The sequence below is a fragment of the Meriones unguiculatus genome, chromosome 10, assembly GCF_030254825.1.
Source record: "Meriones unguiculatus strain TT.TT164.6M chromosome 10, Bangor_MerUng_6.1, whole genome shotgun sequence".
Lineage (NCBI taxonomy): Eukaryota > Metazoa > Chordata > Mammalia > Rodentia > Muridae > Meriones > Meriones unguiculatus.
In genome coordinates, this window is record NC_083358.1 from 63517177 (window position 1) to 63634805 (window position 117629).

At 36.6% G+C, this 117629-nt stretch overlaps 1 protein-coding gene and 1 pseudogene across 3 annotated transcripts; one reads left to right on the top strand and one right to left on the bottom strand.

Annotated features, from left to right (window-relative positions):
- The first annotated feature begins 6402 nt into the window (after nucleotides 1-6402).
- Nucleotides 6403-111135, top strand: Pkn2 (protein kinase N2). Of its 3 annotated transcripts, XM_060392596.1 has the most exons (23): nucleotides 6536-6749; nucleotides 29786-29858; nucleotides 41922-42222; nucleotides 55259-55413; nucleotides 64559-64676; nucleotides 65318-65463; nucleotides 65553-65766; nucleotides 74185-74370; nucleotides 75475-75584; nucleotides 85017-85160; nucleotides 85478-85553; nucleotides 86220-86394; nucleotides 86608-86734; nucleotides 87119-87249; nucleotides 87338-87413; nucleotides 87491-87582; nucleotides 96553-96729; nucleotides 100368-100430; nucleotides 101696-101772; nucleotides 102715-102857; nucleotides 108127-108234; nucleotides 108457-108537; nucleotides 108625-111135. In XM_060392596.1, the coding sequence occupies exons 2-23, from the start codon at nucleotides 29838-29840 to the stop codon at nucleotides 108826-108828; spliced, it is 2925 nt and encodes a 974-aa protein (XP_060248579.1). In that variant the 5' UTR covers nucleotides 6536-6749; nucleotides 29786-29837; the 3' UTR covers nucleotides 108829-111135. The 3 variants fall into 3 exon arrangements, with proteins under 3 accessions (XP_021499097.1, XP_021499100.1, XP_060248579.1); XM_021643422.2 differs by lacking the exon at nucleotides 29786-29858 and having other exon boundaries at nucleotides 6403-6749; XM_021643425.2 differs by lacking the exons at nucleotides 29786-29858; nucleotides 85017-85160 and having other exon boundaries at nucleotides 6403-6749.
- Nucleotides 41097-41721, bottom strand: LOC110552268 (large ribosomal subunit protein uL6-like; annotated as a pseudogene).
- Nucleotides 111136-117629: the final 6494 nt, after the last annotated feature.

The window sequence follows — 117629 nt, forward strand, 5'->3', positions numbered from 1 at the left end:
TATGTGTATAAATTATGGCTTCCAGTTTTGTGCTTTTATGGATTCCTGTGTGAGCTAGTAGGTCTCTGCAAAGGTTTTGTGTGCATGTGTGTGTGCCTTTTCTTGGGCTCTTTTCCTTCTTTTTATTTCATCCATTTCTCATGTGTTAGGTTTTGTCTTATGTTTTATTTAAGCTTGTTCATTTTCTAATGAGAGACAGGACGTAGATCTGGATGGAAAGGAAGGTAGAGAGGAAATGGGAGGAGCAGAGAGAAGGAAACCATAATCAGTATGTATTATATTATTAAAAAATCTAATTTCAATAAAAGGAAAAAAAGCCTGTAAAACAAAACAAAACTTAATTTCCCATTCGCAGTTTAAAATGCCTTTTCAAGAGTTTAGACGTCAATGACTGTCAAGAAGAAAGTGCCATTTTCTGATATCTTTCAGGAGAAATTTTTGTACACTTGGAAGAAATTTCTAAATAATTTTATTTGGGATAACAATTGGGATGTCAGGATCTGAGAATGATCCTATAGCAGGAAAAGGATCAGGATTTACTTGTTTATCGGGTAAAGAGAGGAGGACTCAGCATGGAAGTGAAGGCAGGACAGCCTACTGTGTGACCTTTGTACTAAATCAGTGAGGTCTTGAAATGCTGCAGATAAGTAGGCTGAGGGTGATTGAGTTTGTGATTCACAGCAATGTAGGCATTATCAAGAAATAAAGGCAGGGTAGATGCTGTGGAAATACATGCAGGAGAGAAAAGTAGCAAACATTTGAAAATAGCCTGCCAGAGAATTCTGAAAACTAGCATGGAGGAAGGAGGCTCTTAAATTCATTGTCTGGTTAGTAAGTTCCTGGCTAAGACTGTTATACATTCAGAAATATAAAAAAACTATTTAGTTATTTACTACTTGTGAAATACTATTTTGGGCTACATAAAACACATGTGCCTTTCTAATGATTAAAGCCCAATATTATAGACATCTACTCTACAAATATATCTGCATATATAAAATGTATCTACAAAATGTGAAAAGAAAGTACTGCAGAAAGGCTCCACCAGGCCTAAGATGTAATTATTACTTATAATCTATCCATTTGCTGATGCCAGGATCCATTGAGAACAAGTACATCAGATAGAGAAGGAGTCTTTAGAAGCAAGGGTTGCACCAGTTAAACTATGTTGCTGTGCTTACATGCTTTTGTCTAATACACAGGACTATGATCATTCTTCCACTGATTATCACCTTGACAATCTTGTTAGGGCACTATGGGAACACATACACGAAACATACATACACACATATGCACACATGCTTACAATGCAAGATTAAGGAACTACAAAGAACCTAGGAGCAAACATAAAACATAGCAATGGGACTTCCCGGAAGACTAGCAGTCACAAGAACCATGCTTTGTGCTTCTTCTACCTTCCTGATCCTCTCATCTTTGCTTCTGCTTGCAAATCATTTTAATCTATTTTTTGTTGTTGCTTGTTTGAGGAAAGGTCTCATTATGTAGCCCTGGTTGTCTTGAACTGACAGTGTTCTGCTTGCCTCTGCCTGTAGAGTGCTGGGATTTTTAAAGGCATGTACCACCATGCTAGGCCCTCCTACCTATCAATAAAATGGGCATTTTCTGAATTTTTCATTGCCATGACCCTATAAAGTACAACTTCTGGAGGTAGAAGGCTGAAGTGACCATGTTTTTTTTTCCTCAAATTTAATTCTCTTGCTTCCAAATGTTACTTTCCTCACTGTGTTCCAGCATGATTTATTAAAATGGGAAATTTAGTCAATGTTTTCCTACTACTGTTAGGATCTTAACATGGTGTGGAACAGATTAGGAATAGGTTAGACTCACCTACATTTAGTCTCCTTGGTTGTGGTGTTCTCTGTCTGAGGAGTATGTACCCTGTCCCTTGCTGTTCTGCATGTAAAAGATTTGGCTGCTCTGTTAGTCTGGGTTCAAGCTGAAGATGACAAAGAACAGAGCCAATGAGGGTATACAGCAGAAGAAAATGGTTTTATAGCTCAGCCTGTACTGACTGAGGTACAGGAGCTCTTGCAAACTACTCCACCTCTTTGCTGCAGCTGGACTAGCCTTTCAGTACTGGGAAACTTGATTCTATTGTCTCTTCTTGGAATGTTTTATTATTTCTTCTTTTGCTCATATTTATCCACTAGGGAGATTCTGGCTGAAGTGGTAAGGATCCAGAAAAGGACTGCTTGACTTTTGTGTAAAGTAACCTGACAATGAACTATGGCACAGGACTGTAATTCTAGAGGCTGAGGCAACAAGACTGCAAGTTCAAAGCCAGCTTGGCAATTTAGCAAAACTGTTTCCAGTTAAAAGTTAAAGGGGGAAAAGAGGGTTGGTAGTGTAGCTCAGTAGTACAGTACTTGCCTAGAATTGGCCAGGCCCTGGGGCCAATCCTATATACCACAAAAATGGAAAAATAAATAAGGCTCAATTTCACTTGTCATTATATCTGTTTCATAAAACAGCAAGCGCCACAGAGACAGAGATCAGATCAGATGTGCTTTAGAATTACAAGGCAGAAAATGCAACCCCAGCCCTAGTACTTCCTATTCTAGCATCTTCTAATTCTTGTGCAGATTCCAGTTGTATGGACCTGCACAAGCTCCAGCTTACTGGAAGATCTAAATTAAGCTCAGTCATCATGGAGTGAGGGATGTCTTATCAGTGGGGACAGTTTCTAGTGTAGGGGATGAGGATTAATCTGATATTCTCAAACCTGTCTGTCACAGTCAGCATAGCTTACTTAACTTGTGTTCTAGACCTCAAGCTTTTCTTCAGTTATCCTCAAGTGGTTTACAATGTTTAAGGAAGGAAAGGTGATAAGACAGTTCTCTTAAAAAATTGTGTATTTGTGTATATTCAAAAGTGCAGGTACACACACACTTGTGTGAAGGACAGAGGTTCAACACTTTCTTCAGTTGCCATCCACCTTGTTTTTTGAAACAGGCTTTCTTACTCACCTGAACTCAGCCAATTAGACTGGGCTTTGCTGGCCAAAGAGAGCCCCAGATATCTACCTGTCATGTCTCCCCTCACCCCCAGCCCCTTGCCATTACAAGTATGTACCATGGAGTCTGGCTTTTTACCTTTGATCTGGGGGATGCAGGTTCTTTTGTCTGCAGAACAAACACCCTACTGACTGAGCTATCTCCCTGGCTGGCCAGGGAGCTCTCATTTTGTCTTTCTGAGTTTTAAGATTCTTATTGCCATTTACTCGCTGGACATTAGACATACAGTTCATTTAATTAAGCTGTCTGTTTCAACAGGACTGAAAAAGCACAAAGTTAATTCTACCACAATTTCCCCTAAAAGGTTCTCTTCTGGAAAGGATATCGCAAACGAGGAAGACAGAGATAACATGTTCTATACACTCAGCAATTCAAACTTCATATATTCGCGCATGTGTGTCTGGTCGTCTTTACTTAAAGATCTTTAAAATAGCTGAAAAAATTTTAAAGTTGCTATATAGCTAGTGATACAAACTACATATTTTAATGACTTTAGGAGAAAATTAAATTACCTTCCTTTTTTTCTTTTTAAATATATACTATACTATAAAGAAGTGAACTGTACTTAGGATTCCCTAAAAACATTTATAAGGGGGGTCTGAAACACAACACTTCTGAATAAAGGTGTAAATGGAATGGAAATTTTTCAAGCATGCATCAGTCTGGTAAGTATGATTCACTTTTGATTACCCCCCCCCCCCACACACACATACGTGAGCTGGGTGGAGGCTTAAGTCATTTACTTTTACAACTATGGTCCTGCAGTTTTTTTCTGCTACCTCCTTTGGTTGTACTACTTTCCCCAGCATGACTAATCTCAGATATATTTCTTATTACTTGGTGTTTATACTTACAAGTGATCTGTAGGATTAAAATGATTGTACTTGTTTTGACACAAAACTGTGAAAGATTTGGACTTTTTCTTGTGGTAACTGAGGGTACACAATGCTCTTTGAATTCAGATTATATGAGGGTTCTATTTTAAAGCACAGTGTATATTAAAAGTAGCCCAGATGGCAAATGGAACACGGGTTCTATGGCTTAGTTCTTTTTCTGAGTCTCTTAGTAATACTATGTTCCTCCTCATTAGCTAAGCTAGGGTTTATTATTTTCTATTTATTGTAAGAGAAAGGCTACATGCTTGTCTCCTAGATCTATAATTCCATGCTGCTGAACTGTGAGCATTTTCTCCATTTTTCCTTTTATATTTACATTTATTTTTCTAAAGAAATCTCATTGCATGTGTTTCTTTATATATAAGATCTCACATGAGAGTTTTTGCGCTTGGTTTCTTGTTTTGTTTGTTGGTGAGACAAGGTCTTGCTATGTAGCCCTTGCTCTCCTGGAACTCATCCTTCCTGGCTGGTTACAAACTCATAGATTTGTGTCTGTCTCTCCCTCCCAACTGCTGGGATTAAAGGGGTGTACTACCATACCTGGCATGAATTATTCTTAATTTAACAGCCATTTACTGTGTATGTGGGATTTTTCACATCTTTCCTGGAGAAAGGTAAAATATTAAAAAAAAAAAAAAAAAAAAGGAAAAAGAAAAACATGTCAGTAGGAATCCAGTGCCCTGAATCGGACACCTTAAATGTTAAGTTTTGTTAAGTGTATTTTATAATAAAAGATTATACTAATCATACATTAGCTTCCCCCTAATACTTTATACCTACCATTTAAAATTGCATTATAGTTGTTTTGGACACACTGCTTCCCCAAAGGACTCACCACTCACTTGTTAGGGACTCCAGGGTCTAACTCTCCCTGACTATTAGTTACTAGGGAAGGTAATTATATATATATATATCCCAGCTTTCCAGGTGTTAGTTCCTTGTTGCTTCCTTGATTAATAAGCCTCTGTGTTATTAGCAAGAGTTAAAAATGTTATGAACAGACACATTAGAGTAAGTATGAAGACAAATGGATCACAGATTTATAGGTTTGCTTTTCTAGAAGCAAAGATTATTAACAAGCCAATTCCAGCCCTAGCAAAGTATTTCAAATTCTGCAGTATGATTAAGAATGAAACGATGTAAGTTTATAAACAGTTCATTGAAGCTATAATCAATATCTAGAGTGATACAGTATTCCTAAAACAAGATATGGTGAAGTAACACCATTTAGCATTACATTTAAAAATGTGATTATGTAACTTATTACTTGTTGCATTTAAAAAAAATCATTTTCATGCCCAGCAATTCACTAAACATATAAATAGTAAGACTTTTTAAGTACACACTGGTAAAACTTTGTCAATATATTGTGAGTTGGAGTCACCAATCTTTTAGCTTCAAGAACTTGGGCCTCTAGCACGGCCGTGGTGGCACATGCCTTTAGGTGGATCTCTTGAGTTCGAGGCCAGCCTGGTCTACCAAGGGAGTCCAGGACAGCCAGGAATACACAAAGGAGCCCTTTCCTGAAAACAGAGAGACAAAGCTGCACAAGCCCTTCCTCAGCTCAACAGCACACGAAATGTAAGGAACTTCTCAGACTTCCAGCTGCCCACCTGAAGCCTGCCACGTAACTTAGCCCCATACTCCTCTAAGCAACCACTAACATCTCTCCACATAGCTTCTAACCAGGGTACACTCAAGCTTCAGAATCGGAAGTGAAGCGTCTGAGGAGAGTGTCCATTCACAGATTAGACAAAACAGAAGCTACAGCTTGGTGACTGTCCATACTTGTGACCTCCATTGTGACTTTTAGAAGCCTAACTTTCCACTAGTTCCGCCATGCTAAGTGGGGAGGTTAGTTCTACCTCGCCACCTTGGTGCTGCCTCATCTCTGTCCATTGAACTTAGTTTAAAAAAAAATAAATAAATAAACGAATGAGCCGGTTCAACTTTGAGTTTTCCAGCCCCGACGGCCGCACGGCGTAGCGCTCGAGGAAACTGGGGTTGCATTGAAAAGCTGTCGCCCTGGCCACTCCCACCTCTCGAAAGCGCCAGTTTGGCTGGCGGTGCGCCTCCCGGGTGGCGCCGTCGCGCGGGCCGAAGGCTCGGGGACGGCTGGCTTCAGCGGTGGGGGAGGAGGGCGGGGCGGCGCCGCGGAGAAGGGCCCGGCCGCGGTAGGCCCAACCTGCGGCCGTAGCCCGGACCTAGCGTTCGCGCAGGGCCGTTAACACGGCCGGAGGCGGGCGCGGCCCGCGCGCCCTTTCCCGCCTCCCGGCGATGCGGCCCGCCCCGAGCCCGCCCCGCCCCGCCCCGCGCGGTCGGGCCCCGGGGTCCCAGCCAGCGCCGTCTTCCCCGACCCCGCCCAGCCGGGGGGAGGGGGCGGCGGCCGCGGCCGTCACGTGCGCCGGCGGCCGCCAAGCGAGGCCGCTTTTGCGACGCGGTGACAGCCAAATGGTGCGACAGGAGGAGCTGCCGCCGCGGCCGCTGCGCCCCGCACCGAGCGTTCTGAGGCGGCTCCCGGCGTCGCCCTGAGAGAGCGGCTGAGGGAACAGAGTCCGGCGGGCGGCGGCGGCGGCGGGCGGGCGGGCGGGCGGGCGGCGACGGGGAGCCGCGCCGAGGGCCCTCGCTCCCCGCCGCTCTCCATGAGCCGGGCCGCGCCTCCATGACTCCCTAGCCGCCGCTTTCTCTCTCCGGTCCTCGCCCCCAGCCCGCCTTCTCCCTCGGCCGCGCCGCCGGCCGCCTTGAGGCGCGGAGCCCCGAGCGCCCCGCCATGGCGTCCAACCCCGACCGCGGGGAGATCCTCCTCACCGAGCTGCAGGTAAGGGCCGCGGCCCTGCGGGAGCGCCGGCCGGGAGGCTCGCGGGGGGCTCGGCGGCCTCGGGGTCGGGCGGCTGCGCGCCGCGCCCCTGGCCCGCCGAGCGCCGGGGACCGGTCTCCCGCGCGCCATCGGGGGCCAGCGGGCGGAGGGACCCCCGCGGGCGGAGCCGAGGGCTCGCTCAGGTCCCCTCCCGGGGTCACCGCCCCTCCCTCCCTCCCTGCCCCCAGCTCTGCTCCTTTGAATGACTCCCAGGCTGTGGGCGGCTCCCTCCCCTTCCCCGCAGACAGCACAAAGAGCGCCCCCAGAACTGGAGCCCCGGGAGGACGCGCTCCCTCTGACGGGACGGCCTGGCTCCGCAGCCCTCCTCAGGTGACCGCGAGTCCTCGGCGTGCCGTGCGGGCCGAGGCGCTCTCCTCGCTCAGGGAGAGCCGGGTGGTCCCTCCGACGGCTCCCCGTGCTCAGATCCGGAAGTTGAGGTCCTGAAGCTTTTCTCTTTTCAGACTTTCATTTTCCCTCCGGTTTGGACCCAAGAGAAAGAGCTTCAGAAGTTGTTTACAAACCAGAGAACAGTTCTTTAAGTGAAAACGTTAGGCAGCACATGTCCGCAGAAGATAATAAAATAGATCCCGTAATTAGTCTAGTCCGGGTCGAAGCAATATTATTCTTTCCTATTTCTAGTTAAATATTTGCTGATGTAAGCACGATTTTTGTTTTGAGAACTCCGTGGAGTAGGAGACTTGGGTTTATATGCTGTTGGTTATTTTTCATTACTTTGGAGTACCCAGGAATTGTTTACATCTGGATTAAAATGTTGCCTTTAAACTGATTTTGGTTTGTTTTAATGTATTCATATTTTGGGTCCTCAAAGATTAGAAGTGAGAACTTCAACACTTGCATTTCTTTTGGAAAAGTTGGGCGGTTCGTGTTTTTGACAACTGCGTTAGAGGGTTGATTCTTTGAGATGACCAAATTACTCATTGTTTCAATATGTAAGTTTCTTGTTGGAATGCATTTCTTTTTAGATCTCAGTATAATCCCGGTATATCAGATGTAAGTTTGAATGCATTACTATGATTGTTGGTATATCTTAAACAAAAATTAGACACTTTAGCAGGGTAATCTAATACACTGCTGCACATGTGGAAATCCTTTGGAAATGTAAAGTCGAATTTCCTGTCGTTTGAAAAGGTCACTATATAACGTTTTAACTACAATTAGCTTTTAGTTAGCAGCTCTTCATAGCATACATTTGCTAATCGAATAGATTGTTTTTTTAAATTTAGGTGCTTGTACAATTAAGATGTCCTGAGGTTTTTGGAAAAAAGCATATATTGCCGCATTTTGAAACGTGAAAAGCACACTTTGAATTTGATAGGAGAAAATGCCATCAAAATGACAGCATTTGTCTTATCAGTGGTGTTAGAATTATAAAGTGTATGCCATCCTTATTTTTTCTGTGGGTTGGCATAAGTGGCACTTATTTTGGCATTTTAACAAAACATTTTTATGTTTTTTAAGTTATACTTAGGACAAAGTAAGGAACAGTTATGCTTTATAATACCAAACTAAAATATAACTTCCTCTGACAAAATAATAGTCTTAATAAGTGTTACTTTAATAATAATCTTTACATTGTTAATATATATCTAGGACATTTTTCTTGGTTTATTGTACTCATTTCTAATAAAAGTTACACTTTTAAAATTCATCATGTTTATTAAAATATTTATATCGTATATCATCACTTAAGATGCATGGCCATTATAAAATTTACTTCATTTATTCAAATACTTATTTAGTCATCAAACAAATGTATGACTCAATATTTGTCAAAAGTTTATTCAAAGAGGCAGTTTTTAAAGCTTCTAAATTGTTTGAATTTATTTAGACTGAAAACTAATGTTTATCTGCCAAACGAGTTAAGTGTTTAAGTATTAAGTTATGTAACCAATTTTAAAATCTGTTTAATGGCTAAACACTGTTACTTAACCATATCTTGTCTTAGGAATACTATTTCACTCTAGATATTGATTATAATGTATGTGAAATATTTATTTATAAACATACATTCAGTTTTTTTTTTTTCATCATACTGCAGAATTTGAAATAGTTTGTTAGAGCTGGAACTGGAATTGGCTTGTTAATAACCTTTGCTTCTGGAAAGGCAAAACTGTACATCTGAAACATATTAGTTTGTCTTCAGACTCACTGTAATGTGCCTGTGAGTAATGTTTTTAACTCTTGCTAATAACATGGAGGCTTATTAATCAAGGAAGCATTAATAGTGTACATAATAACTTTGATGTCCAGAGACTTGAAGGTATAAGGAAGAATATTTGTTATTCTACAAAAACAGGCTGTTTAAAAATTGGAACTCCATTAGCAGTTTCCAGCTTTTTTTGGGGGGGGTGTTAATTAATGTGTAATTTTTAATTTATTTTTAAATTTATTACAATTAATTCACTTTGTATCCCAGCTGTAGCCCCCTCCCCTATCCTCTTCCAATCCTGCCCTCCCTTCCTCTTCTCCCATGCCCCTCCCTTAAGTCCACTGATAGGGGAGGTCTGCTTCCCCTTCCAACGGACCCTAACCTATCAGGTCTCACCAGGACACTGCATAGTTTTCCTCTGTAGCCCGGTAAGGCTGCCCACCCTGAGGGGCGGGCGAGGTGATCAAAAAACCAGCCACTGAATTCATGTCAGAGATAGCCCCTGTTCCCCTTACTAGGGACCCACTTGGGAGACTGAGCTGCCATGGGCTACATCTGTGCAAGGGTTCTAGGTTATCTCCATGAATGGTCCTTGGTTGAAGTATCAGTGTCAGAAAAGACCCCTGGGCCCAGATGTTTCCAACTTTTATATCATAATATTCTTACTTTTTTTTTTCATTTGAATCATAGCAGAAATTTATTTTTGTGAGACCAAAAAAAACCTAAATTTTATTTCTAAGGAAATTGTAATTAATGAAAAGTATAGACTCTCCAAATGGCTATTGCAGTAATTTTAGGGAATACAGAACCAAATAAAATAATTTTGTTGATATTGGTGATTCATCTCCTTCGTCCGAGTTCCTAGAGAGGAGTTTGCTTGGGTAAAAGAAGCTTGCTCAAGTGACAAGTTATGGTGGGTAGTTAGCCTTAAATTACAGATGTTGATGTCAGTTGAATATCTACCAAAACTATTCAAGGATCAAAACATGACAGGGTGATTTTTTACTTTCTAGAATAGCACAGATAATATTTGTACTGGTAGAGAGTTTCATGAAAGTACAAAAAGCATTATTTGCTACATACCAGACATTGCTCTTAGGTATCTTGTGTACCTTAGTTGATATTCACAAAAATCTAATAGGGTAAGGTTTGTTACTTCTATTTTATGAATTAGGAAACGAACCTTAAGATTTCAGGCATGGTAGCACATGTCTAATTCCAACAGTCAGGAGGACTGCTGAAAATTCAAAAGCCACCTTGATCTATATAGTTAGTTCAATGTTAGCCAGCACTAAATAATGAGATGCTGCCTAAAAAAACAAAAACCAGGAAATTAACCAACCAACAAACAAGAATGTTAAGTAAATTCCCCATGGTTATGCTGTTAAATTTGAATATGAACTCTGCTCTATGTGTTTCCAGTAGCATCATTAATTTGTCTCAGTTCTGTGGACTCATGTTTTGTATTCCAGTGTTGTATATCAGTTTCTAAAAATTGGTCCAAATGTTTGTTGATCTGAGTTAACTTTAATGTAAACTTTAAGATCCTTCTAGAATCAGAAATGATGGTCTTCATGCTGCATTTGGTAGTGTTAGTACTTTATTAATCTCAAATAGGGGGCACTCTTCCACTAAGAGTAACAATATAAGCAACTTTCTGTAGGCTTCCTTCACTTAAAAATAACTGTTTCTGATGAGAAGGCATCCATTGTTTTCTTAAGCGACTATTCATAGGTTAAATTTGTGCATAGTCTAGTTCTGTGTTGGCACTTAGTAGGTGCTCTGTATATTAATAAGAAGGCTCTATTTTTGTGAGAATTCATTATAATTATTGACATGCCATTACAGCAAACCCTTGTATCCTTGGGTTCTTCATTCATGGATTCAGCCCAATGCCTCTGCCTACCAAGTGCTGAGATCTTAGACTTTGAGGTTTACATAAAGTTCTAGGAAAGCCAGAGCTACATAAAGAGAATAATAGTCACAAAAAGGTATGGAGGAAGCTGGGGAGAAATGGAGGAATTACTCAATGGTTGGGAGGACTGGCTGCTTTTCCAAAGGACCCAGGTTCAATTCCCAGCATCCACATGGCAGCTCACAGATGTCTGTAACTCCAGCTCCAGGGGATTTGACACCCTCAGACATATGTGCGGACAAAACACCAATTCACATAAAGTGAAAATAAATAATTTTTAAAAAATAGCAACTGCGTCTGTACTGAGCATGCACAATCATTTTTCTTATCCTTCCCCAAACAATAAAGCATTTGCATTTTATTAAAGTATGTGTATAGATGATATTACAGATATTATTATTCTTTTAAATCAATAGGGAATTCATTGACACCTAGATTTCAAAATTCATAGATGCTTAAGTTTTGTATGTGAAATGTTATAGTATCTGCATATAATCTACATAATCTTCCCTTTTGCCTTCAATCACCTGTAGATTGTTTATAATACCCAATACATTACATACCTGCTAAAGTGGTGCATTACAAAGATGAACTGACACACAAGAATTACATAGCATTGATAATAGAGTGTATCAATTTAAAAGATCTGCAATGACTACTTTGCCTAAAGTTAAAGGTTTACTGCCTGGGCACATAGGCATTTTAATTTATTGGAAAGTAATTATGACAGACTTTGGAATTTATTTTTGGTTGTGGAAGATTTGCCACCTAGTATGCTAATGTGTGCTAAGTAGCATGTATTTAATACCTTAGTCCTTTTGTTTTCCCTGCCCTTTAGTTACAAAGGGGATGATTATTCTGGCTGTTCCAGAGCTTTCATTGAATAATTACATGTATTTTTTTTCTTTTATTAAACCTCAGGCATACTGTACTGAATCATTATCTGTCATAATAAGTATTCATGGACCACCACTTTCTCTCCTTCAGATAGCTATGCATTGTTTTCCTCTGTCTCTTGATTTCCAATTTTGCCTCCTTATTACCCCAGGTAGTCAGCACCAAGAAGAGTGTGGGTTATTCTCTTCCTCATGTGTGATTTTATAAAATGTGTAATCATCAAAGATGTGTCTTTTACCTTAGTTTTTATATAATTGTATTAAATAAATCTTTTTAACTTGGCTTTCCACCTACTTTAGATAAACTTATCCAAGTTGCTGAAGTCATTCAGTGTAACTGTTACATTTCATTGAGTGGATATCTCCCATTCTGGAGTATTTGAGTATTTAGCTTTTGTTAGTAATTTATTTTTTGTTTTTGTTTTTGTAATTGCGAGTAAAGATAGTATGGACTGTCAGCACGTTTCCTATGTAGGCATATGAAAGAGCTAAAAGTGTAGGTAGAGGCCCACTTGCTGCTTTACACAGTAGCTGAATGCTTTTAGCATTAAGAGGGGATACTGAACTTCCAGTGGGCTTATATGAATTTATAATCATGCCAACATGATAATAAAGGTCCTTTTGCTGTGTGTCCTTTTTTTTAATTTTTTTGTTTCTAGACAGGGTTTCTCTGTGTTGCTGTGACTGTCCTGGAGCTCACTCTGTAGACCAGTCTGGTTTTGAACTCACAGAGATCCACCTGCCTCTGCCTCCCTTATTGCTGGAATTAAAAGCATGCAACATCACTACCCGGCAGCTATCTGTCTTTTTCAACACTTCATACTGTCATTTTTAATCCTTACAAGTCAGATCGCCGCAATACATTGTCTCTTCATCTTAATGATGTTTCCTGACTCTCATGATATATTTCCTTTTTAAATTTTATCTTTATTATTTTTAATTATGTGTAGGTGTATGTGTTTGATGTGGGTATATGCGTCTGAGTTCAGATGCCCACAGATGCCAGAAAAAAGCATTTGGATTCCCTGGAGCTGGAGTTGCAGATGGATGTCAGCCTCCTTACTTGGATGCTGGGAACCAAACTCATGTCTTCTGAAGGAGCAGCAAGTGTTCTTAACCACTGAGCCATCTCTCCAGCCACCTTGGAAGATTTTTTTGAACTTTTAAGTTTTTTCTTCATTGAATTTATTTTCTTTTGCCCATTTCTTCTTTTTAATTGATTTGTAAAAATCTCTACATACTGTGAATATCTTCTTTCAGTTTCTAAATTGTTACTTTCAGTTTAGGGGGTTGTTTAGGAGAAACAGTTTTAAATGTTTTACCACTTTGGGAAATATTCAGAATCGTGATCAACAAGCTTGCAGTTATTATCTGTTGCAGATTTGGCATTAAAAAAAAAAGTATAATTTATGGCTGTGGATTTGTAAACTTTCCAAATGAAAAGAAAGCCCTAGGCAGTTGTATAAGATATTGTATCTCGCACACATGCTAGGCACTTAAATGTTAGTTAAGTGTAGAAATAAATAAATAACAAAAATAATTTATCTGAATAGTTTATCAACTGCTCGTTTTTCCACTCCATTTCTCTTAAATTATTTAATACTGTTATTTGTCATCAATATTTAGTGCTTATGTTTAGTGGACAGTATACCTCAAGTATACCATTTTGAATAAGTTATTTACATATTCACATAACTTGTCAATTTATTTCAGGATTGGTCAGATTTAATATTGAATATAAACCAAAAAATATTATTATCAAAATATACCAATATTTGCAAACCTAGAATCCTAACTGCATTTTTCTAATTGCTATGGTAGCCTTTGATGAGGAAAAATTATTAATTTTTAACAAATTTTTTCCATTTTCTTTTATTATAATTGCCTTACACTCTTTAATGAAATTCCTTCTTACATCCAATTCCTGGGTTGAATGGACACTTAACTGTGTTTTCTGGTATGAAGTTGTTATTTTTGAGATAGTCTCCCTAGGTAGCCTAGGCTAGTCTTTATAATTTATAAATAATTTTTAAATTTATAAAGTACTTCTGCATCTGCCCCCAAGTGACTGAGATCACAGATTTGTGCCACCACCTTTGGCTTCTACTAAGATATTTGGCTTCTACTAAGATATTTATTATGATTATTATTATATATTTAAGTCATTTGATGGGCTTTTTGAAAGTTTTATGTTCACAGTTAAACTGAGGAAGGTTTCCTGACTACCATTGCCACATGTAAACATAGCTTTGCCTGTTACCATGCTTATCAGAATAGTGTGCTTATTGCAATTGATTAATTTCTATTAATGTAGCATTTTTATCCAAAGTCCACATTCTACATTAGATTCACTTTTAGTATTGTACATTTGATGGCTTTGCCCAAAAGTATGGTAACGCGTATTTACCATTGTCTTGGAGTTTCTATTGCTGTGATGAAACACCATGAAGAAAAGCAACTTCAGTAGGAAAAGGTTTATAAATTCACATCAAAGGAAGTCAGGGTAGAAACCTGGAGGCAGGAGCTCAAACAGAGGCCATAGAGGATTGCTGCCTACTGGCTTGCATTTCAGTCCTCTTTCTTAGAGAACAGAAGACCATCTGCTCAGGAGTGGCACCACCCACAATGGGAGGGCCCTCCCACATCAGTCATTAATTAAGAAAATGCTCTACAGGCTTGCCCACAAGTCTGAGCTGATGGAGCCATTTTCTCAATTGAGGTCCCTCTCTCTTAGCTAACTATAGCTTGTGTCAAGTTGACATAAGATTAGCCAGGACAACCATTATGATATCATTGAAGAGGTGGACTGAGACTGTACTGTGCCTCATCTCTTCTTCCTTCCCTCTGCTCTGTACCCTGAGAACAACGATCTTTTCACTGTTTTTCTAGCTTTTCTTTCCGATAATGGCATGTAGTTGAAGTCATTTATTATGTAGCCTTATCACATTCACTTCTTTTACATAGTAATATGCACTTATGTTTCTGCTATTTCATTTCATGAATTGAAAATCTTTTTTCATTCTTCTGACAGGGTCTCATGTATCCCAAGCTGGCTTCAGACTTGCTATGTAGCCTAAGATGACTTTGAACTTCTGATCCTTTTTCCTCCATTTCCGAAGTTCTAGGATTTTGGGCTTGTGTCACTACACCCAGTATTATCTTAACCTCTCTGGAATAATATTTTGTTTGAATGTACTACATTTTTTCCATTTATTTACTAAAGAGCATGTTGGTTGTTTCCAAGTTACAAATTAATGAGTAAACTACTAAAAATATCCTGTATAACTGTTTGTGTAGGTACACATTTTCAATTTTCTTGGATATATACCAAGTATATAATCATTGTATTGTTTGATAGGAGTGTAAATTGATTGCACTGTGTATGCCTACCTACAAGGAATTAAGAGTTTTAGTTGCAGGGCTGGAGAGATGGCTCAGAGGTTAAGAGCAGTAACTGCTTTTCCAAAGGTCCTGAGCTCAATCCTCAGCAACCACATGGTGGCTCACAATAATCTATAATGAGATCTGGTGCATTCTTCTGACCTGCAGGCACACATGCAAACAGAACATTGTATATATAATAAATAATAGATCTTTAAAAAGGAAAAAAAGTTTCAGTTTCTTCACATCCTTTGCAGCATGAAATGATGTCCTTCAGAATTTTAGCTACTGTATAGGTATAGTGTCTCATTTTAAGTTGATTTTTGAATATTGAGTAAATATTCAAACAATCATTTTTAATGTTTAAAACATTTAGAATGTATATCAAACAACCTTATTGTATACATTTCAGATAGAACACTTTTTTTTTTTTTTTATCTGTTAGGGTCATATCTGAATTAGTCTTGTTTGATCCAGTTTTTCAAGTTACCCTAACTTAATTTGTAGCTTACTTATTCCTTATAATATTAGTTTGTATTTTGTCATTTTATTCCGTAAAATCTTGGGTCAGTGAAGATGATATTTAACTTTTCTCTTGACTCCCATAATATTCACCATTTATAGTTCAAGCTTTACATTTTTCTCTTAAGTCCAACCCATTCCTGCTTCTTGGTAATCAAGAAATCACTTACCTTGTCATTGCTTCTGCTGAGTGATACATGGTATGCCACAATGTAAACCTACTCAATTCTCTTTTTCCATAATTTTAGTCCTTCTCTCCCTGTTCTTGTCCCTACCACATTTTAAGGAGAATTGTTTTCCCTTTCTGTGTCTATGCTGCTTTTTTTTTTAATTCTCTATAGCATCTTTGTTTTTTTCTTTGCAGTTTGAGGTTTTCAGTCTCCTTTAGTTTATTGCCTGAAAATAAGTTCATGTCTCCTGTTTCTTTTTTTTTTTTTTCCCCTTTTCATTTCTTTTTTATTTTTCCCAATGAGCTTTCTCTGTGTTGCATTGGCTGTCCTGGACTTGCTTTGTAGACCTGGCTGGCCTTGAACTGACAGAGATCCACCTGCCTCTGCCTCCCTGAATGCTGGGATTACAGGTGTGCACCACTGTGCCCAGCTCTATGGCTCCTGTTTCTATTATACTTTTAAAATACCATAATTGAACTACTTTTATAATCACAGTCATTTATGCTACCTTTATTTTTACTTTCCACTTATTTAACTTATCCAAATTCTGTATCAATTATTCCATTAAATTTTTTCTCTTAAAGACATCAGTGGTCTTCTACTTCTAATCCTTAGGGACAATTGATATCACTTCAACTTTCTGGAATTTTCATGTTTAAGCTTTGAAGACCCTGCACAACCTGGTTTATATGCATGTGCCTGTGTAAGTGCATGCGCATGTGTGTTTTACACAGGAAGATCTTACTTAATCCAAAGGTTTGATGGAGAACCAGGTCTCCAGAGTACTAAACAGGAAACTGAATGCCTTCCCTCCCTGCTGCCCTTCTTTTCTTCTCTTTCTTGGGTTCCATGCTCTTTTATCTCTAACCTTACAGCTCAAATACCCAACCTAACTGACCAGTGTGCTCTGTACCACAGTTTCAGATACTTGGCTGAGAAGATCTGATTGGCCTTAATCCATTCAACTATGGCACTTGGGAATGATACTGTATTAGAGATGGCAATTATTTTCTGAGACGAAAATGTAGTATAATTTGTCTTATACAAATGAGAATCATGTGGAAAAACATTAACTGTAATATTTTGGGTTTATAATGATATTTGTGGAATGTTCTTGAATGACAAAGTACTTTTTTTTTTTTAATTAATTTTTTTATGTGCATCAGTGTGGAGATGCCAGATCGCTTGGAACTGGAGTTACAGACAGTTGTAAGATGCCATGTGGGTACTGGGAATTGAACCCTGGTCCTTTGGAAGAGCAGACAATGCTCTTAAACACTGAGTCATCTCTCCAGCCTCAACAAAGTACTTTCACATGCAACTTTTGCACATGATCATTGTAGGTTTTGGAGACAGGTCTTTGTTTCTGTGTAGCGTATATTGTCCTGGAATTCCCTGTGTAGCCCATGAAGGTCTTGAATTTGTACCAGTCCTCTTCCCTCAGTCTTTGATGTGTTTCGGTTATGGGAGTGAGCTACTACTCCTGGCTGTACTCTTAAACTACCTCTTTGTTAGGCTGAAGAGGTAATTGGTACCAGCCTCAGGTTTGTATTTACTTAGTCAAAGTCAGCTTTAACTTGAACTCTATCTTCTGGTTCTACTCTCTCATTACAGTTATCTATATAATTTTATTATTATCACTGTATAGGTTTTTTTTGTTTGTTTGTTTTTAGTCTGTAAAACCCAAGATTTTTCAAGGATATACTCTAGTCTTTTTAATTTTTAGAGCCCTCTAAAATACCCAAAATGTTTTCAAATTTCAAATATATTAAAATGATTGTGAAAAATTATCTTTTTCAGGAGAATTAAAATATGAGTATAAAATGGCATCTATAATTTGCCACCTAGTCATGATAGTATTAAAGTTATTTGACATAGTTAATAGTAACATTACAATTACTTATCCTTGTTTATAGTGTATATAAAACTTAAAAATCATTTGAAGAAACTATTACAAATGAAGTTGGAAGATGTTTTCTGCATTTATAAATTAAATTATATGTACATTAAAAGAGACCAGACCTGTTACACAGTGTACAGACTTGCAAAGGAGTTTATTTGGCTCATGATTCTGGTAGCTGTTGGATTTATTATACAGCACAATGCCAGTGTCCTAACAGGTAACCCCCTCAGGCTACATACACCACAGCTCAGTCAGGATGGTGAAGCAGAAGGGGAACTTGGGAGCCAACAGAAGGGCCAACATATTTGGAGTGGACTAGTTTTATAACAACCAGCTCTCATTAGTCACAGGACACAGAAGACCTACTCTTATAGACTGCCTCAAATCTACTCACTAGGTCTAAGTTTCAGCACATGAACCTTTGGGAGACAATTCAAACTATAGCAGGGACTAAAGATCTTTCAGTGTTCAATTATTTTAATTAAAACCCAAGAGTAAATTCATTTTACTTGGCATCTAACAAGCTTTCCAAAAGCATTTAAAAATTTTATTTTTGAGAATTTTATATAAGTGTGCAACAAAATATATCTGCCCTTTATTTCTGCCTCCAGTGACCCAAGTCTCTCCCAACTTGTAAGCCATTGTCTCTCTTTTTTTTGGAAATATCATAACACTCAGTGATCCTAGCATTTCAGAATTAAATACAGAATAATAAGGAAAGGGTGCTTTACTTTATTTTCTTGTCTACATTAATTTTATCCTGGCAGATGCAGTATTTTAATGGTGCTATTTCTATCCTTAAACTTCAGTTTTCCCCTTCAATGCTTTTTAAACCTAAGAGCCGTGTTCTTTATTATGCTGGTTCACTAAAATTGTCTTTCAAGGAAGGAAAGTTACTGTATGCAATTCCATTTTTGTTTTGTTTTGTTATTCCTGTTACTCAATATGTGACGTGCTAAAAAACAGCTCTATTGCCAGTACCTAAAAACAAGAAAACAAAAAGTAACCAAGCAGTAGGAACTGCTCTGAAATTCTGCTTTGGTTTTATGTCATCTAGACTTGGATCTTCTGAAAAACCCCACTGTTCTGTCCAGCTAGAATATAGCACTTGCTGAGGGATAGCCTGATGCATTCATTGTTAGACTCCTGTAACTGCTCATTTTTGTTTTTCTGTGAGTACATCTGACATTTCTATCCATGAGAAGCACTTCATTTCCTTTGGTGACTTTAGATTTTTGTTACATATTCTGTAAGAAGAACTTGGTCAAATTAGGAACCCTGTGAGCCCCTGAGTGGGTAATGGCTGAATGTGAAGGCTCTGTGCACTGTGTATTGCTGAAGATTTTATAGATACTGAATTTAAATTTTATTAAATATGTGAAATAGTGTTTTTTTAATTAATTAACTTGGTTTATTGGAACTTTATGTTTTATAAACTTGAATTTTTTTAAAACTTTTGTGCTCTACATTAGCACTTGGATTAAAAAAAATACTGGCCAGTTGTGGTGTACTTTTAATCCCAGCACCCTGGAAGCAGAGGCAGGCAGCTTGTTGCATTTGAGGCCAGCCTTGTCCATGTAGAGAGTTCCAGGCCAACCAGGGATGTAGTATAAAACCATTTCTTAACAACAACAACAAAAACCCAAAACCAAATAACAAAAAACTTATTGAGCAAAACCCTGTACAGAAACACATATTTGATAGTGTTCTGTTTAAAAAAGAATTCACTTTTTATCTTTTTACTTCAGTAACATTTTTTTTTTTTAACCTAGGATACTAACCCAGCCTAGGGCTACACAGGGACAAGGTTTTTAATAACACTGTCTTCACCGCCACATCTTTTCTTTAAGAAAATAACACATAGAGCTGTCATCTCCTGTGCTGAGTATCTTCTGACCTGGCTGAGGCTGTCTTGCAGTTAGCTTTTTATTTTTTATTGGTAGGAATGTCCTCTAAAATAATAAAATATAATCATTCATTATACCTAGTCATGATCATTTGATGTCTAGAAAGTAGCTCCAGCTAATGTATAGCTATTAAAATTTAAATTAGTGAAATTTAATAAAAGTACTCAATAGCCATATTTGACCAGTGGCTGTTATATTGGATAGCATCAACTTTGGTTATTGTACAGTATTGAGCATAGAGATTTTATAGAACTTTTTTAGGAAAGAATTAATTGATTTATTTCAATATTGTCAATTTAGATGAGACAAGAAGTCCCTTATAGATTATTTTCAAACAATATTTCTGCTTATCCTTGAGGTAATGTATTAGTATTGTTTGAAAACAAAGTATTCAGTTTAAAAATGCTTTTCTAGCCAGGGGTGGTGGCACATGCCTTTAATCCCAGCTCTGAGGGAGGCAGCCGGGTCTCTGGGAGTTCAGGGCCAACCTTGTCCATAAAGCAATTCCAGGACAGCCAAGCTACACAGAGAAGACAAAACAAACAAACCAAAATGTTTTCCCACACTGAGTCCTTATGTTTTTATATATAGTCTGACAGAGAAGTGTCAATGTTACAGTTAGTTTATTGGGTGTTTGTTTTTTGTTTTTTGGGTTTTTTTTTTTTTTTTTTTTGCTGTTTTGTTGGTTGTTTTTGTTTGTTTGTTTCTCAAAACAGGGTTTTTCTGTATATCTCTGGCTGTTCTGGAACAAACTCTGTAGATAGACCAGGTTGGCCTGGAACTCAGAGGTTTGCCTGCCTCTGCATGCTGAGTGCTGGGATTAAAGGTGTGCACACTAACACCTGGCTGAGTATTATACAAATATTAATATAATACTATCAAATGAGATTTTAATAATAGGTATATTTGAGATTTAGTATATTAAGATAGAAACTCATGGATTCTTTTGTTTTGAAAATTCATAGAAAAATAGTAAGGGTTTGAAGTAATTTTGTATCCAGTCTCTTGGTTAAGGGAATAGGTATTAGATTCTTTGAGGAATTGCAGGATTCATCTCAAGTATGGAAAACCTGTCAGGTGTGTCTAGTGCTTTTTCCACACTGCTCTTTTAAAATAAGTTGTCTTAGAAATTGTGTCTTTTGAGTATTTTTCTTGTCAGAGAGATTAAAGCGAAGCATTTTTGGTGACCGTCTTAAATGTCATCTTGAGGGTACTATAGGAATAGGCATATTTGTATCACCAGTCATGGATTTGATTGGTATTTAATAATACCAGTTTGTTGACTTGTGTTAGGTTAATTGCAGGAGTTCTGTTAAGAAAGTAGCAGTTCACAGTCCAGGTCTTTATCTGACCAGAAGCTCTGGTTGGTGGTTTTCATAGTGCTCTTTTTAATTACAATGAAAATGAATGAGCTAAAATACTAATACTAGTGTGAAGCAGAGGGAACAGAGATGATTTTTTAAAATACAATATACATAGATATCTAGAAAAATCCCTTCTATTATTAAGAAAAGATATACTTAAATGGAAATTGACCATTCTTTGTAGTTTTTTTTTTACTATAGAAATGACAGAAACAACAAATGTTGAATTCATTAAAATATTTCTAAATGAGAATTTCATAATTGGCTATTTGACTAATAGCATTTTATCTGATTATGTTTGCAGCATCTTTTCTTTCATATATAAGCAAGAATATAACTCACTTATTTAGTAATTTAGAATATATGCCATCTACCTTTGCACTCAGATATGAACTATTGAAATGAAGTGTCATGAAATTAAAGCAAACCCATTATCATTTCAGTTGTCCCCAGAGAAACTGTTGATATTAATCTCCAAAGTTGCATTGTTAGGACTTGTGTTTTTTGAGTGACTCACTTCTTACCCCGCATTGCCAACTAAACACCAAATGAAAACTTCTTATTCAGGACTTCTATTTACATAAAAAGAGCACTTAAGGGCTTACATTGTTAAACAAAACTACGTAACTAAATGGAGCCATAAAGCACACTACTTCTGGCTTAAGAAACTGATCTAAATCAGTCCTGCTATTTAACAACAAATGTGTAAATGCCCATACAACATAGAGCTAAATTCAGAACTCATAGGCAGTTAATTAGCCGAAGGTAAATTTGGTAGATGCCTTAAGGGGATGACAATGACTGAGGAACTGGTTAAGTGCATAGAAAAATCAGTGAGTTGCCATCACCCTTAAGGTTTGGTCATTTGTTTCCATGTTACTGCTTTTCAACACTGCTAAGCAAACAAGATGTGTTGGTAGAACTATATTTACCATTATAGTGATTAGTCTTTTTCAAATCAAATATTTGTTAGGCACAGAAACTCACACCTTAATTCCTGCATTTGGGAGGCTGAGGTAGCATTGCTTTGAACGTCCAGTCTGCCAAGGCAATGTAGTGAAACCCTGTCTCAAAGGAAATACCAAAAGCAAATACTTTATAGTACTTAACTATTGCCAGGTATGCTATGTTAAGAACTATGATGTGTTGAAAGAAACATTGGACCTGACCATTAACCATTAGAACTACATTGTTCAGCAATAATGCTTGTTGTGCCTGATAACATTCAGTATGATAGCCTCTGAGCACACATTGTTAGCCACATTTAAATTAAGGTTTAGTGTAACTGAGGGACTGAAATTTTCAATTTAAAGTTAAATTACATAGACACCTGAATAATACTGCCGACTTAGACAGTGGCACTCTAGATTTTAAGTTCACTTGCTAATAAGACAGTCATGAAAAACTACCAGTTAAGATTTAAACGACAGATTGGAGAGATGGCTTATTGGTTAAGAGCACTTGCTGCTCTTACAGAGGACGTGAAAGTGGTTCTTGGCATCCGCATCAGGTAGCTCACAACTGCCTGCAACCCTACTTCCTGAGGATCTCTTGCCCTTTTCTGGCCTCCAAAAATACATGCGTGCACATACACATAAATAAAAATAATTTAAAACATTTAAATTACATATCTGAAAAGCAGTAAGGTATCAAAAATGATGAAACAATGAGAGCCAGATATATGAAAGCAGGAAATTGTTCAGAAGGCTGCCTAGAATCATGTTTGTTTTTTGTTTGTTTGTTTGTTTCCTTTTTCTGGCAGACAGCTAACTGTGGAAGGTCTTCATCTATTTGCTGTATCTAAACTTGAACAAAGGTATGATAAGAAAGGTTTTTTTTTTTTTCTTTCAGGCAAAAAGCAACAAAGATGTAAACAATATATATTTTTAAAGAACAACTATGCTTTATTTTATGCTCTTGCTTACTCTTTGCACTTGGGAGACCACCAGATGATACCACTAGAAGGATTCAGCCACTTTCATGCTTCTTTCTGGGACGACAGCCTAAGCAGCTAGAGAAAAGCATTGAAAACTTGGCAGCATGGTTTTCATATGGTGTGGCTTTTGTTGTTGTTGTTTCCACTGGGGGAGGGGAATCTATTCAGTAGTTGTTGGCTTTGTTCTTTATGTTTAATTTGTAGTGTTTTTTTTTTTCAATTTTAATTATTTTATTCTTTTCCTTGGTATAAAAGCTATGCTCTTTTAAGAATCCATATATATGTAAAAAATCTTGAATAAGGCTTGGCACAGTGGTGAATGCCATTAATCCCAGCACTTGGGAAGCAGAGGCAGGTGGACAAGACCAGCCTTGTCTATAGAGTAGGTTTTAGAACATGCAGAGCTATTACACAGAGAAACTCCTACACCTTCCCCCACACACACACCAAAAAAAATAAGAAACAAAAAAAAATGTCTTCAATTAGGAAGTCTGGCTGACAATCCAGTGCTACTCTGTATAAAAATGGATCTGTTAAAAATAAATACATTAAAATGTCTATGGGAGGATATTTATCTGATCATCTTATATAGAAATAAAGTGAAAATTACTTTCAGTGTATTACTATAAAATCTAAGGCATATAAACATTTCACGATTTAAATCACTACTTTCTTACTAACAGTTTTAATTACCACTTACTGAACACCTTTTATGTGTCATGCATATGTTGATTTTAATTTACAATAAAAGAGGTATTTGTTAATTTCTATTACTGATTTTTATATATCACTCCTATCTCCCTTCTGCTTTGTTTACTGTGCAGATTAAATGAAATACCATTTCATTTAAATAAATAGCATTATTTATTTTATGTAATTGATCTTAATGAATACTCCTTGTATTGTTGCTGTCTTAGTTACTTTTTTTTATTTCTGTTTTAAGACACCATGACAGAGGTAACTGATAGAAGAAGGAAGAGTTTATTAGGGGCTTACAGTTTCAGAGGGTGAGGCTATGACCATCATTGTAGGGAGCATGTCTGCAAGTAGGCATGGTGCTGGAATGGTAGCTGAGAGCTTATACCCACAAGCATGAGGCAGCTAACTGGCAAGTTCATGGACTTTCGAAACTACAGAGCCCACCTATAAGTGACACAGGTCCTTCAACAAGGCCATCCTTCCCAAAGGATTCCCACTAACTGTGGACCAAGCATTGAAATAAATGAGCCTATGGGGATATTTTCATTAAAACTACTACACCTGCCTAGCCTTCCTTATCCATACAGAACAGCTGAATAATTCTTCTTAAATTCAGTAGTTATGTTTTAATTGATTTTATAATATAGCAGTTACTTCATGTGATTCTATAAAATAAGGCATGTAAAAAATTTCATGATTTAAATTTTTTTTATTAATAGTTATTTTAATTAGGACTTTTATGTATCATGCGTATGTTGCTTTTAATTTATAATAAAAGTAAGTGATACTTTTTAATTTCTGCTACTGATTTTTATGATGAGGCACAGAGAGGTGAAATTATGTGTCCACATTACATAGTAAGTTAGCCCAATTAGAATTTAGAAATAAGTTTTGTGTAAATCTAAGGTAATATTCTTTGTTCGGGGTTGTTTTGTTTTGTGTTTTTTTGTTTTGTTTTGTTTTGGCGGCTGGAGAGACTGCCGTGGGTGCTGGGAACCGAACTCTTATATTTTTGGTTGTGAGCCTAGCCTTTAACGGCTGAGCCATCTTTCCAGCCCCTTTTTTTTTTTTTTTTATTTTAAATGATAATGGACGTTTGTATATTTTGAAGTATTTTCCTCCATCACAGTGTGATTTGGTTTATAACATGGAATTTAACCATAGAGTTCTGGAAAGCATGTAATATTAATGTATAGGCCCATGAAATTTGACAAAAGTGTCAATTTAGATTGCTGTCTGTCATCTTACAGGCAGCAGCAGCATGAGACTTGGAGAGGTTCAGTGATTGTTCCACTGTGTTTGTTTTCTTTTTACATAACAATATTTGACCTAATTTGAAAGGTGAATGTTTATTCTGGAGGTTCTAGTCTAAGATCTGCAGTCTCCATTATTTTGGGCCTCTTGTGGGCATGTTGGATGACAGTTGCAGGGAACATGTAACAGAGTAAACTACTGGCCTCATGTCTAGAGAACTACAGAGGAAAAGGAAGGAAATTAGGGTCCCCAGTGCCCTGGAGGAGCACATCCTCTCAGTGACCTGAAGACTTTCTGCTATGCATATCTGCCAATACCATCACCTGAGTGACCAGGCCTTTGACACTGTGACAATCAGCCAAACCACAATACTGCTATTGCTAAGAACACTAGCTCTAGAATGAATGTGCTTTCAACACCTTTACTTTATTTTTTAATTTTTTATTTTTTTAAGTGCAGTGATATTTTGCTTGCATGCATATCTGTATGAGGGTGCCAGATCCCCTCAAACTGGAGTTACAGACAGCTGTGAGCTGCCATGTGAGCTCTGGGAATTGAACCCAGGTCCTCTTGAGAGCAGCCAGGGCTCTTCACTGCTGAGCCATCCATCCAGCCCTAACACCTTGATTTTATTAACACAGAGAAAATATAACTATATACAGTAAGTGATTGAAAGAATTGAAAAAGGCTTTTTAAAAAAAAATACTTTATTGATATAAAATTGGTAGGCAGCAAACCACATAGGTTTAAAATATGTATTTAGATGTTTTGACATACTTTCATGCTTATGTACTTATTTTGTCATCAACATAATTAAAACGTCCTTTACTCCAAAACCAAAAATTGTATAATCATGTGTAAGCCTGTGTTCCTGCCATTATTTTCTTTTTCTAAGCTTCTGGCAACTTCTTTCTGCTTTCTGTCTCTACCCTTTTTTTTTTTTGTATTGTCTAGAGTTTTTCTGTGAAAAGAATCAATGTAATATGTGCTTTGCTAGTGTTTACCTAAAGCAGCAATATAGTTCTTAACTCATTTATACATGTAAGTATTTGTTTTTATGTTAGGGTTATATAAATTGGTTATGATATTTTTCCTGTTACAAATTACCACATGATCAACATTTCTTTTGTGTTTCATAATCTGTTTCTCTCCTCTCCTCTTCCCCTGCCCCCACGTTGAACTCAAGTCCTTGATGTCTGTCTGATAGGCAAGTGCTATACTACTGAGCCAGCGTCTTAGTCCTTATGTTTTCATTTTCAGTTTATTACACATCTAGATGGAATTTCAGGTTCTATAAAGATTGATACTGTCAAGTTAATCTCATAATTATTGCCAAACTGCTTTCCATATGATAGTTTATTTTTTATAAGATTACATTTTAAATGTTTTTATAAAATTATATTTTAAGTGTTTCCAATTATTTTGGTGAAAGGATATACTGTTAAATATATCTCCCTGAATAGAGAATTTGTTTGTTTGTTTGTTTGTTTCATTCACTCATTGCCTATTCTGGATTATTTTGTGTGTGTTATGTACCTACATTTTCCTAACCAAAATATTAAGGCATTTTTAATCTCATTTCACATTTCTTTATGTCAGAACACTTGAATAATGTAATCTGTGTAGTTTATACTAAATTGTAAATGTTCATGGGTCTATCATTGTTGCTACATTTCTACTCTGTTTGAAGGAAACACAACTTACTAATATTCAGTAACATGTTGGATGTAATATTTATTATTCTGCCCCTCTTTCCAAGTGTGTTGTGTGTGTATGTTTTCTTATGTGTGCTCAAGACTGAATTAAAGGTTATGCTGATGCTAGGTAAACAGTCAACCGCTGAGCTACATCCTTAGTCCTGATTGGTCCCCACCCCACACATAAGGTCTACTGATATTCTGTACATCCACAGTTACCCTCTAGTTTTATTTGTGTGATTGAACCTGTTAAACTTGAAATTCTTGTATTATGTGAGTTAGAATAAGGAAATTAGTTGTGGGTATTAGCAGGTTCTCTATAGGTTTTTCTTGTTTAGCTCCACCTATAATGGAATGTGTCACATTAGAAACCTTATTCTGTTTAATGACACAGTCAGTATACTATAGCTCATGTGTAACTTTTCTTTAGAGTACTGCTGATGGAAAAGTTGATGGGCTGGTGTAATTTTTTTTCCTCTTCTAAGTATGCTTATTTTGTGTAACCATTTTTCCATTCATTTAACAATTGCTACACACCTCTCTTGTATTCAAAGTATTCTGGGATCTGTTCATATAATAATTAGCAACATTTAATAGTAATCTGTATATTTTCTTTTCTCATGAATTAAAGTATGGCAGAGATGTTTGTTTGGTAAGTAAATAATTAGGCAAGAATAATGGGACTTGAAGGGGACCATGGACCACCCTTTTAAGAGCTGCTTGAAGTGGGATAGTAAAGGGGAAAAAGTAAGAATGCAGTCTGCATTGCATTAAAGAAAAAAAAATGATTTATGGTTTCAAAACACTATAATGTAAGCTTTTTAATAAAATGAGAATTGATTTTGTGAACAAACATACCATCCTAGTATATAGGTTTATGTTAACCTTGACTAAGTGTAAGTATATGTTGAGACTTAAATTTATGATTTATTAGACTGTGTTTTTTCCTTTAAGTGGGCTTAAAAAAATTAACCTAGATCTTAGATTGAACAGTGCCAAATCTTAGAAAACTGTTTTGTTTTTTGTTTTTTGTTTTTTTGTACATTATACCTTTGACTATAAGAATGTATCAAGAGTTCTTGCAGAAGAAATGAAAAGTGGATAATGCAGTTATCTGGCTATTGATTGGATATGAAGAGTGAAGGAGGAAAAAGTATAAAAACTGATTCCAAAGAATTGACATTGGATGACTGAGGATCTTGACATCATTAACAAAGGGAGATTTGGAAAGATTGTTAAGGTGTTTATATTGAGGCATTCTGAGTTTAAAATCCATAAAATAGCTTGTGTAGTGAGTATGTAGGCAGAGAGAAATGAGAAACTGGTTCGAGGAATCAGGGTGGTGGAATACACCATAGGAAGTCATTGGGTAGTATTAAACCATACTGTTAGATAAGTTATCCAGAGTGTATAAATGTCAAATAATTAGGAACGGTTTGCCTGAAGATGAGTTAATGAAAGAAGGTTCCTAGAAAAGGTTACGGTCTCAAAATTCTAACAATCCTAAAATTCTAGAAAGGAGAAAAGGTTTTCTAGGGCTCTTTACATGTTGTCTCTTCCTCTTCTTTGTATTTTTTGTTTTGCAACAAGGTCTCTCTATCTAACCATGAACTCGTTATGTAGATTAGGCTGGTTTTGAACTCTCAGAGAAAGATCCATCAGCCTTTACCCTGCAAGTGCTGGCCCACCAGGCCTAACCTTGCTCCATATTTTATACTAAATATATTAAGGAGAAAGTTTTTTTTTTTTTTTAATAATATCACCTGAATTTTATGACATTCATACTTTTCACACTATCTTGTTGGAATTCTTTTTTGTTGTTGTTGTTTTTTGAGACAGGGTTTTTCTGTGTAGCCTTGGGTGTCCTGGACTTGATTCTGGACCAGGCTGGCCTGGAACTCATAGAGATCCACCTTCCTCTGCCTCCCCGAGTGCTGGGATTACAAGTGTATGTCATTGCGCTTGGTTCTTGTTTGAATTCTTAATCATTTGAAATTGATGTAGTTGAACTTAGCACTGTCTTAGAAAAGAAACAGTTTAAGTATTTAGCAAAAGAAATCCTACAATAAGCCAGTGACAGAACTATGACTAGAATTTAGGTTTTCTTATTCAGAATCCCCCCCAGTCTTCGTCAGTGTTCTATTGCCTTGAAGAGATACAATGACATAGGCAACTTTCATAAATGAAAATATTTAATTGTAGGCTTGCTTACAGTTTCAGAGGCTTGGTCTATTATCATCATGCTGAGGGCATACAGACATTCATGGCACTGGAGCAGTAGCTGAGAACAACACCCTAATCTGCAGACAGAGCAAGAATGGGTTTGACATGGGTTTTTGAAACCTCAAAGCCCACCCCCAGTGATACAACAAGGTCATACCTCCTACTTCTAATCCTATCAAAGAGTTCTGCTTCCTGGTGACTAAACGTTCTATATATGACACTATGGGAGCCATTTTTATTCAAACCACCACACCCTTTCATTAAAAAAAAAAAAACACTTTGATTTTTCTGTATATGAGTGTTTTTCCATGCATGTATGTGCACTGTGTGTGCCTGGTGTCTTTAGAGGTAGTAGGCATTGGATCTCCTGGAACTGGAGTTAAAGATGGTTATGAGCCATCATGTGTGTGCTGGTGGTCAAACCCTGGGCCCTCTGCAAGACCAGCAAGTGTTCTTTACGAAGCCAGCTCTCCAGCCCCCTCCTCTCTTCATTTACCTTTAGGAGGAGTATATTTTCAGTTGTAATTATGGAAATACTAATAGTGTCCAAAATAAGTCCAAAATCAATTGTTCATAATGTAATAATATATATGATTTTAAGTAACTTTAAAACCTAGGTATGTTATAAATTATTAATCATATTAACATTATATCATGAAATAGTAAATAATTGAAGTTAAGCATTATAAGTCAGAATCTACTTAAGACAATGACTAGTTCAGTTTCTATTGGCTATTTTTGATATATTCACTATTTTAAGCTCGTTTTCTTTTGTTTCTTTTTTGTCACTTTTTTTAAACTTAGCGTAAAAATTAGTGGATTAGTAGTGTCAACCTACTACACTATCTTTTCTTTTGCATTTCTCTGGCCAAACAACTGGGTTTTTGTTTGTTTTTGTCCACCTCTTTAATTTGTCTGTATCATTTAATTATTTAATTTTTTCTTTCTTTGGCTTTGAAGGGAGAAGTCTACAGTAAGAAGAATATGCAGAGAATTCACTACTCTCTTCCTCATGACTAGAAGTCCCTATTTGGTCTGCTTATTTCCTTCAATCTTTTATAGTCTGAGAATTACATGTTGTTTTGCTGTACTGACTAGATAGGAACAAAGATAACTTCTCCATCAGTTCAAGAACCAATGATCTAGTAATGCTGGCTTTTTATTTTAGTGCAAGCTGGGACAGATCTTCTTTCTTTCTTTTTTTTTTTTTTTTCTTTTTTCTTTTTCTTTTTTTTACGATGGATGGGTAAAGTTTTTTTATTATTTTTTTATCAGTTTCTTTCTTTTAGATAACTCCTAATCAAGTCTTAAAATAAATATTGCTTCTACAGAGAATAATACAGTCTTTCTTCAATGTTTTAACCTATTTTTGAGTGTGTTTTCATCCTTTCTCTGCCTTTGTCTTTTATTTTGCACACAGTTTTTCATTGTGAATTGTCTTTTTATTGAATAGTACTTATTAAGTATAAAAGTTATGTTTTTTAAATAGATTTTTATTGGCTACATTTGCAAAATAAAGAACATGAAACTACCATGCTCTTGTTGAGTTCAACAGTTTGTACTGCTCTATATTAAAAAAAGGTGTGATGCTCAGTAGGAGCCAGTTTTCTCACTGGAGTGAGAATTTACAAATAAGCAAAGCGGGGAGGAGATGAAAACGATCTACATTGTCATAAAATTTATCCACATAGTTGTAGTTTGTGGCTTTATATCCCATTATTGTTGCTTAGCTTTTAATGTAGATTTTTCTTTTCACCGTTCTATGTCTAGTGTCCAGGAATAGCATCTGTTACATATATTTAGTCAATATTTGTATGCATTTTTTATAAAGTATCAAGTATGCATCTTTTTTTTTTGGGGGGGAGAGGATTGTAGAGTCTGTGTTCTCATAAAAATGGTGTGTGGAACGATGTTAAGAAAACTAATTGCATTGCTTATTATTTTTCTGTTATAGTATTACTAACATTTCCTTTTCTCAAATTAAATGGTGATACTGCCATTGAGGATCCACAAAGAGTAATTAGTTATAATTAAAGAGACTAGAGCTTGAATTAACCAGAGCTTCACACTCATAGGTCTTTTTTTTGCATACAAACATCCTGTGATTCTGAAAGAACATTAGGTGTTTCTTCTGCTGGCCTGAGCTGAGTTCACTGATGCAGCTGCAGTCAGCTGGTGGCAAGCTGGAATGTCCACTATGGGTTCAGTGTCTGGCATCTCATTTGTAATAGAAACAACTGAAGTACTTTGTTCTTTTCTGTTCTTTTCTAAGTGGACTCTGTCTGTGTGGCACCTCCCATTTTCCAGGGCTCCCTGCTCTTTGCTTGCAGAAGAGCCTGAGTTTTATGTGTCATTTGAAATTGCAAGAGTATAAACAGAAGCTTTGAGTCTTCTTGAAGCCAGCCTTGAAAATTTCCTTAACACATTGCTGTCACTTGTACCACATACTGTTAGTAAGAGTAAGTCAAAGGCTACTGTGGGGACAGAAAAAAAGAAGTGAGGAGTAATTCAGTGCCATATGTGTCGCTATGCTAGTCCCTTCATAATGGGCTTTTCTGCGTTTTTCTTAGCACAGGTCATACTATCCATTCATTGCCAGAAACTTCCCTGACTTTCCATTTAATCATAGTAAAAGCTAAAAACTTAAATTGGTCAGTAAAGCCTTGTGTGTTTTACATATAGCAAAATAAGTATTTATGATGCTGAGGAAAAGGAACCATCATAAATTGTGTGGAATGATGTGAATTAATATAGGTCCCATGCCAATCAATATGAATATTGAAAATAGAATAACTATATGATACAGGTATGCCTCTGAGTGTGTAGGTCTGCATACAGCAGAGAATTTGGACATCATATTTACTGCAGCGCTTTTCACAATAGCCAATTTATACAGTCATCCTAGATGTTTGTCAGTAGATAAGTGGATAAAGAAAATGTAGAATATATACACAATGGGATTTATGTCATTTGCAAGAAGGTGGATAGAAGTGGAGATTCTCATGTTAAGTGAAATAAGACACACTCAGAAAGACAAATACCGTGTTTTCTCTCATACAGAATCTAGATAAAAGAAGCACATATGTGTACATATATCAAATGCATAAGGAGAGACTAGGAGGAGGAAAGGCACCTGTAAGAGTAGGGAAAAAGTTGTCAATTTATAGGGGTTAAATATTAAATATGAACAGAGTATATGTGAATGCATGAATGTCATAATGAAACTCATTGTGTACAATGACTCTATGCTAATAAAAATTGTTTCAGAGGCCAAGAGTAGACAGTGAAGTAGCTGTGTACCAGACAAATAAGGATATCTAAGACTCAGCCTTTTTTTCTGCTCTGTCATTCATGGTGAATTGGCTTTTGTCCTATTTGTACTTCATTATTGCAGATGGTTGTTACATTTTCAGGTCTTGGATCTATATTCCAGGCAAAAGAAAAGAAGCTATGAATACTACCCCCAAGAAGGCGTTAGTTCTCCTTGACAAAAATTACCTGTATGGCTATTTGTAGGTTCAAGAAAGGTTAAGAAGTAAAAATTCTATCTGTACACTTAGATGCATCAAACCAAAATGAGTATTGTTTTAGTAAAGATAATGAGAGGGTAGGTATTATGTAGAAACCCTGTACCCAGCACTGTCTGCTTCCATACTGTCTGCCAGGTGCGGCAGGCACTGTTGTTGCGAAAGCACATTTCTTAGTCCTCAGTATAACCATTACAAAACTTGAGAAATAGTATATAAAGGTAGTGGTGATGATAATATTGAAGAAATTGAAGCTTTAGTGTGAATGGAATGCTAGGATTTATATGTGACCATTCTGATTCTGAATGCATCACTCTTCATTGTGTTACATTCTGACTTAGCCTTCTGTTAAATTATAATGTAGCCTGCATTTGTGTGGAGGTTTTGAAGCTGGTTTTCAAGTGTTTCTTCTTAAATAAATTGAACATTTAAAAAATGTCACTTTTATCTTTAATGTTTTTAATAAGTAGTTAAAAACTTAAAGATAGGAATACCAAACCCTATTTTGTATATAGGCAAACTGGAAAGAAGGAACGTTGTGGGATACCATGTTTGTGTTGGGTAGCTTCTGACAGAGTTACCATTTGAACTGATACTGAATTCCTAGTTGATTATGCCTCTGAAGTATAAAAGGATGGGTTGGGGTGAAATAAGAGAGGAAGATCTGTGTTTGCCAGTGTCCCTGACTTGAGGAAGTTGTAATGCAAGACAGGTAGTACATTAAGGCTTAGTTCAAATATAGTACATGATTATTGCGAAGGACCCATTCTTAAAGAATGTAAATAAAAGAGCACCAAACCAGGAGTCAGAGACCAATGTGTTGAATCCAGCCATGTTATTGACTTTCTTTATGATCTTAGATTATTTGCTTTGTGGCTTTGAACCTGATTTCCTCAAACTACAAATCAAGGGGTTAGACGAAATTATCTTTTAAATTCTGGTAGCCCAGATAGTATGTGAATCATGACACTCCGAGTTTTCATGGATAGTCTAATATTTCTTGGTATCTGTCAAGTCAGACTGTTTTATATTTCTGAAATAAAGAAAGTATAACAGCCTTTTCATTTCTTCTCTGAAAACTTTGCCAGTGAGGAGTAAACATCCTTTCCTGTCTCCTCTTAAATGAAATACTTGGTCACAAGCAACAGTCTTATTAGTCTTCATTTGTTTTCAAATCTGGTCCTGTTTTATTTTAGTGTTTTCTTAACTGTATTTTGGATTTGTTGATGTATTAGTAGATCGAAACTGCCAATTAATGTTTTAGGCAAAAACCAGAATTTTTAGTGTTTCGTAAAGTATACATGTGGTAAATATAGCTTTAAAAAAAAACAAACCAACACATTTCTTCATTTGAAATACCTGGCTGGCATATGTTATAGTATAATACCATCTCGTACAGTAGAACACAAAAGGCTTATATAGTAAATACATGGTATAAAATATCAGTATAAGCTTTTAAATTTGACAGAATTGAAATAACGTGAAGGCTGGTTTGGGTTTCTTCTAAATACTGTCCTTATTAGGCAGGCTAAAAGAAAGAAAAAAATGTACTTCCAAAGGCTAGAGAGAATATGTAAAATTTGGAAGAACAGCGTAAAAATCTCTTAATGTTTTGACCTAGAGATAGATAATTTGTGACTATTTTATTATCTTTCCCCTTCTTATATTAAACATAACACTTGAAATAAAACTATGTATACTTAGCAATATAGCACAAGTTAGTTATAACTTATGAGTGGGTTAATGAAAGCCATAAATAAGAGAAATTTGTTTTTATTTGTAAACTTTTGTTATGATACGTAAGTAGCTTCCTGATTGTTTTTTGCTCATGAGGATAAATTCTTTTATAGTTGTGCTGTTTTTAGCTAACAGTAATTACTATTTATTTTCTTCTATTATATTTCTATAATTAGAATTACTAGATCAAAAGAAATCATTGTATCTTTCTATTTATATTAATAACTTTATTGAGGTTATTAGTCTTAGAGCTGTGTATAGTCAGCAGAATAATTTTTTTTTAAATCTTTGTCAAATGGACAAAAATGGTATAATCATCTTGTCAAATGGGCAAAAATGGTGTAATCTTTTTTTTGTCAAAGCATCAGTTTCTTTAATGAAAATAATTCAGATATACTTTTATTTCTGTGTGAGGAATTTCTTTTCTTGTCTGGTGCTATATTAAATTATCGATTTCCAGTCTATCACTTAATCTATTCACTAAACTGTTAAATTTGTTTTATTTCCTTTGAAAACCCTTGTAACTTTTGCTTTGTCTATTATTCATTTAGTTGTTTTATTGTTCTGCCAATTGAAATTTCCTTACTTAAACTATATCATTGCAGCTTAAATATTAGGCAGTGGGATTGGTAATGAAAATCTTATTAAAACCTTTCTAAAATTATTAATTTTTTATTAATCACTTAGATTGTTGGAGGATTAGTAGTTTTAAAAAACACTTGAGCCTTTGCAAAGCAAAATAAAATTAGATTGTGTGTAAGCATTAAAGCTTTAGATTATTTTGACTGGAATAGAGTGACTTAAGCATGCAGTTTTGGTGATAAAAGGGAGGGACATGTGGCCCTTTATTTATTTATTTGTAATTTTTTAAAACTGTTTAAAAATTATCATTTGTTGCAATTTATTCATTTTGTATCCCAGCTGTGGCCTCCTCCCTCATTTCCTAACCCTGCCCTCCCTCTTCTTCCCCCTCTGCCCCTCCCCTTGTCCACAGGTAGGGGAGGTCCTCCTCCATCTTCCTCTGTGGCCTGGCAAGGCTATGCCCCCCAGGGGGAGGTGATCAGAGAGCCTGCCACTGAGTTCAGAACAGGGCCAGAGAAAGCCCCTGCTCCCCTTACTATGGCCCCCACTTGGAGACTGAGTCGATGGGCTACATCTGAGCCAGGGTTTTAGTCCTCTCCATGCATTGTCCTTGGAGTATTATTCTCTTTAGGGCCCCTCTTTAAATGTGATGGTGATGATAGATAATCTGCACACGTTGGTAATTGAGGTTTATATTTAAAGCTCATTGACTCGTTTTCCTCTCTTGTTCCCATACTTCGAGAGAGTATTAATAAATATAATAAGGGACTTTGTATTTAGAAGTTGGATCCAACTTTGTTTTTGTTGTTGTTTTACATTGTGTTGGGGATCCAGTTGAGGACCTGGGACTTGATAGATAACTTCCTGCTGCTTTGTTTTTCTTGCCTTGTTACTTAGGCAGGCCTTGACCTGAGGCTAGACCAGTTAGTCTTAGTTTTCCTGGCTTTGCCTTCCAAATTCTGAGATAATAGGCATATGCTACTTACACTACACTTTTCTGTAGAAGGGTGAAACAAGTATCAACTTTGGAAGGCAGCACTCTATTTTATAGAGTTAAAAATAGTTCTGAACTAGTAGATAGAAGTGTGAAGCTAGTAATTAAGGTAGGTAAGACAGTCAGTTCTTCCTGAACAGAAAATACTAAGGCAGAAGTTACCAATAAGGATTATCCACTGGTTATAAACTATTTTCCCTAGCTAATTTAGTTTAATCAGGCTAAGAGTATTATTTCATTGCCTAGTAATGGTGCCTGGCATTAGAGCTGATTTTGTATTTTGGGAGATAGTATCAGTTTAAAGGATTAAATACCTTATTTTAGTTATTGTAAATGTAAGAAAATTATGTTTTTTTGTTTTTTTTAAATACACTTTCAGTTTATTCTAACTAAAATGTTTGAAAAGGAGAATAATAGCTGGGAGTGGTGCTGTATATTGGAGGCCAGAAGTAGGACGATGTCTATGAGGTCAAGCTGGCCTATAAAGAGTTGCAGGGTAGGTAGGCCTAAGTAGTGAGAGTCAGGGTGGGATGGTGTAACATTTGGGGAGTGGAATCTGGTACCTGAGACATTTGTTTATTCTAAGTTAATGACTATATTGTGTACACTCCCTTTTCCTGTCCTAAAGATAATTGACTCATGTCACAGAAAATAAAGAGAGTAAAAATATGGTTACTAAAAAGTCATATCTATTGAAAAGAAGAGGAAGCCAATCTGCTATCGGTCATAGTTTATACCTGATTTTCCGACTATGGATTCCTGGGTTGCCTCTGAGTTTCCAAAGGTATACTTTTTATCAGGAAGAAGGAAGCTTGAGTTCTTTAATTAAAGTGTGTGTGTGTATGTGTGTGTGTACAAATTATTTTAAGTAACATTTTTTTCTTTTCTTTTTTTAAATGTTTATCTGCTAGTATCATCCTGCTCTCAATCTCCTCTTAGTCTTTGGAGTGATCAAATAACATAAAGGGATAATTATTTGAACAAGATCCATATTACAGCCTAGAGGATAGTCATTTAACCCTTAAGGGAGAACACTGGCTGGAAATTCTTTTCCCAGGAAGGTTGTCATGAATTTTGAAACAAAAAAGTTGCCTAGGCCAAGAAGAAACTGGAAAGAAATAGTTGGAGACAGAAAGGCTATATATTCCAAAGGTATAACATGCATGGTGATAGAGCCAAGAAAATGGTCTCTCAGAGTAATTTCCCATAACTTAATAGTGTTGAAGTTTGGAGAACAATCTGAAAAGAAAAGAGTTGAAGGCAGCAAGGGGCTTCAAAGATTTCATATCAAATGTTTGAGATTTTTTTATTTCTTCATTTTAACAGCCCTTAAAGCTGTTATATAAATGTTAGATTTTTTTTTTCAGTTTGTATTATCACTGTATTCCATGACTAAGTTACAAAAACACAAATACTGAGATGATTGGACCTTACTGTTTACTAAACAGAACTATTGGGTATTTTTTTGACCTATAAAAAAAATAAGGAAAAAAATTACTGAAATGCTAAAGATACCATGAACCAAGAGGACTTGTAACTTATTGCATAATATTAATCCGAGAACACGTTCAAGTAATTTCTGTGATATTATCTGGTGAACCTACAAGAATTGAATTTAGAAAAATATCTAGTGGGGTTGGATTAAGTCTTTTTTCATCTAGGTTTTTTTTTTGTGTGTGTGTGTGTGTGTGTGTGTGTGTGTGTGTGTGTGTTTTCCTCAGTCTGCTTTACATAAGACTCTTATTCTTTGGCAGTTGTCATATGGCTGGTGTTTTCAATATCTCACCTAAGGTGAATTGAAAACTAAAATGATGACACACAGGATTATATATGTTGAAGAAACTGTGGAGATGTGGCTCAGTAGTAGAGTGCTTGGCTAGCATGTGAAGCACCTTGAATTTTATCACCAGTACTATGTGAATGAGTGAACGAACAGTTATTTTAGCCTGGGAAGAAGATCATCCTAAATACACTTAGATAAAAGCAAGAAATTTAAAGCCAGTAGGAAATTAGCTTAGGGGAGATGCATGGAGTATAGAGTAGTGTATAGACATGCATATGAGCGCTTTTGTTTGTTTGTTTTTTGATAGCATGTTTTGTTTTTGTCAGAATGTCAGGGAGATCTTAGCCTTAAGAATATTAGAAACGGACTGGTTAAAAGCACTGGCTACTCTTCCAGAGGATCCAGGTTCAATTCCGAGCACTCACATGGCAGCTCACAGCTGTCTGTAACTCCTGTTCCAGGGGATCTGATGCCCTCACTTAGACATACATGCAGTCAAAATACCAATGTATGTAAAATAAAAATAAAAATTTTTTAAAAAGAATATTAGAAACAAATTAATAGAAGTCAGCTTCCTCATCTTTTATATAAGATGCTACCATTAGCTCACTTTTCCCACAACTTTACATGATACATATGTTTTTAGAGATTAAGAATTAGATGTAAAAGGTAATATACCAAACATTTAAATAGGATGTAGTTATATATACATGTGTGACAAGCATTTCCAAAGGTATGTAAACATGCGGCACAGTGAAATAGCTTCTTTTCCATCTCATCCACAAACTTGGCTCTTCTCAGAGACCCATTATATTGACTCCTCAAGAGTTTAAGAATGTTCAGAGCGTCCATTACTACTCGTGTCATTAGACAATTAAAAATGGCTGTTTAATTTAAATGCAGAACAGTGAGCTGATGTTCCATTTAAGAAAATAGGCACCATCTTACTTTTCAAGACACGATTTAGAGATATTTTCTGGTAATGTTTTTGTGGCAACTAAACTTAATCTGGTGAGATAGTTAGCTATGAAAAATATATAGAGAATTCTGAATATCATCTTCACAAGACTAATACATATTGTAAAGTGATAAAAAGTAGCCAGAAAGATACTTTGTTTAACTAATTTGTTTCTTAGGTTGTTTTTTTTTTAAATAGAGATAACATTATTCACCTTTAAAATTTAGTAATGCTTTTATTAAGTGATTATTGTGTCAAAATTAGACTTAAAATTTCTCAATGTCTTGAATTACCAAATATTTCTGAAAGGTCACAGTATGTAGTTTAGATTTTATAGATAATTAAATTGAGATTTTTCTATTTACTTATTTAATTACATTACAATCTGATCATAGTTCCTCCCCCATACTTTCCCCCCAGTCCCACCCTCATACCCCTTCCCCCATTCTCTCTTCATTCTCAGAGGAAGGGAACCCCCCCCAACAACAACCAACCCTGGTACCTCAAGTCTCAGCAGGACAAAGTGCATCCTCTCCCTCTGAGGCCAGACAAGGCTAGGGGAAAGGGATCCAAAGGCAGGCAACAGAGTCAGAGACAGCCTCTACTTAGGGGACCCACAGGATGACCAAGCTCCACATCTGCTACATATGTGTAGGGGTCTAGATCCAGCCCCATGAATGCTCTTTGGTTTGTGGTTCAGTCTCTGTGAGCCTCCATGGGCACAGTTTAGTTTACACTGTGGGTCTTCTTGTGTCCTTGACCCCTCTGGCTCCCTCAGTCCTTCTTCCCAATCTTCCACAGAACTCCCACAGCTCGGCCTGTTGTCTGGCTGTGGGTCTCTGCATCTGTTTCCATTAGTTGCTGCTGGATGAAACCTCTCAAAGGACAGTTATTCTAGGCTCTTGTCTGCAAGCATAACAGGGTATCATTAATGGTGTCAGGGGTTGTCTCCTATGGGGTGGATCTCAAGTTGAGCCAGTCATTGTTTGGCCCTTCCCTCTATCTCTGCTCCATCTTTATCCCTGCACACCTTGTAGGAAGTTTAAATTTTGGGTCGAAGGTTTTGTGGGTGGGTTGGTGTCTTCCTCCATTGGGAGTCCCACCTGGCTGCACGAGGTGGCAACTTCAGGCTCCATATCCCCAGCTGCAAGGTTTCTCAGCTAGGGTCACTATTAGACTCCCTGGTGCTTCCCCTGTCCCAGAAATGGCCCCCACTACTTTCCATTCTCTCTCCCAGTCCTCCCTCTCATCCACTCTCTCCATACTTGATCCTGCTCCCTCTCCCCTCCGGTTCCCTTTTTTCATCTACTCCAGATGACTATTTACCTTTCTGAGTTAAATTCAAGTATCCTCCCCTGTACCCTCCTTTTTACTTAGCTTCTTTGGATCTGTGGATTGTGGTATGGTTATCCTGTACTTGATAGCAAATATCCACTTATAAGTGTGTATACACCATTCATGTCTTTCTGGGTCTGGGTTACCTCACTCAAGATATTTTCTAGTTCTAGCCATTTGCCTGCAAATTTTATGATGTCTTTGTTTTTAATAGCTGAGTAGTATTCCATTGTATAAACGCACTACATTTTCTTTATCCATTCTTCAGTTGAGGGACTGAAATAGCCAGTTTCTGGCTATTACAAATAAAGCTCCTATGAACATACTTGAATAATTGTCTTTGTCGTGTGGTGGAGCATCTTTTGTGTGTATGCCCAGGACTGCAATAGCTGAGTCTTTGAGGTAGATCTATTCCCAATTTTGTGAGAAACCTCCAGATTGATTTCCACAGGATTGTACAAGTTTGCACTCCCACCAGCAGTGAAGGAGTATTCTAGATCCACATCCTTGCCAGCATGAATAGTCCCTTGAATTTTGATCGTAGCCATTCTGACAGGTGAAAGATGGAATCTCAGAGTTGTTTTGATATTCATTTCCCTGATAACTAAGGACACTGAACATTTCTTAAAGTGCTTCTCAGCCATTAGAGAGTCCTCTGTTGAGAATTCTATGTTTAGCTCAATACCCTATTTTTAAATTGGACTATTTGGTTTGTTGGTATTTAATTTCTTGAGTTTTTAAAATATATTTTGGATATTAACTCTGTGTTGAATGTAGGGTTGGTGAGTGTATTTTTCCATTCTGTAGACTGCCATTTTGTCTTCTTGACAGTGTCCTTTGCCTTGCAGAAGCTTTTCAATTTCATTAGGTCCCATTTATTAATTGTTGATACTCTCAGGGTTACTCTGGCTTTTTTCCGGATTTATAAATTTCCTTTTACTAACTTGAGTCCTTAAGGATTAAATAACTTGCCCAGAGTTTATAATGTGGGAGTGACAATTTAACAATATTTACACAACCCTGTGATGCCTGTATATGTAGGTATGTTATAATTTATGTACATATCTAGATTTTTTGAGATAAAGCCTTGCTGTATATCCCAAACTGACCGTGAACCTTACAAGCCTTCTGCCTCAGTTTCCCTTTGGGATTAAAGGTCTGAACCATCCTGCCTAGCTTACTTTAATATAAATGTATTTTGTGAAATAATATTACTTTGTAAGTGGACAGAGTGTTTGAGCTTACGATTCCTTATAGTGTTATTTATTCATTCATTTATTTGTTTGTTTATTTTTTTATTGACAGGCAAATCAATTAGTTTTATTGTTCCAAAAGACACCCCAAATCAAACTTATAATTCAGGATCTTGTTTCTGGAGCAGGATTAATTTAGGTCTTATTCATCAGCCTGCTGCACAGTTCCCTTTTCAGACACATAGATACCATCCAAAAACTTTCTGATATCCTTGCTTTTAATTGTTGTGGCTTGCTTAATCAAAGCCACTAAATTTGAGACAAGTTCAATATCATTTCCTTCAAGGATTACTTGATCCTTCTGGGCTTGAGAGACAGAACAAGCAACACCTGTCCTTATTCAAACCCTGCGGATGTATTTTTCACCCAAGAAATTTCGCATTTCAACCAAAGACCCATTCTCCTGGATAACAACATTGATAGGGAAGTGAGCATACACAGACCTCATCTTGTAGCGGAAGCCCAGTGTAACACCGTTGATCATGTTCTGAACATGACTGCAGATGGTTCTGACAGTGGCCAGTTCCTTTCTGTTACCACCATATGTCAACCTGGAGCCTCTTCTTTTTCTTTCAGAGAAGACTCAGCTCTACATTGATGTGATTGAAGTCCCTCCATAGGGTTCCCCTGGGGCTCTTCACAATGACTGTGTGCCCCTTCATGATGATGTTGAGTGATGTCAACATTTTGGGATGTCAAACGTCTGATTGCTGAGAATGGTCTTCATTCTCGTAGTAGATGGAGCAAAACTCCTTATGGTTTTAATACAGGGAAATAAGTATAGTGTTGCCCATTAAGGAGAAAATTAGATGTAATTCAGCTAATAAATCATCTCTTCATGATACAAAAACATTATTAATGTTGTACATTTGCTTTTTTTAGATTTAATTATGCTTGCTTATTTATTTACTTATTTATTTATTATAGGGAGATTCCCGGAGTCTTCCATTTTCTGAGAATGTGAGTGCTGTTCAGAAATTAGACTTTTCAGATACAATGGTGCAACAGAAATTGGATGACATCAAGGATCGAATAAAGAGAGAAATAAGGAAAGAACTGAAAATCAAAGAAGGAGCTGAAAATCTGAGGAAAGTCACAACAGATAAAAAAAATTTGGCTTATGTAGACAACATTTTGAAAAAGTCAAATAAAAAATTAGAAGAATTACATCACAAGCTACAAGAATTAAATGCACACATTGTCGTCTCAGATCCAGAGGACTCTGCAGGTATTGTACTCCATCTGATGTCTCTGTGTGTATTAGCAGGATTTACATCTTTCTGTAGTTTTCGGCTGTCCTACATGTACAGACTGTTTTCTGTTGTGGCTAAGCTCTTGTTTCTGTACTGTTCAGAAGGCTAATGAGTTGATAGATGTGAAAGTTGAAGCATTTACTTAAGAGAGAAGCATCTGTTGTATTTGTCCTCAGTCAGCAGGACAGGACTTAAAATTATTTTCTAGTATTGTTTTGTAAGGTTAAAAACACATGCTTTTAACCTTATGGTCAGTAGCTAAGTGAGCCAGATGACTTCAAAAGGGAAAAGTTCATTCCATGATGCCAACAAGCAGGGTACTGTACCTGTTAATACTTAATATCCCCATGATGGCAGGACTAATTTTCTTCTGACTCTACTTGCCCACTCCCAAATAAATAAATGTGAAAGAAACATGCATTCTATAAAAGTAGGTACTTCAGATTTTTCAGCCATTAATCAGTTATTATCTTGGTGCTTCGTGCTGAATTAAGCACCTGAATTCTCAGGCACATTGTTTAATAAGAAAAAAAGTGAAAACAAAACCCCAAACATTACCTTTCACATTTCTGTAAGTATAGAAAATAAGAGGGAACTATAGTTCAGGGTTCCACCCTAAGACTTTGTGGAGGGAGTTGGGAGTGTTGAGAACAGGGTTCCTTTGTGTAGTCCTGGCTGTGCTAGAACTCACTCTGTTGACCAAGCTGGCATTGAAATCGTAGCAATCTGCCTTCCTCTGCTTCCCAAGTGCTGGGATTGAAGGCATGTGCCACCACTACCTGGTTTCGTTATTTTTAAAGAATCATCAGATATTAGTTAGAAAATTTTTCAGTAGTACAAAAAGTAAAGATAGGAGAACTGCCTCCCTCCTTCAGATCCCTAAAGGTAGCATTGCTTTATTATTGTATAGTTTTTCAAGAAAAATTATTCATATTGTTACCTATTCATCAATATGTATATTCATTCTAAAATGTTATATGAAACATTTAAAACACTTGTGGTGTAATAGTTTTGTTATTTCAAAGATGATATTTTCAGAGAAGTAAATTAAGCTCTATAATCCTTTCATTTGCAGAAAGTAAATAAAGGGAAAGTCATTTATAAAAAGTAAAACCTTAGTATCACATTTTAGATGAACATGTGATTATCTAGTAAGATATAATAGATGCAAAATTAACAGTGAAATTTTCAGAAAGTGCAGTATTTAGTGCTTTTCATTTACTTCATTGCAATCTACATCTGGGACTTTTATTTGGAGGTTCTGTATATATATTTCAACCATGTACAAGAACTTAATCTTTAAAATCACATAAATAATGGTAAACCAGTCTTTCTGCTTTAGAACTGAAATAATTTCAAAGGTGTGAATTAATTTGCTCAGCATAATCACTAGTTATACAACATTTCTGCTCCTCACTAGTAGTCTCTTACCCATACATTTCATAATTATATTATAAATGGAAACATGTATTATGAAAATTCCGTTTTTAGAAGTATTTTATAAACCAAGATAGTCTGTTGTGTTTGGATCTCTGCCAGGTTCTATGTGTCTTGCCTATTGCGTCTTTAGAATTCTAAAATAAGAAACTGCTAGAGCTTTAAACTCTATTTAGAGAAAGCATTTTTTTCTTCTTAGAATACTGAGAACTGCCTTATGATTCATTCAAATAAGAACATTTTTGTAAAAGAAAATGTAGCCCATTTCTAAAGTCCCCTTTTAAAAATCAATTTTAGTGGAATAGAAACTGCATATGATAAATACATATGAGTGTTTTACATATATGTGTCTAAGTATGCAATTTGATGTTTTTTTTAAACAAATATACATAATGTATCTAGGGAAATGTCATTAGATCTACCCAGAATGTTCCGTTACTTTAGTGATTCCCTTCTTTACCTTCCCAGTCAGTTCCTACTCTCAGCCCTCATTCCTAGAAGCCACTAATATACTTTACCACTTAACATTAGATATTTTAGAATATTGACCATCTCTTTAAAGATATTTTTTTTAAAGACCTTTTTAACGTTCTACCATCAAATTTCTGGGCTCCGTCAAAAGCCAAATTGGATAACACTGTAAAACCTTCCCCAATGAGCCATTCTTATTCTCACTGTGCTACTTTGTTCATTTATTGTTGTATTGTACTTTTTTCCTATCCACATTTATTGCTTACGAAGTTGTGTGCCTTTTGAAGGCTCACACATTTTGTTTTCTAGTTTTATTATAGAATCTGGGACATAGCAGCATGTAATTGTGACTATTACAGATGTTTAAAACCCACGAAATCAAACTCATACCTTTGTTTTTGTAATTATTATTAAAGCATAATGTCATGTCACTTCACTCTAAATATTAAATAAGATAGAGGATAAGCTTAAAAATAAGTTTTAGGATAAAACCAAAATAATTTCCTACTGGTCATATTAGTATTTACTTTCTAGATAATTGGAAACCAGATTTATAAAATGTCACATTGTGTTTTGATTGCTTAATACTCCTGTATGTTGGAATAAAAGTCAGTAATTTTGTTAAAATTACATTGTGTGTGTGTGTGTGTGTGTGTGTGGTCAGTGTTGATGCGCACGTGCATGTACACAAATTTTATAAGCACAAGGCTCTGGGCTCAATCCTTAGTACCACCACTTCCTCCCTTGGTTTTAAATGCGTGGAGAATACCGTCAAGCCCTTAAATATCTGGGAATTATCATTTGAAACCTGGATTAACCTAGTGGGCATTATCATAAGTACAACATGCCATGTATAGAAAGAGACAAATACTCTACCATCATTTGCATAGCTAATTTAAAAACATTCAACTCAGAAATAGAGCATGAGGAGCTGTTTAATTAGCCAGATTTGGACATTCCTGCTGTATACACAAAATACCACACTGTAGACAATAATTATTACCAGTTAACATTAAAATAACACTTTAAAAAGAGAATAACCTCATGGAATGTTGTTCTTACCATACATAGAAATTATGAGTATATGGTTAGTTGAACCTAAATGTACCTTATGTGAAAGATTACCGATCTCTCAAAAATGGAGCTGCAGTCTTAAGAATTAGCAACCTGATATTCCCAAAGGAGCTATTTGGAAAGAATTATTTCTGAGTCTTGGTGTCTTAAATGAATTATTCTTAAAGAAGAGGCTAAGAAAATTATATTAGGCTTTGTGGTGCCCAGTTAGATAGCTGAGGCAGCAAGATCAGGGAGTTCAGGCCAGCCTGTGTTAGGCTACATAGTGGGTTGCAGACCAGTTAGTGCTATACAGTAAAGCTCTTGTCTCAAAACCCACAACATATGTCAGGCATGGTGTTACAAGCCTTCATTTCAGCACTTGGGAGGCCAAGACTGCACCTTAAAGCCCTGTCTCAAAAAACTAAACCAACAAACAACATGTTTTAAGTTCCCTCTCTTCATCTTAAAAAAAAAAAAAAAAATGTTTTGTGGTGTATGTGTGTGTTTGTTTGTATAGGGTGGGGGCTGGGGGCATGCAAACCGCAAGATGCAGGGATTGATTTCTGATTAAGCTTAACAGCAATTGCTTTTATCCTCTGAACTATCTCCTGGACCCACTGTTTTCATCTGAATTCCTTTTTCTGTCTTCTCACACCCTCAAAATAAAGAGTAATTACACTTACTAATTAGTGATTATTTTCTTTAATATCTAAATATATATGTGTATGTGTGTAGCAAGTAACAAAAACTGAGGTTTATGTTTGTTTTTTTCTGGGACAGAGTTAATCTTAGCTTTTTTTTCAATGACTAAAGTGTTAGCTTGTATTTTTTTATCCATTTTATTTGGGTTCTTATATCTCTATTTCCCTAATCTACCCCAATTCCTTTCAACACCATAACACCAGCTAACAGAGAAAGAAGGTTAGTGGGGAGGGGGGGACATGGTTCTCTTTTGGCTACTTCTTGCTGATAAGGGTTGTTGGATTCCTTGGGACAAGTCCAGTCTTTATAGTGGATATCTCCAACTACTTTTCATCAAACTGCAACAGCAGCAGCCTGGAGCCTCGGGGCAATGATAACAGCCTTCTTCCTGGGAGCTCCTCAGTCTTTCTCTGGACTCTGACATTTATACCTTCTCAGAGTCCCAAGAATTAAATTGTCTGTAGTTGGCAAAGATCACACTCTTCTCAGAGCCCACATGAGACAAATAGTCTGGTGCTGCGGACAGTCTGAAGCAGCCTCATATCCTAAACCTGGGATTAAACCAAAAACATGTTTACATAATGCAATTGGATTTTTAAAGAAACCAAATTCCCACAACACTAAAATGTAATTTATTAAACTATTCTTGGCTCAATAGAAATAGAAATTTAATTTTTCTGCTGTCATCTAAATGTGGCATGAAAATTAAAACTGAATTTTATGTGTAGTATAATATAAAGGATGGAATCTCTGGAATGGTTTGTTATATAATTGCTTAGTATTCATACCATCTAATAAATTCCTCACTCTTCAGCAAACATTCCAAATTGTGACCTCACTAAGGGTGACTGTATGATCAGTAGGCAATTACTTTTTTCTATCCCTGGATTTGCTTCATCACTATGAGAATAAAACTAAATGGTGTGTAGATATTTGAATGCTTTTTATTAATCTTTATTATTTTTATCTTTTTGATGTGTGTGACTGTTTTGTCCACATGCATATGTGCACCATGTGCATACCTGGTGTCCAAGGAGGGCAGAAATGGGCATATAGTTACAGCTTGTTGTGAGCTATTTGGACCTGGGAACTGAACCTGGGTCTTCTGCAAGAGCATCAAATGCTCTTAAGTTCTGAGCCATCTCTCTAGCTCCATTACTTGGGTTCTTTGATGTACTTTCAAAAAAAAAATGCTATATAGTAAATCCTTGGTTTGGGGTTTTTGTTTTGTCATTCTGTACCATCCTGGTAGTTAACTTTTTGTCAGCTTGCCATAACCTGGACTTAGTGAGAAGGAAGTCTCAAAAAAAGAATTGCTCAGGTCAGTTGGCCTGTAGGCATGTCTGTGAGGGATCATTTTCAGTGCTTTACATGATTGGGAAGACAAAAAGGTGGATACTATGTAGCATGTTCCTTGGGTAGAAGAAAAGAATGTCTTTATTGTCCCCCAAACTTTCCTACTGCTAAGCCTTGAAGTTAATCTTTTTCCCAAGCCCATATTCGATTGCAACTGTGTATGAATAGTTTTGCTTTTAAAACGGTCATAAAACAGAATCATAAAGTATGTAGCTTTTAGAAATTATAATTAGCCATTGCCTTTGAGATTCATCTAAGATGTATATATGTAATTGTAATTTTTTTTCTGAGTAGTCAGTTGTATAGATGCATCACAGTTTAGCCGTTCACCAAGCATATTGGAGTTGCTGTTCTGTTCTAGGTAATCATTAGCCAAGCCAGTATAAGTACTCATAAATGGAATTTTGTATGGACAAAAGTTTTCACTTTACTTTGATAAATTATTCTAGTGAGTATTTTGTCACTAGACTAGGACTGAGATTACAAAGATATGTGCTGTAGTGTCTTTAAACTTAAGCCTCCAAGATTTTTTCAGAGAGGCTAAATTATGTTTCTTTTTTACTAGCAATGCATGGGAATTCTGTAATACCACATGTTCTCCAACACTTGGTATTGCAGGTCTGTTTTTTTTTTAGCCAGTGTAATGTGTGTAATGTACCTCCTTGTAATTAAAGAAGCAAAGCAGAGGGACAAAGAAACATTTAAGGAAAATTTAAGAAGAAGCTGCATATGCATTAGGCCCAGAGTTTATATACAGAATAAAGTTTCCTTTCCTGAGAGTGCAGTGCAGGGCTTTCAGACAATAAAATACAACAAGGTGACTATAAAAGGTAAGTTCCTGTAGGTAGGAGCATTGGACTTGGGGAAAGCATAAGCAGGTAACTAACATATAACAAGATTCTGGAGCACTTTGTTTTTAATCTATAAATTTATGAGTACCAAACGAAAACCGAAGTGTTGGTCAGTGAATAGTACTCAGCACCCTGTAGACGTGTAGCTAGGTAGGAGCTGAAGAAAGTGGGTAAGTGGGTGACTAGTGCTTCTGTATGATATTACTTTTATTAATTTCGATTTGGCTAGGTTTGCTTCAACTGTCTTTCCTCTTAACTGTTTTAAATGAAGTAAATAGCTTTGATACTCTGTGGGTACAAGTTCACCTTTATGAACTTTGAGCATAGAGTCAGCTAGCTGTAAATGAAGACCAAAGGTCTGAGTAGCCATCCAGCTAGATCATTACATTGCTGTATGGTTGCACACCACTTGGATAACCTTCAGACCTTGTTTTTATTTTCTGTTAAAAAGAAAAAGAAGCTAGGCAGTATGTTCCTCCCTGGGGTATTTCGTGAATAAGATGTTTTAGTAGGGTATGGGTCAAGCATAAGGCACCTAAGCTCACTTGATTAGAATGTGAAACCTCTGTGGAGTATTAAAATCTTAAGAAAAATTTTCTAATACAGGAAAGACTCAATGTCAACCACATTCCTAAATTCAAAGGTGATCAGTTGGGCCTGGAGAGATGCCTAAGAGCACTTGATGCTCTTGCAGAAGACCTGTGTTCAGTTCCCAGCGCCTACTAGCAGTTCATAGCCAATTGTATCTCCAGTTCTAGGTGTCCAGTGCCCACTTCTGGTCTCCATATGCACTGCATGCATGCAGTAAACTTACATACATGCAGACAAAACACATATACACAAAAATAAAAATAAATATTTTTAAGAGGACAGGAAAACAATTGGTATAAAGATATTGATTATTCCCGTATGACCAATAATTAAAACGAACTTCACTTTCCCATCAAGTCTTCAAGGCCTGATTATATCTTATAACAGATCTGTAATCTCTATCTTTTCTTCTTTACAGCCTGTTTTTCTTCATTCCAGCTTAAACATTGCTACCAGCATTATTTTTAACCCACTTCAGTGGGGAATTAGGTTTTTATTGATTGGGTTGGTTTTGCTTCTTTGCCTCCTTGTGTTTTTTTGTTTGTTTGTTTTGTTTTGTTTTGTTTTTTGGTCCAGTATCCAGTATCCCAGGCTGGCCTCAAACTTGCTAGTAGTTAACTGTGGCCTTGGACTCCTGAGTGCTGGGACTCTTAAGTGCATCTCACAGTCAAGCTTCCTCATACTGTTTTGATCCTTTTGTTCCCTTATTTTTCTTCCCAATAGGTCTCCATTCTCTAAAACAATATAGTACAAAGTTTAACATGTCAAAGGTTCCCTATATAATAGCCTGGCATCTCCATGCTACTTCAGCTTCTTCCTTTAATACTCTTAATTTCTCCACTAACAGTATGTTTATCTTTTTGACCTCCCTATACTTGTACACATATTTGTGTCTAGGGGTTTATATACCCCATGAGTCTCTTTTAAGGAAACTATTTGTTCCTTTTTTTAATTTAAATTTTTATTTTTTATATTAAATACAGTTTATTAACTTTGTATCCCAGCTGTAGTCCTCCTCCCTCATTTTTTCCCAACCCCACCCTTCCTCCCTTATCTCCTCCCATACCCCTCTCCAAGTCCACTGTTAGGGGAGGTCCTCCTCCCCTTCCATCTGACCTAGCCTACCAGGTCTCATCAAAACTGGCTGCATTGTCTTCCTCTGTGGCCTGGTAAGGCTGCTCCCCCATTAGGGGGAGGTGATCAAAGAGCCAGCTGCTGAGTTCATGTTAGAGATAGTCCCTGTTCCCCTTACTAGGGAACCCACTTGGTACTGAGCTGCCATGTGCTACATCTGTGCAGGGGTCCTAGGTTATCTCCATGAATGGTCCTTGTTTGGAGTATCAGTCTCAGAAAAGACCCCTGTGCCCAGATTTCTTGGTCCTGTTGCTCTCCTTTTGGAGCTCCTGTCTTCTCCAGGTCTTTCTATTATCCCCTTCTTTCAAAAGTTTCCCTGCACTCTGCCCAAAGTTTGGCTTTGACTCTCAGCATCTGCTTTGATACCCTGCTGGGTGAAGTCTTTCAGAGTCCCTCTGTGGTAGGACAAGGTGTGAAGAGAAGTAGGAATAAGTGGGTCATAGGCTACAAGTTTTTAGGACAGATGAATAAGTCTATAGAGATTTCAAGTATAGCTTGAAAACTGTAGTTACTATTACCCATCCCCGCTCACCTTTCCTCCTCATTTATATCTAATTAGAGTTGATTGACTACTTTGAATCCATGTATTGTTTTCTCTCACTAGTTCTAAAAGCTTCATCTCCATATTTTCAATGCTAACCTATTTTTTTATGTGTCTGATGTGCTGTTAACCTCTTCTCTTATAGTAGATAAGACCAAGTACTAGTACCCAAGATTCTTGGAATCTCTAAGGGAAAACTAAATTGAAAACAGATCATTGTAATAGTGTATAAAATTTCAGTCAAGGGAAGAATGTGTGTGCCCAGTTACACTGAGCGGTGTTGGCAAATGTTTCCTAGAAAAACTGATGCTTACACTAACAGTAGTATGCTTTTCATTTCTCAGAAACTGCTGAAAATTTTAACTTAACATCAAATTTGCCAGGAAAGTAGTAGTGGTAGGCTAGCTTAGAACTGCACAGCATAGGTCTTTAGAGCCTAGTTGCTGATTTGGGTATTTCTTTAGTAGGCATTTAAAGATATTGCTGTGAAAGAATTAATCTTGCCCACTATCCATCTTAAAACATAGCAACATAACATTTATATTGGTTAGTGTTCATAAAGACATTTCATTGAGCTGTTTCTATTGTTCTGTCTACTGTAACTTTAAAATGTAAACCATCTTGATGTACAATCATTCAAGCAAATTTATTGATTTTGTATGTTATTTTAAAATAGCATAATGATATTTAGAAGATTAGAAGTATGCATAATTTCTTATGATAACCCCCAAATTATTTTATGTATTTATTTTTTTATAAGTTTAATAATAGATGCATGGAGATTTGTCCTTATTCATAATAATGGGGGCAAAGTATATGTTAAGATTAGGCATGTTGTTACACACCTGTAAAACTAGCACTTATGAGTTTGAAGCCAGCCTGGCAATGTAGTGAGTTCCAGGGCACAGTGAGACTCTGTCTTAAACAAACATACTACTATATCAACATTTTTTTTCATATAGTTTAAGGCAGTCTTAGAATTTTAAAAAAATTCATCTTATAAGCAGTTTTTAAAATTTCCTTTAATTTTTTTTTTTATTCATTTATGTTGTATCTGTACACACTACGGAGAATTCATGTGGCAGGGGATCAGAGGACAACTTTTGAGAGTCAGGCTCTCTTTCTATCATGAGGGTCCTAGGCATTGAACATACAGGTAATCAGGCTGATGCAAGCTCCTTACCCACTGAACCATCTCACCAACCCAGAGTGAACAATATTAAAGACTTTTTGTAACCACAGTTTTGAAATATTAACAAGTATGCTGGAAACAGTTTGTTTTTTAATGTTGCAATAGACAAGTCGGCAACGTAGCAAGTAAGGCATGCAGAGCAACATCCCCTGATTTTCTTTGTTTTATAGTAAGGTCTTACTTTTTAGTCCATGGGGACCTCAGCATCACTGTGATCCTCCTGCCTTAGCCCTGAGTGCTGAGAATCAGGCATAAGAAACTGTACCTAGCTATTTCTGTAATTTCCAAATAAAAATGAAAGATCTTATGAAACATACCAAAAGCCAGTGCTTGCATTTGTGACCTTTGAAAATTATTTCTCAGAGTTTCTTTAAAGATGAAATGAAGAGGAATATCAGCTGCTTAGCTGAGCTTTGATTTAATCTACTAAACGTTTAGTGTGCTTTAAGTATTACTCCTTATAATAGCTGCAACATAGCTGTGTTAATTATGCAGTTATAACCACACCAATGAGTAACAGCCACAGGTTATCCTGCAATACAGACTCTAGAGCTCTGATTCCTCTGTTTTTTTGTTTGTTTGTGCTCCCTTTGTCCTTCAGACTGAAAACAGTGTATACTACTTCCATTAGTATACATACAGTAAATAATTCAGTGTGATAGTTGACCTACAGTAATATACAAGAACTTAATACACACCCTCTCTTAAACGTAATACAATTTTGTATACATGTTTCCAGAGACAAGGAACATTATTACATCTTCAGGCAGACCATAGACCATATTGTTGTTAGACAACCCTAACCACCAGGAATTCATCCTGTGATGCAACTTATGTCCCTACCACCTTTTAACTGTTGATTCTCTGACCCATATGGAAACAGGAAGAGGACAGCTTTCATTTGATTTAAAAGCAAATGTTTAGACACGGATCATTTCTCCCTTCATCCCAGGCTAAACAACATCTGCTGTTTTACAAACAACACATTCCTGTTCTCTCCTCAGCAGAGGGCTTTGTATTCTGTGTATACTTTAGTTCTTTTTAAAATGTGCTTTTATGGTAATTATGCCTCAGATTCTGTGTGATTTGGAGTTTTTCTACAACCTTTGTATACTTATATAAAAAGGGAAAAGGGAAAAAAAAACTTTTCAGAACAATACTGTGGATTTTAATATTATAACTTCAGTGGAGATCATTTTCTAAGCAACTGGCCAGTTATTATTTACTATGTACCACGCCTTTTTTTTTAAGACATTGTACATAATTCATGTAATCTTCACAATAATCTTGTGAAGTGCATGCTGATTTCATTACAGAAGAGGTACATGAGACACAGCCATTCAGTAACTTTGCTGTATTACAAGGTTTGAACTGGATCTCAGTATCTTAAGTAATTCACATCTGAATACTTTTTTTCTTTCCTTCAAGACAGAGTTTCTCTGTGCATCCCTGACTGTCCTGGAACGCGCTCTGTAGACAGAGCTGTTTTCAAACTCAGAGATCTCTCTGCCCCTGCCTCAAAGGTTTATGGACTCCCAAACTGGGAGTGGTGGCTCATGCCTTTAATCCCAGCAAACAGGAGGGAAAGGTAGGCAGATTTATGTGAGTTTGAGGCCAGTCAGGTCTATAGAGTAAGTTTCAGGATAACCAGGGCAGTTACAGAAAAACCCTGTCTACAAAACAAAACAGAAAAATGTAGGCTGTCATACCTGGCTAGATCTAAGCACTCTTATCCCCTGTACTCTATGTGGTAAGTAGTTTCTGTGAGCTAATCTGAAAACCTAGGTACATTTTATGTCACCTTTCTATAATTGTTTCATGTAAAAAATGATTTTTTTTTTAAACTCAGTTAAAATAGAACTCTGTCCTGAATTGAATTCTAGCTAATAACTTTGTGGCTTTGTCTGAGTCTTGAAGTAGATAATATCTATCTCAAAGAGTTACTTAAGGATTGTTGCACACATGCTCATGTGCTACATGATTATACTGTTGAATTCTTTCTTTTTTAAAGATTTATTTATTTACTTTATGAATGCTCTGTTTTCACGCACACCAGAAGAGGAAATCATACTCCACTACAGATGGTTGTGAACCACCATGTGGTTGCTGGGACTGGAACTCAGGACCTTTGGAAGAACAGTCAGAGCTCTTAAACTGCTGAGCCATCTCTCTAGCCCTACTGTTGTATTCTTAAATATTCATACATATACAGAGTTTAGATGCTTACAGGGCTTTTAAATGCATAACAGAATAAATGCTAAGCACATAATATAGCACAGCAATTAATATGGTAGAGATCAAAACAGAATTGATTAGGTTCAAATCTTGCTTTGTCACTTTATAGCTGTATGATATTGGGCACATTTCTTTGTAAAAATAATTCATTTTTTTATGTATATTAGTGATTTGACTGCATGTGTGTCTGTGTGAGGGTGTCAAGTTGTGAGCTGACAAGTGATTGCTGGGAATTGAACCTTATCCTCTGGAGATTGCTCAGCTCTCTCTCCAGCCCCGCCTCCCCCAGACATGTTTCTGTGCTTTGATTAGTCTTTGTGACTCATAAATTGTATATGACTGTTGTTTTGTTTTTTTTGTGTTTTCTGCGGCAGGGTCTTGTTTTGTAGTCTAAGCAGGCCTTGAACTCAAGGTCTTATTGTTTCCATCTCCTGATGAGATTACAGGTGTGACATACCATGTCTGACCTAGTTGTTTGTCCTTGTCTATTGTTTTTAAATTAGGGGAACTAGTGTGGCTATCTAAGAAACCAATGACTTTCAATATGAACATTTAGAGGCATAGTTGAATTGTTAGAAATCATTTTCCCAGCATAATCACTTTTGAAGTCATTTATATTTTGCTTTTAATTTATAAGCAACATAGTATTCTATGTAATACACGGTAGACATAAATATTTGGTCTCTTTCTCCTATTGAAATTTGCTATCAGTCATTATCCTTGAACAATTTCCATTGTAGTAAAATATTTTCAGAGTATAAAACAATGTGAACAACATTCTTTATACTTAATACATTAGCACTCAGTGTCAGCACATGTTAAAACTCTTACTCAGTTCTGTTTACAGAGAATCACCAGGGTAGATTTTGTGTAATATTTGGACATTTTATTCTATTATCAGTATTGTAACGGAGGAGGAATTATTACTGAACAGAGCAGTCAAATTGCTATTATTTAATTTAAAAATAGTAGTATTACAAAAACCTTGGGTAGGCATAACTCAGTGTAAGACAGACTGTATTCAGATTCACTATTGTAGCCTGCACTGGTCTTAAAGATGTAATGATCCTTTGGCCTCAACCTCTTGAGGTTGTACCTTTCCAGAATTGTACCTTTCCAGGCCCCAAACTGTCACTTCTATAAGGGAGTAAGCTGACTTAGCAGGTAGCTCTGCAACGTAAGCAGTTTCTTGGCCTGAGTTGTTTGAAATCATTATTATCTATAAACATAAGATTTCATTTAAGTGACTTGAAATATATTTCAAACTCTGTTCTTCTTTGAATATGTTAACTTTTTTAGTGATAATTTTTATTAATATATATCAGTTAACATATTGGGCTTTAAAATTGTACGTTTTCACACATATTTTGGTGAGACTCACCCTGACATTGCAGTTTTAAGCAGCAATTGATCCTAGTAACATTAACATAATATTTTATACACAGATTGTCCAAGGACTCCAGATACTCCAAATAGTGACTCTCGTAGTTCTACTAGCAACAATAGATTGATGGCCTTACAGAAACAACTGGATATAGAACTTAAAGTAAAGCAAGGCGCAGAGAACATGATACAGATGTACTCAAATGGCTCTTCAAAGGTAAGTAAATCCCTAGTTTTGTAGGTTCCATATTTATTTGCCTACTCCCTAAATTTTTCAGTTGTTGCCCCAGTATCAGTAATAGGAATGATTTAACTGTCATAGGTACACCTTCACAGAGTGCTGGACTTGGTTCTTCTGGAGATAGGAGCTCATTTCTGAGGTCAACAGGTGATTGCTGCCTTCTAACGCTCTTTCATCTTTTTCATTCCTTTAGTGACACATTTTTATGGTTTGGGTTAGTAATTTCAGAGTTTAAGCAGTATATAATAATTCTGAGATTATTTTAGCCTCAAAGTTAGAAAATATAGACAAAAATAGAAATGTATTTAAAAGCAATAGTATAAAAATTATATATTTTCTCAAAACCTAGTTAGTGAGTAAAGAACATGAAGGAGTTCTTCATATTTCTGACATTTCTATAAGTTGAAAATTACCTCAAAACAAAACAAATTACAGAAAAATCTAGGTTCTAATGAGTTTTCCAACCAAGCAGGCTTTGGGAAAGGGCAGGTGAAAAGCCAACATTCTAGCCTCACTGATTACCTGGCTTACCACTGTATATTCTTGAAATTGTGTTGTTGTAGCTACCATTTGAAAACCAGTGTTGGGAGCAGTTAATAATGAGAGCATATGCTTGTAGATGTACTGTGGCTTGAGCCATATTCCAACATAAGGTTTCATAGATTTTATGATTCTAAAAATTTGATGTCATTTATTATAAATCATACCTGTCAATTCCCAAGTTATTCTAAAGATTCTTATCTCTGAGCATCAATGTTTCCTCATGTATGTATTTAGTATGTATAATTTTTGTGTACGGTTTGTATGTGTTCAGGCATGCATGCCAGAGCATGCTTGTGGAGGTCAGAGGACAACTGTGGAAGTTAGTTCTTACCCTCCACCATGTGAATATCAGGGATCAAACTCAGGTTATCAGGTTTTGGCAGCAGGTATCCTTGACCCACTGAACTGTCACACTAGCCCCATGATTTTTATTTGTGTTTCTGTATACATACATCTATACATGTATATATAGTAAATAAATACATATACATATGTGAATATATATAATATATGTATATTTGCATCATATATATTAGAACTTCAAAATAAAAGCTCTTTGATATTTATTATTTAGTATTTACTATTATGTATGTATATGAATATAATATATACATTATAACTTCAAAATAAAAGCTCTTTGTTGGTTTTTTATTCCAGCTTGAAGAGATTAAAATGAGAGGAGAAAAGAATCATTTCTTAATGTCTTGTATTGTATTCTTCCACTAAACAAAGAGTGTGTGCAGTAACTAAGGTTTTAACGTTTTTGTGAAAATTAGCTAGATTATACAGCATTTCAAAAACTTAATGTAATAATCTTTTATTTGATAGGATATTCACTAACCTTTTAGATTTATTAATAAGAGATAAAATTGTAATTTCTTGTTTTTTTTTAATGTGCCCCCCCTTTCCTCATAATTATGCCTTCTTTGTTTGACTTTGTGACCCAGTGATTATAATCAAAGCCATCTATGTAACCATTGGTTGAAACTGTCCATTATATCATGCTCAACCAGGTTTACACAACTGAAAACACTAACTCTTCCTCTTTCTGAGTCTGTCAGTAGCATACCTCATCAGGGAGAGGGCCCCATGAGCACTTTATTCGTGCCTGTTTGTTGGCTGGCATACTCTTGTGCAAGCCACTGAAGCTGCTCTGGGTTTATGTTTGCAGTGGCTGTGTCTTGCCTCAAAGATGGCAATTCACATCTATTTTCTGGATATTACATTCTTGCAGTGACATCTTCTTCCATGCTGTTTCCTGGTGGTATATGTCTTGGTTTGGAATAAGCACTCAAGTGCCACTTAATTCTCAGCATATTGAAGAACCACAAATATCTGCCTTCACCGAGTCTCACTATCTAGCCCATGCTGGCCTCAAATCCACAATCCTCCTGACTTGGCCTTCTAAGTACTGAGATTACAGACATTTGCTAATGTATCTAACTTGGCTTTATTCTTGGCCTTTAGTATAGGAAATTTCTTATTTTATTAAAGGTTGTTATGAAATGTTCTACTACATGATGTTATTTTAAGATTAAATTAAGCCAGTTACTGCTGTCTGTCATAAGATTTTTTTAAAGTCGGATTGATGGGTTAATTTGAGTAATTTAAGACCACTTTCAAGTTAAACAGTGTGGATAAAAGGGCTATAGGTTCCACTGCATTCTTCTAAAATCAAAGAAGTACATGAATAAGGTACAGAAAACCATAGGTCCAAACTAAGCAGACCGGTGAACATAGTACTAAAACAGATACTCAGTATTCCACTAGCTTTTTTAATTAGGAAGTCTCTTAATTAATGATACTTAATTAGAAGACCAAAGCCTATTAGCAGCTGCTGTAGTCTCCAAGACAGTTTTAACATTTTTTTCGTCTCGATATGATCTTAACTATTAGCTTCTCAAAGGATCAAAGTATATTTTTATGAGATTAGAGATAATTGAATTAAAATTATGTAGAATATTGAAAGGATCTAGTTTTAATACTCATGGTAGGTTCTGAGATACAAGATTTTAGAAGACCTGTTTTAAAAAGTCAATAGCATGTATAAATAATTGCAAATAATAGTAATGGCTTGTGCAAGTGATTGGGAAACCTGGAGAAGAATCATCAACAAATCATTTAACTCTTAACTGTGGAATCTGAAAGGTCATTTGATACTTAAAAACTAAAAAAATCTGAGCACAGGGGTCTTTCCTGAGACTGATACTCCAACCAAGGACTATGCATGGAGATAACCTAAGACCCCTGTACAGATGTAGCCCATGGCAATTCAGTATCCAAGTGGGTCCCATTGTAATAGGAACAGGGACTGTCTCTGACATGAACTCATTGGCCTGCTCTTTGATCACCTCCCCCTGAGGGGTGAAGCAGCATTACCAGGCCACAGAAGAAAACAATGCAGCCACTCCTGATGAGACCTAATTGACTAGGATCAGCAGGAAAGAAAAGAAGACCTCCTGTAACAGTGGACTTGGGGAGGGGCATGCATGCAGAGAGGGTGGAGGAAAGAGGAGGGATGGGGACGGGAGGAGGGAGGGAACCTCAGGAGGGATACAAAGTGAATAAAGTGTAATTAATAAAGAATTAAAAAAAATAAAAAAGAACTCTTAAAAAAAAAATAAATTCAGCAGAACTTGGTAGCCCATGCCTTTAATCTCTACACATAGGCTGCTGAGGCAGGAGTATCATGACTATAAGCCTGAATGGGCTGTGTGATGAAACTTCCTCCACAAGCAGAAGGTAACTGCTCTCTCTGACAGTTTGTGAGCGGTCTGGCTGAGACTCTGACGTGGTTATGGCCAGAACAAGTCTGTAGCATAGTCTTTAACCTAACTTATTTGAGAGGATAAGTAGGTTCACTTTTTGTGTGTATGATGTGCACGTGTTTGTTCAAGTGCATATGTAAGAGGGTGTGCCTATGTGGGGAGACCAGAAGTTTAAGTAGTTTGTTTTTTATAGGAGTCAGGTTAAATTTCTTCATAAGTCTTGATGCTACAGGAAAAATAACGGAGATAGACTCAAGCTGTTCGTATCTGGATGGCGAAGAAGAACACAAAGATGACCCTTAGATGGTTATGCAGACAGACTGAATTGAATGTGCTGTTCACATTGATACAAAATTCACAAGACAGAACAACAAGTTTGGGGCAGGTGTTACAGGATATTTGATTGCATTATGAACCCCGAGATTGTGTACTGGAAAAACCTGTTTCCAGTTGTTGTGTGGCTCAGTCCTAGCACACACCTTTAATCCAAGAGCTTTCTGTAAAAAGGATTAAATAGTTAACCCTAGGTCAAGAGGAGGAGCAAGGATTCCAGTTTGACAGGAAGTGAGCATGGGGGAAAAAAAACCCAAAACATAGAGTGAGAGAAGTCCGAATGACTAATAGGGAGAGACAGGAAGTAGAAAGGAGGGACATTGAGTTGAAGGGTATTTAAGGTAGCAGGGAAAAGAAGAAGGAGCTTTTTCCTTATGGGACGCAAGCTGAGTAGGAAGGGTTTTCTCCTTCTGGACATCAGCTGAGTAGGGAGGTCAGCTGGGTGCTTTCACTGCCTCTCTGAGCTAACAGGTTTTCACCCCAGCATCTGGCTCCTGAGGCTTTATTGGTGAAATCAAACAATTGGGAGTTTGTTTAAAAACAACTGGCAGGAATGATTAATTTCAAATTGACAATCAAGCCCTCTTCAGTAGTCTAATTACTGGTTTCTGTATAATAAAGCCCACTATTCCTATATGTGATATAGCTAGAGTTGCCTGTTGAAAAAGTAGGTCAAAAAATTTCAACCTTCTCTTCAAACCCCAGAATGATTTTCCATCACAATTTAGATAAAATCCAAAGTTTTTATTCTAATTCTGTAAACCCACGAATTTTTGTCCTTGTGTAATCTTCTAAAACAGTTTTTTATCTGTATTCTATACCTTCACAGCCCTTTCCCTACACTTTGATGTAGCTAGCACACTCTGCTCAGGCCCTTTGTCTACGTATTTCTTCTCCCAAATATTTTCATGACTTCTTCTCACTTCCTTAAGTTCTTTCCCCAGGTGCTACAATCTCTTACTGTCATAAGTAAAATAGCAACTGTTGTCTCTTTTAGTACACTGACACTAACCTGAAATTAGTCTATGTTTAATGTACATAGTTTTTTCTCCCCTGTGTCCCCATCCCTTCTTCCCTGCAGAGTATTGTCCTTTTAAAGCCCTGTCTGCCCAGGCTGGCTTTGAACTTCCTATATAGTTAGGCTGGCTTCAAACTTGTGATCCTTCTGCCTCCTGCTGTCTAAGTTTTCATTCTTCTAGGTTTGTGCATCCATGCCTGCCATGTGATCAGTTTCTTTACCATGTGTTTTAACATTAGAATGCAATTTTATGTAGGCCACTACATCTTATAGCTCCTCCCTGGTGCACTGACACTCTTTATTACAGGCTCATTATTTGTTACTAGGCTGAATGCTGCTCTGTCACTCATTTGTTACCACTTATCTTCCATTGGCCAGTATTGAACATTCTTTTGATTTCATGTCTCTGTGTACTGTAACTTTTATGTTATCGTTTATATGACTAAGATTTTTTACTATTAATACAAAGACCTGAGGAATGAGATACATCTGTCTTACTTTATTGTCTAAGGAGTAGTATTTCTAAGCGTTTCCTCATTGTGCAGTTGTAGCTCCTTGTAGCATCACTGACTTTTTCAGAGCAGTCTCTAAAGGTTTTGATAAATCTTGTTAAAGAGATGGGTGCTGCTCTTATGTTCAGATAGTATATAAAGCTATGTGTTAAAATCTAGGCTTCTTTCCAATGTTTTCCTCCCTCCTTTCTATTCCCAAAGTGTCATATTTTCCCCAATTGGGAAATACCCCTTTTTCTCCCAATCAAACTAAAAGCTTCATGAGTTAGGATTTTCATGGGCCAAACCTTGTATTTTAACTGAGTCGGGTAATATTTAACATATGGAAAGTGAGCTACAAATATGATAGAAAAGTTAAAATACTAATGAGCTCAATTATTTGATAGTCGTTTATTTGTGAGATACATTTTATCAGCATGGCTTCACAAAACAATGTGTTTTTTTCCCCCCTTTTCTGTTTTTGAGGTAGTTTCTCACTATGTAGCTATGGCTGTCTGGAACTTCCTTTGTAGTCCAGGCTGGCCTTAAACTCACAGAGATCTGTTTGTCTCACATCCTGGGTGTTGGGATTTAAGACATGCAGTATCATGCCTGGCATTTTTTTTTTATTAGGTAAAGAACAATGCATACTTGTCCAGCCCTGATATGAGGGCTTTTGCTTTGTCTTATTGTATCTTGTTTTGTTGTACTGGTTGTTGTCTCTTGACGCTTCTTCTTTTCTGAAGGGAAACTGAGGCAGAATGGATCTGGGGGAGAGAGGAGGTGGCATCATATATGTGTATGGGTTGGGAGCTGGGAGGAGTGGAGAGAGGGGAAACTGTGGTGGGGATGTATTGTATGAGAGAAGAATCTATTTTCAATAGAAGAAAAAAAGAAAAATGCGTAAGTTAAATATATAATTTACAGTTATTTTTGCTTATAATTATAAAATATCCATTCCAAATATAATTGGCAAGCATTGTAAAGTGCTTATTGTTATTACTTACTTTAATTAGTCTATTAGGTAGAACCATAAGAATTTTTTTTTGTTCAAATTTAGTTACATATTGGAATTTTCATATGTCTAACCCTAAGAAATATAAAAGTCTTCCCAAAGACTTTATCAACATAAAAGTCAGCAGTTCTCAAGTATGTAAACCAGCATGTATACCTTGGGCGAACTTTATCAATTGCTTTCTACATAATTAGATGCACAGTAAAAATGTATTGAATGTCTGAAAAATATATTAAATACAGGGAAGCCTAAAACTGGTATATATAACTATACACTGCTAAAGATGGTGGGTGTTGCCCAAAGTCATTTTTAAAAGGCTCCATCACGCTATGACATTTGTTTAAGTGTTAAAATAGTTAAAAGAACCTCTGGGCTGAGAACATGGTTAGGTTGGTACAGTGCTTATTGGGCATGCACACAACCCTGCTTTCAAGCCCTAGCACTGCATATAAACCAGGCAAATTAGAGAAAAGATTAGAGATTCAAGGCCATCCTCAGTTATGTAATGAGTTTGATGCCAGCCTTGGATACATAAGAAGCTTTCTCACATGGAGACGGAGAAGAGAGGTAGGGAGAGAAAAAACCTATTATTATAGTGATAAAATAATGAAGGAAATAGCTTTATTGAAAAACCATAGTATTATGTAGTTTTCTTACTAGTGATAGTTCTACATTTAAAGATGAGATACTGAACCATTCTTTTCTTGCTCCAAAAGATTTTTAACTATAATTACATACTAGGCAGTATAATTTTAGTATTATCTAATGCTGAAGCTCTGTATTTAGAGAGCAGTGTCTCCCTTTACAGTCTAGAAAAAATCAACAGCTATGAGAATGTAGTCATTTTCACACATGAGACAGTTTGATTTATGTCTGATTTAATTATGAGTTTCAGGGCAAACACTGTTTTTCCCTTAACTCTGATCTGACCTCAGATGTCATTCAGATTTCTGATTTATCTGATGTTCTTAATACTTGAGAAGCAGAAGAAAAGGAAAAAGGCTTTTCTAGTTCCTTTATCTTTTTTTCCTAATTTAAGGGAACACAGATATTTTGCCTATGATTAAAATTTGCCAATGCATATGATACTCCCTGAACTTTTGACTTAAATTTAAAGCTTTCCATTTATTCTTTTAATTATTATAGATATGTATGCAGGTATATGCATGTGAATACACAAGCCCACGGAGGCCAGAGGGAGGCAATGGGTGCCCTGGAACTGGAGTTAAAGGTGGTTATGAGCTGTCCAACATGAGCAAAAGCAGCATGCTCTTAACTGCTGAGCAATCTCATTAACTAAAATTTAATAAGACAAATTTTAAAATTTGTTTGAAGTTTCACTACTGAGGTAAACATCAGCTACTGTGCTTCTGATTTTGAAAGTTATTGATTATGCTAAAGGGGGAACATCCCTTTTGGTTTAAAACTAAGGCAAAAGAAACTTGCAATTTTGAATTTTAAAAATATTACTAAGTATTCAAAGACGTGTCCATTACCTGACGAACGGGTAAATTATACGATATACATGCAACATGTAATGAAATACTTTGCTACCTTTAAAAAGGAAATTCTAGGGCAGACAAGATGACTCAGCAGGTGAAAGTGCTTGCTGTTCAAACCTGATCTGAGTGCAGTCTCAGGACCCGATGATGGAAAGAACCAACTCCCAAAAGTAGTTCTCAGATCACCACATGCATGCCTACACACACATATACACACATACCACCACCACCACCACCAACAATAAGTTTTAATTTGCACTGGGTATGGCAGCATATACCTTTAATCCCAGCAGTTGGTAGGCAGAGGCAGAAGATCTCTGAGATCGAAGCCACCCTGATCCACAGAGCAAGTTCCAGGACATCCAGGCCTACATAGAGAAACTATCTCAAAAATAAATAAATAAATAAATAAATAAATAAATAAATAAATAAATGATTTAAATTTAAATAAATGACATTCTTATTTTTTAAGAAGTCTACCTAAACTTAGCAGACATCATGCCAAGTGTGATTTGCCAGGCTCAAAAAAAAAAAAAAAAGCTGTATGATCTTATTTGTATGTAGACCCTTGAAAATAAAGTTGAATAAATAGAACCCTTGTTTGAGGACAAGGTGAGAAGAGAAATAGGAATAAGTGGGTCATAGGCTACAAGTTTTTAGGACAGATGAATAAGTCTATAGAGATTTCAAGTACAGCTTGAAAACTGTAGTTACTATTATATACTGAGAGTTTGGAGGTATAGCTCAGTGCTGTATAAGGCTTAGCATCACACAATAATAATAATACTATGTATTGAAATATATGTTAGAGCTATAGCTTTTGGGTGCCTTTAGGACACATATACCCTTAAAGGATACCTAGAAGGTCATGGATATATCACCCTGCTTATAGCAGTCATTTTGGTATATTTATATATGTACTACTCAGATACATCACTGGAGATATGTGTAGGTATAGTAGAGTCTCACCTGTTATAGATAATACCCTGGATTTGATCCTCAGCAATATAATCAGTCAGTCAGTCAATCAGTAAGATTCACTTACTTTCTCTCAAGTTGTTGGAACCAATAAAGGGTCAATAAATGACCAATAAGGGTCATTTTCTATTACCCTTGAAAGTTGGTGGTTCCTGTGTGTGTTTGTGTGTGTGTGTCTGTTTGCCTGTGTGTCTGTTTGTCTGTGCTTGTCTGTGTATCTTTAAGCTTATTTATTAAGAAGCTGAACATGGGGGCACATATCTTTAATTCCACCACTGCGTGAGGCAGAGTCAGGTGGGCTTCTGTTCCAGGCCAGCGAAGGCTACATAGTAAGACTTTGCCTCAAAAGAACAAACATTATTCAATTGTGCAGCTTATCCTTTTTCAATTGATAGGCTATCAGTTGGTCTTTTCAGAAGATAAGAAAGAGTTATCCTTTTCTCTGCTTACCTTTTCTAACTCATTTTTGATAGGATCGGAAACTCCATGGTACAGCTCAGCAACTGCTCCAGGATAGCAAGACAAAAATAGAAGTCATCCGAATGCAGATTCTTCAGGCCGTCCAGACCAATGAGCTGGCTTTTGATAATGGTGATGGAGTACACTTAAATTTTTGTTGTCTTTTATAGGTGTAGGATGCTAAATAAATTTCATTAAGAAAGAGGCAGTTGGGGCTAGAGAATCAGCTTACCAGTTAGGAGCACTTGTTGCTTTTACAGAGGGTCTGGGTTAATTTCCAGCACCCATACAGCAGCTCAAAACAATTCCTAACTCCAGTCCTAGGGGATTCAACATGCTTTCGGACCTCTGTGGACACTGGGCATGCAGGTGATGCACATACATATAAAGTAGCAAAATAAATCTTTAAGGGAGGAAAGAATGTATTAATTTGGGGGTTTTGTTTTCTTTTATTTTATGAGATGGTCGCTTCCATATATTTGCCCTAATATGGAACTTGGTGGTATGGAGAACTACTATATTTCTTATCTCATCAAATTATACATACCAGTGTCTTCAGGTCCAAAATCTTTTTACAGATGTGTGATTTAGGCATATAATGGCTAAAACAACATTCTGTATTTCAACCTTGTGTCCCTTATTACTACTGTGTTTATTGATTTAACTAACTTAATGTCATTACTTCACATCTTTTTCATGGTTTTTAATCACTAGGTGTCAGAAAGTGAAATGATTCAATGAATAAATAAATTTTGTTTCTTTTTTTCTCCTAGCAAAACCTGTGATAAGCCCTCTTGAGCTTCGGATGGAAGAATTAAGGCATCATTTTAGGATAGAATTCGCAGTAGCAGAAGGTGCAAAGAATGTCATGAAATTACTTGGCTCAGGAAAAGTAACAGACAGAAAAGCACTTTCAGAAGTAATTTTCAAAAGAATCTTTAGCTTTTTAATATGCTATTTGAAGAATATCATGGCTTGAATGACAACAATATCTCTTTTCCTTGCAAGGCTCAAGCGAGATTTAACGAATCAAGTCAGAAGTTGGATCTTTTAAAGTATTCATTAGAACAAAGGTTAAATGAACTTCCCAAGAATCATCCCAAAAGCAGCATAGTCATTGAGGAGCTTTCACTTGTTGCATCACCAACCCTGAGTCCACGGCAGAGCGTAGTATCCACACAGAACCAGTACAGCACACTGTCCAAACCAGCAGCGCTGACCGGTACGTAGCCTCTGACTCTTGTTTCTGTGTGGTTTTGTTTACATCAGATTATGGATTAACAGTTGGAGTCAAGGGTATGTGTAAAGGACCTTCCTTAAATTTTACTTTAGGTTCCTCTATAACCTTTACTATTTTGCTGGGACTGATAATAGAACCTATATATCTAGCTACTTGAGATGTTGAAGCAGGAGGATCACAAGTTCAAGGCTTGCATGGATAGCCTAGTAAAGCCCTGTCTCAAAATAAAAGTGAAGTAAATGGTAGAGACGTAACTCAATGGAAAAGGACTTGCCAAGTATGCACAGGGCTCATTCCCAGCATTGAGAGAGAGCTTATGCTAACCGTTTTAACTACTTGAAACTCAGAGGCTTGTAACACAATGTACAGCCAAAACTATTGCTCACTCAACGCCACTCTGCTTCCTAGGCCCCACCACCAAATGCCTGTTATCTCAATGCATTTGTCTTTTCTAGATATTTCATGAATATGAGATTATATGCCCTGTGGCCTTCCGTATCTGGCTTATTTCACATAGCACAGTTATTCATCTTTTGACTGGATGATGTCCATGTTATAGTTTTATACCACATTTTTTTTTTTCATTTGTAAAGATACTTGGTTCTTCTTACCATTTGGATATTGTAAATAATAACTCTGTGGACATTTGTGTACATGTTTTTGTTTGAACACCTATTTTCAATCTAGAAGGACACACATCTAAGAATGTACTTGCTAAGTCATATGATTTCTTTGTATTTAAAATTTGAGCAGTCATCAAACTTTGGCAGGTGTTTATGCAGTTTAACATTTTCCAAAACAATGCATGAGATCCACTACATCCTCACCAGGGCTTGTTATTTCCTTTGTTGGTGGTGGTTTTCAAATTATTATAGCTATCCCTAGTAGGGCCATTATTGAAAGTGGAGTAGAGGTTCCTGGCTGCTTTTGTGGAGCTGTCTATTTCTTCTTTCAGTTTTGCATGTGTGTGTTTCACATGTTTTGTTTCTGTTCTGTTGGATGCATCTATGCATATAATTGTTACATCTTCCTCATGAATTGACATCTGTCAAAATACAGTATCCTTTTTTGTCTTTTGTAACAAATTTGATGTAAAATCTGGTTTGTCTGATATTAGATTATACATCTTCTTTCTTCCTTGTGGTTACTATGTGCAGCAAATATCCTTTTCTATCATTTCACTTTTAATTAATTGTGTATTTGGATATAATATGAGTGTGATTGAATAATTTTTAATGGCTTATGTCAGTGTCTTGTAAGTACGTAATTTCATCTATATTTACAGTAACGGCCAGTAATATATAATAAATTCTAACGCTAACTATTGGAAATTGGGTTAAATTTTATAGGGTTATTCTATATACTTCCCTTTACTTTGGACATGTTATTATAAACTTGGAGTTCCCAGGTTATCTGTACTTTTTACAGATGACTACAAATCCTAGGAGCCTTAGACTCCATTCTCTGTGGGACAATTTACCGAACTCATGAAGGGCTATACTTACTGTTACAGCTTTAATATAAAAGATACTATTAAAGACAAATGCCACATGTTTTCTCATATATGAGGAACCTGGATTTAAGATTGTATTGTATGTGTGTGTAAGAGATAAAACCAAGAAAGGGATCATAAGAACAGATGAAGACCTTCAAAGAGGGTTGAAAAGGAAAAGAATGAAAGATATGTAATAAAGCAGAAGAGGGTGAAGGAAGGCAACTAGCCAAGGTGGGCCAGGAAGCATGGGGAGGGAAGTGAATGAAAATGAAATACGATGACATACATGTATGAAAATGCCGTAACAAAGCTTATTACTTTGTATGCTAACCTAATTAATGGGGGGGGGGGGGGCAGGTAGTAGGATGCGCCAAGGGCAACATGTAAGAACTGGGTCTTAAACATGGCACTTTCTGGTTCTTAGGATCTGTTCTGTTTATCAATCAATGTCTTTCACTACCTGGTAGTTCTAGTGAGCTTTAGGTATCCTGAGTTTTATTGGGACTGTATGTTGGTGTGATTGAATAAAAGTATTGCCATATTGAGTGAAATGAACTCTAGCTGATTGTCCTGCTCAGGAGGTCAGGACATTAGTCTCGTATGACTTTAAAAAAATTCTCTACCCCCTAATGTTATGATTAGTCTTACTAAGAATGCCCCCCCCCCCATCATGACGCTAGCTAGAGATCTACTGTGAGGCACCTTGTTAGCATAAACTCCAGTGTGGTCTGAGGCACCACCATGAGTAGCAGAAAACTGGTGACATTTCAAGAGGTTTAGATTTCCCTTCCATAAACTAAGAGTAAAAATCTCTGTTACACAACAAAGGTGCTTACTAGAGAATGAGGCCAGCCTGGGTAAATATGAGACCTCTGCCTCAGAACATAAGCGAGAGCCTGTTAGCATCGCTGCCATTTTGCTATTTATTATGCTATAAATTATGCTTTTTTCCAGGTCCTATGATATGGCCTTTTTGTAGATTTTTCTAGTCTTATTCTCTTGTTTCTCTTTTACTTTTATTTAATTAATTTTAATTAATAAACTGGTTTTCTTAGAAAGGGTACAATAGACACATACAGAATTTAAACAAGAAATAGACTATTCTTCATAAGCCAAATTTATATGTCTTCATCACCACCCCTACTATCAACAATATAAACTAGATTAGCACAGGTGTGTTTTAGTTTTAGGGTTTTCTCCACCCTCTCTCATCTGTGTAATCCTCCTGAGTACTAGAATTGTGGCATGAATCACAGATTTTTATAATTGTTGAGTCTACACTGACACATAATTGTATTAGCTCACTCTTCCTTTGCATTGTCCATTATATTTCCCATTTGTGTCCCTGACCCATCTCCAGCCTGCAAGCCTGGCAGCCCCTTGCCTTTTATTTTATTTTGTTTTTATGATTTTGTTCCTTTTTCTTCCCCCAAGTTCCAGAAATACGGGCATTTACCACCACTCCCAGTTCTAGGATTCTTCTCTTTCCAGGATGTCATAGCTTGAGTTATAAAATGTCTAGCCTTTTCATGGGCACACTGCTGTGTTTGCATGAGTGAGTGCCTGCATGCATATAATGCCATCATGTCTTTAATATCTTACAAAAACTATTCTATCCAGGTGCACTGTCCCCTTCTTTCTGCTGTTTTAAATTATATCTTTGTACATGATTTGCTCGTTAGCAGGTTGTCATGCTTTTTATGTATTTGTCTTTTAAATCACAAGAGAAATTTTGAAAGGAATTTCAAAACAAAAAATCATTTGCTTTAAAATTTACTTGTGTCATTTGTGTTGCCAGTGTTCATGATGTTCTCTTTGGTTTCAAATCTTTTCATGTAAATGTAAGCAATTTTCTTTAACTTCCTTTCTGAGCAGGATATGTGGTGAAGGACTACCTTAGATTTTGATTTTATGGGGGAATCTAATTATTCTTTTGTTTTTGAATCATTTTGTTTTCTACAGAATTGTCATTTTTTTTCTCTCAGTACTTTTATTAATGTTTATGTTCATGCATTCATGTATGTGTTGCTCTATTCACATTATTAGCTTATTGTAGTTACAGTTTGAAACCTCAACTAGAACTACATCATTTTAAAATGTGGTGTCTGATCTTGTAAGGCTAAGTTTCCTTTTGTTACTGTGTGAAAAATTAGTACGGTAGAAAATCAAGATGGGAGTTTTCCAACCAACTCCAAAGTTTGGGAAATTAGTATAGTGCTCAGCAAATGCCTCCTACTTGGAAGTAATCTTGCTTATTGAATGAAATTAAAAAAGAAATGTGAATTATTTTTCTACTAGCTATTGGTTTGTTAGATGTCAGTGATATAGAACTACTAATTAAATTTTTTTTCTGTAAAGCTGGGAACACTCTAAAGAAACTCTGTATACTATGGTGCCTGTGGACCTTTCTAGCTATAGTTTCTATGGCTTCTACCACAAATATCTTTCATAATTCAAGTATGTTGTAAACCATCTTCCCTTATCCTCTTCCCCTATGTGGTTCTTTGCTTTGTTATCTATCTTATAATATTGTACATCTTTTTTAACTCCAAATAAAAATGTAGACTTACATTGAGTGACGAGGTTGTCAGTCTACCATTTTATTTATTCCACACAGTAGTTAAGTACTATGGGATAATTAGGCACCCACTATACTTACTGTCTTAGATTTGATGATTTGTTTTGTTTCAAGACAGGATTTCTCTGTATAGCCTTGGACTCACTTTGTAGACCACTAGGCTGGCCTTGAACTCAGAGATCCTTCTGCCTCTGCCTCACAGTGCTGGATTACGAGTGTGTGCCACCACACCTGACTAAGTTTGATGGTCTTTTAGGTTTGTACTTACTCTTAGGAATTTCTCAAAGATTCATTGATGAAAATAGGGTTTTAAGTATTTGGAAATTGATATTATTGGTAGAAAAGTAATAAAGCCACATTTTTTAAATTGAGCTAATATGCCTGCAGTTTTATTTTTTATTCTCTTGTAGTCTATTTATTCTGTCTAATTTTAGGTCAGTTTGGCACAGAAGTATTTGGGAAGAGAGGGAATCTTTGTTCAGAAATTGCCTTCCTAAGATCAGGCTGTAGGTAAGCCTGTATAAGGCATTTTCTTAATTAGTGATTGATGTGGGAGGGCCCAGTCCATTGTGGGTGGTGCCATTCCTGAGCAGATGGTCCTATAAGAAAGCAGGTTGAGCAAGCTGTAATGAGCAATCCAGCAAGCAGCACTCTTCCTTGTTCTTTGGATTAGTTCCTGCCTCCAGGTTTCTGCCCTGTTTGAGTTTCTACCCTGAATTTTTTCAGTGATGGACTGTGGTATGGAACTACAACTGAAATATAAACCCATTCATCCCAAAGTTGCTTCTAACTAAAGCATTCTTTTTCAGAATTTGTTTATAACAACTCATTACCCAGTGTACCAAGAGGTTGGTAGCACAGTGGTGTATGCTAGTAATACCAACCTTGGGAGGCTGAGAGAGGAGGATCAAGGATTCTATGTCAGGTTGGGCTATGTGGAAGACTTCATCTCAGAACCACAATAGCTATCAATAACAAAACTGCACAGGCTGCAATACTGAATTAGTCAGAAATCATTTACTTGTTCTGATATAATTCATAGCTACTGTTTATGAATACATTTAGTTCATACATTCACTTGTGTTAAATTTTTGTGTTATGGTTTATAAAGGTGAAGAATGTAGTTTTAGCCTATCTCTAATTTGGTTGTAAGCAATCGTAATTATGTGATCTTGTAAAAGAGCGAAACCTTTGGAATTTTAATAAAGATCTTAACTCCCTCTGGAATTTTTTTTTGCCCCAAATGAAAGCAGGTGGTGAGCATTGTCATGTTCTGATATATTGAAATTACTGAAATATTTAATAAGCCATCAGGATTAGAAGTAGTAACCAGATGTTTTTAGCTTCCCCAGGATAACTTTTACAGCTGAGTATTTACACTGGAAATGATGAATGTTTACTATTATAATAACAACAAAACAAATAAAACACAAGTGGAACAAGTTGTTTTTTTAGAATTAAGGAGAAATGATAGTCACTCTGCTTAAACTTGTCTTGTTGCTCGTCAGCCTAACAAACTTGGAAAAAAGGTCTTCCCACATTACCAAGTTTGTTACTGCATAGTTACTCAGTGGGATTCACATGTCTTAAGTATACATATGGTTTAATACATATGGTACATACTTTTGTACCATTATCACCAGTACTCACTTTTTAGGACAGTATTAGAGGAGTGCTTTAGCCATCATATATACATATTGAAAGAAGTTTTACTCGTTTCCAGTGAGAAAACTCCTGTTATCCTAATCTCTGTTCTTTTGTATGTGGTATTATTTTTTTATTGCTGCCTGTAGTGTTTTCTGCTTATCACATTTTGAAAAATTAAATTATTACACACTTTATAATTCTTTGAGTTGGTATTTATGAGCTTCTTGGGCTTATAATTTTCATGAAGTTTGGAGAGCTTTTATTCACACATTTCCTTCTCTGTCTACTCTCAGGAACAAAAGTTAAATTTACATGGCACTATCTCAGATTCATAGTTCACATATGCATTGTGCTTTTCCCTTGTGTTTTAATATTTTCTGACATTGTTGTTCTCAGGAACCCTTTTTTTTTTCCAGTGTTCAGTCAGCCACCAATTCTATCTAGTACATTTTTTTTTTTTAATCTTAGACAATTATCCTTACTGTCTCTAGAAATTTAGTATTTTGGGTCTTTTAAATTTCTTGTCTCTCTTCAACCTTTCAGGTGGAATATAGATATAATTGTTTTGATGTCCTTATTTGCCAGTTGTAATATTTAAGTCTCTTAAATCACGTGTGTTAAATGTTAATGTAATAACACAAAACGAACTTACCTGATAATATTTGATTGGATAGAAGACAATGGAAAATTTGCTTTGTTGAGTAAGCATCTTAAGCTCTGTTCTAGGATGTAGCCATATAGGAATAATTTAATCTTATATGTATAGTGTTTGGGGATCTATTGTGTACAACAGTAATGTCATTTGGGAGTGATTACCTTTTACTGTATTAACAACATTCTTTCTGAGTACTCCCTGTACTGTGCTGTGAATTGTATTTTTCACTTGTGGTTGGTGGGGACACTACACTGTTCTACCTGTATATACAGAATGCTGTTCTTTCTAATCTTTTCTCATGGTTTCCTTCTTGCCTCTAGTATTTCATTCTCAGACAGGGACTAGTTAGTACCTAGATGAGTGTGTTATAAGGGAAGCCTGGAGAGCTAAGGAGTCTCTAGATGTGAGCTTTGGGTTCCTCCTGAGTGCAGCATGTTCTGCAGAGTCTTGAACAATCATGGGAGCACTCAGGGCTTTGTTTCTCATCCTTCAGGGATCACTCTGCTCATTGCCTGTGGCATGGTGTCTGTTAACACTTAGATAGATTTTGTTTGTTTGATTGTTTAGTTTGAATTGGAAGGCTTTGTTTCTACTTCTGTATAAATGTAAGTGTTTTGGTTCTATAGCTATTAAATTTTAACAATTAAAAAAATTAACTGTGTCACAGAAGCCAGAGACCTGGACCCAGACCGATGACTCATTGCCATGAACATTTGCAAGTGCTATGTGTGGTCAGAGGTGTGTTCTGTGAGACACACTACAGCTAACACGATGCAATGTTCTCTATGCTTTGTTTTGTTTATTTTTTTGTCTGTGTGTTTATTATTTTGGGGGGAGGTTGCAGGGTTGTATACAAGGGGATGGGGAGATTAGTGGATCTGGGTACATGATGTAAAACTCATGAAGAATCATTAAAAAAGTTAAAAAAATTTAACTGGACAGTTTTATTTTAAAAGTCTTAAAAGCATTTGTATTATTTAGAATTTGGACATCAAGGAAGGAACATTTTTAAAAAAAAATAAGTATTCTTTATGTCCTTTGGTGTTGTCCTTTTTTATATGTCTGTGAACATATATAAGCTGTTCACTTTGAGGATGAAGAGGGCATTAGATACTCCAGAATTGTGTTTACAAACAGTTGTTAGCTGCCGCTGGGAATTGAATCTTTGTCCTCTGAAAGAACAGTAAATCTCTCAACCCCTAAGCTATCTCTTCAGCCTTAAGGCAACATTTTGAGTTTTAAGATTAGTCCAAGTAGTGAAAAAGCCATGTATCCAGATAGCTTTAGTCACAGTTCCTTGTTTTCATTATTTATCTAAGAAAATTAACTATTTAATGCTTAATTATAACCCATAGTTACTTTATCTTTTCAGAACAGAAAAGTAAAATATTAATTTTACATTTCAAGTAGAACAATAATGGTTTGTTTATGCAGAAAACAGTAAAGTACTTCTCTCTGTTACCTATGTAACTATTAAGTACAGCTGTTATTTGTACTCAGAATTCTTTATATCTAATCTGAATATAAATATTTAGCTTTATTTTTCCTCTCATGTTCTCTAGCCACATAATTCTCCATTCCTTGATTATAAAAAGAACATTTATACATGTGTGTTTATTTAACTAGTTTTGCGCCCCATGTTAGCTTTTATAAGTATTGTTCTTTTGTTGTTTTAGTTTGTTAAAGTCTCCTATGCTACCCAGGCTGGACTACAAGTCCCTGAGTCACAGGCTATCCCCAAAGGCCTCTCTTGCCTCAGCCTTAAATTCTTGTGTAACAGGTGTCTCCTACCATTCTGACTGTTACTGTTGTTGTTTTTGTTTTTTTTCCTATTAAAATTGATGCAGAGTTTCCAGTTGCTTCTTTGAGTGGATACAGAAGGGTGGTAGATTGCTCAGAGATCCTTGGTAAAAAGAGTTTTTGTTATTTAGCAAATCATCCTCTTTTTCCACTTTCTGAACAGATAACAGACATGGCCTTGCATATTATGATTATTGTTCTTATTTCATACTTATTTATTAACAGGTACTTTGGAAGTTCGTCTCATGGGGTGCCAAGATATCCTAGAGAATGTCCCTGGACGGTCAAAAGCAGCATCAGTTGCATTGCCTGGATGGAGTCCAAGTGAAAACAGATCATCTTTTATGAGCAGAACTAGTAAAAGTAAAAGTGGAAGTAGTCGCAATCTCCTGAAAACTGATGACTTGTCCAGTTCAGTAACCATGCTTTTTAAAATCATGCTACAGATAAAAGGGGCTTATCAATGGAGACTGACAAAAATGGGAAGTGTCCAAATAGGACCAAAAAGTTTTAGTTGCCATAATTTAAAAAAATTTTTAATTTATAATAAGAAACAGAAAAACAACACATCTTACTTTATTGAAAAATGAATGATAAATAACAAACTCATTTGAAACATCATTCCTTATTCAAAAATAAAGGGCTACAGACACTGTGGGACTTTTCTTCCTGGTAGACTCCTTCTGGGTTATTTTAACTGATGACCATTAAAAACTGAACTTCTGGTAAATAGCTAATGGATAAGATATGTGCCAGAATAGATAATGACTTGAGTAACCAGCTTTGACAGGGGATGCATGCAGGGTTGGGAGAGTGAAAATAAGAGATTTAGGAGCATGTTGAAGATATTCCCTGTATACAATAATAAAGTATACCTAAACATAGCTGGGAGGGAAGGCAGATAATAGTTCAATATTCTAGAGAGTAGCTTTCTTGTGTTTAGAGAGAAACTGGGAGAGAAGTGAAAATAAAGAATTGTTTGAGGCAGTAAGCCATCTAATAAATGTAGAGAAAGACAGTCAGATGACTAATAGACAGTTAACGATTGATTATAAAAAAAACAAAACAAAACAATCCTTTTCTAGCTGGGTGTGGTGGTACATGCCTTTAATCCCAGCAGAGGCAGGTGGATCTCTGTGAGTTTGAGGCCAGCCGGGTCTACAAAAACAAATCCAGGACAGCCAAGGCTACACAGAGAAACCCTATCTTTAAAAACAAACAAAAAACCTTTTTTCCCCCCAACTTTTCATGCTATAAAATAGTGATAATTGTCTTTAGGGGCTGGTGAGATGGCTCAGAGATTAAGAATGCTGGCTGTTCTTCCAAAGGTCCTGAGCTCAATTCCCAGCAACCACAAGATGGCTCATAGCAATCTGTAATGAGATCTGGTGCCCTCTTCTACCCTGCAGGCACATGTGCTGGCAGAATACTATGTAAATAATAAATAAGTAAATCTTAAAAAAAAAAAAATTACAGTTTAAAGTTTTTAACCAAACTTACAAATTCTGATTACAGATGATGTCTGTGCTGTGTTGAAGCTAGATAATACTGTGGTTGGTCAAACAAGCTGGAAGCCCATTTCCAATCAGTCATGGGACCAGAAATTTACACTGGAGCTAGACAGGGTAAGATGAGAACTTCTTCCTTGGAAATAGTATAGTTTTTACTTACTGAAGTCTTTAAGAAGTTTTGTTGTTTTGTATTTTGAGATAGGATCTCACTATATGCCCAGGCAAGCATGAAGCTCACTATGGAGACCAGGCTGGCCTCTAACTCACAGAAATCCTCCTGCCTCTGGGATTAAAAGTGTGTGGCACAACCAGCCCCAAAGAAGTTTGTAAAATCAGAAGCATGTACATATTTCTGATGTTTCTCATCTAAAGAATTGTATATAAATTTGTCTTTAAGATATATGTATATATCTGATTGCTACAATAGCTTTAGTTTACAGTAATTTGAAAATGTGTGGTTTATATCAGCTAGGAAAGTTGGCAGTGGTGAAGTGGAGTATCAGAATATAATTTCTGTACCTTGGGGTTGTTTTGTGGTGTTTTTCTATGTGGCCTCAGTTGTCTGAAAGTATTCCCTTCTCAACCTGTGCTCAGACTACAGCCACAGCCACTACCATGCTCAGCTATTTGTATTTAATAACATATAGTCTGTTTACTACAGTGATTCTTCTGTCCCAAGATTTGCAAATTTGACTGAATGGAGCTCAGCTGTCAATGTGTCAAAATGTCTTTCACGATTGATGTAAATAACTAGAGTCTAATCTATGTCTGTATAACAACAGAAGTCAACAATGTATTAAAATCTGCAAAATAACTTTATTTCAGATTATTAGTCTAGAAGAAAAATACTCAGTCTCTATTATATTTTGATCTAAAATAAAGTAGTAGATTTTACTATTTGATCATCAGATCAGTGACATTTTAAAGTTACATATACCAGTAAAAGCACATGTATGGTGCCTGTAGAGATTATAGGCTGTGGAAGTGCTGGTAATTATACCCCTCGCTGCTACCTGTAAAGTGTTTTTCTAATTTATCTGATTTTATCTTCAGTTAAGCATTCTTGTTCAGACTTTTATTGTCTCAAAATTATATCTGTCAGTTAACTTTTATAGATATACAGCCTTTATTTTTTTCCTCTTCAGTGATGATTAAGATAATATCAGGTTACGTCCATATAATTCTTTTTAGAGAAGTAGTAGAACTTAATGTTCACCATTTTACTAAAATAATCTAACTAATCTCTGTTCCCGAGCATCAGACTGACCTTCAGCAAATGCTGCTTTCATTCTGGAATTTATTCTCAGTTTAGAATCATTCATTCATTCTACTTTCCTATTTAATCAAATATTTATTGATTACTGATACATCTCAGGGCTTCTAGGTGCAGACTGACAATGAATAATATAAACAAGTCTTTTGGGTTCTCTTATGAAATTTATACTTTATTGGCTTTCAATATGTATCTCATTATTTGCAGGCTTTACTATTATAACAGAGCTATCCTTAAGAGTCTACTACCTCATTTCTAGGACATACCTTTATTCCAGTGATTCCATAGTAAAAGATAACAATAAAATATTGTTATTTTAAAATATAACAACAATTTTCCATGCACACTACCATAAGGTATGCTGCACTAAGGTCCAGCAAAATATTTATATTTTATGGTAGTGTGCACGGAAAATTCATATAAGATTTAACCTTGGGATTTCTGTAAAGAATAAATGTGAATGAGAGGAGTTGAAGGGCATGTACATTGGTAGGTGTCTGTTCCAGAGATATAACTTTAAGGTAGTGATAGGTGAAGTAAATTCTGGGAGTAGGAATAGAAAGAAAATGTATGTGGAAATGAAAGGCAAGTCAGAAAACTCACTTAGTGGATCTGAACCTAAAGTAAGGAAATAGAAAAGAAAATGATACCACAAGAGTTTGAAAATAATTGTGTTGGAGAAAGATAAGTTCTAGACTTCCTCTAGAGTTTTTCTGGTTAGATAGAGATCCTAGGTTAATCCCATTTATGTGCCAGACATTTTATAGGATATAGGTTTACAGTGTAACTCACAGGTTTAATATCACTGATTTTATATTCTGTGCCAAGCATCATTCTTGATGCTGGTTGTAATTGTTCAAAATAGTCAAAGTTCTATAGAAAAAGAAAATAACTAGTAAACACACAGAAGTGAGGGAATAGAGTTGTATAAAAGGATCAGAAGTGACAGAATAGAGCTGTTATAATAGGATCAGAATTGAGAGACTATTGTAGACAGAGGAAATTACACTTAACCTGAGACCTAGTGTGTAGACAGGTTGCTAAGATCCAAAGAGTACTCTGAAAAGAGGAGACAAATAGCTCCCTAACACAGGTGGAAAGTTGATGTGTTGCCAGGAGGGAAAGCTGTGAGATAAATAAAACAGCAGAGGCAGAGAGATGCCACATTACAAGTTAGTTAGATTAGGAGGTAGAAGAGACTAACATCTTCTTTATTATAGGTGTTGTCTTTGTTTTGTCTTGTTGGGTTTTTTTTTCTTTTGGTTCTTTGGTTTTGTTTTGTTTTGGGGTGGTGGTTTTTTTTTTTTCCTTCTTTTACTTTTTGAGACAGGGTACCACGTTTAGCTCAGTTTGATCTCAAACTTACCTTGGACTCCAAGTGTTGGGATTTCTCGCCTGTGCTGTCATGCCTGTAGGGTTTTAATATGGGATACTTGATCTCTGGTTTACTACAGCAAATGATCCTATAGAAAGAAATACCATCTACTCTAGAGGCTACTGGTAGTCCACAGTGAGAAAAGCAATCTTTTATAAGCAGTGTCCCAGAAGTAGAAAGGAGGGTGTTGTATGTATGATCATGTCTAGAACATCATGTTTACGTAAACTTATCCAGCAAAGAATTGCAGGATGGTGAGATGGTGAAATATGCCATTACGTGTTTGAGTTTACTGCTGTCCATTAGGCTCAGTGTCTCTAAGGTGGATGTTAAGGAAGAAATGCAGTAATGTTAGGTAGAAAGACTGGCACAATATATGCAATGCCTTTTACTATCCTGGCACATTTTAGCCATTCAGAGATAGACTCCCATACATTAAAAAAAATTTTTTTAGATAAGGGTGTGTGTGTGTGTGTGTATGTGTATGTGTGTATGCTTGCTTGTACAGGTCCACACCCAGAGGCCAAAGTAGAACATACTGTGTCTTCTTTTGCTCTGTCTTATCCCATTGGAAAAAAAATCTCTCACTATTCTTAGAGGTTCCCATTTTTTGCTAAGATAGTGGACAGCACGTCTCAGTGATTTCCCATATCTTCTTGTCCTCTGTTTTACCAGCAAACATTGGGGTTGCATGTGTAGTTGGCTGTACTCTTTTTATGTGAGTGGTAGGAATACCAGCTTACATCCTCAGAATTGCACAGCAAATGCTCTGTCTCTCTCTCTCCTTCCCTTCGTCCCTCCAAGGACAGGGTTTCTCTGTAGCCCTGGCTGTCCTAGAACTTGTTCTGTAGACCAGGCTGGCCTTGAACTCAAAGATCTGCCTGCCTCTGCCTCCCAAGTGCACCAACACACCCAACATCTTTCATTTCAAAGTATACTTAGCATAAACAAAATCCAAGTATAGGATTTTCATGGTTTGTGAAATCAGTCATAAGGAAACTTAAGAGGGGGCTAGGGATGTCAGTCAATTGCACAACATTTGATTAGCATAAGGGTTTAAGAATATTAAATAAAGGCTGGAGAGTTGACTTAGCATTTAAGAGCACATACTACTCTTGCAGAGGACCCAAGTTTGGTTCCCAGGACCTAGCTGCAGCAGCACAAAAATGTCAGTGGTCTCCAGCTCCAGGGGATCTGACAACCTCTTATGACCTGCACAGGTACCTGTCCATGTACATTTGGCAAACACACACAAACACACACATATCCAAGGAGAAGACCAGAGCTGACCCAGTTAGAAAGTATATATTCTATGAAACTTGTTTCTTATCCCTAGAATATTCTAATTCTTGTATATTCTTTTCCCTCTAATTACTGTGTCCTCTCTTTCCTTATTGTGATCATTTCTCAAAACCCAATTTGAACAATTCTGATTTTATTTTTCAGGTAACTTTTATTTTTAAAAAGATAGTGTTCTCTTTCATGTCATTGTACAATTGTACACTCTGTTCTGTTGCCAGTCTTTATTTACATTTACATACCCTTAATAACAGTATGAACTATTTGAAAACAAGACAAATAGGTTTCTCATCCTTTTTTCTCCTTTACAAAAAGTAATTTTATGTTGATATTCATAAGTATTAATAGGATAAAGTGTAATAATTTATGCAGAAACAATTATTAAAACTGAAAAAAAGTACCTAGAAAGATGGCTCAGTAATTAAGAATGTTTCTGGCTCTCCAAGACACACGTTTGCAGCACCCATCTTCAGCTGCTCACAACTACCTGTAAAGTCAGTTCTTGGGAATCCTACACTTTCTGTCCTCTCAAGGCACCTACATACATATGTTTACATAAACATACATATACTCACAAATAAAAATAAAAGTAAAGGTTTATTTTTATTTAAAAGCCTAAAAAGCTGTTTCTCTCAGCCATTATATATATATATTTTCTTTTACTTCATCAAAGCTTGAGGACATGACATTGTTGATATATTGATTTGCAAGGATTCCCTGATAAATACATATCAGTTCTAGGGAGAATGGGCAAATTTTATTTGAAATGTCTTCTTTCTTACATTCTTCATCACTGTCCATACAACTGACTCTGATTTAATTCTCCATGTTGCAAATATCATTAAAAAAATCATTGCTCCAAATCATGGTTAAAGCATTTTGAAATTCCTATCTCTCTGGTCTTTAAATTTATACTAAGGACTGCTATTCATTATTATAAGAAAAATGAAAAAGAATTAGAAGTGTTTCTTACATTAAACATTCTAAATTAGACAAGTTAAAAAGTAAATTGTGGCAAAATAAAAATCTCCAAATTGTTTCTTAGAATCATAAAATTGAATTCTACTCAACAGGAACTTGTATTTAATATTTGAAAATAAATCAGAACATAATCATATGTAAGCAGAAAGAGATAATGGGGTTTTGAAATAGAGAATATAAAGTTAATGTTTAAATGTTTAAAGAAGCAATAAAAGTGTTTGAAAACTTGAGTGAATAAGGAATGATAAACCAAAATGAGTAGGCAAAGTTTTAAAAGAATACATGTGTAGATGTATATAAATTTTGTTTTGATACAGTGGATGGGAAGCAGAAAACAGTGTGATTGGTTATTAGTTGAAGAAGTAATTGCTTATGCACATGGGAAGGAGAACTAATAGAACTTAATAAAAGTGGGGGATGCAATATTTGAGATTGAAGATGAGTTACAGGGCCCTGTGACAGAGCTAAAGAAGTTAAATGGAGTACAACACAAAAGAGGTTTTTAAAAAATTATGAAGAAGAGCCCAAGACACAGGAAGGAAAGAACAAGAAGGCCAACACACTGAGTTGAGTTCAGATGAAGGAATGAAGGGTGGCCATGTGTGTAAATTTCCCAGAGTCACTTTATAATTGTGGACTTCACACTTCATAAAGTCCAATATTCTAGCAAAATGAGTAAGCTACCCACATCTAAAAGGCAGAGAGAGGGATGGAGTGAGTTTGAACACTGTTATGACAAATGGATATTTAATGTGACCTTGATAAATGGAAGGAGTTGGACTGCCATGAGGGTAAACCTGTACCAGAGTCTACCTACTGGTTTTGTGTGGGGAAAAAAGATTCAGTAGGAGTAACAAGTGTAAAGTCATAGAGGAAAAAATATGTGAGTTTGGAATAAAAGGGAGGCTGTGGAACTTTAAAGTATGTGAACTGATAAAGGAAAGAGTTACTTACACATAACTTATAATCTTACAAGACTTAAAAGTTCAGTTCTAGTTATTTGCCAAACATAAAAATAAATAACTGTCCCACAGTTGTCTTTACTAGGAAGTAGGTGACAAGTGAGGCATACTAAAATCCCAACACGTAGGGAGCTGAGGTAGGAGAGTTCCAGGACAACCTCGGATTTGCGTAGTAAGAGCTGTCTCAAAATAAAAACAATAAAGTAGTTATTATATTTGTGTCCTAGAAAATCAATATTGGAGCACAAGTGTTAAATGCCTTTATATAGCTCTTATTTAATTACAGGTAATAAATGGTACGTCTGCATATTGTCCAAAGGTTATATATAGTTTTCCAAAGTTTAGAATCAAATGGACCTTCATTTTTTCAACAATCGAATTGTTTTGTTTTCTTTTTTTTTATTGTTGAAAAGGAAGCTTAGTAAAAATGTGACGTCATCAGGATGGAGATAGCAGTGCTAATAGTGAAACTATACATAAACTTGATCTAGTAGTTCTCGTGTGTTCCCTCTAAAGAGCAAATGTATTCCTAGGTACCCTGGGCCACTCAGCAAATCATTTGGAAGTTAATCCTTCCTCATGCCAATTCCTTTATGCTAGATATGCATCATTTTTGTTTTTAAATTCCATTAAACTTGTTACACTTCTACCTCAGCTACTCAGAATGCTGACTCAGTGCCTCTTGTCTTTTTTTAATCATATTGTAGCCCTAGAATGATAAGACATACAGATTGCTTATTTCAGTCCAGCAGTTTTCTTTGATTCCAGATTCAAATTCACAATAAAACAAAATGAGTCAGGAGCTGGTACAGTCAGCCAGTATTGCCAGTTAGTTCCTAACTCAGATCCAATTGCCCAGTAACCTTTTTGAATTGCACTCTTAACTCTATCCATATTATATTTCTTCTATTGTGTGAAATTTCCTCCAAGCTCTTGCTTTATAGAACTCACCTGTAGTTTACATTCTAGACAGTGGTGACATCTCTTTACATAGAAGTCTTTGTTGGTTTGTATGCTGCTTTGCATCTCATATTCAATATCTCTCGCCAGCTTTTCTAAATTACATTGGATGTTCAGTGTTAAAGAAAATAGACAATTCATTAAGTTACAGAGTACTGATAGTACCACTCCATCATAGATAAACTCTCAATTTGGGAAGAGTGTACACGAGGACCAGGGCAAAGTAACAAAAAGTAAAGGTTCTTATCCTTGAAACCTTGTAGAACTCAAAGAAACTTCTCTTAGCTCTGACTTCACATTCCATACCAAATCTCAGATCTCTAATTTATTTCAGTTTGCCATATAGACTAGAGACAGGGGAACGAGAAATCAATTAATGAGTTTGTTTTAATAGACTTCCCACGATGGATAGTAAAAAAATGAAGATTGAAGCTGCTTTCCACACAGCCCCACTGCTTCAGCACTGTGAATAACAAACTCCATCACTAGCATTTGTACCCCTTCAGGCTGGTTAATCTTTATAAGCCTTTGCCTCATATATCTTCTAGATCCTTAACAAGCCTTCCTGCTCAGAATAGTGGAGGAAGCTAGAAAGCAGTAGAGTTCCAGTCCCCTGATTTAAAAAGATTAAAACAAAAAAAACCACATAAAATGTATATTACCAATCCTCAATTTATTTCTAAAAATAACTCTAAAATATTTAATGTTTCTATGTGTATGTGAGATTTGTGTGTGTGCATGCACATGCTTAGGTGCTGTCAGTTGTATGCACCCATGCACATGCATGCAGATGCCAGAAGGGGAGGTCAGGGATCCTGTTCTGTCACTCTCTACCTTATTCCCTTGAGACAGGGCTTGTCACTAAACATGGAACTAGCTCATCATTTTTTAGCGAGGCTGACTGGTTAGTGAGCCCCATCAACCCTCCTGTCACCCCTTCCCAACCTTAGCACTGGAGGTACTGGCTCTACATCCATACTTTATAGCTCAGGTCTTTATGCCTATCTGGCAAGGCCCCTGAAGTACTTAAACTTCTAATAGAATATAAATAGTATTGATACCCAATTATGTATGTACCACATGCTAATCCAAAAATACATATATTCTCATGCTTTTTATTCCAAAGTATTGTGAGTCAGAAATAAGATTTTCTGGAATCACATATCAAAAATTCTATTTTCTGATTATTTCTTTCGCTGGCAATTAGTCTTTATTAACTAGATATTGTCACTATGGCAAAACAAATAAAAAAATCATCTCAAAGAGAAAACAAAATTTACTTTAGCTTTAAGTTTCAGAGTTTGAGGTTCATAGTCATTTGTCCCAGTTGTTTTTAGACTTGGTGAGGCAGACATCACAAAGGAAGAACTTGAAAGAGGAAAGCTGCTCACTTCCTAACAGCCAGAAAGCAAGGAAACAAAGAATGCGATGTCAGTGTATCCTTCAGCTATCTATCCCCAATTACCTCCTTCCCCAGCCACCACCTAAAGTTTTACTCACTTCCCAGAACCACTACTATCACCTAGGCTAGATGGTCAGCATGGGGAACAGGGGTGCCAGGGTTGACTGACACTTATGGCCATATGATACCAGAGTGTGTCTAATTTTTTCTGCTTTGATTTATGTTTATTTCATGTTGCAGTTTTATAAATGTTTTTATTTTCACCAACTAGTTTTATAATTTAAAGTAAAAAATCTACCATGTATACTAGGAACCTACATAATACAATGCATAATTTCACAAATTGAAAATTGTTATATACAAGAAGTAATTTATTGTAGAACCTAAAGGCAAATACATTTATATCTTATTGTGGGTGATCTGCATAATTCTTAAAAACAAAACAGTGCAAGAGTCTGCTTTCTAATTAAAATGTACATGAATTAAAACAATTGCAGAAATAAGTTAATGACTTGATCCTACCTTATGAACTATAGTCTAAGGTATATTTAGAGTAAGTTGTCAAAACACTAAGTATGCTTTCTCCTGTAAACATTATTTCTAATGACCACAATATATTCTCTTGTGTGGATATAAAATCATATTGTACTTGTCCTTATGGTCTCATTTATAGCAGTTGTTACTGCTTTTTTGTATGTCTTTTTTAGATTATAGTAAAAGAACAATTTTTTGTATACCCCATTTCCACTTAACACAGACTGTTGTGCTCAACAATATTTCTGCCTCGTGGGAATCTTTTCAAAGTTCAGTGACCTAATGTTCACATAGTACTTATATATAGTGTATGGCAACATAAGTACAGAAGAAAGGTCATTCCATATCTTCTGATCCAGTAGTGGGTCAAAGAAATGTTTTTTGCGTGGGTTTTCTGAGGCAAGCCTTGAGACATTTTAGCAGCAGGACAGCAGGCAGTGGCATGTGGAGAAGTAAGTTCTAAGTGGGAGAGAAGTTTCTGTAATTATTGATCATTCTCAGTGTGTGTTCTGGCCTTGAATGTCAGAAATGCATTAGCAGAAATTGGCTGAATAAGTTTGTTTAAGTTAAAATTTGTAAGTTAATAAGAGTAATATATAATTTAAAACCATTAAAAAGTTTTGTTTTAAATACTGTGATTTTGGTGTGTACTTTGTTTATTGTATTTGTATTTCATATATTTTGTGATATTATATTCAAGTGTGTGTCCAATGATGTCTTTTCTGTTTGTTTGTTTTTGTTTCTTTTTTAATTATCTTAGTCACGTGAACTGGAAATTTCAGTTTATTGGCGTGATTGGAGATCTCTGTGTGCTGTAAAATTTCTGAGGTTAGAAGATTTTTTAGACAACCAGCGGCATGGCATGTGTCTCTATTTGGAACCACAGGGTACTTTGTTTGCAGAGGTAATACATGTATTTTTTTTAATGTACATAACTACGGTAGAAATTGTATGTGTTAGCAGCATGATGTAGAAGTGGCAAGAGTGTTAGGCTGATAGATATCTTGAACTCTTGACTGCTCTGCTGCATTTGAGGTGTGTGACCTTGAGAAAAATCATTTATCCTCTCTCAGTTCTTGTTCTCATCTGGAAAATGAAGGGGTTGGACTGAGTTGCAGTGAAAATTCCCTTAAGTTTCTGAAAACTTAGAAACCTAGTAGATTTCATGAACCATAGTCTATTACAATTTCTATGTCAATTTGAAATTTCTTTTCATTACAGGTTACCTTTTTTAACCCAGTTATTGAAAGAAGACCAAAACTCCAAAGACAAAAAAAAATTTTTTCAAAGCAGCAAGGTAATTACCAAGGATCAAATGCAGTATTTTATTTATAGAAAATCCAGCTGTCATTGTAAAAGTAGTTGTAGTTCTTTCTTTTTAGTTACTCATTTCTAACATTTTTACAGGAGTAGTTAAGCATATCCATCCATGGAATAATAGAATCCATCACTCCATTTCTTTGTTTTATTTTGAGATAATCTAGTAGCCTGTATCCTCAAAATATGCTGTCTTTAAGGATGACCTTAAAAGTGATCTTCCTGCCTGTGTCTCCCATGTGCATGCACCACCATGCCTCCTGACTTCATCACTGAGTTTCAGTAATAATCAACTCATCATTGTCTTATCATTTCCCACCCACTCTCTGCTTTCTGAGCTTATTTGAAGCAGACTAAGATATCATTGAGTCCTATTGTTCATTATCACAGATGCCATAAACGTTAACCACACCTAATACTAGAGTTAAGATAGAATCTGAATTCGTAATCTGTTTTTAAAAACTATTTGTGCTATTTACACAACCTTTTAGTAAAAAACAAAATAGTTAGGAACTAGTTTTTAGGTTACAAATCTTGTTTGTTCTTCATAAATTATAAACTGATGAATATGAATTTTTTAATTCTGGCTTTCGGTAATGTATAAAGAAATTACTTATCCTGCTTTTGTTATTCTTTATTTCTATAGGCAAAACATTTCTCAGAGCTCCTCAAATGAATATTAATATTGCCACTTGGGGAAGGCTAGTGAGACGAGCTATTCCCACAGTAAATCATTCTGGCACATTCAGCCCTCAGACTCCTGTGCCTGCTACAGTATCGGTGGTTGATGCACGAATCCCTGAACTAGCACCTCCAGCCAGGTACATGTCTTAGAAGGCTTGAGTATGTCTTACACATCCATTGCTGGGATGTCTAAATGTATTGCGGTGGCTGTGCTCAGTTCCCGTCTTTTCAAGTGGAATTGTGGAACTGCTGCTCCTTATTTAAAAGAAGCTAGTTTGCTTTTATTTTGTAGCTACTTAAAAATAAAGACTTTTATTGCTGTTTCGGTAAATTGCTTTGTCTTCTATAAGTGATTCTACAGTAACCAAATTGGACTTTGATCTTGAACCTGAACCTCCTCCAGCCCCACCACGTGCTTCTTCCCTTGGAGAGATAGATGAAACTTCTGAATTGAGAGTTTTGGATATACCTGGACAGGCAAGGCATTCTAAACCTTCCTTATACATTTCAATTAAAATTAATAGTTTATGAGTGTATGTTTATTTATTTATTTATTTATTGTTCTCTGGTGTTTTTTTATGAGTAAATTTTCTGGGGTTGATGAAGTTGATAGACGATAGCCTCTTTCTTCCTGTTGGAACATTGTTGTCATTAAACTCTGTATTCTCACAGGCCAAAAGGAATGTTATGGGTTGCATATATTAGATAATGGTGTTGATTATTTATGTTTTACTATTTCTTTTTTAACCATAAGAACAATTAACCAAATCTGAAGGTGTTTTTTTTTAAAGTTTATCAAATAATTTGTTTACTAAAGATTTTTTTTTTTTTTTAGTTTAATGAACACTTGATATTTTACAGGGTTCAGAAACTGTTTTCGATATTGAGAATGACAGAAATAACATGCATCCGAAATCCAAATCTGAATATGAGCTTGACATTCCTGACTCAGGTCGAAGCTCTTGGGGTGTTCGAGAGCTTGAGGACAAAAGGTAACAGATGCGTAGTCACAGTGCTTTCTGCTATCCTCTTGGTCTGTAGTTGACTGGGTTGCATCATTTTTAATTGTTATCATTTTAGATCTCAACAAAGGTTTCAGTTCAATCTACAAGACTTCAGGTGCTGTGCTGTCTTGGGGAGAGGACACTTTGGAAAGGTAATCTGTCAGCACTTTAGAAATACATATATGTTTAATAATTCAAATAGAAATTACTTATTTTAATCTTATTTCAGGTGCTGTTGGCTGAATATAAACACACAAATGAAATGTTTGCTATAAAAGCCTTAAAGAAAGGAGACATTGTGGCACGAGATGAAGTAGACAGGTCAGTTTTTAAAAATGAAGTTTTTCTTTGTGGTTAGAGATTAAGAGAGTAGACAGCAGTAAATCTGAGTTCCTAGAAATATTTGGTAAAGTTATCTATAAGGTAACAGATAGGCATTATTTAAATGATTTTTCTTTCCAGTCACTTCTTTTCCTTAAGCCAGGTTTGTGGATACCAAATAAAGAGAGCAGGATTTTTAAACGAATTCCACTAATTTAATAAGTTGCAGTGCTTATAAAGTATAAATGGAACTGTTACTTATTTGTGATAGAGTAAACGAATTGCATTTTAGCCTGTCAAGCTGATAAACCGTCATTTCCTGATAATCCACAAGTAACTCAGTGGTTAATATAGTCAGCTTTTTGAAATATAGCTATAAATTTTCCCTTCTGTGTGCTTTTTATTATACTTACTTACTACATGCAGTGGCATAGAGCTCACATGTTGAGATCAGAGGACAACTTGTGTCACCTTGTGAGTCCTGGGTATCAAATTCAAGTTGTCAGCCTTCTCAGCAAGCACCTTTTCTTGAAGAGCCATCTTGCTGTCCCTCTCTTTGTATTTTTTCTTTTAAAAATCCTTTTTTTTTTTTTTTTTTTTTTTTTTTTAAGTCTCCAGTCAGGGTCTCTCTACAAAGCTCTGACTATTCTGGAACTCACTGTGTAGACCAGCCTGGCCTCAAAACTCACAGAGATCTGCCTGCTCTGCCTTCCTAGTTCTGGAATCAAAGGGGTACACCCTAATGCCTGGATTAAATGTTGCTGCTGTTGTTGTTGTTATTATTATATTATTAATGTATGAGTGTTTTGTCTGCATGTCTGTGCACCATGTGTGTGCAGTTCCTATTAAGGCCAGTAGTAGAGTTTGTTGGATCCCCTGGGACTTCAGTTACAGACAGTTGTGAACTGCCATGTAGGTAACAAGAATTTGAACCTGAGTCTTTTAGAAGAAAACCAATGCTCTTAACCACTAAGCCATTTCTTTAGTCCCCTGCTTTGTGTTCTTTAATAATAGTAATTATCATGGATATATTTTATATGATTATTAAGATGCAAGGACCTTAGGAATAAAAGATTAGAACTCAAGAAGGTATTTCAATATGGTTCCAATACATGCATTTAAGTGGAATTATTTTATTAAATGTTCATCAGAAAAGCTTTCCTGTCATATTTAGAAGTGTTTTTCTTATACCACTAAGAATCTTAATAGAAAGTAGTCCTGTAGAGATTGGACAAATGACTTAGCAACCAAACCTGAGTTTGGTTGCCCACTCCCACATCAAGAGTTTTGCCAGTAACTCACGTTTCAGGGAGTTTGACACCCTCTTTTGTACACTCATGATGCATATAAACTCACAGAAGCCCACACCTGCATGTAAATAATAAACTGGATCTTTAAAAAAAAGAAGAAAAGATCCGTATATACTCGCTTATAAGTGGATATTATACATATAATATAGGATAAAGATACTAAAATCTGTACACCTAAAGAAGCTAAGCAAGGAGAAGGACCCTGGGTAAGATGATCAATCCTCATTCAGAAAGACAAATTTACTAGAGGGAGAAAAGAGGGAACAGGACAGGAACCTACCACAGAGGGCTTCTACCCAGCAGGGTATTGAAGCAGATGCTGAGAATCATAGCCAAACTTTGGGCAGAGTGCAGGGAATCTTATGAACGAAAGGAGAGATAGACCTGGAGGGGACAGGAGCTCCACAGGGAGAGCAACAGTACAAAGAAATCTGGGCCTAGGGGACTTTTCTGAGACTGATACTCCAAGCAAGGACCATGCATAGAGATAACCTAGAACCCCTGCACAGATGTACCCCATGGCAGCTCAATGTCCTAGAAAGGGGAAGAGGGTCTGTCTCTGACATGAACTCATGGCTGGCTCTTTAATCACCTCCCCCTATGGGAGAGTGCAGCCCTACCAGGCCACAGAGGAAGACAATGCAGCCAGTCCTGATGAGACCTGATATGCTAGGGTCAGATGAAAGGGGAGGAGGACCTCCCTTATCAGTGGACTGGAGGAGGATCAAGGGAGGAGAAGAGGGAGGGAGGGCAGGATTGGGAGGGGACAAAGGAGAGGGGCTATGTCTGGGATACAAACTGAATAAATTGTAATAAATAAAAAAAATTTTAAATGCTGGGGCGGGGGAGAAGAAGAAAGGAAAATAGCCCCAAATCATGAAAAAGAACCTGAAATCACATGAGCATAATTGTTCTTTCTTCCTAATGATTTGATCATGGGTCATGTCACTAAACGTCGTTGAGGTTTAATTAAGTATGTATATATGTATGTATGTATGTAGATATTGCACTCATTTTTAAACTTTTTTTTTTTTTTTTTAATTTGGGGTTCCTTACAGCTCTCTTAGCCCTAGGAAGGAGAGAGATTACTGGGGAGAGGGGCTGCAGACCCATTTACTTCTCCCAGCTATTTAGGGTTGATGGGTTCTTTTAGGGCTATGCCAGCTCTCTATCAATGTTGCATTGAAACGTTTCTCTCTGTCTCCAAGCTGCCACAGCATCCATTGACATTTCTCCAGACTACTCTACCTTCTGTATCTGGACTTTCCAAATTGCCACACTTTCTCTTTCTGGGCTCTCATATTTATATCCCTCAGGGTCCTAGACCATTCCCCTCTCCATGCTACATGAGGCAATCCATTACCAGGTAGCAAAGACCATGCCCCACAGGCGTCAGTTATCAGCTGTGGACAAACTAAAATCCCACACTTGGATTAAAACAAAAACATATTAAATAATGTAACTGAGTTGTTTTGTTTTCTTTTCTTTTTTCCATTTTTTATTTCAATTTTTATTAATTACACTTTATTCACTTTGTTATCCCCCCCGTGGCCCCCTCCCTCCTCCCCTCCCATCCCCATCCTCCCCCTTCCTTCTCAATGCATGCCCCTCCCCAAGTCCAGTGATAAGGGAGGTCTTCCCCTCCTTCCTCCTGATCCTAGTCTATCAGATCTCATCAGTACTGGCTGTATTGTCTCCCTCTGTGGCCTGGTAAGGTTGCTCCCCTTCAGGGGGAGGTGATTAAAAAACAGGCTAATCAGTTCATGTCAGAGACAGTCCCTGTTCCCATTCCTACATGGCAGTTCAGTGTCCAAGTGGGTTCCATAACTGAGTTTTTAAAGAAAACAATCTTCCATTACATGTAGATACATAGGTAGGTATACAGATGGACATGTAGATAGTTTTTGGTTTTTGTTTTGACTTTATTCTCTATTTTCATGACTAGGAATTTAACCCAGGGCCTTGTGGATGGTAGATAAGGATTCTACCACTGACTATATATTACTCAGCTCTTGGTGTACTTTGTTGCTTAAACAAAGTTTTGAATTTGTGGTCCTCTTGCCACTGCCTCTAGGAATCTGGGGTCACAAGTCTGCATATGAGACTTAGCCATGTACATTTGTACATATGTGTGTATCTGTATTTAATCATATTTGCCTTTCTAGTTAAATTGATACTTGTAATGCTTTTTATTTCTTTATATGAGTAGTTCTTAGAATTACAATAGGTTACTAGGCATAGAGGTATACACTCAGTCAGGATACTGTGGTAGAGAAATTGCCATGTTTCAGGGCCAGACTGGGCTATATATTGAGATCCTGACTCACATCCCTCCAAAAACATTCTGGGCTATTCAGAGCTACATAGTGAAACCTTGTCTTAGTTAAGAAAGCAAGGTAGAGAAAAGAATTCATGTGCTTCCTAAATCAGTAAGAAACTAGTTATATTATGAACCTCCATAATCTTAAAAATCTTAAACCTGAAATACTCAATCTAAAATTTTTAATTGAAGATATGATACCAAAATGTATCAGTGTTCACAAATGTTTCTTACACAGTTATTTAAAATGTTGTTGTAAAATTACTTTTAGATTTTTGATTAAAGGTACGTATGAAACAAATGAATTTTGTGTTTAGACCTGGGGCCTATTGCTATGATCAGAAACAGCTCTGGCCTCAAGTGCTTCAGATAAGTTGTATCTAACCTTCACCATTGTGTTATCCTTGTAACTTATATAGCTTTTTGCTCCCTAACTACTTTAAACCAGATCTTTGTAGAAAGATGCTTTCTAATTAACTCAAGCAAAATAATCCCAATAGTACCACAAATACAAAGGTGTAGGTTAGAGGATAGAGCTAGAGCCAGATCCCAGGCCATGGTGAAATTGAACATAACCTTGAATAAAAATTGACAAGTGACTCAGATAATTTCAGTTTTAAACTTCTGGTTTTCTTTTTTTTTTTCCTTTTTTTTTACAATTTATTTATTTTGTGTGTATAATGTTCTGCCTGCATATATACCTGAATGCCAGAAGAGGGCACCAGATCTCACTATAGATGGTTGTGAGCCGCCATGTGGTTGCTGGGAATTGAACTCAGGACCTCTGGAAGAGTAAGCAGTGCTCTTAGCCTCTGAGCCATCTCTCCAGCCCTCTTTTCTAGTTTTGAGTAATAGGGAAACAGATCTCAAATATGAAAACCAAAAAGGAGATTCAGTAAATGGTAAGTAAAGCTCGTTCTTGGAAAAATTTAGGGGAGGTAATTAACATTTAAATTTTTCCTTTTTTTTTTTTTTATCATGTCTAGAAAACCTCAGGAGAAAAGAATCAGTTCAAAAGTAAACCAGTATATTTTACGTACTAGTGTGTAATATATTTTACATGCTAGTATAAAACATATAACATGTATATATAATATATATAAAGTTTAAAATATATATTACATACTAGTAAGTATGACTAGGAAATAACTCAGATTAGTTATAACTAAGCAGAATCCTTTATGTTTACTTTGTACTTTGTTCTTTTAATAATTCTATCAAGTTCTTTGTCATTCCATGTTATTCTTTTGTTGTTGTTGTTGCTGTTGTTATTTTGGGGAAGACATAGTGACTATGTTGTCCAGTCTGGCCTGCAGCTTGCAGTTGTCCTTCCTTCCATGTGCTCATTTACAGATGTGTGCCCAGGTATTCAGTTGTGCCCTGCCCCATTCCCTTGTTCACAGGCCTCTAAATTTGTTCTGTAGTCTGGGTTATATTATTTTCATATTATTTTACTTTGAAATATGCCATGTCACATAGATTACAATAAATTTCAAGTCAGTTTCTTTAAATTAATATAAATTACAGGTAGTTAATTACGCTCAGTCTTACCAGCTTTCCTACCATCTTTGAACACTAATTGAGCTTTCCCATCACTTGCATGGTTGTAACTGTTCACACGAATTTCTCATCAAATCATATTAAATGTAACAGAATAGAACCAGAAATTTTTTTTGTGTTGGCTTGTGTTGTGTGTGTGTATCTTACAAACAGGTTATATGGAATTCAGTCCTAAAATCTGAGTTTTATTATTAGTTTTTCTCCTGATGTTCATATATTTCTTTCATGTCATTTAATAACTGATGTGACCATTAGTCTTTCATATCTTTTAATAACTGAACTTGGAACAAAACTGGTCAGGGAAATAAGACATAAAAGCATTGTAAGGAAAGAAGGCTAGATAAATTAACCTAAAAATAAACATTACAGGTAGTAGCAGCTTATTAAAAGATTTAGGGATTTTTTTTTTTTAAAGGAGAAATTGGATTTTTATTCTTCCATAACAGTTGAAGGATACAGAATTTAAAGTTTGAGGATCTGGAAAGATGGCTCAGTGGGTAAAAGGGCTAGCCAGCACACCTGACAACTAACAACCTGATATCCTTAGGGCATGGTAGAAAGAGACAACTAGCTCTCAAAAGTTGACCTCTGGCCACTATGTGTGTGCAGTGGCCATGTATCAGCACTCATACTCAGACACTCAGAAAATAAATACATAAATATAATTACAAATATTAAAGTCTGAATAAGGTTGAGATGTGAAGATTTTTAAGGGGAATATGCAATTTAGACAACATTTAAACAGGTTAAACATTATTATATTATAGTTTTCTTATATGCTGTGAAATGCTTATGAGTAAATTTATTGTGTTAATTTGATTTTCTTTTTTGTTTGTTTGTGTTTTGATTTTTCTGTGTGTAGCATCTGGACTCACTTTGTAGACAAGACTGTCCTTGAACTCACAGTGATTCACCTGCCTCTGCCTCCCTGTTAAAGAGCCTTATTCCTCTCTCTAGTTCTTATCCTAAGATTTCTATCGTCAACATTGTCAGCCATTTTTAAGTTAGGTTATTAGTAAAAACTAATTACAGGAAGTAAATGGTTTTAGCCAGTAATTCTCAGTCTTTTCTACCTTTTATGTGTTCATTTCATATCCAGCCTGACATCCATCAAGTAGAGCATTGGTGACTCACCATAAATTCACCTATAATGGATTACTGAGTCACGCATAAATACACCTCGTTTTTAAAATTTCCTTGACCCCAGTATATGTTAGATCAGCTTTGTCTTCACCACATCTGAAAATATTTTACCTACATTTACTCAAAATGTGTAGTTCGCTTTAATAAAGCAAATGTTTTAAGAATTCATCTTACCCAAAACATTTTTAAAACAGTATTTTTCAGTAAATTTAAATTGGACAAAATCAAAGCTATTAGCTTAATACTTCCTATGGATTTTTTATGCCAATACTTTATATTCATATTAAATACATCCCCAACTTAAGTTATATAATCATAAAAGTAAAGCTTAAGAATATTAGTGTGGATTTCTAAGTATAGAAACATTTAAAACCATCTCTGGACCTGATGATATACACCTGTACTACCTGTGCTGAAGGCTGAGGTAGGTGAATCACGAGTTTGAAGCCAGTGTAAGTCACATAAAAATATTGTCTTAAAAACATTAAACAGATTATGTAAAATCAGTATTTAGGAGTTTATTTGTAAGAAACTCAGATGCTACCAGAAAGTACCTTTATTTTCAGAATTTAAATGTAAACTGATGTTTTTGCTCTTGTTCTAGTACAGCACTCTACTAACACAAAACTTAAAATACTTCTTTGTGGGGCTGGAGAGATGATGGCTCTATGGGTAAGAGCCTTTGTTGTCCAATCATGAGGACCAGAGTTCACATCCAAGCACTCGTTTAAAAAGCTGTCTGCAAGCACCTGTACAACATCTGCATCCACATATATTTATAAATAAATATAAATATATAAATCTTAAAAAATACTTCTTTGTAACAAATATGATTCTTAATGTTTACTGGGCAGTATTTAAGTTTTCAAGTCACTAATACTATAATGGTACTTGGATAAAATACTTCTTTTGTGAGGGGCAGTTTGGGGATTTTTGGTGTTGGTTGCTTGGTTGTTTGGTTGATTCATTTTATTTGAGACAGGTATCTGCATAGCCCTGCCTGTAATGGAACAGCTCACTTTGTAGACCAGGCTGTCCTTGAGCTCATAGATCTGCTTGGCTCTGCATCCGGAGTGCTATGATGAAATGCATGTGTCAGCACACCTGGCAACATTACTGTTTTTTAAAAGGCCCAAAAAGAAATAATAGTATTATCTCTTTCTAACAGCAGTAGTTCAGCCTGATATTTGGAGTGCCATAGTATTGTTTGTCACAACAAAAGTCAAACTCTGAGCATGTAAAAAAATTTAAGGATGATGACTGTAATCGCACATGGGTGCATTCATGGAGGTCAAAGAACTAGTTGATGGCATTTTACCCTCCAACTTTATATTATATGGTGATTGAACTCAGCTAGTCACCCAGTGAGACACCTAAAAGCATTAAGCAAAGCTTTTAAAAAAGCAAAGAGCCTGGCAATGGTAGCACATCCCAGCACTCGAGGAGGCAGAGGCAGATGGATCTCTAAAGTTTGAGGCCAGCCTGGTCTACAGAGTGAGTGCCAGGACAGCTCAGGCTACACAGAGAAATCCTGTCTCAAAAACAAACAAACAAAAAAACCAAAGAACATCATTTTTTGTTTTATTCTAAGTTTCAATAGAAACAAGTGAAGCTTGCTTGGTATTAGAAATTTATATTATTTCTTAAGGTTTGTCTGTTAATCCTTATTTTGGTCAGGAACTAAAAATTAATAAGTTAATTGAAGCTTCATATGAGTAACACTTTACATAGTTTTCTTTTACTTTGAGTTTTAAACAAAATTAATTTATTAAACATTTTCAGGAAAATAATTCAGGACAAATCTTTTGCTTTTGCTGTTTAGGCTACATAAATATTCCACATTCAGGGAGTTTTGCCATAGTTCTTGTAAGAACTCATCTTGTTCTTATGGGGATTTCTACAAACATTTCTGTGATAGCACAGAAGAGCATGTTGTTCTCAAAGAATTCCCTTTTGAAACATGTTGTAGAATTCTCCTTGTTTTCTAGTCCGTCTTCTAGATTAAATTTTTATCAGCATTGACATGTCTTTCAGCATCATATTTTATGAGATAAAATTTTGAATACTGTAGCTAATGAATTATAGATGCTGTCCTTGAAACTACCATGGTCAGAAACTTTATTTACTTACTGAGTTTCACTATATAACTTAACTTTAATTACTAGCCCCATTTGTGCCAGGGTGATTTTATCATATAAACTTTATAATCTTTATATTTTATTATTCACATTTTAATTTTCATTAATATATTTTATCATTATATATCAAATAGAACATTTCTTTTTATAATATTGGAATAGACATCCAAGAAACATATCTCTGCAACAAAGATAAACACTACCTCAGCGCAAAGATCTGGGAAAAGGCTTTTCAAGCAAACGTAGCCATCCTAGACTTTCAACCAAAATTAATCAAAAAAGATGATTCTCATCAAAGGAAAAATCCACCAGGAGAACATCCCACTCCTGAACATCTATGCCTCAAACACAAGAGCACGTATATTCATAAACAAAACATTATTAAGGCTTAAATCACACATCAATCCCAACACCTTAATAGTAGTGGAAAGACATTTTTATAATTTTTAAATTCGTAAAAGCTTGACATTTTGTTGTTGTTGTTTTTTCTCTCCTACAGCCTGATGTGTGAAAAAAGAATTTTTGAGACTGTGAATAGTGTCAGGCACCCCTTTCTGGTAAACCTCTTTGCATGTTTCCAAACAAAAGAGCATGTTTGCTTCGTGATGGAGTATGCTGCGGGTGGGGACCTGATGATGCACATCCACACTGATGTCTTCTCGGAACCCAGGGCTGTGTGAGTATTAGACGTCCACCTCACTGTGTGACTCAGGGCTTTCTGGGGCGGAAGAGCTAGGGATTTTAGATCCTTGCTTCTCCTCTAGTGGAATGTAGACCCCACAAGAAATACTAAAGTTTTTTTATTTGTGTGTTTGTCAAATACTTTTTGTGTTTATGTTCTCTGTTGCTTATGTTGAAAATTTCATGAGTTACCTTTATTTTTATACTTGATAATTTAAATACAAGTTAGGTTACATGTAGATTATTTTTATTTTAGCTATTAGCTTTCCCCCTACAGAGTAATTTATAGATACATTATTCTCAAAGTGCAGTACTTTTTTTTTTTTTAAATGAGAATTGATATCTCATATTTGTTTAAAATGCTTATATTGTGTTTTAAGGGATAAGGCCAGGCTTAGCATATTTCTCAAAGAACATTTAAAAATGAAAACAAAAGACTAGTATGGGTTGAGTGTCCCTTGCACAAAATGCTTCAAGCCAGAAGTGTTTTAGGCTTTTGTCGCTTCAGGTTTTAAAATTTGGCCAAGAATCCTAAATCCTCAATCACGAAATTCTCCATGTTCTGAACCTTTTATTTCTTGATAAGGTCTGCCAGTGCCACCCAAGCTACCCTTAAATTTGGTATGTATTCTAGTCTTGCCTCAGAAGTCATAACCATCCTCTGTCATCCTCCCAAGATTGTAGGTGTATACCACTACACCCAACTCTGAAACTTTCTGAATGTTGTGTTAGAGCCTTTCATAGTTCAGATTTGGGAGTTAGAGATGTTTAGTCTGTATTCTTATTACCTTTGAGGAAAAAGATGGAAAGGAAACTTCAGTATAAACCCATTTTTGTAGTTCAGCTAAATTATGTATTAAAGTTAGCTTATTCAAGCATTTTAGATTATAGGTCGTATATAGCGTACCATTTTCTGTTCTAGTTTTATAGCTTTTACATAGTGGAAGGCTCTCCCATTAGCTATATCTATGCTAAATGCTAAGACTTAACAAAGTTGCATCTTTAGGCTCAGTCTTTTCCCTAGTGGTCCAGCTATTGATAGTACCCAGCTCAGGACCATCTTATCCATTTGAAAGGCTCATAAAGATCCCAATTAGCATCTCAGATTGATTCTTTCTGTTTGTTTTCTCTGCTATTTCCCAGGACTGATACTCTTTATTAGTCTTCCTTATCTTATTAAATAATAATATTATCTTCTGTGTTGTTCAAGCCAGAATGCAGAGTGTAGGTATTGGTCCTCTTTTCCCCTCACCAGTAACAGCCATACGATTCACAAATCCAATCAGCTCTCTCCAAAATATTCCCAAATCATTAAAATAAAAAATCCAAAAGTGACTTTATTGATTTTACTTTTAATTATCTTAAGTCTATTATATCAACTGACATTCGTGTAGCAATTTCACTTTCATACCTTTGATTTTTCCCATCTAACCATTAGAGGAGTACTTAGAGACAGCGATAGTGTCACAGCTTTCAGTTTTCAGATAAGAAAACAGGAATTAATTCTGATGCATAGTAAAGTATTTTAAAAGTAAGCTGAGTAGAAAGTCACTAAATAATTCATTTTCTGGATATTTAAAACTTAAAGTTATTTCCTTAATTTTTATTTTATGTGTGTCTACATGTATGTTTATTGGCTAAATGTTTGCAATATCCATAGAAGGCAAAAGAAGGAGTAGGATCCCTGAAGATATTTAAATTTTTTAAGGTGGTGGAGCAAAATTAGACCCTCTGTTAGGACATGGTCTCAGGAGGATCCTGAATTTAGGCTAGCCTGAACTACATAGGTAGTGTCTTGATTTAAAGAAAGAAAAAGCATAAAAATATATTAAGCATGTATTTACTATACATGGGAATTGCTTTTTGTTTTATATGTTTGGTTTTGATTTTAAAGAAATACAAAAATGTTAATCATTTACCTCCCTTATTAACAGAGGAGCAGGTCCCATATATGTGCTGTTGAGTAATGTGATGCCTGAAAGAGAGCCTGGTTTATAAGCCAGTGTAGCCCTGCATCACCTAAGACTATGTAATTAAAGTAGTTTACTGTTCATATCCTTGCTGTTTTCTAGTTGTGTGGCTTTAAGCAAGATAACTCTTTTTTCTGAGTTTCATTTCCTGCTTTTATAAAATATAGAATTAAAGGAAAGCAGCTAGCCAAATACCTGACTATATCAGATTCTGTCAGTGTTTTCCCATTTATTTTGTAAGTTGAGTATAATCAGTGCAGTTTGTTTAAAAAAAAAAAAAAGCAGAGAAGAAGGAACTTTTTTTTTAATGTTAACATAGTTTTGGCATGACAATGTTTGCATCAGAAAAGCTTGATAAAACTATCTCATTAGTTTATCAAGTTTAACAAACTGCCCACAAATGCTTTAACCTGTTAGACAAGATTTAGTATACAACTAAATATGTACGTGCACATAGTTGCATCTTAAAATTCTTCAAAATTACAGTTTCATTTTTATAAATGAGTAAACTTTAAACCCGAATATAATACCTATGATGTAGCATTGATGCATTCGCTTTACTTAAAAGAATAAAATTATCTCTGTAGATGCCATTTGAGTTGGAGTGATAGGAGTAGATGGCTGAGTGAAATATTATACATTTGGAAAAGGGTTGGTAATAATGTGTATTTTATAAAGAAAATAATTATATTTTTATATAATTAAGAACCTATTTTTCCTAAATGTCTTTATAGATTTGCATTTGTAAATTCATTCATTTATTTATTATCTTCACTTAGCAAACCTATTGTGACTTGGGGCTGTGCTATATCTTTGGCATCAAACTAAAAAAGACATGCCTTAAGACTTGATGTTCCAACTAGGCTCAGTTTTCCCTGGAACCTAAGGCCATGTTTCTGTGCTAGGCCTTGTTTCCTGCCCCACAAACAATCCTAAGTCCACACATCTAAAGCCAAACATTTTCTCAACAATACTTTGTCTGTTTCTTTACTCATTATCTATTCATTTCTATTCTGTAGTACTCCCTCATCGTAGATAACTGTTAATTTCTTTGTTAGCACCATACTATTTGTTAACACTGTTCTATTGAAAAAGCCTTATTTTCTCTCCTCTACATGCATCTGTTCCAATACGCACAATGTCCATTATATAAATATTCTCCCTCATTAAAATGACTTATCTCCTCTCACTGTAAGAGGAAATTTCAGTATTTCTTGTATGACATTCAGGATTGTACTCAGGCTCTTTCAACTTGATATTCTGCTATGTTTCCCCTTAAAGTCCCACCATGTGCATTAGCTACAACAAATTCTGTACTAGTTGTCAAACTGGCAGCTTCCATGCCTCTATTCTTCCCCTCTACGGGAATGGCCTGTATTTGCTAGCAAAACTTCTGCTTTGCCACTCTGTCCCTCCATCCTTAATAGGACATTGTAATTCCTCCTACAGAACCAAAAAAAGTTCTCTCTGGAGACGCTTAATAGCTCTGCCAGGCCAAATGAATCCCATTTTCTCATTTTCAAAATTTATCTCCAATAGCATAATATATTGTATGTAGTAGGAGTAAATATTTGAGGAATTAACTACAAAGTTTTGCATTGAAGTATATAAGGATTTAAGAGCAGTGAAGTTTATTAAACATTTGATTTAATTTCTCCAACAGATTTTATGCAGCATGTGTAGTTCTCGGGTTGCAATATTTGCATGAGCACAAAATTGTTTATAGGTAAGTACTTTTTTGTTGTTGTTTCTAATAGCTTACTTCCATTAGAATTCAAGATAACTAATAATGATATTTTCTGCTAAACCCCAGCTTGAAAAGATAGGTCACCAACATGCAAATTATGTGATGGACTTCTTTGGTTCTTGGCCCTCTGTTGGTTTCCTCATTGAAATAGAGAAAGTATGAATTGGGCTGTGGTGACACAGCTCAACAGTAGCATTCATCTGATTACATTTGGGTGTCTGCTACAGAAACTTCTTTAGACCAATTGACCACAAAGAGAGAAAAACAGATTGTGCCAGAATATAAACCACCATGCTGTTCCTTCATTGGGATGTCTTAAATAACATGTACTAAGCATAGTGGTAGAGCAGTTATGATGTATGAAGCCCTGGATTTGATCTCCAGCATAGTAATATATAAATTAATAAGGAAAAGTTGCCATCACCTGAACTAGAAAGTATATGGTGGTATAGCCCATTCATGTCCTGTTCCTGGCTCCTTCTCAAACTGCAGAACAGCTAGTAGCCAGCATCTGGTCCCTAGTCACACTGCAGCTCTTCCTTCATACTGCTGCATTTCATGGTACTGGAATACAACCTCATATTGAGGAAGCCAGTCAAAGTGAGGAGTCTATAAATAGTGGTTTATTCAAACTTCTAACAATGTTTTTAAAGTAAAGATTTCCTCACGCTTCTATTTACTTAATAAAATGTTTTAAACTAGTTTCATTTGTAATTAATTAGCTTTGTGTTTATTTTAAATTACACTCCTAAAAGTTAATATTGGCCAAATGTGGTGGTATACACCTTTAATCCCAGCACTCAGAAGGCAGAGGTGGGTGGATCTCTGAGTTTGAGGAAAGCCAGGGCTGCACAGAGAAAACCTGTCTCAAAAAACAAACAAAAAAAGTTAACTTTTATACTTTATTTATACCATTAACTTAAGTTATTTTATAATGTGTGTAGACAAACTTCAAATTGTGATTAAGTCAGATTACCCTTAATAAAAATTTAAACTTGAGTAAAAGGTATTTAAGCTGATTCTACATTTAAATAGATAAAATGTGCCTTTTAAAAATATATTCTCATCTATATAAAAAGAAAAAAATTAGGTAAAAATTATATTACTACATGAAAGGAAAATGAGAGCATCTCAAGCCATAACTTGGAAAAAAGTTCTTAGAAGACAAAATTGAGCCACTCTTGAAAACAAAAATTATGTCTTATATTATGACTGATTTATTTTAATGTTTCCATCTTGAACAGAGATTTGAAGTTGGATAACTTATTGCTAGATACAGAAGGCTTTGTAAAAATTGCTGACTTTGGTCTTTGCAAAGAAGGTAACTGGGCTTTGTAAATTCCTTTTGTAATAGATTATTGTTTCTTTGTACTTTGGTAGTTTGCAAATTTGTGTATGAAAAACAATGTGTTTTTTATTTTAGTTTATTCTATTACAACATTTGGATTGCTCATATGAGCCAGTAACAAAACCACATTAAGACTTTGTCTCATGGGCATAAATACTTCCTGCTTCTAGAAATTGTAGTGTGAGACATAGCTTCTCTTCAAGCTGATAGTCCGCCAGCACTTTAAGAAAGCCCTAAGCACTGGCTTGTTGATTAGGACCTTGCAGAATGAAGCACACACGCCTAGTGTCTTCAACAGCTTCTTAGAACTATTAACATTTTAAATTGGAAAAATAAAAGTATGTAACTATCTCAATATTGTTTTCTATATACTCAAAGTAAAGCAGTGAGCTGAGGCAGTTTGAATCACTGGTCACACGAGAAAATACAAAGTCATGGATGTAAGCACTAGACAGTGCTAAGTTACCTTTGACTCATAATTTTCCATGTGTATTCTGTATGTCTTTGAAAAACTTGATTTGATTTCATTGAGTCCATTTCCTCAACTATAAAGTGAATATCGGTTCTCTCCAGGGATTATTAAAAATGAATATGGGACATAGTAACCAATGTTTAAATAAGATATTCTTTATATAACTCATATATGCTTCCTCTTCTGTACAATATTAACTTTATTTTTATTACTTAATATTAACTTTGTTTCCATAGTACATATACACAGTTTTTTGATACCTTAGTATTAGTGGCTGTTTAATAAATCAATAGTTTTGATGGGTGAAAAAATTTGTAAAGTCTTGGTATGTTTGAGTTAGATCACCACATAGAGCAATGTCAGTTTTTCTGACTAAACACACCTTCTAATTTTCATGCCAAGTTTTATCTTTTGCTAATACCTGAATTTATCTTGATCTTCAGGAATGGGATACGGAGATAGGACAAGCACATTTTGTGGTACTCCTGAATTTCTCGCCCCAGAAGTATTAACAGAAACATCATACACAAGGGCTGTAGATTGGTGGGGCCTTGGTGTACTTATATACGAAATGCTCGTCGGAGAGGTAAGCAGCAGGGAACAGGAGAATGAAGAAAGGGGCAATGATTGGAAGGATAAAGCATATAATTTTTATAGACACCTACATGTGTCTGCTGCAGAAGTAGAAACTCAGTTTCATAGATATTTGTATGTGGCAGTGATTGACTGTGTTTATATAATACCTTTACTAGCCTAGTTTAGATTTTATATGATGGATGGACTGCATCATTAATGTCTTCAAATAGCTTCTTTAAGTGTTTTGAGGTGGTTATGTTTTGTAGTTTTAACATAACTGATATTTCATGGAGAATAGAATAACAGGAGACTAATAAAACTATACCCTACAGGCAGGTATGGTCATACGCACCTCTATTCCTGGTACTTGGTGGGGTGGGGCTGGAGGCAGAAGGAACATGAATTTGAGACCAATCTTGGCTACATGACAAAAAAAGCTTTATCAATGAATTAAAGTACTTAAAAAAAAACATTAAAAAACATATTTAAATCTATACCAAAAAGTCATCTGTACATTTATCGGAAATAAATGTGACCTTCAACAATAGCAGTGTTGGAGGTATAGCTCCGCAGTTAACAGTGCATAGTATTGTTGCAGAGGACCCAATTCAATTTCCAGCACCCTACTATGAGAGCTCATAACCCCTTGTATATCCTCACATTTGTACTTCAAACATCTGCACTCAAGTACACTTAGGTTAGATAAGCACAGATATCCATGATTAAACTTTTACAGGGTGAACGTGGTGGAGCACAACTTTGAACCTAGTGTTTGGAACACAGAAGCAGGCAAATTATCTGTGTGTTCAAGGCTAGCCTGGTCTACAAAGCGAGTACCAGAACATCCAGGGCCGTAAAACAGAGAAACTCTTATCTTGCGGGGGAAAAAGGAAAACAAAACAACTAAGATCCAAAAACTTTTTATAGCCTACTTTTTAAACAATAGAGCAGAATTGAAGTTATTGACACTTTCCCAATTTTCTGTATGTTAGATTAAGTTTTGAGGACAACTGAGATATATGTATATAAAGTTTTACAATGTATGAGACATGAAGTAAATGAAAATTATAAGGGCCTAATGTATGTTTTATGAATTGCTAAGAATGATCGTAGAAATGGAATTTAGAATGAGTATATATATATTTTTTAATATATATTTTTTATTAATTACAGTCTATTCATTTTGTATCCCAACTGTAGCCCTTCCCTCATCCTCTCCGAATCCCACCCTCCCTCCCTCTTCTCTACCCATGCCCCTCCCCTAGTCCACTGATAGGGGAGGTCCTCCTCCCCTTCCATCTGACCCTAGTCTTATTAGGTCTTACCAGGACTGGCTGCATTGTCTTCCTCTGTGGCCTGGTAAGGCTGCACCCCGCTCAGGAGGAGGTGATCAAAGAGCAGGCCACTAAGTAGAATGAGTATATTTTTGACAAGGCAGTTGAAACCTTTTTTGAGGAGGGATTTCTCTGGAGATGCAAGAAGACTTCTTGGAAATGATTCATTATTTCGGAGTTTCCCATTAGCAGCTACCTTCCTTGTACATCCAGCTCATTTAGTAAATCATTTAGTGGCTGGATGAATGATTGGACACTTTCTTGAATGTCAGATGATTCTGAAGGTGTAGTCTCAGAGTTGCTTACTGGCATCTAACCATAACAAACAGTTGCATCCAATGGACAGCTGTTTCAGTATGTCAAATTGGACTAGATTCTCTGGAAAAGGAGGGAAGAAATGGCTCATTAAAAGAGCTATATGCTGGTACACGCCTTCAATCCCCACACTCAGGGAGACAGAGACAGGAGGATTGCTGTGAGTTTGAGGCCAGCCTGGTCTATTAAAAGGGAGTCCATGACGTCCAAGGAAGGCTACACAGAGAGACCCTGTCTCAAAAAAACAAAACAAAACAGGAAAAAAAAAGAGGAAGAAGAGCTATATGCTTTATAAATATTAGTTCTTTTCTGGTTTTGTTTTGTTTTCTTTTCTTTTCTTTTGTTGCATCTACCTTTCTTATTGCCATTATCAGATAAGTGAGTAGACAAAAGTGGTTAATAACATGTCACAGAAGCCGGGCACAGTAGTGCATGCCTGTAATCCTAGCACTCAGTGAGGCAGTGGCAAGCGGATCTCTGTGAGTTCGAGGCCATCCTGATCTACAGAGCGAGTCCAGGACAGCCAAGGCTACACAGAGAAACCCTGTCTCAGAAAAAGAAAAACAAACCATGTCACACAGCACTTGTGAGGTGAAGGGTTGGGAATTTTTGTTCTTTACATTTTTTAGAGCCTGTTTCTAAACCGTACACTTTGTGCTTTAGGCCATTCGGCCTCATTTATTTTTCTAAGACATGAGATCCAGATTGAACTTTTTACCTTTGTTTAGAAAAGCTGCTATAGGTATTTGGAATGGGAAAATTGTTTAGCCTTAATATACACAAGTCTTAACTTTCCAAGGTGTCATAAGATTCATAATACTGGTGCTGGAAGCTGTGACTTACTTAAGCTCTGCCTCAACTCCAGTTTTGCAAAGAAATGTTTCTGTTGCCATATTTTAAATGGAACATTTAAGTAACTCCAAGATTTAATTGTGATCCAAAATTACGTACTTTCTTATAATTACTTTCTACCAGGAATAATGGTACATGCCTTTAGTCCCGAAACGCAGGAAGCAGAGGCAGGTGGACCTCTGTGAATTTGAGGTCTACATAGTGATCAGAACAGCCAGAGATACATAGTGCAACTCTGTTTCAAACCCTATTCCACGCCTCAAAATAACTTTTTTATGTTAGAAATAACATGCAAAAAATAGTTTTGTAAATCTTGCCAAACTAATAACCTATTGGTTTTGACTTCTTCTGTTCAAGATACTGGCTTAACAAACAAGTGAGGAAGTTCCTGCTTCATAGTTTTTAAAATAGTTTCTAATTGATTGACTTTTAACCAGACCCAGAAGTTATTGCCATTTCATTACAGTTCCCTTTTAATTCTATTTGTCTTTGGTGCCTCCATAGGAAGGTAATTAGGAAAGGAATTATACTTAAAACCCGTTGGTCTATAGTATAGTTTTATAGCATTATTGAAGCTTCAATGACAATGTTTATTTTTTTTTTAACTTTTTATTAGTTGTGAATTTTACATCATGTACCCCAGTCTTATCTCTTACTCCTCCACCTTCCACCTTTGCAACCTGCCCCTCAACAGAGAGGAAAAAAAAAATCTCACTCATACAGGGGAAGCTGTCGTGTGTCACAGTGTCCCACACTATGCCCTTTTGTCCACACTTCTTTGCTTGCAAATGTTCCTTGTAATGTCTGGGAAGAGGCCTGTGGCTTCTGGTACTCTGTCAATACTGGAACCTCACGGGGATTCCTCTCATATATCCTTTTGCTGTGTGTCATGGAGATTCTGTAGGTTTAAATCTGGAGGAACAGCCCTGTCATGCACTCCAGCAGTTCATAGATGGGATAGATGTTGGGATGGGCCAATTCAAAGCCCTGGATCTGGGCCTGAGAGATACCTGAGATGGTCAGCCTACCACCTCTCCTGCTCTCATACACTCAGGGCTCGCCAGCAACTTGCACTACCAGGTCCAGTTCTACCCTCTTGACCAGGCGAGGTGTAGGACTAACTCTCTCTAGTGAGGGACATAACCAGTTCTCCTGCTTTCATGATCCTAAGGCTAGCTCTTCTGCCTGTCATAGAGAGCAAGAGTTGAGGGAGGGCAGGAGGGCTACTCTCCCTTGTTCATGCCTCCTCCTAGCAGACAAAAGGCAAAACCAACTCTTCCACACCCATGCTTTCAAAACTCCTACATCCAGGGTTAGCTCTACTGTCCAGGTGAGGTGCAGGGCCTACTCTACCTAGTGCTGTCGATGAGGGACAGGGACAGCCCTCCTGCCCACCATAGGTGGCAAGGCGTAAGGGGGGTTTATTTCTCCCTCACCCATGTCACTGCAAGGGGGGATGAGTGGTAGGCCTGGGTTTCCCACATTTCTATTCTTAGGGGCAGCTCACCCACAACTCCTGCAATGTGTGGGGCACTTTGCTGCATACTCCAGCTATCTAGGACCAAGGTCAATTCTCATTCTTTCATACTCCCAGGGCCAGCTCTCACATGATGCCCAGGTGAGGGATAGAGCCAGTTCTGCACAGCCCTCAAATATCAACATGTTCTGTGGATCAGCAGGCCAGACTTAGGTATCCGTCTGGCCTTTGCTGGTAACAGACCCCTGTTGCTGCAGGGCCATGGACCCAGATATGGCCCTTGGTGGCACCACAGGCCAGAACCCCACCATGGTCCCAGATGGCAACATTGTATACTCGCATCAGGCCATACCTCATACCCTCAAGTCTCCAGTTCTGTTTCTTTTCATTGTGCCCACATCCTTCTGCTTCTTTTTCTTCCATTTCTTCACCATTTACTTGCTCCTCTTAGTGGTGCCTAGCATTTCTGAGTGTCTGGGGTGTCTCAGGATGCTGTTTATTATGGTGCAGGGCAAGAGTCATCCTGGGCATGGTCTGCCTCCCTCAGGCCTATGCCAAGCCCTACTGGTGGTCATCTCGGGCAAGGTCCCTGTCCAGGCCCCATGGCACTGATCTGGTGGTCATCTCAGGCCTGCTCCTCACTTGGCCTGCCTAAGTGGCCCCTCAGGCTTACTCCATCCAGGGTCCTCAATCCCAGGCAAGGTTCTTTTAGTCTCCAGCTGGTTCCCAATCCTGGGAGCCTTACGGGCCTGCATGGCTCCTGACTAGTGATTGTCTCAGACTAGTTCCCTGTCTGAGCCCCCTGGCGTTGGACTGGTAGTGGCCGCAGACTTTTGAGGAGGGTTGAAATAGGGTCTCACATTGTAGCCCATGTTGACCTAGATTCAACAGTTGTCCTCCTCCAGTCTCCCAAGTGCTTGGATGACAGGTATGAGCCACCATGCTCAGCTCACAATCAGAACTTCTTATAGAGTTTATTTGAAACATAGTTTCATGTAGACCAGAGATAGCATAAGCTACTTCCTTGCACTATGTGGCCGGGCCTGTCCTTGAACTTTTCATCCTCCTCCCTTTATCTTTGAAGTGCTGGGATGGCAGGCTTGTACCACCATTCCTAGTTTTGTGTAGTGCTTGAATTGAACCCAGGGCTTCATGCATGTTAGGCAGGCACTCTAACTGAGGTACATCTCCAGGTCCTGTTTTGTTTCATTTTATTTTCATTGCTGAATGTTGGTTTTACTTTGATATATGATTTTATACTATCTTAGGACTTTCGTTTTAATAGAAAATATTTCTTCTAGTCTCCCTTTCCTGGTGATGATGAAGAAGAGGTTTTTGACAGTATTGTAAATGACGAAGTAAGGTATCCAAGGTTCTTGTCTACAGAAGCCATTTCCATAATGAGAAGGGTAAGAAATTAAGATCAAGAGTACTTTATTATTATTATTATTATTATTTAAGCTTAAACGTTTTGTTGAAGAAATTTTCCTGGTTGAATTTTAGAAGTTGTTTTTAATTTATAGATGTTGCATGCTTTAGACAAATCTAAACAAAAGAATCTAAGCCTTTTGAAGGTACTGAGAGTCACTGTCAGTGAAGCATGTTTTATTAGTTTCATCTTAACTCCCTAGCTGTTGAGGAGGAATCCTGAGCGACGCCTGGGAGCTGGTGAGAGAGATGCAGAGGATGTAAAGAAGCACCCATTTTTCCGTGTAAGTGTAAAAATTCAAAGGTTTATATGAAACTTGAGTGATTACGAACAGGAGACTAAACTGGCTCATTTATATTTTGTGATCCAGCTAACCGACTGGAATGCTCTGATGGACAAAAAAGTAAAGCCACCATTTGTACCTACCATCAGGGGACGGGAAGATGTTAGTAACTTTGATGATGAATTTACCTCAGAAGCACCTATTCTGACTCCACCTCGAGAGCCGAGGGTACTCTCAGAAGAAGAACAGGAGATGTTCCGTGATTTTGACTACGTTGCTGATTGGTGTTAAGTTACTGGACACTGTGAGACCAAGTGGACTGACCGACAAGGAGACCTCTTGAAAACAGCAGCCCTTAATTTGCTTTCTGTGCCACCAGGAGCTTCTGAGGTTTTATAAAGCACATGAAGATGTAGTTACAGTACTGTTTTGTACCTTCTCAATGTTTTCAACGTAAATCTGAACACTGGAAGCAGTTTCATGGAGTTTAGGCTGAGTGAACATTGGCCATGGAAATCTATTATAAATAAATACTTTTACATCAGTACTCTATTTTTAAAAAGAAGAACCACTCTTTTATAGTCCCCATCTGTGCTCTAGGCCTGCCTTAAGTGGAAGAAACATTAATCACTTAACTGTATTTTACAAAAGAAAAAATAGGGTTTTGGATGCTATTGCTGTTCACATAAAGTGTGATTCTGTTTGAGTAAGGCAATTTATTTTTTAAGAAATCACTATAATATGAGAAAATGTGGCAGTTGTACACCTTTTGTGGCTTGATTTACAGAAAAAAATGAGAATATTGATTTCTAGTTTGATAAATTTTCTATATTTATCAGGAGAACACCTTATTGCCTTAACTTTACCAGCCGTGCAGCAGAGCCTCATAGCTTTCCAGCAGAGCTACCTGCCAAACGAGCTTTGTTGATTAAACAATGCTGCAAAAATGTAGAAACATCACCATTTACTAAACATTAACAATGAGTACTTCTGATCAGCTGGAACCAAGATACCATGCTAACTGTATGCATTCCCAAAGTTGAGACACCCTGGAGGATGTCCAGTCAGGTCTTCCAAAGTCAGTGAGCCTGATTAACCCTTTCTTGATATGCATCCTACACTTGTATCAACCTAGTCATCTTGTTCTCATGTCTGCTGTAGAAGGGAACTCTGTCTTTGTTAAACCATAGAGATTATCATGGTATACATGCTGTGAACATGTATATGTATAAGTTGTAATGTATTCTGTGTTGTAGGCATATTATTTAATTTCACCACTTCATCACTTTTGTACAGTGGCCAAGCAGACACCTCAAACTCCAGCATTTACATTAAGTGCATTTGTACATTTTAGGCCACTGGATCCAGATTTTATATTGGCAGTTATTGAGGGCAAAAGCAATATATTGTAACAGAATGTATAAATATTTTTGATAAAACAGTTTATATTTTATAAAAAGTTACTATAACACTAAAGCTGTACCTCAAAAGTCTCACAAATAATTTGATCAAATACTCTACACATCCTCAGAGGATCCGTTTGTGGCTTTTTATCGCTCTTACTATATGATTTTTTTGCAAATCATGACCTTTACTTGGCTGGAATTTTTTTAGGTTTTCTTTCTTTCTTTCTTTTTTTTTTTTTTCTCCTAGCCTGTCACTCCATTGTTTTTCCTCAATTCAGTAATATCACTAATGATCCTGTGCTTAACATGTTAGGGCCGTTATACCTCAGGAATAGCAAGTTGGTAACTAACCACACTTGAATTAACCACATAATCCAGTGAGCTCACCTCCTAAAACTGTCCAAATCTTAGTCAAATGAGAAACATGGATGCATGCAGATAAATGAAGAGTTGAGCTTAACACATCCTTGCTATAAGATTCACTTGCCTAGTTTTATTGTATTCTGAGAACAATTAAAATTGTTCAGATATACTTTATAATACCTTCCAAATTTATATTATTTTTCTTCTAAGATCGTTTGGAAGAAAATGTTACAAAAAAAAGGAACAATGTGTTGTTTTAAGTTGCTTTAAAATGTCAGTTAATTGCCTTGGGAAAGAACAATAGAGAAAAAAAGCATAATTGTCTAGCTTTAATCTGAACAGTGTTAACACAATCTGAAAATAAAACACTAACTACTTTTGAGGTACAGTATGCATACCTTTGTTGGTTCTGAAATATGCATAGAAAGCAACGTTTCAAATGGACTTTTAGTGTTAAAAACTGACAGAGTTATATACACAGTGTACAGAAATTTTTTTTAATTGAAATCAATCACTAAAAAAATTTAGAGGTCAGGGCATAGTCACACAATTATGCTGAAAAAGCACTAATTTTTCTGTAGTTTAAAATATATATATATATATATATGTTAGCAAGATTTTAAATTTTAAGAGTGTAAATAGATTTTGCTATTACTGTATGTGTATGTGACTGCTCAAGCACTTTGTAAGGAAATCGGATACTTTAGAATGGTACCCTATGCATCCAAATGAAATGTGCCTTTACATCATTCTAAGAAAATGAGTGTTTTGCAGTCATAAATTACCACAAATGCACAAATTAAAGTTTAAAATAGATTGAAATTTGTAACTTTGGTTTTAAGTGTTCATTCCTTTTAGAATTTTCTTTGTGTTAAAATATAGTATCAGCTCTACTATGTTCAAAGTCTCAAGAAAATTATTTTTAGTTAGCTTTCTTATAAGTACTTTTTCTGGGGAAAATTTATATTCTAGTCTATATTCAGCAGCTTCTTTCATCCATGCATAGAATACCCACTGTCACTAGACATTGAGACCAGGAAGGTTGCCAGGAGAAAAGCAATGCAATGTTTAAGACTGAAGAAGTGCATGTGCTAATGGTAAATTGTACGCAATGGGTGCATGCATGCCATTCTCTTGTTAGAGCTGTGGTTCTCAACCTTTGGGTCATGACTCCATTGGGGCAGTCAGATGACTTTTTCAGGGGGTTTGTATATCAAATATTTATAATAGCATTTATAACAGCAAAATTACAGTTACAAAGTAGCAACAAAATTATTTACGGTTGAGGGGTAATAACATGAGGATATTAAAGGGTTGCAGCATTAGGAAGGTTGAGAACCACTATATTACAGGATAACATTTTAATTTAGGATCTGACATTAAAGAAAATAGGCAAATTAATAAAGCAGAATGCTACCATTTTGTAGTAATCACATTTTAGATGTATAATATTTTAGAAATGTACAATGATACATGCTCTCTTTGGAACATAATGAACATTGTTTTTATATGGTGGCCGCACCAAAAATGACTTCTAGACTGAAGTCTGACAGAGTTATATAAGTACTGCTCATTTTACCAGAGCAGCTGGGTGGTGAGGAAACACGGGGGAAGAAAAGAATTCCATATGTTCCTGTACAAGATTAGAGGTAAGTGCTTAGGAAACTTGGAAACCTTGTGAGTCATGACCCCTTTAAGGTTCAAACACTGCTTTCACAGGGGTTGCCCAAGACTATCCAAAATCCACAGATACTTACATTACAACTCAACAGGAACAAAATTACCGTTATGAAATAGCAACGAAAATAATGTTATGGCTGGGGGTCACCAAAGCATGTGGAACTGTTTTAAAAGGTTGCAGCATTAGGAAGGTTGAAAGCTACTGTTTAATGTCCTCTGACAGAACATTTTAAGTTGGGCCTAAAGCTAGGACACCTGTCATCTTTATGTCGTTTCAACAGTGTACTGTACTTATCATAGTCCAGTATTCAAAAAGAAACAAAGCCATTATCTGTAGATGAATGTGATTGTCTACTTGGAAACTCAGGAGGTCTGAACATACAGCAAAGCAGTAGGATGCTTGTGTAGCATGCTCAGTCCCCTCGCATCATAAGCCAGATGCATATACTTGCATCCTAGCAGTGGAACTTGGAGACAGGCAGGTTAGCCTATATATGACTTAAAGGCCACCATGGGACATGTGAAGACTGGAAGAGGCCATGCAGGAGGGAAAACTCAGGGTTACAGTTTGCTTAACAGCAGTGGTTTATTCAAGATGTTATGTGTCAGCACGCCATCAAGATACAAAATATTCAATGGGCAGCTGTGGTCGGTGGTAGTGAATGCTTTTAATCCCAGCACTCAAGGAAGTAGAGGCAGGGGGATCTCTGTGAGTTCGAGGACAGCCCAGTCAACATAGTTGGTTCCAGGACAGCCAAGGCTGCACAGAGAAACCCTACATGGAAAAACCATAAATAAAAAAAAAGATAAAAAATATCCTAGAATCAGAACTTCTACAACAACACCAAAAAAGCCAGTTAAGAGAAAAGTCCTATTTTGGGAGACATTAGAGAAATCAGGTACATAACTTATAATATGATGTTTCTCTCAAATTAGTCCATAGGTTTTTCTGCACAGCTCCATTTCGGGTCCCAGTAGGTTTTTGTGGATCTTTGCAAGCCCATGTTACCTGGAAAAAGTAAACGGTCTTGAATAGACAATGATGAACTTCCACATATGTGATGTCTCTTGCAACTATTCCCAAGCACACTGAAAATTAACAAGAAAAGTGCTCCTCCTCCTGCTACTGAACCACTAATGTGAGCTTGGACAGTGTTGTGGTATGAATGGAAAATGTTCTGGGCTCATGTGTTTGAACACACTTGGTCACACTTGAGAAGTTGTTGATGGTTCAAAGATGAGGCCCTGTGGGATGAAGTGGGTCACTGTGTCAGGTTTTAAGGTTTAGTGCCCCTCCCCAGTCAGGCTTACTGCTTCCTGGCTGCCCACAGGACAGAACCTGCTGCCTTGATCTCTTAAATGTTCAGGATCACGAACTGCTTCCTGCTGTGACAAACTCCTTTTATCACTTCTTGCTAAGTACTTTCAGTGACAGCTCCAAAGGTTCTGACTTAATGGAGGTACGTGAACATTTCATCCCCATGATTTTTGTTTGTTTGGTTTGGTTTCTCTGTATAATAGTGCCCTGTCTGTCCTGGACTCACTTTGTAGGCCAGGCTGGCCTAAAACTCAAAGAGATCCACCTGCCTCTGTCTCCTGAATGCTGGGATTAAACATGCGCACCACCACGCCTGACTAGCCATCCTCATGTTTTTATCTGTCAATTTTTTCTCATTTTCAGTTTTTAAATGTTGAGCCTACATAGAACAGTAGCCTAGGAGCTTGGTTAGTCCCTCTGTGGAGTTATTCTTGAGATCCTCTAAAGATAGACAAGGCCTACCCAGCTTAACCATCTGTGTATTTGGTGACCGTTAAAATTGTTTAGAGGCATCATTGAATATCTACCATTTCCATGACACCATTTGGAATCTACAGAGAACAATGGTCTCAGTCCAAGCTAAAATGCTGATGTCGTGGTCAAAACTCCAGCCCCCATTGCGTAGTGAAAACTAGATACGATGTGGAAAAATAAAGCAGAAGCTTAGTGCAAAGATTCTGTTTGCTGGGTCAAACATTGGAAGGATGTTGAAGGTTTGAAGTCCATTGTTGAGTTTTCTAATGTCTCTTAGCCATAAAGTTGAAAGGAACTCAAAATGTAGTGAATGAGGTTGTTACAGGGAGCTCTGAGGACTCAGACCAACCAGCCTCAGCCTTCAGTGAAGGTTTTAACAGGACTGGCATATGTTCACCTGGGAGCTCCATGAATTTTACATCCTAGACCTGCTTTATTCAGAGTATGGAGTAAACTGCCCCTTTGAGTTCACTAACAGCACTAGTCTGGTTCTGTTTTGAGTGGCTTTAATTCCATCATCTTTGGTCCTTTAAAACACTATTTTTTGGCAGAGACATGAAATTCAGCACATTACATCCACTAAGTATTTTGCATGCATATAAACTGTCTTTCTCAAATGTTTTAAAACTAAACATACTATCAAATAAGACTCTGAGAGAAGCAGGCTTTCAACACCAAAGAAAGGGCATGAGAATTTTTCTTCTGCAGGAGAAAAGTTTTACATCCCTGTGACAGTGCTGATTCTGACGTGGTTCTTAACATATGCCCCGAAAACTACTGTTTTCCAGCAAGTAGCAAGATTCTTGTTCATTCCATCTTCTAAGATATTTGTAATTTCCTGATAGAGTATGATTCTTGCCAAGGAGAACCAAGAATGGATTATCAGTGATAATCTACGTCCCCTAACGCCTGGCAAGGTGCTGAAGAGTATTGATACCAAAGGGCAGTGATATAATCCATCAATTAGCCTATATATGACTTAAAGGCCACCATGGGACATGTGAAGAAAGCTGCCATAAAAACCTCAAGGGGCGGGGTGACTCATTCCTATCATTCCTCCACTTATAAGGCTGAGGTAGAAGGATCTCAAGTTCCAGGCTCCATAGAAAGACCTTGTTCAGCAAGTGTCACACACAGTTCAAACAGCAGTTAAGAATTTTCTGATACTTTTCATGAAATTCCCTGCACTCTGCCCAAAGGTTGGCCATAAGTCTCAGCATCTGCTTTGATACCCTGTAGGGTAGAGCCTTTCAGAGGCCCTTTGTGGCAGGCTCCTGTACTGTTCCCTGTTTTCTCCTTCTGATGTCCATCTTCTTTGCCTTTCTGTATGGGGTTAGAACATTTAGCCAGAGTCCTCCTTCTTGATTAGTTTCTTTAGGTGTATAGATTTTAGTAGGTGTATCCTATATTATATGTCTAATATCCACAGACGTGGAGAGGACAGGAGCTCTACAAGGAGAGCAACAGAACCAAAAATTCTGGGCACAGAGGTCTTTTCTGAAGCTGATACTCCAACCAAGGATCATTGATGGAGATAAACTAGAACCCCTGCACAGATGTTGCCCATGGCAATTCAGTGTCCAAGTGGGTTCCATAGTAATGGGAACAGGGACTGTCTCTGACATGAACTGATTGGCCTGCTCTTTGATCACCTCCCCCTGAGGGGGAGCAACCTTACCAAGTCACAGAGGAAGACAATGCAGCCACTCCTGATGAGACCTGATAGACTAGGATCAGAAGGAAAGAGAGGAGGACCTCCCCTATCAGTGGGCTTGGGGAGGGGCACGTGTGGAGAAGGGGAAGGGAGGGTGGGATTGGGAGGGGAGAAGGGAGGGGTCACAGGGGGATACAAAGTGAATAACGTGTAATTAATAAAAATTAAAATAAAAAATGGGAAAAAAAAGTTCCTGATAGGCTGATGGTGAAGGTTCCTGGAAGATAGAGTGCCCAAAGAGGGTCTGAAGTTCTTCACTTTGCACATGCCTTGACCAGTAGGCCATTTACCTCTGCCCTTTTATTATAAATAACAAGCTGGCAAACGTGCTTTCCTGGGTCCTGCTAAAGCAAATTAATGAAATTAAAGTAAAAGCTTCAGTTTTCAGCCAGCCGACATCATGAATAGCAAACTACTGCCTACAGTTTGCATCTACAGTGGGGCTCAGTTTTGAACCGATGGAATCAGACACTACCTCTAGGTGGGCAGTGCTGGAATTTATTCCTAAGTAATGTCTGTTTATTTTACTTGGCATCTAGGGTCAAAGTGACAGGTAAGTGAGAGAAGTTTTTTCCTCTCAAAGTCATCCTTTCATTTGCTGTCAGTCAAAAGCCTCCAGTAACTAGCTTAAAGTCCTTTCCCCCCTACCACAGACCCTGAAAGGGTAATGAGGGAAGTATGTGAAAGCCCAGGTGTCTCTCTGACCTGAAGATCAACTGACAATGCCGTTATTGTGATGCCAGGCAATCCTGATATCCTGGCATAAGTGTGGGTATCTGGGACGGCAAGAGCAGAAGGATGTCTTGACAGGGTCAGGGAGTCTTTCAGTAGCTCCACAATTGGTGGATGAGATTAAAATCCAGCAACGGGAAAAGTCAGAGCCATTGGCAACTGGAAATATTAGCATGGGGCCTATAAAGTATTTTGCCTGGATTAGGACCAGATGGGTACAAGGCTGACCCCTTCCAGTTGTTCATCATGATAATTAAAGTAAATCTCACACCTGTGATAGAAAATTAGCTCAGGCCCCAAAGACAGCCATGGATAACGTACATTCGCTGCTGTGAGCACAAAGGCTTACTATCAGGAGGCATCAAGTTGCAGGAGTTTTTAGTTTGCAAAAATAGCTAAAGGTCAATTTCTAGTTATTAACTCTGTCACCTGGCTGATAAAAGTTAACTTTTCTTGCATGTGTGTGGTGTGCTACATATACATTTGTGTTCCCATGTGTGCGGGAATACATGAATGTGCATGTAGAGTCTCAAGTTTGACCCCAGGTGACACCTGACCACTCTCTACCTTATACACTGACTTAACCAAGAGCTCATCTGTCCTGCCTAGCCAACTTGCTCTTGGTGGTTCCAGTGGCGTCTCACAACCACCCAGCTTGCACGTGTTCTGTAGAGCAAAACGGTCACATTTGTATGACAAGATTTTATTCCTTTTCTCCACCCCTTCCCCAATACTGTTTTGTTTGTTTCAAGTTAAGGCTTCACTCTATATCCCTGGCTGTTCTAGAACCCACTCTGTAGACCAGGCCAGCCTTCCACCACTTCTGCATCCAGAGTGCTGAGATTAAAGGTATGTGCCATCACCACCTGGCTAGAATATACTCTTACAAGCTTTTCCTAAGAAGCCATATGTAAGGTTTCCTTCTAAATAGTCTTTTTAATAATAGAATTCTACTTGAAAGATCTAGCTGACCTCAGTACTTGAGGCAAACTTCTTGTGAAATTATCCCCTGTGGTCTGGCTTCATAGAAAGAGGAGTTTCTGTCAGAAGATCTCAGTCCTACTTCAACTACTAAGCGAATGTGGGCAGATCTTTTCATTTCTAGAGGCTTCTCTGACATAAGAAGTGGGGTGAGGACTGTGACAGGGCACGATAGTGGAGAAGTTTCTCCATCTTGCATTCTTGCTAAGACCATTTCAGGTTTAACTAGAATTTGATCTCTTTGGTGGAGAATCCCATGGCAAACTACCCAACTCTATTCTAGGAATCCTTGGTCAAGTGAGCCCCAACTCACTTAGGTTCGATTAAACTGCCTTTTTTTCGAACCCCCTCCAGCTAACCACTTATCTTCACTTCTGTCAAATTACTTGCTTACTTGAAGCAATTTGACAGACCCCCCTACGCC

What these genes read in the sequence shown, in the direction of transcription:
- Pkn2 (XM_021643422.2), top strand. Translation starts at nt 6,702, where the DNA reads ATGGCGTCCAACCCCGACCGCGGGGAGATCCTCCTCACCGAGCTGCAG. An exon ending in GAACTAGCACCTCCAGCCAG is followed by an intron (nt 86,395 to 86,607) that starts GTACATGTCTTA and finishes GTCTTCTATAAG; the next exon opens with TGATTCTACAGTAACCAAAT. An exon ending in GGAGAGGACACTTTGGAAAG is followed by an intron (nt 87,414 to 87,490) that starts GTAATCTGTCAG and finishes ATCTTATTTCAG; the next exon opens with GTGCTGTTGGCTGAATATAA.